We start from the raw sequence: 144,179 nt of genomic DNA, 5'->3' as shown, positions 1-144,179 counted from the left end.
ACAAAGTCTAGGTACTGGAGTTGCCATCACCAAGCCCTGACCTCAATCCCAAAGAAAATGTGTGGGCAGAACTGAAAAAGCGTGTGCGAGCAAGTAGGCCTACAAACCTGACTCAGTTACACCAACTCTGTCAGGAGGAATGGGCCAAAATTCACCCAACTTATTGTGGGAAGCTTGTGGAAGGCTACCTGAAACGTTTGACCCAAGTTAAAACCTCTCTCGGCTAGGGGGCGGTATTTTCACATCCAAATGAAAAGCGTGCCCTAAGTAAACTGCCTGCTACTCAGGCCCAGAAGCTAGGAAATGCATATTATTAGTAGATTTGGAAGGAAAACACTCACGTTTCTAAAACTGTTTGAATGATGTCTGTGAGTTTAACAGAACCTATTTGGCAGGCGAAACCCAGAGGACAAACCAATAAGGAATTTCTTTTTTTGAGGTCACTCTCCTTTTCAATGAGTTTTCTATGGGGATTTAGATTTCTAAGGCACTTGCTTGCAGTTCCTATCGCTTCATGTCAACAGTCTTTAGAAATTGGTTGTCACACCCTGACCTTAGTGTTTGTTGTTTTCCTTGTGATTTTGGTTAGGTCAGGGTGTGACATGGGTGATGTATGTGTTTTTGTCTTGTCTAGGGGTTTTGTATGTTTATGGGGCTGTGTCCTTTCTAGGTATATTGTATGTTTATGGTTGCCTAGATTGGTTCTCAATTAGAGGCAGCTGTCTATCGTTGTCTCTGATTGGGAACCATATTTAGGCAGCCATATTCTGTGGGAACTTTGTGGGTGAATGTTTCCGTGTCTGTGTTTGTTTCGCCACACGGTACTGTTTCGGTTATTCATGGTTTGGTTATTGTCAGTGTAGTGTTTATTTGTATAGGTGCGCGACAGGTCTTCGTACCCATATTTGTTTATATTCATTATTCTTATTAGTGTTATGGAGCATGTTACTTGGACATTTATTAAAAGACTCCATTTTACACTCCGTTTGACTCTCCTGCACCTATACACACATCTCTGACATTGGTTGATGAAATTGGGCGCGTTTGAAAGCTCGTTCCACTTTGTTTTTATCAGTTTATCCCGTCTAAATTTTATTGATTATTTACGTTAAATACCTAAAGTTGTATTAGGAAAGTTGCTTGAAATGTTTGGACAAAGATTCCAGGTAATTTATTAATTATTTTGTAGTCATGTTGCGCGAGTTGGTGTTTTTCTGGATCAAACGCGCCAAATAAATGGCCATTTTGGAGATATAATGACGAAATTAATCGAACAAAAGGACCATTTGTGATGTTTATGGGAAATTGGAGTGCCAACAAAAGATCTTCAAAGGTAAGGCGTGAATTATATCGTTATTTCTGAGTTGTGTTGCGTCTGGCGGAATGAAATATGATTGTCTGTGTTTGTTTGATGGGGTGCTGTCCTCAGATAATAATAAGGTTTGCTTTTGCCGTAAAGCCTTTTTTAAATCTGACACAGCGGCTGGATTAACAAGAAGTTTATCTTTAAGCCTATGTATAACACTTGTATTTTTCATCAATGTTTATGATGAGTATTTCTGTAATTTGATTTGGCTCTCTGCAATTTCACCGGATGATATTTGAGACAATGCATTACTTAACAACGCGCCAATTTAAACTGAGTTTTTTTTGGACATAAAGAGGGACTTTATTGAACAAAACAAACATTTATTGTGTAACATGGAGTCCTGGGAGTGCCACCAGATGAATATCATCAAATGTTAGTGGAAAATGTCTGGTTTTTGTGGCTAGGCGCTGTCCTAACATAATCGTATGGTGTGCACACTGTGGTTGGATTAACAAGAAGTTTATCTTTAAAAAGGTGTATAATACTTGTATGTTTGAGGAATTTTAATTATGAGATTTCTGTTTGAATTTGGCGCCCTGCAATTTCACCGGCTGTTGTCAAGGTGGGACGCTAGCTTCCCACTAATCCCAGGGAGGTTGAACAATTTAAAGGCAATGCTACCAAACACTCAATTAGTATATGTAAACTTCTGACCCACTGGGAATGTGATGAAAGAAATAAAAGTTGAAATAAATCATTCTCTCTCCTATTATTCTGACATTTCACATTCTTAAAACAAAGTGGTGATCCTAACTGACCTAAAACGGAATTGTTACTGGGATTAAATGTCAGGAATTGTGAAACTTGAGTTTAAATGTATCTGGCTATGGTGTATGCAAACCTCTGACTTCAACAATACATACATATAAATACATACATATATTTTATTACTTTCTAACCCTACCACCCCTCCCCTAATTATATTAAACTAGTGAATAACAATGCTTAGGCCTCTTCTTCCAGCTTATACATACTGTAAACATTTTACGGACACAGTCTATTTTACAATAGTTCTATTTTGTTTGTTTTTACTCCTGTCCCTCCTCAACCTCTTCCATCTATTTACTGATGTCCGTCCGGTTTGATTTCTTTTTGCCATATCTTTCAAACTGTGCTCTTTTACCGTGGTTCTTAACCCATATACGTATTACAGACACAGTATGTTTTACATTAGTTATCTTGTTATTAGTCCCAACCTTCAGCTCCACTCAACCCCTCCCATCTATCTCTTCCATATCGGCTTTCTATTTGCCATATATTTTTCTACTGTGCTGTGATGTTTCAAAAAGTTCTGAACCTTTCTATTCTCAATGTTTCCACAGAATGTAAAATTTAAAATAAACAGTTTTGCTAAAAGTATTATTGATCCATTTGACTACGACTTTTCAGACATAAGCTCTTTAGAAATGGTGGTCCCGTGGTGCTGTTGGCAGTGGTATGTTTGGCAACAGCAAACCAGATGGTTTTCCAAGCTCTGTGTATTTGGAGAGATCATAAGGGATAAGTCTGCAAACAAGGACTGATGTTTTGCTGGAAAAAAATACACACACACACGCACACGTTAATGGCATTTGCTTACATCCTTTATCTTAGGAAGCTGTTAAAACACGTCCTAGGGAGTTAGGGGACTGATGCTGCAGCCTAAACAATAAGAGGATAGATAGTACAGGATCTAGGATTACATGGCTCTCCAGTACAAACAGTAGAGACACAACACTAGTAAATCATCTTGGGTCTTAGGAGTAATGACTAAACTCATTTTCTGCGTCATACGCTGGGATTAACCTTTCGGGAGGTCGTTGGGTGAGAAATGCATCATGGACATTTCTCCATGATGTCATTAGCCATCAATTGCTATGGACCGTTCTGTGACTCTTTGGACTGGTGACTTCTTGGCTGATACAGTCAGAATGTCTCAGACTGCACATACAACCATTTGGAATGTGGGCATTGTATAGTAATCAAACTGTGCAAGAATGCGACTGCAATGTAGGATACAAGTCAAGCCTCAGCAAAGTTTACCCCATGCAATATGACTGGGTCGGGAAGCATAGGGCAAATCTGATTTGGTGTTGTGTTTTCGTCCAATACCCTAAAAAAATAGTTCAGGCCATTTCAGAAAAATGGAACATCAGAACACAGTGTTCCAGAATATTGTGTTAACAGAACAGACTAAACCTTTTTCAAGTCAACTAAGTCACTACGTAGAGTGAACACGATATGACCGTGAGTCATGGGGTTTATGGAACATAAGCTGCTTGATCCCCAGACGGATCTAAAGTCAATGACATTATGGATACAACTCGTATAGGACAGCGTGCTCCAATTAATAGTGATGAAATGTATTTAAAACACCACAGGAGAGGTTCCTGTTCTTCACCTCTACCCTGTTACCTCAACTTTGGAGTGTCACTGTGACCTGGAAGAGCCTATTCTATTTTCTAGGTCACATAGTCATAACTTTATTCTCTGCTGTAATGTTCCTGCCTGTGACAATATAGGCCTGTTGGTGTTGTTTTTCTGTGACTGTTCTTGTTCTGTGACTGTTCTGGTGAGGATGGACCAACAACAGGTAAGCTACTGTGTGTAGGCTGTTGGAAGACAATGAGGACAATAGCTTTGTCCTCCAATGTTCTGGAGTCCCTCCGGTGACGGCACGAGAGTCTCACGTCCTCTTCTCCTCCCATTCCTCTACTCCTTATCTTATTGTTCCCCTCTTCTTCTTACCCTCTCTCTTTCTCTCTGTCCACATCCGTGACGATGTGACCTCTGGCATAAAGATGTTAAGTGAAATGATTCAATATCAGCTAAAGACGAGAGAGACAGAGAGAGAGATCAACATTTCCCTCTCTTTAGTATAGTTTATTTTACATGCCTAATCTCCTCCAGTGTCATTACAACGATCATCATACTCACTACCCACAAGGAAATGCTTGACTGGGTTATTTTGGTCATGTTGCTCGGGCTTGTCTCTGCCGGATAGGGACTTGATCCAGCTCTCTCCTCTCTCTCTCTGTATCTCTGTCTCTCTTTCTGTCCCTCTCTCTCTTTCTCTGTCCCCCTCACTCTCTCTTCCCCCCCACTCTCTCTCTTGATTTCAAATCAAACTACACGTTACCGTATTATCATAAATCCAAGTAAGTATTACAATAATAATGTTTTCACGTTTCACTACAGTATTATCATGCATGTGTTTTCTGTAGTATGTAGGCCATGTATGTGTCTTATGTCTTAAACCCAATGACACTGCTCATGCAGCTCCTTTTGGGATAACTAAAGTATTTTCAATTGACTTGAATCATTTGGATAGTACCTAGTTTTTTTCAATCCTATATTTTTATTACATAGCCTACATGTATTCCATACAGTATATGCCACAACACTGCGCCAACAAGGAGTGAGTGAGGCAATTTCATGACATTGCACTGAGGTTATCTATAGACTCTGACTGGTCAAGGGTCATCTCCACAGGGTGCCAACTGTCTACTAATAGGTGGGCTACGGCGAGAGGGCTGCAAGCTGCCATAGGACGCTGAGTAAATGTATTTGGGTTTAGTATTATGTCTGGTGAAGAGAGGTGGTAGGGTGAAGACAGGACTTGGTTTAAAAGGTTAAATCTGGGGTCAAATGTATAACCTGGGTGTTATCTGGCTGCCCTGTCAGCTGTCAATCAATCTTACATCATGCCATGACAGGAGGACTGACCTATAGCTTTATATGAGTATAAGCGGAGTGGCTCAAGGGGAGAGATTAGAGATACACTGTACATTTCTATACTATCTATCTCCTTGAGAAATAGTCTCTCTACATTGATTCTATACTGCTGATGTCTTTTTTCCAACATCTCGAGAACTGAAAAAAAAAAGGAGCTATCAGGTTCTGTTTTTGAATGGTGTCAGCAACCGTAGCATTTCACTGCCTGTTTATTCACTGGCCAACAAATAACCTGTTCAATTTAACAAGGGTTGGAAAGGCTGTGTGAGTACATCTGACATACTATAAAAACAACAGAGTAACATAAGAGAGGGAACTACACAACCACTAAATCAGGCAAAAGGGAACCCAGAGTCACTGTAATTTGGATGAGCGCTGGTTAACCGCGTGTCTGTTTAGCCTTAGGCATTGGAGCTGAGGTCATACGCAAGCAAGGCACAGCCTAGGCCACAGTATATGCTGGACTATAACTAAGGGAGGGATTCCTTGCTCGCTCTTCTCTCTCGCTCTCTCTCGCTTATGCATACACACTCACTGGCGCACAAGCACTCACACATTCCTGATGATTTCCCCCCCCTCTAATAATACCTCTTCCTGGTTCAGAGCTCCATATTCAACAGGGAGGTAGTCACCAGTCACCATCATTCTAGAGAGAGAGTGCCACCAAGTGGTAGGATTTAAATATGCACAAGCACAGCCCTGCAGGTGCCCCAACACAACTTTGTGAAATGGCCCATAAAATATCTATAAAATATCCAGTGGGCATCCCACTTCTGACACCACTGGAAATGTTGGTGTGAAAGGAGACAAATCAGATGGCGGTCATCAAGTTCAGAAAATGTATTTAATGTCTAACTGGCACCTGATACAATTGCTAAGATGGCTAAGAAGCCATCTGGCCCAAAGGCCATCTTAGCAGCTGACTTATACAGTAATGATACAGCAACAAATCATTCAGTCGCTCAATTTATTAAAATAATTGTTTGTCGCTTATTACAAAATATCTTGTGTTTTCTGTGATTGTTTTTTAGGTTGCGGAACGGTTCGACAGTGTTTTTGAACCACCCTCACCATGTTACTCCAGTCTGTGTTGAAGTGGCTGGATGTCAAGGGTTCCTCTGCATCTTCCTTCTGGACACTGGAAGCCACCCGACTTCCCTCCAGGAACACTAGCTATGCCTCTCGTGGGCAATTTATTTGATATGGATGCTAAACTCCCTCACATTTATCGACACACGGTAGAGATTTTCATTTGTTGCAAAAATAAGGTGTGCGATATACTGTGAACACAATGACTGGGTGAGAAAAGTGTTTTAGAAAGAAGCTATGAATTGATCTAGAAATCCAAACTGAATGCACCACATGTCGGCTGGTTATGGTACAGTAAATAACAGTTAGCCATGAAGGTGCTCTCTTTTTTTGCATGATGCAGTAGATGGCTGAAATCCATGGAAACGTCTTCCATATCAGCTTCGACTCTGAGAAAAGGATGTGTGTGTCTAGGTTCAACACAGTGACAGAGGGGCTAGTGGGAGATGATTTTGCGGCAAGATCACCCAGCGCCATCCTCAACAGGCCATACAGAACCAATGGAAAGTCTCTTTTCGTTACCGTAACTCTGATAGATCGTCATCGGTCATCCAGTTTGAGCAAACCATTCCAACCAACAATCATGAACACCTGAGCCACTTTAAACTATGTACATACTTGTGTTCATTCATAATTGTGAAAGCATGATGAAAATTAACATTTTATCTTTGACCCTTTACTCAGGTAGCCTAGCGGTTAGAGCGTTAGGCCAGTAACCGAAAGGGTTCTGGTCCGAATCCCCAAGCTCACTAGGTGACAAATCTGTCCATATCCCCTTGAGCAAGGCACCAAACCCTAATTGCTCATGTAAGTCGATCTGAATAAGAGCGCCTGCTTAAATGTACATTTTCAATAGCATAGCTTTCTGTGGAAGAGGTGTTTTGTCCTCCCCACACTCCTGGGATTGGGAAAGAGATCCATTTTGGAAGAGTGTAGGTTCATTCAAGAGGAGGTGAAGCAGTAGAGAGGTATGAAGTCATGGGCCAAAATCAAACTGGTTTGGGCCTGTACTCACAAAGCATCTCAGAGTCAGATCTAGGACCAAGTCCATGTAATCATATTAATTTTGATCTGAAGGCAAAACTGATCCTAGATCAGCCTCTCAGATGCTTTATGAATATGTGATCTGGTCTCTAAGTTACTATTACACTATTATTATGGGGGAAGGAACTACTGGCAAATACCCCAACTCTGTCTCCTTTTCCAGGTGGCCCTTTCTGAACCACAGCTGTTTCTGAACAACGCTGTTGCCAATATCATCTATGCCATGGTGTTCAGACAGAGGTGAGGTTTAGATCAGTGGCAGTTTGTGCCGTTCAACATTAGGCAGGACGAGCATGGCCTTTATGAGCATGGTCTTATTTCTATTACAGTGTATAGACGGGTTGGCTGACAACGTCGCACGATCAGATAGCTGGCAACAATGACAAGCTGCCATGTGGGGGATCGGAAGGTGGCTCGTTTCAGCAAGTTTGATCTTGTTCATGTTTCCATGTCTTGTTTTGAGGTGTTTTGATTAATTTCATGTCAATGCCAATATGGCAAACATTTGCTAGCTAGCTAACCAACAACTGTAACAATGTATTTGAGAGACAACAAGTGCTTGTTGTGCAAATGTATTTGTTTTCAATAAACGTTTGGAGATTAAAAATTGTTAACAACATGTAAACTATCTAAGCAAACCCTGTATGTTTTCCCCCATAGTTGCGCACACATTGGTTATGTTGCTAAACAACCAACCCGTCTATTGGATGACTGTCAATCATATTCCATTTACCCAGTTCATTGTAACGTTGATAGGTTTAGGCTACTACATGATACTTGCATTTGCCCTATACCCATCATGAGGTTGCTATAACCTGGCCTACAAATTAAAGTTTATAATGTGGGTCACAGGCTGAGAGCCAAATTTGAGTAATCAAGGTGACAGACAGCGACAAGTTCAATACCGCCTTGCACACTCTTGCTTGCATCTAGCTGATCAACGCAGAAGCAGAGAGGACAGTCTATGGCTTGGGTGGCTGGAGTCTTTAACAATTTTCTGGGCCTTCCTTTCACACCGCCTGAAATAGAGATCCTGGATGGCAGGGAGCTTGGCCTCAGGTAGGTCCCTCCCTTTGTCATTTCGTTTGCTTTCATTCAGAATCGGCGGAATGAATACACAGTAGTGGAGAAGGTGGAAAGTTTTAAGTTCATCGGTGTACACATCACGGACAAACTGAAATGGTCCACCCACACAGACAGTGCGGTGAAGGCGCAACAGCGTCTCTTCAACCTCAGGAGTCTGAAGAAATTTGGCTTGTCACCTAAAACCCTCACAAACTTTAACAGATGCACAATTGAGAGCATCCTGTCGGGCTGTATCACCGACTGGTACGGCTACTGCACCACCCTCAACCGCAAGGCTCTCCAGAGGGTTGTACGGTCTGCACAACACATCACTGGGGGTAAACTACCTGCCCTCCAGGACACTTACAGCCCCCGATTTCACAGGAAGGACAAAAAGATCATCAAGGACAACAACCACCCGAGCCACTGCCTGTTCACCCCGCTACCATCCAGAAGACGAGGTCAGTACAGGTGCATCAAAGCTGGGACCGAGAGACTGAAAAACAGCTATCTCAAGGCCATCAGACTGTTAGACAGCCATCACTAACACAGAGAGGCTGCTGCCTACATACAGACTCAAATCATTAGCCACTTTAATAAATGGATCACTAGTCACTTAAAAAAAATGCCACTTTAATAATGTGTACTTATCTTACATTACTCATCTCATATGTATATACTGTATTTTATACCAACTATTGCATCTTGCCAATGCCGCTCGGCCACCGCTCATCCATATATTTATATGTACATATTCTTATTCCATCCCTTTACATTTGTGTGTATTATGTAGTTATTGTTAAATTGTAGATTGCTCGTTAGATATTACTGCACTGTTGGAACTAGAAGCACAAGCATTTCGCTACACTCACATTAACAGCTGCTAACCATGTGTATGTGACCAATAAAATGTGATTTGATTTGACCACAGATCACCCGCACACACAGTTCACTTTCATAGCAGACACATACAGCATCATCACTTTGCTTGTTGCATAATTTCTTCCCGCATCTACGCACTCTACTCCTCTCACCTTTTCCCTTCGCTTGTGGACTTCAGTGCACAACGCAACAGCTGTCTGTGACCAGGTGCAAAAACTTACCCAGGCCAAACCTTCATACCATAACCACTAATCGCTACACCGCCTACACCGTTGACCGCATATTAATGTTATAGCCAACAATCTAGAACTAAGTTTGTACACATGGATTGGATTGCGGGTTTACTATCACGCAGTACAGCGTACAGCTAGCAGTTACATTGAATTCAGGCGGTTGACGACATCACATATTTAACACCCCTCATCTTTATATCAGAGTTGTGCCTTTTGTTCTGCCCTCTCATTGGTTAGAATGGTTTCACCTAACTCGACCATCTTGTCAATACAATAGATCATCTTGACCATACCCTTCTGTGATGGTCATGTTGGTTTGGATACATCAAGCAGTCTGGGCGGGGCTATGCACGGGGGCGGGGCTACGAGTGTCTGGTTTCATCAGACTCCTGTTGAATAGTTTTGTGATCATTATAATTTGGCTAATCAGATGACTACAAGCTGTGTAGGCCATGTTGGCTCTGAACCTGGGCTGTATGTATTACTGGCCCCCAGGTGACTGTATTACTGCCGGTGGTCACGAGTCATGACAGCAGTCAAATTCCACATGACCGTTTAATCACGGGTACTTAGCTCCAAGAGCTGTTGCTGCTGATGGTCATTAGTAGCCTACCAAGCTTGCTAACTGCCTGGTACTCAACACTTTATTGTCCCTCTAATCACTCTGACATCAATGCAAATGTCATCAAAAATATATTCAAACACTTCGTGAGAGCTCATGAGGTCATGTTGTGCAACATTTCTACAGGCTATGCAATAGAGTGAGAGAAAAGTTGTTATGGCCTCTAATAAAAAGAGGAGGCTCCCATCATCTTTCTATAGGCTAGGCCTACTATATTTATTTCTCAACTTTCCTAATATTAAGCACATTGCTTCTCTTTACAACAAGAGTATAGCCTACCTGGCTGGCATGAAAATGAACCACGGGAAAAGTGTCCCGAAACAAATCTTAAAATTAAGCACATTAATCTGCTTTTCATCCAGTGTAGAGCCTAACTGGCATACATAGGCTGCGCTTGAGTTTCACGTTTGGGGAAGATCATTTTCACCATAAAAATGCACCTTTATAATAAAGCATTACATGCATAATCGCATCTGTGGTCACTTTTAAAAATGGTGTTTTCCCACTAATTGATTGCATTTTGAAACATTTGTGCATGAGGAGGCTCTCATTCCCTTTGCTGCATGTACCTACTGTATACAGTAGGGTCTGGTTTTTCAGACATAAATTAAGCCTTTTTGCTGAACTAAAAACCATGCTCAGTGGAGTTTTTTTTTTTTTGTCCAGCGATATGTCCGACCACAAGGCGCTACAGAGGTTTTAGGTTTTATTTATTTGCACCAAAGAAAATAAGTGAAAAAAACAAGGGTACATATAAAAACAGGTAAAAACAGTGTGCAGGTGAGGTTGGATGTATATAAATACAAGTTAAAAAAGTTTGTTCAATCAGTTAAACAAAGCATATTAATTATAATTCCACATGAAATACTCAGCATACAAGAAGTAGTGTAGTAGTAGTAGTAGTGTAGTAGTACATCACTGGGGCTGAGCTCTGTGACATCCAGGACCTCTATACCAGGCGGTGTCAAAGGAAGGCCCTACAAATGGTCACAGACTGTTTTCTCTACTAGTCCACGGCAAGTGGTATCAATGCACCAAGTCCGGAACCAACAGGACCATGAACAGCTTCTACCCCCAAGCCATAAGACTGCTAAGTACTTAGTCCAGGTAGCTATTGGTTAACTATTTAACTATCTGCAGTGATCTTTTTTGGACTAACTATTTTGACTCATCACAGCTGCTGCTACTATTTATTATCGATTTCCCTACCTATATCTACATATCAACCTCAATTACCTTGTACCTCATGCACATCGACTCGGTACTGGTATTCTGTGCATGTGTCCAAGTTATCATTACTCATTGTGTATTTATTCCTTGTTATAATTGTTCTATTGTTTATCCTTTTTTCTCTCTTCATTGTTGTCAAGGACCTATAAGTAAGCATTTCACTGTTGGTCTACACCTGTTTATGAAGCATGGGACAAATTCAATTTGATTTGACACACAAGCTAGCTGTAAACTGATAGATTTGTGAAGAATTGTTGTATTGCTTCTTTTTGCTCTTGTTGCCGTTGTTTTTATTAAACCCTATTTGAAGGGGTTAGTCAGTGATACATGTGTAATATTATATAAAGATAACATGTCAAATGTGTCATGATTTCCTTTTTTTTTTATTCCCCTTCCGTCAGATAAAGGCAGAGGAACTTGATTATTCTTACATCTCCTACTGTAGTTTAAAAAAGCATTGTATTGGCGTAAACAATTTCCTTCCACCTATTTCTTGCACCAGTCTAGGTGCTCATCCTTTTAAATCCAAGTCACATTGATTTATAATTTGAACCTAACCAAACCTATGTCCTGGACATGGAGATGTATGGAGTCCTCTAGTGGCCAAAGGCCTGTGTTAGCATGGGCAGCACCTTTGGGGACTTTCACCATTTTGATTTAGTCACCTGGGCGGGACTTCCAACTTCATTGGCTGACCCCTCCTGGTTGGAATCGTGACAGCCGGATCATCAGGAGTGATCAGACAATGAATTTTACTTGTGAAGAAGAAAATGTACTATTTGGAGATGGCCTCAATGGCGCTGCCCATCCTATCACAGACGCCATCATGACACAGATACAGAGATGTTATGTCTATCCAAGTCTATGGTCCTGGCCCATCACCTTATCACCTCTCGGGTCTTATGCCATTTCTTTGTATTGTTTTTTTTTCTCCCCCTTCATTTTGCTGTTCATTTTATTACTGGCCCCCAGTGGCAAGAAGTGACCCCCCCCCCCCCCCCCCAAAAACAAACTATAGGCCTACAACACATAAATGGCCCCAAGCCTCCCACAGGTAAGGTACATTCTGTCCCTAACACTAAAACTGAAACTAAATAAAAACTAGTAAATCAAATATGAAAATGTACTGAAACTAAACTGAAGTTCAAATAAACATATTGCATCACAAAGTTATAATAACCTTGCTGGGTGCTAGAGAGCATGCGGAATAATTCTGGATGGGTTGTACAACAGCTACTGGAAAGCCCTCAAAACCTTTAGAATGTCCTTGGAGAGCAGACTGGAGCAGATCTGCCTGACATTTGCTAAATCCCTGCAGAACTCCCAGTCTGGAGACTGGGACAGGAAACTCGCAACAGCCACAAACGGAACACTCCCATGATACACACAGGCCGCTCGCTATAAGACCTCTCTCATTCCATACTTCACTGAACTAATCTATACACACACCATATAGCCCAGGGACCTTTGAAATGCCTTCTAAGAACTCTAAAGATGTTTTTTTTTTTTTTAAAGCTGCCACCCAAACCGTGGTGTTGTAGTATTGTTGTTTTGAATTGCATATTTTAACATGGTATTATATTAGGTGTTTTGCTAGTTTAGGATTTTACTATTTGATAATTTTTTTGAATTTATGTTGTAAATTGGTGTACAATTCAATCGCTGACTGCGAGAAACCAATAAAGCCTACTACTCCTACTACTATTACTACTACTATCATTATGATGGTTATTTTTTGCGATAGCCTAAAGCTAAACTGTGGCTGCATTCCCATTTTACTTCTCAGGAATGATTTCTCATGACATACGCCACGTGGCCGTTGAGCAGCGCTTAAACCACAGAGTTTCTAAACCATACTCTGGTTTTAAAACTCTTCTTTATTAAATGCCCACACCAGTAGAAATCCCATATTCAAGCTGAAAGACGATGGCCAGAGCTTACCCATGATGTTGCACAACGATGTAAGTCAATAAGTCATCGTTTTAGTCATAGTATGATATATTTGTGCTTGAAGTGACTAAACCGAACTTCCCGCTTCATGCAAATTTGTGCCAATGATGTGTTTTTCGCTATATTTCATTTAGGGCTGGGTTTATTTGAATGGTACCACCCACCAGCATGGCACTGTTTATTCATCAGAAACACCTGCAAAGTTTGCGAGTCGCAAAAAAGCTGAGCAATATAATAGATCATATTTGGCTACAGCAAAGATGATGGATAAATGAAGATGGTTCACTCAGGCCGTTTACCATTGGAAAAAAAAATCTCAGTTCAGTCTACTTTTTATATAACTAGGCAATGACGGCCTACACCGGCCAAACCCTGACGACGCTGGGCCAATTGTGCTCCGCCCTATGATACTTCCAATCACAGCCAGTTGTGATACAGCCTGGATTCAAACTAGGGGGTCTGTAGGGACGCCTCTAGCACTGAGATGCATTGCCTTAGACCGCTGTGCCACTTGGGGTGGTCTCCCATAGACACCAATGCAATAGCAGCTGGGTCAGGTCTACTTTGTTCATTGACTTTCATTGAACCAAAAAAAATAAAGCGAGTGGGGTGTCTCGCTTTCTCTTCCGTCTCAGGTTTTGACCACTCTCACTGCTTTGATTAGTACAGTTAGAAATCACTAGTGTCTCGACTATAATGAAAAGGCACCTGTGAAAGAAAATTCCACTAACTTGTTTATCTATTTTGTGCTGTTACATCAAGTATTGATGTTTCATTTCGTGTCCGATGCGGTAAGGGTGTTGTTACATATAATTTGCAGCGTGCATCATGAGCTGAGTCATTGTAGCCTATCATTTCACTTCCCCCAAGCTGTGAGAACCCTGCTATCCATATTACAGAAGCTTCATGTTATTCTTTCTATTTCTACAGCAGATTTGAGGCCACAATTTGTGGAAGATGCCAAAACTTTGGAGATAACAATAGATGGCAAAGTCAAAGATACTGGTTTCCCCTTTCCATCTGTGGCAAAGTTTTCCCTATATGCTTATGACAAATCCAGCTCCAGATCCAGCCATAGCCTAGCTGGCTAATCTTTTGCATAAGGTGTAGCAACAACAGATAATATTAGTTAGCTAGTTAATGTTAGCATGCTAGCTAGCTACACTGACAGCTGGAAATCACCCACAACCTTCCAATCCCCAATTCGTGAATATCTACTAGCAGCCTGCATCATTCTTCACAGGTCCAACAGACCCGAAATTCTGAAATCCGACCTGAGGTTTGATGCAATTTTGAAACCTGTATTTATTTATTTATCTTATTTTATTATTAAAATTGTATATCATTATTTGTATTATTGTAGGCCCATTTAATAATCGAAACCAGTTCTTTAAATAAGCAACATACAAAAAACATTTTGTTCAGACATTTTCGTTGGCTAAGTTATGTTCTGTCTTTTTAATTTTGTGCTTCGTATTTAATTTACAAACCATTTTTTTTAAATATGCAACAAATGTTTTATTTAATTCTGTTGAGCCATTTTCTTTGGCCATATTAAGTTCCAACTGTAATGTTGTGTTTGACGCAATATAATAGAACTACCAGTAGGCCTAGGGCTACTCACACTCAAACCATGAAAAGGAAAAACCAAAGAGGGCAATGTGCAAAACTTAATTGAATGCCGCAATAAAATAACCTGTTTGTATTTTCCCTATAAACAATGACTTGACTTACTTTTGAAGTTAAGAAACTTTGAAGGTTTGTTGTGGTATGGCTATTATTAGGCTTAGCTACTGCAGGCTTATGAAGGCAGTGCGCACTAGCGACAGCTGAACTTGAGTTGAGGAAGAATGTTTTAGGCCTGCCAGAGTTCCTCCTTTAATCTAACAACATAATGCTTAAATATTCGGATCGAAAATTCACGAATTAGCCTCCTTCTGTACTTCAATATCTGTATAGCAGTAGTGGCCTATCTGACAACTACAAAGAGATGCATGTCGGTGTTGGGAACATGGTGCCAGCATATCTCTCTTTCTCTCGCTCTTTCTAGGCTGGCCTAAGCTTCTCTTCCTTTACATTTTTTAAAATATGAAAGGTGGATGCCTGGGCCTATAGGTGTATGCAATGCCCTGATGCATTTAGCGCTCAAATCAACTGAACCGTGAGGTGGACAATTATTGTTTTAGGAAAGTAAAAACCAAGAAAACAATAGGTTATAAACTTTTGAATATGCTGCACATCGAAACACATTATTATATATTTTTTTAAATATGGCAGTTTGGATCATTTAGCCAATATCGCTCTGAACATGTCTCTCGTTTCCAAACCAGCAGGGGTCTGTTTGGGTCTGGTTTTCCTTTTTGGAAAGGGTCTGACTGTCCTCCGGTCCATTCGGAACGGGTCTCCGTTATAAGAGTGATCATTTATGCATATCGGGTCGGGTGGGAAAGACATGTATCCATTTCGGAAAAGGTCCAACTTTTTGGACCCGCGACGACCTCTAGTGGAACCTAAAGGAAAACTTCTGCTATAGGACAGGAATTAATTCAAAATAGGGGCGACATTGGCCACTGGTGTGCGCTTTTAGCACAGCCACAATGTCCTAAGGCCCATCTACTCAACCAATTAGATGAGGGAGTGTGATGCCGGTTTACTGTTTGTGCGAAACTACCAATCAGATGAGGAGGTGTATGGCGACCAGCTTGCAGGGGCAGATGAGACTCATACATTTATTTTATCTATTGATCCATCAATGATTTGGTTACTTATTAGATATAGTTAAACCAACTGTTATAAATGCAAAGTGTTAATTGGATGTCTTATTCAAACTCCGCTTGCAAACTTGTCATGATTTTTGCCTTTACAAGTTGCTTTTGTTTACATTGCGAAAACAGTCAATGTAACTAGTTATCTAGAGTTGTGCTAGCTTGTAGCTTATTGACTTCATAAAAATAACCAGTGGTGTCTAGTGGAGGCCATATGCAACCCAAATCAACTTTATTACTTGTTATTTCAACTCACAGATAGAATGAACACACCTGTCAACCACAAATAATTGAACTTCAGTGATTCTTGAGCTTGGATGCTGCCATTGGACGTGGCACAACGTGAGCACAACATGGTCAGTGAAGCAGCTTTCATTGATTTCAGAGGAAGCATTTCCTCAATGGCTGATGGCAATGCCTTCCGCCCGATGGCTATAGCGTAGCAGGGCCAACAATGAACACTTCATTGTTCAGACCGAACAGCACCTCAGAAGTGCTCTGTCAGACAGAGGGGAGACTGGCCTCCAACTGCCTGGTGATGATACACACAAAGGGAGAGAAAGAGGTAAATATACAAGAATCTCAAGGATGAGAACTGACTGCACTACAGACAGCTATATCGGTCCGCTAACACAGGACTAGTGAATTAGACTTAACATTGTAGCACCCTCAGCACCCCTACTTCCTGTGGCTATGATGTACAGTACATACTCCGATGGAAATACAGACGCATTTACATTTGATTATTTATTTGTCATTTTTCTTTAACCTTTATTTAACTAGGCAAGTCAGTTAAGAACACCTCTTGTAACTACCCATCCCGGATCCGGGAGAATTGTCATCAACTGACAATTAAGTAAGTAAGTAACTAAGTAGCATAACGCAACGGACAAAAAATCTTACTAGAAAATATTCAGATTCATGAAATCACAAGTGAAATATATTCAAACACAGCTTAGCCTTTTGTTAATCACCCTGTCATCTCAGATTTTGAAAATATGCTTTACAGCCAAAGCAAGACAAGCATTTGTGTAAGTTTATCGATAGCCTGGCATAGCATGGTCACGAAAATCAGAAAAGCAATCAAATTAAATCGTTTACCTTTGATGAGCTTCGGATGTTTTCACTCACGAGACTCTGTTAGATAGCAAATGTTCCTTTTTTCCAGAAAAATTATTATATTTTTGTAGCCAAAAATAGCTCCGTTAGTTCTTCACGTTTGGCTGAGAAAACGACCGGAAATTGCGGTCACGACAACGCCGAAAAATATTCCAAATTAGCTCCATAATATCGACAGAAACATGGCAAACGTTGTTTAAAATCAATCCTCAAGGTGTTTTTCAAATATCTATTCGATAATATATCCACCGGGACAATTCGTTTTTCAGTAGGACCGATTGGAATAATGGCTACCTCTGTATTTTACTCGAGAATCACTCTGGGAGCCATCAGGTGACCAGTTGAGCAATGTAGCCGCTTACGGGTATTCTTCAACATACATGTGTAAAACTACGTCACAATGCTGTAGGTACCTTGGGGAATACGGAGAAAAAGTAATCTGGTTGATAGCCCATTCACTGCTCAATTGGGACGCATTGGAACACAGAGCTTTCAAAACATGAGGCACTTCCGGATTGGATTTTTCTCAGGCTTTCGCCTGCAATATCAGTTCTGTTATACTCACAGACAAAATGCTTACAGTTTTGGAAACTTTAGAATGTTTTCTATCCTAAACTGTCAATTATATGCATATTCTAGCATCTTGTCCTGACAAAATATCCCGTTTACTACGGGAATGATATTTTTCAGAAAATGAAAATACTGCCCCCTAGTCACAAAAGGTTTTAAGAACTAATTCTTATTTACAATGACGGCCTACCAAAAGGCAAAAGGCCTCCTACTGGGGTTGGGATTAAAAATTGAAATATAGGACAAAACACACATCACGACAAGAGACAACACTACATAAAGAGAGACCTAAGACAACAAAATAACATGTCAGCAACACATGAAAACACACCATGGCAGCAACACAACATGGCAGCAGCACAACATGGTAGCAGCACAAAACATGGTACAAACATTATTGGGCACAGATAACAGCAAGAAAGTAGAGACAACGATACATCACGCGAAGCAGCTACAACTGTCAGTAAGCGTGTCCACGATTGAGTCTTTGAATGAAGATGGCGATAAATCAGTGTTTTTTGCAGCTCGTTCCAATCGCTAGCTGCAGCGAACTGAAAAGACGAGTGACCCAGGGATTTGTGTGCTGTGGGGACCTTTAACAGAATGTGACTGGCAGAACGGGTGTTCTATGTGCAGTATGACAGCTGCAGTAGGTTTTGTAACATTCTCATGCACATAGTGTCTAAAGTACTTACTTTCACCACTTCTGAGTCACTGAGCCACTTACTAAGGATGGTCTCGATCAATGTGAACACCTGCTGTAAGACCAACACCACCTGACAGAGCACAGACAAAGTCAACAAGATGACAATAGTTCTGGGTAGTGAGAGAGGTTCCGAGACAGAGAATGGGAGAAAGTGGGAGAGCGTAAGATAGAGGGCAAAAGAGAGTGAGGAAGACCGAGTTGGGAGGAGACTCACAGGGTTGGGGTCTGGCCTGGGCTGGGGTGGTGCCCTCTGACCCCTGATGTCCAGCATAGTGAACAGACTGGACAGCATGCCCAGCATGTGGATGATACATAGCTTAGTAGTGGGGCTGGGCTACAGAAAGAGCAAAGGAGAGTTGTAGATCAGGACAAAATTAATATAGAGATACAGTGGGAGAAAAGGTTACAGTAAGAGTGGGTGGAAGGATAAAACAGGCAGGGAAGAGACACAGTATGCAACCTATTTAATGTATTGTAAGTCTGTGTCCAACACATATTTCATGTGGTTGTATGGAAAAAGGGCACTGTATGAGCACCATTTCCTTGTTCTTACCTCCTGATGTGCCAGTGTGTCTAGTCTCTGGACGTGAGGGTTGATGAGGGAGGTCAGGTTGGTCAGAATCTCCTCTACTGGGAGGACAGAGAAGAGGAAGTGCAGGCCTGCACACATGGACACACACATGGTCATAAATTCCATCCCTACACAGTAAATAAACAGTCAATCACCAGCAACAGTCTAACTTGATTATTTTCAAGACAAGGAATTTATACTGATCTTGTGGATTTGTTTGACCAGTACGTCCTGTGCAGTGGCGAAATTCCCCACAAAATGTTGGATGCATGCCAGCAAAGACACTACACAACACAACACTAAACAATACTTTAATTGCACTATAACGGCGACAAGCTGTGCCAACAAACTGTTAGGGCCTACATAAAGCTGTCCCAAGAGCAGAGCTTTCTTTCCAGCACCATGGAGTGAATCCTTACCACCGCTTCACCTGGCTATCAGCGGAGCCTTGTCTGGCAGCGAAACAGTTCATTCAGCCTCGTTTACTGCCTTTTTAAAAGACCGCTGATATGGCTGACTTGCTTAAACAAATGTGGTTTCTACTGACAATTGAGATGTACAACCTATGGCATAAGGGAATGATGACTGGATAAGAGGTATTCTGTAATTTTGCGAAATTAAGAGGTGAAAATTGACCAAATTATTAGGGTAAGGCACATGGGCTAGTAACAGCTTACAACACAACATTCACATAGTATTACTTTCTTAGCTACAGTATACATACTGTATATCTCCACGGCCATGTTGAAGAGCTCTGGGTTGGACAGAGCAGCGAAACAGTCCTTCAGCAACCCTCGCTTTACCCATGCAGGGGAACATCCGGTCCCACACAGCTGGACAGGCAGCACAGGGCCCGCTCCTTCACCTAGCTGGGGGTCTCCTGCCTCTGGAGAAACTGGTGCAGCAGGGGACACACAGCTGTCCATTCCCCAGCCAGGACCTCGCTCAGCTGGACACAACAAGCCGTTGGCAGCCGGCAGGAACTCCTCTGGCAGCACAGTAAGGAGCTCCAGCAGGGCCAGGCAGTTGGCGTGGGTGTTCACTTCCTCTTCCGTTCCATCTCCTCCACCTACAACCCCAGCCCCACCCTGATCCCCAGCCCTAGCCTTCTCTGGATGGAAGACCCTGACCATGTCAACCACAGCCTTGGGCCAGGCCTGGGGCATGGTGTTGAGGGCCAGGGAGGCCAGGGCCATACACAGCCTGAGCAGCACCATCTTGGACTCTGATGAAAAGTGGGAGATGTGGGTGTGGTGCTGGTCTGTGGGGAGGTCAGCCCAGTGGAGGGAGATCTTGCTGTTGAGGATGCTGACACCAAATAACTGAATTTCGGGAAGTTGTTTTGACAATGGTGTGATAATGAGACGATTACAGGTTTATACAGGATTATGAATTGGGATATGGAGTGCAATACAAGCAGGAAAGGAATTATACTACACAACAGGTTGTGTAGAAAGTACAGGGGAGGTTGTAGGATGGTGCTGGAGCGGACCTTGTCTGGGCTGAGCGGAGGCCAGCAGAACTGCCAAGCCTGAGGGGAGATCTGGGCCTGAGTCAGCCACTGTTCTTATGCTCAATGTCTGGGTCATAGTACAGCTGGTAGAGGGAAGAGGACATTTTCAATTCAAATGATTTAATTTTCAATAGGGATGGAAATGTGAAAATGACAATGCCACTGATAAAGAATGTATGCAGGTGTAGCAGCCTATAATGCACACAGGATGGCCAACTGCATCAGTCTGAGTGTTGTTGCTGATGGCAACTAATCCCAATCACATGGTGGTGGTTATAATTAGCACAGTATGTTACTGATATAAGGGTTATCCCACCAAATGGGTACAATTTGGACTTTGCCATTTTTCAATTATTTTTTTAATCCAAAATATTCTAAAAATCTAAGCACCCTAAGTAATGAAGGACATATTTACAGTGCCTTGCGAAAGTATTCGGCCCCCTTGAAATTTGCAACCTTTTGCCACATTTCAGGCTTCAAACATAAAGATATAAAACTGTATTTTTTTGTGAAGAATCAACAACAAGTGGGACACAATCATGAAGTGGAACGACATTTATTGGATATTTCAAACTTTTTTAACAAATCAAAAACTGAAAAATTGGGCGTGCAAAATTATTCAGCCCCCTAAAGTTAATACTTTGTAGCGCCACCTTTTGCTGCGATTACAGCTGTAAGTCGCTTGGGGTATGTCTCTATCAGTTTTCCACATCGAGAGACTGACATTTTTTCCCATTCCTCCTTGCAAAACAGCTCGAGCTCAGTGAGGTTGGATGGAGAGCATTTGTGAACAGCAGTTTTCAGTTCTTTCCACAGATTCTCGATTGGATTCAGGTCCGGACTTTGACTTGGCCATTCTAACACCTGGATATGTTTATTTTTGAACCATTCCATTGTAGATTTTGCTTTATGTTTTGGATCATTGTCTTGTTGGAAGACAAATCTCCGTCTCAGTCTCAGGTCTTTTGCAGACTCCATCAGGTTTTCTTCCAGAATGGTCCTGTATTTGGCTCCATCCATCTTCCCATCAATTTTAACCATCTTCCCTGTCCCTGCTGAAGAAAAGCAGGCCCAAACCATGATGCTGCCACCACCATGTTTGACAGTGGGGATGGTGTGTTCAGCTGTGTTGCTTTTACGCCAAACATAACGTTTTGCATTGTTGCCAAAAAGTTCAATTTTGGTTTCATCTGACCAGAGCACCTTCTTTCACATGTTTGGTGTGTCTCCCAGGTGGCTTGTGGCAAACTTTAAACGACACTTTTTATGGATATCTTTAAGAAATGGCTTTCTTCTTGCCACTCTTCCATAAAGGCCAGATTTGTGCAATATACGACTGATTGTTGTCCTATGGACAGAGTCTCCCACCTCAGCTGTAGATCTCTGCAGTTCATCCAGAGTGATCATGGGCCTCTTGGCTGCATCTCTGATCAGTCTTCTCCTTGTATGAGCTGAAAGTTTAGAGGGACGGCCACGTCTTGGTAGATTTGCAGTGGTCTGATACTCCTTCCATTTCAATATTATCGCTTGCACAGTGCTCCTTGGGATGTTTAAAGCTTGGGAAATATTTTTGTATCCAAATCCGGCTTTAAACTTCTTCACAACAGTATCTCGGACCTGCCTGGTGTGTTCCTTGTTCTTCATGATGCTCTCGGCGCTTTTAACGGACCTCTGAGACTATCACAGTGCAGGTGCATTTATACGGAGACTTGATTACACACAGGTGGATTGTATTTATCATCATTAGTCATTTAGGTCAACATTGGATCATTCAGAGATCCTCACTGAACTTTTGGAGAGAGTTTGCTGCACTGAAAGTAAAGGGGCTGAATAATTTTGCACGCCCAATTTTTCAGTTTTTGAATTGTTAAAAAAGTTTGAAATATCCAATAAATGTCGTTCCACTTCATGATTGTGTCCCACTTGTTGTTGATTCTTCACAAGAAAATACAGTTTTATATATTTGTTTGAAGCCTGAAATGTGGCAAAAGGTCGCAAAGTTCAAGGGGGCCGAATACTTTCGCAAGGCACTGTAGGTAGATCCTTTGGGTGTGTGTGTGTGTGCCTCCTTGCTTCATGCCGTTCATCCTGAAAGTCTGGCCCACACCCCTTTCAAGATCTTTACGTGGCGGGATGTCACAGACTGTGGGGGTGGAATGGTTTCAAGGACATCAATAAACAGCTACCAGTGGATGTCATCACGAGCAGGCCAGAAGAATCTGTTTGATCCAACGCGATCCATCCACTTTACCTGGACATGCGTTTCATCTGTGTTCAGGATGATGCCTGGACATTATAGTAGGTCTTCATCGTACCTCAGCATACACCACTTCCCAAGCACCCCTTCACCCCTTCCCACTGGATTTCCTTCACTGGCTGTAGTTGTGGCTTTCCATCACTGGCTGGCTGTGGCCCAGCAGTTGGCACCTTGCTGAAACTGAAATGCTGTGTGTTGAATGACTTGCAGTCGAGTAGCTTCTGTGTTGAGCACATGCAGCTGACATCACGATACCGTATATCAGATGGAATATCCACATAAATCAAGATTTCCATGGCAATTTACTTTAGACTGAGATGTGAAGATCTAAGCAAGAATGTTGATTAACAAGAATAGTATGCTCTCTCCAGTGTCGTCACTCTAATAGGCTTATACACTGGAATACTGTGTATAAGCCAATTGACTGTAATGGACAACATTACAGTCAACATATGCATTTGGTTAGATGAATGAAGTAAAAAATGTCTAATTTCAATAATTGGATAACTTGACAAACAAAGTGAGTTAACTCTGCAAATAGCACTGCTGGATGATTTAAAAAGTAACAGTCAATCGATCAATAATATAATTTTTTTTGCTGTTGAGTATTATAATCTTTCATTTACAATATGTAGAATCTATGAGAATAGAAAGGTTCAGAAGTTTTTTGAAACTTCAGCACAGTACAGTGTAAAAATATATAGCAAATAGAAATCAAAACTGGATGGTGTTCAGAGGTAGTGTCACGTTCTGACCTTAGTTATTTTGTTATGTCTTTGTTTTGGTATGGTCAGGGCGTGAGTTTGGTGGGTTGTCTATGTTAGCTTTTCTATGATTGGCTATTTCTGTGTTTGGCCTGGTATGGTTCTCAATCAGAGGCAGCTGTCAATCGTTGTCCCTGATTGAGAATCATATTTAGGTAGCCTGTTTTCTATTGTGTTTCGTGGGTGATTATTTTCTGTTGTCTGTCTGGCACCAGCCAGAACGGTTTTAGGTCGTTTCTCTTTGTTATTTTGGTTATTTCCGTGTTCATTCTAATAAATATGGACACATACCACGCTTTACCTTGGTCCTCACCTTCTTCCACCAACAACGGCCGTGACAGGTAGATGGGAGGGGTTGCGTGGAGATGAAGGATGGGCCTAAAAACAAACCAAATATAACTATTGTAAAATAGATTGTGTCTGTAAAATGTATATAGTATGTTTTAAGCTGGAAGTAGAAGCCTAAGTGTTGTTTTAGTTTACTCCAATTAGGGGAGGGATGGTAGGGTTAGAGGAAAATAATGAAGGAAAATAATTTAAATATACAGAGTATTCAGGAAGTATTCAGACCCCTTGACTTTTTATACATTTTGTTACGTTACAGCCTTATTCTAAAATTAATGAAATCATTTTTTTACTCATCAATCTACACACAATACCCCATAATGACAAAGCAAAAACTGTTTTTTAGACATTTTTGTAAATGTATTAAAAATGAAAAACTGAAATCACATTTACATACATATGGTTAGCAGATGTTATTGCGAGTGTATGTGACCAATAACATCTGATTTGATTTGTCTTCAAACCCTTTACTCAGTACTTTGTTGAAGCACCTTTGGCAGCCATTACAGCCTAGAGTCTTCTTGGGACACTACAAGCTTGGCACACCTGTATTTGGGGAGTTTTTCCCATTCTTCTCTGCAGATCCTCTCAAGCTCTGTCAGGTTAGATGGGGAGCGTCGATGCACAGCTATTTTTAGGTCTCCCCAGAGATGTTCGATCGGGTTCAAGTCCGGTCTTTGGCTGGGCCACTCAAGGACATTCAGAGATGCTGCCACCACAATGCTTCACCGCAGGGATGGTGCCAGGTGTCCTCCAGATGTGACACTTGGCATTCAGGCCAAAGAGTTCAATCTTGGTTTTATCAGACCAGAGAATCTTGTTTCTCGTGGTCTGAGTCTTTAGTTGCCTTTTGGCAAACTCCAAGCGGGTTGTCATGTGCCTTTTACTGAGGAGTGGCTTCCGTCTGGCCACTCTACCATAAAGGCCTTGATTGGTGGAGTGCTGCAGAGATGGTTGTCCTTCTGGAAGGTTCTCCCATCTCCACAGAGGAACATTGAAGCGTGACCATCGGGTTCTTGGTCACCTCCCTGACAAAGGCCCTTCTCCCCTGATTGCTCAGTTTGGCTGGGCGGCCAGCTCTAGGAAGAGTCTTGGTGGTTCCAAACTTCTTCCCTTTAAGAATGATGGAGGCCACTGTGTTTTGGGGGACCTTCAATGCTACAGAATTTTTTGGGGTACCTTTCCCCAGATGTGTGCCTCGACACAATCCTGTCTCGGAGCTCTACGGACAATTCCTTCAACCTCATAGCTTTGTTTTTGCTCTGACATGCACTGTCAGCTGTGGGACCTTATATAGACAGGTGTGTGCCTTTCCAAATCATGTCCAATCAATTGGATTTACCACTGCTGGGCTCCAATCAAGTTGTAAAAACATCTCAAGGATGATCAATGGAAACAGGATAAACCAGAGCTCAATTTCGAGTCTCATAGCAAAGGGTCTGAATACTTATGCAAATAAGGTATTTTTGTTTTTATTTAACACATTTGCAAAAATGTCTAAACCTGTTTTCACTTTGTCAGTATGGGGTAATGTGTGTGTAGATTGAGGACTTTAAAAAATATATATATCCCATTTTAGAATAAGGCTGTAACGTGGCTCAATATGTCCACTGCTCCTCATGTGGTGAAGAACAGGAGACCACATGGCATGCGTACAATGAAATAACTTGCATATATTTTTGCAATTAAAAAAAATATAGTTTTGATAAGTAACAGTTTTTCAATCTTTATTTCATGTAACAGAGATGAGTGGTTGAGCTTGACGACCCCAATCTAACAATACAAATGGATCAAATATAGATATCAAAGAATGTGATAACTTACCTGTCTTTGCACCATGTTGTTCAGAAGAGTTGTAATGATATCATTTCCAGTTGATCATGTCACATAACGATAAGTTCACTATTTTGGTTGGTTGGCGTAACGGGGTTGAGGGTAGACTGAGGTATGCAACTCAATAGTGTGCTTTTAATCAATAATAATGAATTTATTTGGAAAGAATTCATTCTCAGCAAAAGAGCACAATATATACATATGTTTACATCAATGGAAAAATGTATGGATTATTTGAACATTTTATTAGTCATATCCGAAGTACAAATTAAGTGTAGGCCATGGAGGACATGACAAAACGCCTGGTGTCAGTTGAAGACAAGATATTTTCTCATATTAAAAATACAATGAATGTAACATTTATTACACTTCATTACATGGGACATTTCAATTTATATAAAAAATACTTTTACCCAATATGTAAAATACACTTAAAGGTCAGAGGGACTCAAATCATACTGGTTTCAGGGAATGACCCACAATATTACAACAGCCTCCTTCTGTACTCCATTGAACTAGTTTACTGCATACAAACTGCCCATTGCCTGTGAAATGTTATTCAAACAGGCTATTCTGTATTTGTTAAAGGTCAAAATTCCATTGCAATTAGTCTCTGCATTTTTCAACTGTAAACCAATACTTTAATTTGTGTAATTAGGCTATTTGGTAAATAATATCGTTGCTGAGATATTTAGAAAGCCTGGGAGAGACACAAATATTTGTTCTACAGCTGCACAGACTGAGATGAACAAGTTGCTTTCAGACTGAATGAGAGCTGTGTTTTGGTACTGCATGAAACCACGTCTCTGTTGCGCACCGTATGAGTTTGACAACTTACCCCCTCAACGTTCTCCACGGTTAATTCTTATGACACCGGGTTGGGGCTATACTGTTGACTATAGGAGCAAGTCAACTCATGTCCACGCTTATGTTGTTGCGCCTGCCGCCCACATTTCGTGGGCTTTAAAAAGTCTCCCTCTATCAGTCAATGCTGTTGATGACACAGAGGTGGCCCCTGCCAATAGGCTAGCCTAGTCAAGGTCAAAAGTGAGTTGTCGGGAAAGGTTTTCAGCGTTCATTGTCCTGTGCGATACCATTCCACTAATTCCGCTCCAGGCATTACCACAAGCCCATCAACCCCAACTAAAGTGACACCAACCTCCTGTGTCAGGTCTATATAATTTTCTTACAATCATTTAAACATAGTGAATCTTTACAGGGCCTATCAGTATTTCTGATTAAGGAATGCCCAGAAATGAGTGTTTTACCCAGTGCGCACGGAGCGGGGGCACGCGGTGCAGCAGTGACAGCTGGGGGGTGGCACGCCCCCTCAACGTGGGCTTTGAGTTCCATCGACAGACGTCGTCCTGGCGGAGCTGGGCAAAACATTTGAAACTGACATTGCGCGACGCGCTTCACATATCAACCCCACCCCTTCTCTCCAATGCCAGACCCCTGTATGTATTTTTAGCAGTGATGTTCACTGTCAACTAATCTAACGGAAAGAACACGCTCCAGCAAACAAGAAGATAACTGGCGTTATTGCCGTTGAGCGTTTAGTCATCCACGGAAAGCAGCAAGTGAAATGAATATTGAAAATAATCTACTGCTTTGTGCCTTGGTGATCTTTACCCGTTCATCGGAGACAAAGGGTAGGCCTAGGTGTCAACTGTGTGTGTGATGTGTTTTGAGTAGACAGCCCGCTGAGCAAAGCGATATTTTGTGCTCCACATTCAGTCTACCTTGTCATCGCAGTATGTTCTGATGACAGTAGGACAATCTGTATAATGTAGGTTACATTTAGATGTAGCCTAATGTTACCTATTTTATTTGGCAGTGTTTATTGATTGGTTATACACTAGGACTGCGTGTCAGTGCGGGTTATTATCAGTTTATTATAGTGAAGGAAGTTTCTATTGACACGAATGGGCCAGTAGGAATACTCTTAGAATTTCTCAAACATATAATCAAGCATTATGTGTAGAACACCATGTCTGACCAGAGATCACTCATCCCAAATTGTGTTGTTGACACAGTCACAGAACAACATTCACTTCTGTTCAACAGCTGCATGTGTCACACAGTTACCCTGGAAACACATGCTGTAGGCCTAATGATATGACTTTCCTACTTATTTCCCAGTCATGTTTTTGTAATGTCTATTAGCTACTTCATCTATTCACAACAAAATGAAACACCAGAACATTCTATTTCTACAGTGACATCATCATTCTTTTCTTGCAGGTCAAAGCACTTCTTTGCCCCCTGTTGTCACCCCGGGTGCCTTCCAGCATGAGGGCGTGTCCACTGCATCGCCAGTCCTCCCATTGGTCAATGAAGATGAGGAGGAGCCAGAGCCAAGTCCTGCCAAACAGACCTCTCCAGACCAAGCGAATGGAGCCCCAATCGAACCAGCTTTTATTGACGGCGACAGGCTGCTTCAGTCAGAGTCTGTTACAGATGCTGGTGACTGGGATTACATGGCTCTGACCAATCAGATGACCACGTCTCTGCCTGCACCTGCACACACAGTCAACACCGTTACCGCCACCCAAGACAACGCCACTCTCACAGGTACAGTAACCCAAAGGATATTTGACTTCTATCAGAGACATTAAGCCTGCTTATATTCCCCATGGTTACCCAGAGGTAGCTGGTACCAGTGGACTGTGTACAGTCTGAAAATAGAGAGCCGCATTCTGCAAAAGCTGCTTGTTTGCAAACACAGAAGCTTGCCTCAGGCTCCAACCCACCGCCAGGCAGCATACCAGGGGTATAGAAAGTTGAGGGGTGTAGAGTGGGATGTGGCAACGTGATGTAGGAACTATCGTTTTACTGGACAGACAAATATAACTCTCTCTGTCGATGCTGAGCGTGTCTTCTGTGTCTGACACCTCTTCTGCCTGACACTGAAAAAACACACAATGTTACATAACAGCATCCAGATTTCAGTCTCGCTCTCTCCCACTCTCTCTCTCGTGCTCACATACTTGCGTTCTTTGTCTAATTCCTCTCCTTTTGATTTCAAATAATAAGCCGAGCCTCATTTAGGAGAATCAGGAATGATGGTACATGAAAAAAGGCTTGGCATTGCAGAACCTTTCTCTGTATCTTACTTAAAGATCCTGTATGTGTATACTATGTAATACAGTTATTATACATATTTTACAAAACATTAAGAACAGCTTCCTAATATTGGGTTCCGACCCACTTGCTTTTGCCATCAAAACAGCCTCAATTCGTAGAGGCATGTACTCTACAAGATGTCGAAAGCGTTCCACAGGGATGCCCTTGGTTCTTGTTGACTCCAATGCTTCACACAGTTTTGTCAAGTTGGCTATATGTCCTTTTGGTGGTAGACCCTTCTTGATACACACCGGAAACTGTTGAGCGTGAAAAACCCAGCAGCGTTGCAGTTCTTGACACAAACCGGTGCGCCTGGCACCTACTACCTTTTCCCGTTCAAAGGTACTTAAATCTTTTGTCTTGCCCATTCAAACTCTGAATGGCACACATACACAATCCATATCACAATTGTCTCAAGGCTTGTAAATCCTCCTTAACCTGTCTCCTCCCCTTCATCTACACTGATTGACGTGGATGTGACATCAATAAGTGATTTTAGCTTTCACCTGTATTTACCTGGTCAGTCTAGGTCTTGCAAAGAGCAGGTGTTCTTAATGTTTAGCACACTCAATGTATCTGTTGTAATTCTATTTCTCTGGGACTTTCTCTCAGACAGCTCCTCCTCCTCGTCCCCTGTAAAGAACACCTCCCCTGCAGGACTGCCCTCTACCCTAGGGGACACAACATACCCTGTCCCTGCTGGAGGCCACCTCACCACCTCTACTCCTCCTGTTTTAGATACCACCCCACCTCCATCCCATGTTTTAACACCGATCCAGTCCTCTGTCCAACCCAGCACCCCAGCACTGACCCCTGCTCCAACCCAAACCCTCACCACGGAGCACACCAAGACCTCCGCCCCAGTACATATCCCTGCCGGCCCGCCTCACCAGGAGGTTCCATCAGAGCTCACCGTTGGAGATGAGGGTAAGGGGATAATTGACCAATTAACCAATCAACTAATTCACTGATTATCCAGATAGAAAATGACGCATCAAATTAGCCAATGAATCAATCAAAGCATTTTACATTTTGTTTCAGACAAAGGGCCACACCTCCACTCTCCTCTGGACCCCTTGCTGGCTAGCCTGGTCTCTATCTTTATCATCACCACAGCCATCGTCTCTGTTGTCCTCTTCCTCAAATTCCGCCAACGGACCGATCACCCTGACTTCCACCGGCTGCAGGATCTACCCATGGTGAGCATCCTCTCCTGGACATGTTAGATTCAGGTCTTTTATGGCATGTCATTTGATGTGGGATATATGATTTCGATGAATTTGAAGTGATCTAGTGCTTTTCAACATTAACTCGTCCTAGTCTTGTCTTCCTGTCCAGGATGACTTGATGGAAGGCACACCACTTTCCAGATACACTTACACCTACTGATGACGGAACCCTCTCATCATCAACAGTCAACTTTACTTCTAGCCCAGCTACACAGCAGACACCCAATCGGCCACCATTTTGGATCCTGGCAAAGCTTTTGACTGGACTGGAGGCCCTCGGCCAGCGACCATGTTGTCTCACTATGATTCCCCCTGCTGAGCAGTTTCCAATTTGATTGTATTATGTTAACAATTAGAAGGCATTCAATACCCAATCAGGGGTTGCAGTATTAGGACATCAGAGGTTCCGTTTCGACATTAGGCCAACACCATCATTATTCCCTTTGAAGCTTTCAGACGTTTCATCTGCACAGAGGTCTGTTTTGTTCTTTGTAATGTACCCCCCCTCCTTATACAGGTCATACACAGCACAGACCACTTTATTGTGTTATAGAAACAGTCACAGTGCCCTCTAGGGGATATGAGTGGAAGTGGAGTCCCCAAATGAGTTGGTAATGTATGAAGAAAACACAATGCCACATTTGATGATGTTGCCAAGGACCATGATAGAGGGAAAATAGACAGGGAGTGAAAGATGCTTACTGTAGAGGGACCTTAGGTGATTTAGGTGATTTAAATGTTCACCAGTCTCCATGTTATGGGACTATTCTAATCCATGAACTGGCCAAACATTTTTTTTACATTTATCTTTGCAAGTCAGTTAAGAACAAATTCTTATTTACAATGACGGCCTAGGGTTAACTGCCTTGTCCAGGGGCAGACCGACAGATTTTTACCTTGTCAGAAAAGGGATTAGCTCTAGCAAATTTTCGGTTACTGGCCCATGCTCTAACCACTAGGCTACCTTCCGCCCCATGAGTGAAGTATTCTTTCAAACCAGAATGCCTAGTGGGTTGTCTTAACAAGGGCTTGAGTTTCTTGAAAAACACCCATAATTGGTCTTACTTGCATGAGAACTGGTAAAGATTCTGTAATTTTTAACCCCAAAAAGGCAGGGTAGCCTAGTGGTTAGAGAATTGGACTAGTAACCGAAAGGTTGCAAGATCGAATCCCCGAGCAAACAAGGTAAAAATATGTCGTTCTACCCCTGAACAAGGCAGTTAACCCACTGTTCCTAGGCTGTCATTGAAAATAAGAATTTGTTCTTAACTGACTTGCCGAGTTAAATAAAGGCTAAATAAAAAACATTTAACCAACGTACAGAGAAGTTCATTTTTTAGGGGGTAGTGACAGAAAGGGGGTCCCCTCCAATAAGGGTGACTTGATTAAAAACCATATCTAGGCCTCCTGAGTAGGGCAGCGGTTTAATGCACTGCATCACAGTGCTAGAGGCATCACTACAGACCTGGGGTTGATCCCAGGCTGAATCACAACCAGATGTAATCAGGAGTCCCATAGGGCGGTGCACAATTGGCCCAGCGTTGTCTGGGTTGGGGGAGGGTTTGGCCAGGGGGGGCTTTACTTGGCTCCTTGTAGCAGGCTGGTCACCTGCCGGTAGACTTCGTCATCAGTTGAATGGTGTTTCCTGACACGTTGGTGTGGCTGGCTTTTGAGTTAAGCAGGCAGGGTGTTAAGAAGCACAATGGTGCTTTCATGTGAAAGTGATCAGTTAAGGAACTTTGTGAAACACAAATTATGAAAAATGTTACTTATCAAAATGTGAATGCAAAATGTACACTTACATATTTAACTATTCAGTTGATAGTTGTCTCACCAAATTATCCTTTAGATTTGTAAATTGGAAATACCTAAATGCAGAAACAGAGCAATGTATGTCTAAGAACTGAGGTTTTAAATTACATCTAGATTGAAAATGACATGATTTGTCTTGCACTGCAACAAATCATATTTAGTGTTTAAGTGTTTAACTTGTGATTTACCTGTAAGTGCTTAAAGTGATACAGGATGATATACAGTTGCAGAGTTAACTGTAAGAAATATGTTTTAAGGACTTGTTCCTTTGTTTGATAATAAAACTGAAACCCTTTCAGCTGTGTGCTTTCGACTCTTCGGCAGATGAGGGATTCACAAGTTGAGAGTTATTGTATTGTTACTTAGTACAGTCCCCAGCCTTAATCCAAACCTATTCAACAAATCAGGGACAGAAATTGCCTAATGGCTAAGGTAATGAAAGTGTGTTTCTTGTGTCTACATGTAGACTTAGAGGTGGTGTGTGAACTTTGGACAACTATGCAACTCAGAACAATGAGGACAAACACATCCCTCACACACATTATTAACCTCTTGGCAACCTTTTTCCTAATACACCTACACACATCTCCCACACGCCCATAGATACCAGCATTAAAACACACATTTCACACACGGCCATGGATACCAGCATTAAAGTCATTATGGTCATTTTATACATTATTATTTCATTAAGAATACAGTTTTGGCAAATATATTTATTAAAACATCACGCTCACAAAGAATAGGTTCATCAACGTGGTGAAGCATGTGCCGCCTCTGTCGTTCGTAGCAGAAGGTTCTCTGGGCCTGTCAGTGTTCAGTAGTGGGTCAGGGAGGAGTTGGGGTGGTATAGCATGGAATGAGGCACAAACAGCAGTGGTTGTCTGTTTCCACATTTACTGAACTCTGTCTTTCTACATATGACATACACATGTATGGATGCCCACAAGAGACATTCTACTACTATTAGATTGGGGTCGGATGGGGTTGCAGTACTTCACTGGGGAATGGTAGCAGGAAGGGGAGCTGAGAACCTCATCCCCGGTCTCATCCCAGACCACACCCAGTCACCACAGCCCAACAGGGTTCTGCCAAAGTTGGCTACGATCAGCATCATGCCCAGCAGAGCAATGTTCCCGAACGCCCCGCGCATCCTTTTCTTAGGATCTGGAAGGATAACATAGAACAAAACCCTTGAGTAATGGCTGCCATATGGTTTTGTTTTAATCAACTATTGTATCATAAGCATATCTATTGTCTTACCTCCAGTGGAGTATCCGTATGCGTAGATCTCCCTGCTTATAACCCAAGTCATTCCAAGACCACTGACTAGGCGCTGTAACACACAAGGCACCCTGTTAGTAAACTACAGAAGTCTTATTGCCTTAAAACCCCCTCAAGTCGATGTCCGCGCCCCCGAGGAAATCTAGTTAGTATAATAAATAAAAAACTCCATCAACATGTGTCTGTTTAAGCATGGGCTGTATCTCAATCCACCGCATTCGCCAATGGTGGTCTTCCACATCTGTGATGGAAGGTAGCCGAGCTACAGCGGTGTTTGTTTGTCAGACCATGAAACATCCCAAAAATCAGTCTTCTTCAAAAACGTCTGTAGCGCCCCGAGGTTTGGCCTGCTGACTAATATGAGGAGAGGAGACTCTCGTGAACACAATGGTGTTCTCCGTTTTGCTCTACGCTGCCCACAAGTGTCATGGGACTCATCTTAAGTCGGTACCGCCGAGTTTTGGCTACACACTAATGTTTTGCTCCAGGACGCCCTGAAGGTAGCCCGGTATCAGTTAAAATAATTCATGGAAGTATACATGGAAGTAGTTAAGTGGCCCCCAAAACAAGTGTTAAAAATATAGGTGAAAACCTGTTTACATCCTTTTCTGATCTTTCTTAGCTCTCTCAAATATAGGACAGACACTTTAAAACTTCCTTCCTTTTGACTAATTTGTTAATATTTTTTTTACATGTATGAATCTATATTCAATGTGTTTCTATGGGCTAATAGCAGTAAGGCCAAATTCAATGTTTCATCAAATAACGCATCTTATGTTTTATTTTATACCTAAATGGGTCCTAAAATTCCAATTAAAATGGCTAAATAATCCTTGGTATGACCATCGTAAAAGTGTTAAGGATTAATAAATGGGAATCAAATTTTGCAGAGACACAGATGAGTGTGCTCCCGAATATACTTTGACTAATCAGCTGTACAGTCTGGCATGCACAGTATGTGAATCTAACATAGAGTAAATTAATAAATGGAAGTCAAATTACAGGACTATGCAGGCCACCGATGGTGAGACAGAAGAGGAAGACTGGGTAGATCTCCAGGCTGTAAAGAAATAACAACTATTAGTGGACCTAATATCACAGCAAGAAATGTTAACTCTGTGTGTGAAAACATCTCGTGTTCTGTCTGCTACTTACTACATGTACATACTATAGTATTACTACATACGTGTTCTGATGGGCCCGCTGGATGCAATTGAAGATATTTCCGGTATCTGGGTCATCGCTGTACATCTGAGGGTACTGTCCAATAGAGAAGAGAAGATTAGGTTTCCTTAGCAAACACAGAGTAGGCCTACTGGTGAGGTTAGGAAAACTGGGTCCTTCTTTAAGGCTGTAAACTTAAGCCCAAAATGTTTCCTGGTCAGAGGAAGTCACATGGTAAGCCATATCCATTTAGCTGTCCCAGGTCCCGGGCCACTCACTTTGATCTGGTACTTCTTGCGGGCTTTGCCAACTTTCACGGCAAGGTGGCCGATCATGACTATGCTGGCAACACCAGTGAGAACGACAAACCCATATTCTTTAGACAGCACAACCATCCTGGCACTGATCTGCAAGAGGAAAATGCATAGCCTACTATAGGTGAGTTGGTCTATCCCACTTTCACTGTAGATAAGATACTGGTTGAAAGTTCAATCCAATCAGGTAACAGATTAGTTAGTAGGCCTTATGTTTTAAAGGACATTACATGAAAGCTATTCCACTGCCATGGAGCATAGGCTTCAATGCAAATATGAAATGTACTTATTCTGTCTATTTGTAGCCTAGTTTATGGTGTAACTAGGCTTCTAAAAACCCTTTACCCTTACCAAAGTTTTACCCCTTGATTCAACCTGGACGCAGGGGTAAACATACATTCATAAAACAGATTAACCACCCAACTTTTTGCCTTAAGTAACTATACCAAACATAACATATCATACTATTGAGTGTCCCAGATTTACGTTTACTATGTTACGTAGTATATGAGACCAGCTGCTTGATTCGAAATATCGTCTATGCATGTGTAGTACATAAAAGTTACCAGGGAAAACATAAAATGCGCATTTGAAGCATTTTCAACCGGGTAAATGCAGTTAAACTTGGTGCGCTAAAATCTCCCAAAATAAGGTTAAGCCAATGGAGAACTAGGAGTGCAGCATTATATCCAGCAACAACACATCATCTTGAATACTACTTGTAAAATAAATAGTATTTACCTGTAGATGATGATCTGAATAATGTTCGCAAATTGCCTGTATTCTTCCTGTCAGTAATCCTTCCTCGTCTGCTCCTGCATAGATGAGTCACAAATTAACACACATGAGAGGCGTGGCGCTTTAACGTAGTGGGGTAGAGTTCATGGGCCATACCATAATATAGGTGGGGGAGTGTGAAACTTCCTAATGAGTTTAAACAGGGCTATATTTCACTCACAACCATGGAGATCCAATCAAATTACTAGAGGCTGGCATAAACCCTCAACGTTCCAGAATAGTATGAAAATGACAGCCGTGGTGGTCATGGAGAAATCCAAATCAGTCAAAATGTTAGTAGAGGCATAGGTGATGAATTTACTGCTTTTAAGTAAGGAATGTGATATATCAGAAATTGTCTAATAGAATATTAACCTACAACATTGTCATATAATTATGAACACAGTTTATACATGTTTTATTCACACGTTCTGTATAAATATGCGGTCAAAAGTTTGGACACACCTACTCATTCAAGGGGTTTTCTTTATTTTTTACTATTTTCTACATTCTAGAATAATAGTGGACATCAAAACTATGAAATAACACATATGGAATCATGTAGGAACCAAAAAAAGTGTTAAACATATAAAAATACATTTTATATTTGAGATTCTTCAAAATAAGCACACCCTTGGCATTCTCTCAACCAGCTTCATGAGGTCACCTGTAATGCATTTAAATTAACAGGTGTGCCTTGTTAAAAGTTAATTGGTGGAATTAATTTCCTTCTTAATGCGTTTGAGCCATCAGTTGTGTTGTGACAAGGTAGGGGTGGTATACAGAAGATAGCCCTATTTGGTAAAAGTCCATTATGGCAAGAACAGATCAAATAAGCAAACACAAATGACAGTCCATTATTACTTTAAAACATGAAGGTCAGTCAGTCTGGAAAATTTCAAGAACTTTTAAAGTTTCTTCAAGTGCAGTTGCAAAAACCATCAAGCGCTATGATGAAACTGGCTCTCATGAGGACCGCCACAGTAATGGAAGACCCAGAGTTACCTCTGCTGCAGAAGATACGTTCATTACCAGCCTCAGAAACTGAAGCCCAAATAAATCCTTCACAGTGTTCAAGTAACAGACACATTTCAACATCAACTGTTCAGGGGAGACTGTGTGAATCAGGCCTTCATGGTCGAATTGCTGCAAAAAAAAACACTACTAAAGGACACCAATAAGAAGAGACTTACTGGGGTCAAGAAACACGAGTAATGGATATTAGACCGGTGGAAATGTGTCCTTTGGTCAGTCCAAATTTGAGATATTTGGTTCCAACCACTGTCTTTTTGAGATGCATAGTAGGTGAACAGATGATCTCTGCATGTGTGGTTCCCACTGTGAAGCATGGAGGAGGAGGTGTGATGGTGTGGGTGTGCTTTGCTGGGGACACTGTCTGTGATTTATTTAGAATTCAAGGCACACTTAACCAGCATGGCTTCCACAGCATTCTGCAGCGATAAGCCATCCCATCTGGTTTGCGCTTAGTTGGACTATCATTTGTTTTTCAACAGGACAATGATCCAACACCTCCAGGCTGTGTAAGGGCTATGTAAGGGCTACCAAGAAAAAGTGATGGAGTGCTGCCTCAGATGACCTGGCCTCCACAATCACCCGACCTCAACCCAATTGAGATGGTTTGAGATGAGTTGGACCGTATAGTGTTCTCATAGTTCTCAGCATATGTGGGAACTCATTCAAGACTGTTGGAAAAGCATTCCTCATGAAGCTGGTTGAGAGAATGCAAAGAGTGTGCAAAGCTGTCATCGATTTGTTTAACACTTTTTTGGTTACTACACGATTCTGTGTGTTATTTCATTTTCTACAATGTAGAAAATAGTACAAATAAAGAAAACCCTTGAATGACTAGGTGTGTCCAAACTTTTGACTGGTACTGATTGACTCCATTGTTTATAGGGAATGTTGCCATATTGGCAGTTAATTAGAAAAATATTGGAATCTTTCCACTTAAACTGGCTACGAATCTAGCTAATCATCATAGCCTACTGTGCAGATCATCTTAAAATTATTTGTTTTACACAATACCTCATCACACCACTGGGTGACCATGGGTGACCAAGTCTCTGACCAAAATGCTGACATGATATACTGTGATAAGACCTTTCATGTCCATTTTAGTATTCTAATTCCTAATTGTATTCTTAATTATTCTCAATATAAAATGTAAACAGCTGAATGCATACATTCAATTTGCATTCTATCTGTTGATTAAAGGGAATGGAATCCTGTTTTACAAGAAGTAGTGATTTAACAATACTTCCACACTAGATGGCACTATATTCTCAGTAAACGTAAACAGCAGCAGTACACTTTCTGAATGGCAGAAGCTTTGAGACTGGTCTTGAAAGGATTGTGACTATCCACTTATGAGAAGTGTGAATAAATGCACTAATATTTTTGATGCCTCTTTGTTCTTTTTGAAGCAGGGACATACACTACCGTTCAAAAGTTTGGGGTCACTTAGAAATGTCTTTGTTTTTGAAAAAAAAACACATGTTTTGTCCATTAAAATAACATCAACTTGATCAGAAATACAGTGCAGACATTGTTAATGTTGTAAATGACTATTGTAGCTGGAAACAGCAGATTTAATGGAATATCTACATAGGCACACAGATGCCCATTATCAGCAACCATCACTCCTGTGTTCCAATGGCACGTTGTGTTAGCTAATCCAAGTTTATCATTTCAAAAGGCTAATTGATCATTAGAAAAACCCTTTTGCAATTATGTTAGCACAACTTTCAACAAAACGATTTTGTAGTAAGTTGATGTATTTTAATTTTTTAAAGTTGTAGATATATGCCAATGAAGTTAGATCTATATATATATATACAACTTTAAAAAATAAAAATACATCAATTTACTACAAAATCGTTTTGTTGAAAGTTGTGCTAACATAATTGCAAAAGGGTTTTTCTAATGATCAATTAGCCTTTTGAAATGATAAACTTGGATTATATATATATATTAAATATACAAGTATGAAAGCCTTAAGGTAAATAATCCACTTGTTTAGACAGAAAAAATGTAGATACTTTTTGAGTAAAGTAGCAATATGTTGCATGGGTGTTTTGTGGGAAACTCGCCCCCCTACTAGGACCCTGGGGGCTAGCTACCCCTTTATGGTTATGAATGTTTCTATTTGTCATTTCGACAATGACTGGCACCGTTAGTGCTAGTTAATGCTTTCTTGCTAGCTAGCAACTTCACTAGCAGTAAATGCTAGCCAGCTAGCTAGTTAGCATAAACTGCTAGGAGGGCTAGCTAGCAACCTTTTACCAGATTGTCTGAGGTAAAATACATGAAAAAGATAACGTAACTTAATTGCAGTTGTAAATGTTTCCACTAGTGACTGATAGCTTTACAGTTAATGTTATTTTATAGCCTTTTAGCTATTTTACACAGCATTGTATGTCATATAGCTTGATAGCTAGCAACGTTTTTAAGAAAGAGCTTTTCAATTGGCTTCTCTCAAGTGGGGACTAGATTAGGTGTGAGCAGTGGAGGTGGGCCCCAATTTTACTGGGGATGGTTTTATTTGTGACGTATTTACAAATTAGAATTGTGCAATAGCAGAGCATAAGAGAGTTGCCACATCAATGTTACACTGAATTAATTAGTTAAGTCATTGTTATTAAATGTTATATTCCATTCCAATTAATACTTTTTTTTCTTCCTTTATTTAACTAGGCAAGTCAGTTAAGAACAAATTATTATTTACAATGACAGCCTACCCCGGACGACGTTGGGCCAATTGTGCGCCTCCCAATCAAGACCAGTTGTTATACAGCATGGATTCGAACCAGTGTGTCTGTAGGGACACCTTTAGCATGGAGATGCAGTGCCACTCAGGAGCCCAATTATAAACAACTATTGAAAGCCTTTTGCTTCTGAATGTCATTTTGAAGACGCTGGGATTTAAATGTTGCATTACTCAAATAATATTTAGTGCAATTGTACATAACTGATTGTATAGAAAAGGAACAACAAAGACAGTGAATGTGCAGGTGAGTTAAAAAAAGGGACTTTACATCAAATCTCCTCATAGTGCGGATATTAATGGTGACATGTGCAACACCATTTCCACCCATATTTTATTTAAATAATTAAAACAAGACAAATAGACTTAGCTTTTAAGTATGACTTACTAAAGAATTTCTAAATAAAACAGATTAAATGGATTTGAACCCTATGCCATAATCTTAAACCCTATGCAATTTACCCCATGGGGGGGTTATAGTTACCCCAGTACTTTAAAAAACGCCCCTTTTCTAAAAACAAAATTTCATGTCAACCATTTATTTCCCTTTATGGTTTAGTCACCTGAGAATGACCTTCATCCACATACCATTTTTTTCTCCAAATGTTGCTTTTTTGTGTCAGCAATTAGACATTGCGCATAGAAGGGCTAGTTACCCCCAGAACCCTATTTTTCTTGTTGAACCTGGGATTTGAGAAAAGCGCTTTACAAATGTAAATGAATTATTATTAAACTGAGATAAATAGAGTATTATGTTGGGTCATTATAGTGTCACAATTGGCTACAACTTAGGCATTCTATTTCTAGAACGCTTTGGGTACATAGGTAGAATTAGGTAACCTCTTCTAGTTTTTGTGACAGCTTGACTCCAGTTGTTTATGCTTCCTTGAGCTCCTCTCTCTCCCCACACACTCAATGCAACGCGTGAGCAGTGAGTACACCAAATCGCCCACCTTCTCATTCGTGGCTCAGTTTCAGAGAAGGCAGTCACTCCACCACACTTGCAGGAGACCAAAATACCATTATAACACTTGACTACGACGCGCCAATGAACACTCCTGCATAGTGAGTTCAAATGGCAGTTGTTACGCAAAAAATGATTGATACTGGAGGAAAAATGTTCTAATCGACCAAATCGAATACCAGAGAATTGGAACTGAGTGGAGAGCTCGGGCGTCTTGAGTCCCGCATGCCCACGATAATGAATACGCGCGAAAACCCAAACGTGAGGCGACTCTCGGAATGAACTACAATGACAACTTGCGAGGACAAGTGGCCAACAACAAACCTCAATATCAGGTAACTATAATTGGATAATTGTAAATATGCCTGGTTAATAGCATTAACATTAACTGATAACTGTCAGAGGACATATGCTATCAATGAAGAATGCGACGGCGTGCCCACTGGGCAAAAACTGGTTGAATCAACGTTGTTTCCATGTCATTTCAACCATAAAATTATATGTGATGACTTTGAATCAACGTGGAAAACTGATTGGATTTGCCAAAAGTCATCAACATAAGGGGATTTCGTATTTTTTTCATCCAGCTTTTAACCTTAATCGAATGACATGGTAACTTTTTTGTGGATTTCAATTACCAAACAAATGTAAATCAAAACTAGACGTTGAACTGACGTCTGTCCCCAGTGGGTGGTTTGTTCAAACGGAATTGATGAAGCCCTTGGCGGTGTCATGCGTCTTGCCCCGCAGCCCAGCGAGCAATCCTTGCGGCTCATCATTCTGCTGATCCTCGTCATGGGGGTGGCCCCGTCCCCGGCTCTGACGGCGGGATGCCCGGCACGCTGCGTGTGCGATGACCAGCTGGTGGTCCAGTGCGCCGGGCAGCACCTCACCACCTTCCCCACCGAAATGCCGCTCTCCACGAGGCAGCTCATCATCTCCAACAACCGCATCATTGAGCTACCGCCGCTTCAGCTCAACTACCTGTCGGACTTGGTGTATTTGGACTGTAGCAACAATTCACTGACGGAGATTTCGGAGTCCACATTCGGTAACCTGCGGAAACTTGCTTACCTGGATTTGTCCTTCAACACCTTGACGCGGATAGAGGACAGGACGTTCGGGCCGCTGTCCAGCCTCGTGATGCTGAGGATGACGGACAACCCCGGCCTGTCAGACATTCACCCAGACAGTTTCGCGGAGAACTCGGCGCTGCAGGTGCTGGACGTTAGTAGAAACAACCTGACGGTGCTCAACATCAGCTCTCTCATCGGGCTGCCCACCCTGCGCTCTGTCGGCCTCAGCGGGAACCCCTGGAGCTGTGACTGCGACAATGAAGACCTCTGTCTTTGGATCCACGTTGAGGGATTCAAGTTTCAAGGTAAAACTGTATGCACTTTCAGAGAGAAATACACATCCAGAGAGAATATGTAACTATGACATTTGATCTATTCTTTGTGGTTACGTATTTGACCAACACTGACATTGTGCATGTTCATTTATACAGTCATACTTTTTCAACTTGTCCTTTCCTGGGATTTGAGCTCACAACCTCTTAGTTCACAGCAAGCCAATCTTCCTGCTACACCACCATGTCTGTGTCCATTATCAGTTAATCTGACTATTCTCTCATCATTGATTTGATTTACTTATTTACTTGTTTTAGGGTGTTCACACTCCTGAAATGTTCACTGAAAGCACTTCACTTTCACAACCACATGCTGTGTTTTAAGCTATGAGTTCAGTCCCTTTGATCGTCACTATCAGCCGTCTGGATCTCACCTGTTTTGAGAGGCACCATCTGTCCTGGTCTCAGCAGTTTAGAAATAAGCTGCTGATTTATGGGAAACTCTCAGGTTCTTCAGTGGGTTCTTCTTCAGGACTCTAAGCCTGATCTTGTTTGGTGCACAAAGTGCATTCTGGATCTCCTCAATACGTGTTTCATTATGAGTTCATGAATGAGGTCTGCTACACCTCAACATTAAGACATTTAAGACAGTTATAAAGCTAAGGGTCATGTATAAAAATGCCCAGTTGCACATTATTTTGGCTACCATGGCTAAAAAAAATAGATCTCAGTGAGTTTGAAAGAGGGGTCTCAAATGAGCATAGGGGGTTTTAAAGTGTGTGTGTGTCTCAGTCACCAGATCTCAACCCAATTTAACACTTGTGGGAGATTCTGGAGCGATGCCTGAGACAGCATTTTCCACCACCATCAACAAAACACCAAATGATGGAATTTCTCGGGGAAGAAAGGTGTCGCATCCCTCCAATAGGGTTTGCAGACACTTGTAGAATCTATGCCAATGCACATGGAAGCTGTTCTGGCTCGTGGTGGACCAACCCCCTATTAAGACACTTTAAGTTCGTGTTTCCTTTATTTTGGCAGTTACCTGTATTCCTTTACTGCATACATTTCATGCGCGGTTGCCTGCATCACGGGGCCTAGGATACGTTTTGAAACAGCAATTGTAGACGATCAAATAACACGCAATTAAGGCCTAATCCCAAAACCCACAGTGTCTATACGTGAAATGACCAGTGAATCTCCGCCTGGGTCCACCTGCACATGCCCCACCAACCGGAAACACTTCAATCAACAAACTACACTGAGTATACAAAACATGAACGCCTCCTCTTTCCATGACACAGACTGACCAGATGAATCCAGGAGAAAGCTACGATCCCTCATTGATATCACTTGTTCAATCCACTTCAATCAGTGTAGATGAAGGGGACGTATACAGGTTAAAGAAGGATTTTTAAGCCTCGAGACAATTGAGACGTGGATTGTGTATGTGTGCCATTCAGCGGGTGAATGGTTAAGACAAAAAAAATGTAAGTGCCTTTGAACGGGGTATGGTAGTAGGTGTCAGGCGCACCGGTTTGTTTCAAGAACTGCAACGCTGCTGGCGTTTTCCACACTCAACAGTTTCCTGTGTGTATCAAGAAGGGTCCACCACCCAAATTACATCCAGCCAACTTGACACGACTGTGGAAAGCATTGGAGTCAACACGGGCCAGCATCCCCGTGGAACGCTTTCGACACCTTGTAGAGTCCATGCCCCGTCCAGTTAAAGCTGTTCTGAGGGCAAAAGGGGGGCGGGAGGTGCAACTTAATATTATGAAGTGGTCTTAATGATTGGTATACTCCGTGTATATGCCTATATGTAACAAACTGTTGTATTCTTGTATCTTGACAGACTAATGTACTGTACATCAGATTTAGACTTTGTTTGGAGTGGTATTCCCTGCTTTTTGGGGATGTAGCAATACTTAAAAGGGTAGCTACAGTTGAAGTCGGAAGTTTATATACACCTTAACCAAATACATTTAAACTCAGTTTTTCACAATTCTTGACATTTAGTCCTAGTAAAAATGCTCTGTCTTAGGTCAGTTAAGATCACCACTTTATTTTAAGAATGTGAAATGTCAGAATAATAGTAGAGGGAATTATTTATTTTAGCTTTTATTTCTTTCATCACATTCCCAGTGGGTCAGAAGTTTACATACACTCAATAGTATTTGGTAGCATTGCCTTTAAATTGTTTAACTTGGGTCAAACCTTTCGGGTAGCCCTCCACAAGCTTCCCAAAATAAGTTGGGTGAATTTTGGCCCATTCCTCCTGACAGAGCTGGTGTAACTGAGTCAGATTTGTAGGCCTCCTTGCTTGCACATGCTTTTTCAGTTCTGCCCACAAATGTTCTATAGGATTGAGGTCAGGGCTTGGTGATGGCCACTCCAATACTTAGACTTTGTTGTCCTTAAGCCATTTTGCCACAACTTTGGAAGTATGCTTGGGGTCATTGTCCATTTGGAAGACCCATTTGCGACCAAGCTTTAACTTCCTGACTGATGTCTTTAGATGTTGCTTCAATATATCCACATCATTTTCCTTTCTCATGAAGCCATCTATTTTGTGAAGTGCACCAGTCAGCACCAGTCAGTCTCCTTCCAGAGCGTTATGACAGCTGCGTGGTCCCATGGTGTTTATACTTCCGTACTATTGTTTGTACAGATGAACGTGGTACCTTCAAGCCACTGAGTTTGAAAGTAGGCCTTGAAATACATCCACAGGTACACCTCCAATTGACTCGAATGATGTCAATTAACCTATCAGAAACTTCTTAAAGCCATGACATAATTTTCTGGAATTTATCAAGCTGTTTAAAGGCACAGTAAACTTAGGGTATGTAAACTTCTGACCCATTGGAATTGTGAGACAGTGAAATAATCTGTCTGTAAACAATTGTTGGAAAAATGACTTGTGTCATGCACAAAGTAGATGTCCTAACCGACTTCCCAAAACTATAGTTTCTTAACAAGAAATTTGTGGAGTGGTTAAAATAAACAAGTTTTAATGACTCCAACCTAAGTGTATGTAAACTTCCGACTTCAACTGTATTTATAGTGCATCTCGCTGTGCAAGAGCCTGTCACACCATGATTCACTTACTAACAGGCATCCCCCATCAAATGCGCACACAGACCAGCTCGTCTTCCTCTCCTCTGCAGCTCAGGCAGAATCCTAAACTAGTCCTGTAAGAGCTCTTCTACTTGCTGCTTATTTCCTTTGTCTGCTTTCATTTGGAGCGGAGTCCCTTCCAGTCACAGCTCCCAGAAAGGGAGAACACACACACATGCACACAGGGGACTCGCTCGGGGGGGGGGGTACTGTATAAAGCAGAAGGACAGAAGGTGTATAGAGATGCTGTGTTTTTGATCGTCACCATCAGCCGTCTGGATCTCACCTGTTCTGAGAGGCACCGCCTGTCGTTCTCTCAGCAGCTTAGAAATAATGCATTGATAGAAGGAAGAAGGGAAGAAAAACTCACAGAAGCAACTAACAGATTCTCCACTGCTGTCTCGCCTCCCGAAGATTAGCATACTGCCTGTAGTTAGTAGTTATATACGCAGAGACGCTAGGAATAGCGTTGTGTGCGGACGGGACGGGGAGAGGAAGCCTCTCCTTTGATGTCGGCCACAAAGGGGGGTGAGAGTGTGGCCCGGGGGCTTCCATGCCTTGGGGAGAGAATGAACTCTAGCTAAGTAGAGGAAGTGGAAGGAGTACTTCATGTTCACTGGGAAGAGGAGGGTAGCGTGTTGTATTATTGAAAGGAGTGCTACTGTAGTGGTGTCAGGAGGTCTGAGGCTAGCTAGGTCAGAGGACAGTTCCACGTGTAGTGCTGTGTGTGTCACATCTGTGCTGCTATATTTGTTTCTAAACTCTCAGGGCATCTGAAGACAAAATGGAATGTCTTTGGAGGCAACAGGAAATCTCGGCCTGTCTCTGTTGTTATCCCTTATCCCTAACTCCATGGGTAGTTATGTACCCCCTTATTTACTGGGTCATGCTTCTGCCCTGCCTTTAATTAAACAATCAAATACGGAGAACAAAGGTTCAGTTGTGGTGTAGGCTAAGGCAAATCAAGAATATATGGTGTGGATTTCCACAATGGAACACTTAAGTATTCATTTGATGTAAATCGGATATATTATGGCCCTTCCCTTGTGCTATTCTGTTTCAGTACATATCATTGTCTGTAGCTCCTTTCAGATTTGTACTTAAGGATTTGAAATGTCTCTAAAGTGAAACTAGCACAACATACTGTATGTCTCCATTTCCTCAAAAAGTCCATACTGTACATGCACAATGTATGGACAAAGCCTGCCTGCACAGGTTCTGTTGGGCTAAATAAACCCGAACAAAGTCTGCTGGCATGAAACACAGAGTACAGAACAGAGCAGAGCCAGCCAGTCAGCGAGCCAGCCAGTCAGCCAGCCAGCCAGCCAGGCAGCCAGGCAGAAAAAGCTAAAGTCGTTTGATCTCATCCCGAGAGAGATCCCCCCCCCCCCCCCCAACACAAGAAGCTGCGAACACAAAAGCAAATTAAAGCGTGTCCTTTGAAATTCTCCAACACTATGAGTATTGCAAGCACATTCCAGGCTTTTTTCTTCTACCGAAATATTACCCCTAACAAACGGGGACCTTTAGATGATACCCAGGCAGCCACACACACAGTATTAGCATCATTAGATCGATAGCATCTGTTATTAGACCAATGTACTAAATCAAACTATTTGCATCCCAAAACACATTTCCTCTCCCCCCCCCCCCCCCCCCCCCCCTCGTACAATTAGGTGTCATCTGTCAGTCAGGTGTTTGAAGCTACAGAACAGCAGTTCCCTGTTCTGAAATTCAAAACAAACATCCCCTTTTTCTATTGAGATTCACGAATTCTGAGTGAGTGAGGGGCTTAGTCATGATCCAACTAGGAGCCTGTTGGTGCCAGGCAGCTTAGAAGATGAAAAGCCATGCTAACTACCATACCAGTCAGACACAAAAGACAGAGAATATACCCAGTGAAATCCAGAGGGGCTGAAATGCACTTGAATTATTCAAATACCTTGAACTTGGTGTGATGTAATATCGACGTGACAACACACCAATAGCGGGCTGTCACTCCTGTTCGGTTATTTTCTGACAAGGGAAACAAATCAACGTTTATTGGTCGCGCACACAGCTTTGCAGATGCTGTCGCAGGGGCAGCGAAATGCTCATGCTTCTATGTCCAACAGTGGAGCAATATCTAGCAATAGAAAATGATTTAGCAGGTACTGTTTTCTTACATGGTAGTTTTTATTATAGCTGCAAATGGAAAGATATTTCAGTAGGGTGTGTGTGTGTGTGTGTGTGTGTTATCCATCTCTCATGAATGTTATGTAAAACTATATAATGTAATGTGTGTGAATTATTCAACAGGCCAGAGATCTCGATTTGATGAATTATAATATTGATATCACCTTCCCTGGGTGGGTAACCTACGCGCTCCCCAACACTGGCTACACTTCAAAGAACATGTTCATCATTATTATGTGTACGCAGTGTGCTGACTAATGCGTCTGACTTAGAGTATTTCCCACATCAACTTTTATAGAGAAAAACCAACTACTACTGTTGTCTTAACCTTGGCAGGCCTAGTCCTAAGAGTTGTGCTCAAGTTAGGGTTAGGGAATTGATCATAATAATGGTGTCAGTTAGTTGTTCTTGTTTTGGTAACACTGTATGGGCTCAGTACTAATTGCAATGACTACCAGGGCCTGCACTCTTTCCTGGTCATGTGACCTGACCAGGAAAAACAGTCTGCACTAGTGTAGCCTATGACTAGGACCCAGAGTTTTTACTGGTCAGGTGACATGCCGAAGAAAACCTCTAATCATTACAGCTAGTGATAGGCTTTTACTGCTGTGTCACCAATGCAAGTTCCAGTATGACTTACGTAAGTAATGTCATTAACCCCCACCTGTGCTGTGTTCTCTCTTCCAGACGAGGGCCAGACGGTGTGTGGTGGTCCTCCTGACCTGCGGGGGCAGCGTTTGGGTGAGCTGGGGCTGCAGCTGCGGTCGCGGTGCCACCAGGGCCTGGGATCGTGGGACTACCTGTTCTTCATCGCCATCGGCTTCGTCATCTTCGCGGCAGGCACGGTGTCGGCGTGGGCCATCGGGGTGGTCATGGTGCTGTACGAACGCTACGTCAAGAAGAAGAGCGAGCAGATGGACCCCGAGGACGAGGTGGAGCAGGGCGCAGGACCTGGCACGGGGAGCGGGGGTGGTCACAATGCAAATCCACATGGCAATGGAATTTAAAAAAACACTGGTCACATAGTGGTTTGACTCCTCCCTGTAGCCCCCACCCCTTCCGGCTGTGCCTCGGAACCCACAGAACTACAAAACCTGTGATGTCATAGGATGGCAGAGATTAAGAAGAAACTTCAAAGTAGAGCACACTGGGATTTCTATTGACTCCCTTGTAAAAGACAAACGAGAGACAACACAGAGATCTGCCTGACTTTCATTGAGATTGAGAGTTGAATGGTCATAGTCATACACACTGAATGTACAAAACATTAGGAACACCTTCCTGATATTGAGTTGCACCCCCTTTGGCCCTCAGAACAGCCTCAGTTCGTCGGGACATAGACTCTACAAGGTGTCGAAAGCGTTCCATAGGGACGCTGGCCCATGTTGACTCCAATGCTTTCCACAGTTGTGTCAAGTTGGCTGGATGTCCTTTGGGTGGTGGACCATTATTGATACACACGGGAAACTGTTGAGCGTGAAAACCCCAGCAGCGTTGCAGTTCTTGACACAAACCGCTGCGCCTGGCACCTACTACCATACTCCGTTCAAAGACACTTAATGTGTATGTGTGCCATGTGTATGTGTGCCATTCAAGCTCTGAATGGCACACATACACAATCCGTCACAATGGTTCACGTCTTAAAATTCCTTCTTTAACCTGTCTCCTCCCCTTCGTCTACACTGATCGAAGTGGATTTAACAAGTGACATCAATAAGGGATCATAGCTTTCACCTGGATTCACCTGGTCAGTCTGTGTCATGGAAAGAGCAGGTGTTCCTAATGGTTTTATTATATAGGACTAATCATAGTCACATTGCAGGACATCTCTCCTTTTCTGACATGACTGGTTTATGTCATGACTGGTTGATGTCATGACTGGTTGATGTCATGACTGGTTGATGTCCTGACTGGTTTATGACCGCAACACAACAAATACCATTTATCAGGAGTGCGACATCACAGCCTATTTCATCTCAGAGCCTTTGCCAAGGCAGGAGATAGAAACAGAATCATGTATTGATTTAACAAAATGTTGAACAACAATTCGTCTTCTTCATAAAAGAGTGGGCTGTAGCATTTGCTTTTAAATTGCTTGAATAGACATACAATCTTACAGAATGCGCGGCGGCCAGTGTTTGTTACTCGCTATAGGCGCATGCAATGTTAGTTTGAAAAAGTCACTGCAAAAGATGAATACATTCTGCCCACACCTCTACAGAAATGTGATTACATTTCCGTTGCGCTTAGTTTTAGGAACTATTGTGGCCCAGTTCCAACATCTCCAAATCATACAGCAAAGGCATTTGTGTTATCATAAGGGTGTTTTCCAGACAGGGTTGTAACGCTCGTTCACGAGAACACAAATATACAGTGTTGTATGCCTTTGATTTATTTAGTGAGACATTAACTCACGACTGATAAATGAGGCCCCTGTTCCTCTCTGGTCCTCTGTGAGAGTGTGTGTGTGTGTGTGTGTGTGTGTGTGTGTTGGGAGTTTGACCCTTTACTATTACCCAAGTAGAGCCTTGTCTACTGATGGACTTGGCTTTAACCCAGCATGCTGTTGTTTTTCTGGCTGGCCTCTCAGTGGGGCCAGGTCAACACGGAATGTGATAATTGATTTCCAGTGTCCCTGCTGTCCCTGGTTAGTACAATGCACAGAGTCCCATCCACCCTAGCTGTCTCCACATGCACTGACTGCACCAAAAGCCTTATTGAAGTGCGGAACTATTTCTACAGCAATAGCACAAAACACTACTGTGAATCAGAATGATTATTATGAAGCACAGTACTAGGCCTGCTTTGGCACAGTTGCTTTAATCTAATCCGTACCCCTCAGAATACTACTGACCATCTATCATTCACTGGCTTCTTTTTAAAGCTAAATTCAGATCACATGGATCAACACTCACTGCACTCCCTATCTGTCCTGTCGGTCTTCCGGCTGCACTCTGACGGTGATCCTGACTCTTGACTGTTATAAACGTAGGTGAGTCTCCCCATTCACCCCGACAACAACAGCTGCCCTAAGGAAAGGCTGCGGCTGGATTACACTGGCTCTGAGGGGCTGTCAGAGGACATATCCACTACACAAAGGAATGATCAGCTGGAGAGGTGGTGTGAGAGGGAATAAAGTTATATGACTGACAGAGAAGCCAATATGAGACAAACTTGGTGCACCTAAGTCAGTTTGTCACCCCTACCACACACACACACACACTAGGAGGTGATGCACATGGGTGTTACAGAGATAGACTAGGGTCCAAGGTGCCCCCAAGGTTAATGCACTACATTAATGTACAGCCAGTGTTTATGTCATAACTTCTGTTCTGATGTATCTAACCGACTGGGAGCATGTTCTCTGGGAATAGGAGAGGTTGCGTTGAGTGTTGGGCTGGTGTCCTGATCAAAGCAGATATGTTATTACAGTTAAATGACTTTTATAGTGACACTGTGACACTCTGTTTCTAGTCAGCACCAGGCAAGTCTGAACCAGGAGATACACTGGCCAAAAGTATGTGGACACCCCTTCAAATGAGTGGATTCGGCTAGATCAGCCACACCCATTGCTGACAGGTGTAGACAACCGAGCACACAGCCATGCAATCTCCATAGACAAGCATTGGCAGTAGAATGTCCCATACTGAAGAGCTCAGTGACTTTCAACGTGGCACCGTCATAGGATGCCACCTTTCCAACAAGTCAGTTTGTCAAATGTCTGTCCTGCTCGAGTTGCCCCGGTCAACTGTAAGTGCTGTTATTGTGAAGTGGAAACGTCTAGGAGCAACAACGGCTCAGCTTAGAAGTGGCACGCCAGCTTACAGAACGTGACCGCCAAGTCCTGAAACATGTAGCACGTAAAAATCGTCTGTCCTCGGTTGCAGCACTTACTACCGAGTTCCAAAGTGCCTCTGGAAGCAACGTCAGCACAAGAACTGTTCGTTGGGAGCTTCATGAAATGGGTTTCCATGGCCGAAAAGCCGCAAACAAGCCTAAGATCACCGTGCGCAGTGCCAATCGTTGTGCATGGTGATCTTAGTGGTGTGAACTTCGCCACCATTGGACTCTGGAGCAGTGGAAATGCCTTCTCTGGAGTGATGAATCACGCTTCACCATCTGCAGTCTGACAGACAAATCTGGGTTTGGTGGATGCCAGGGGAACGTTACCTGCCCGAATGCATAGTGCCAACCGTAAGGTTTGGTGGAGGAGAAATAATATTCTGGGGCTGTTTTCCATGGTTCGGTCTAGGCCCCTTAGTTCCAGTGAAGGGAAATGTTAACACGACACCATACAATGACATTCTAGATGATTCTGTGCTTACAACTTTGTGGCAACAGTTTGGGGAAGGTCCTTTCCTGTTTCAGCATGACAATGCCCCCATGCACAATTCGAGGTCCATACAGAAATGGTTTCTTGAGATCGGTGTGGAAGAACTTGATTGACCTGCACAGAGCCCTGACCTCAACCCCCATCAAACACCTTTGGGATGAATTGGAATGCCGACTGCGAGCCAGTCTTAATGGCCCAACATCAGTGCCCGACCTCACTAATGCTCTTGTGGCTGAATGGAAGCTAGTCTCCGCTGCAATTTTCCAACATCTAGTGGAAAGCCATCCCAGCCAAGGGGGAACCAACTCCATATTAATGCCCATGCTTTTGGATTGAGATGTTTGACGAGCACATACTTTTGGCCATGTAGTGTATGTTGGCGGAATGAACATAGTACTGCTGTACCCCTCAAATACAATACTCATGAATGTATGCGCAAGCGTGCTTGTTTGTTTGTGCGTGTTTGTGTGTTTCTTTTGAGAGGGGGGGGGTGATACAGAAACATTGTCTGCCTAGCTTTATGCGTCTAAGGCCAGGCACCACACCCCAATAAGTGTATTTTTCCCCCTTAATCATATCACAATCAACTTTTACCAGTTGAATGTGGACACAAATTGAATACCTTTATTTATATATATATATATATATATAAAAATCTGACATAATTAGTTATTTACCATGATTTTCTATTGGGCAGAAAATGATCTGAAACACAACCAAAACAAACAGCAGATACACCCAACAAGTTTGTAGAGTCACATGCTTGACGTAATCATTGCGTGCTAGGAATATGTGACCAAATCCTACACTTTTGACAACTTTAATACACATATAAGTGAACTCATCCCAATACTTTTTGTCCCCTCAAATTGGGGGTCTATATACAAAAAAGGCTGTAATTTCAAAACAGTTCACCTGATATGGATTTTTTTTAACCTTTATTTAACTAGGCAAGTCAGTAAATAACTAATTCTTATTTACAATGACTGCCTAGGAACAGTGGGTTAACTGGGTTGTTCAGGAGCAGAACGACAGATTTTTACCTTGTCAGCTCGGGGATTCGATCTTGCAACCTTGCAAGTCCAACTCTCTAACCACTAGGCTACCTGCCATGAGGGTATGAAAATACGTTAGCCTCGTATTCATTGTATCATTTCAAATCCAAAGTGCTGGAGGACAGAGCCAAAACAACACAAAATGTGTCAAATGTCCCAATATAGTCCAGTTTGTAACATTCTCTATAAAATGGACATTTAAATGATGTGTGATTCAATGTAGTGAGCTTTGAAATGATGGATGTATGTCCATTTTTAAAGCGGTTACAATTCGTGACATTTTGATGACGGTAATATATGATACTTTTTGAAAATATTAAAGGGACCAATACCAAAAAAATGACATTTTAGCCTGTGGCGCCTGGCCTTCATTTCATAATCACCCACACAGGGTCTGTGTGCCAACAGACAAAAGAATAGTGTCAGCCTGTCTAGGTTGGAGGTTGCTCATGTACATACAATACATACTGTACCCTGCTATGCTTGGATGTCTCAATGCACATTTTCAACCACAGGTTGCTGGTTGCTATTATACTTGCATGTCATACAACAGCCATAGTATGTGACTACAGTACCTATCTGCATGGTCCCTACAGTACAGTGTATGTGATATACAGTCACTCTGCATGTTCAGTCTAAGGTCTGTGTATGACCTTTAAACCACATACCAGTCCGTATATCCCAGATACTCACCACAGTATGAGTACATCACATTCTGGTAAGGTATCTGGTTAGGCAATAGGGCGCGCAGGCACGAGGTGCTCTGGATAGGGGAAGGGTAAGGGAAGGGTGCTGCAACAGGATACCTTTCTCTAACCCTAACTCATGTCTCCACGGCGACCCAGCAGGAATGTCAAGGAATGACCACTTGTCTGTCCCTGTCTTAATGAACCACTCAACGACCCCCGCTCCCTTTTTAACCACTTTCCCTCCAACACGCACGCAAACACACACACACTCTCCGACCCCAATCCAGCTACATACTATCTTTACCATTCATTGGACAGGGTATTTGTGACTCTTCCAAGATAGCTTTGAGGTAACTTTATGTTGGCTCTGAATATTGCTCTCACTTAAAACATGGGTCGTGGTTGTGGCTTCATTGATTGGGTGGGTGAGGAGTTGGACAGCATGTGATCCAGGAAGGAGCAGGCTGACCTGGGTTAGTTAGACACAGTCACAGCTGTCTCTCTGAGCTAGCTAGTCACATGGGCTGTGACGGTATGACAGGCCCACGTGTTTGTGTTCTTATATGGGGCCAGCAAGGTCCAAGAGTCACCTTTACACTGCCTTACCACCACCACAACCACCACCCAACACACACACACAGACACCCATACAGACTACCCAACTAAGTATTGGGTACTTACTATACAACCATTTCATCGTACCAAGTCCTTGGATAGAATTAAGTAACATTTTACTATAGATTTACCATAAACTGGGGTCTAGACATAAGAAAACTACTGTAGCTTATATTAAGTGAACATCTCGTGTTTTTATTTTATTTTTACAATTGTAAACATATACGACGGTATATATTGAGTGTTCTGTACCTGTTTTGTACCTTTCTGAAGTTGTTTTTGTCGTTGCTAACTAACCTATTTATTCTGACAGCACAAAACAATGGGAATCTGAGAAGCACAGGTTGATGAATCAAATTAAATGAATGACTGATGTACAGTATGATTGATTGATTGATTGATTGGTGTAGTAGGGTGGACCATCAGCCCCTGCCTGTACTTGGCAGGGCAGCGGTTGGCTCCTCTGTGTGGTTTAACTGCACAACAGCCTGAGAGGGCTTGCCAACTCTGTACCCTTCCAAAGCAATAAAAGGTCATTTGATCCGAGAGGAGTTGTGGTGTCCTTTGTGCGTCACAGAACAGCCCGGAGAGGTGTCCTGCTTTGTCTTGTGTGTCCTCTGTCTTCTTTCTGTCTCTCTGACTGTCCTCTGTAGAGGGACACTGGCAGCTTCATTCACACCTAAATAACTTACACACATATTTGACCCAGGGTATACACATACGCATGCACACAAACACACATATACACACTCTCTATCCCTCTCTGTCAATGTATTATGGAATATTGGATAGAGTATGCTGGGTGTCCAGACTGATCCACAATTATGTTAATCCAATAGTCTTGTCTGGGAGAGTGAGATAACGAGATGCTAAGCTCCCACAGAGGAGCGAGCAGCACATTGATATTGCAGCCTCGAACAGACAGGCAATCTGCAAATTGCTCTGTGGTATTTCTGAGTGCTATGGCTGGTCGAGGGCCTGAAACATACTTGCGTAGTCTTTCAATTCTTTTACCACACTTTGTCTGTTCTGTCTGTCCCAGTTTATCTCCAATCTGTCTCTCTCCTTTATCGTTCTCTCTCTTTTTATTCCTTTCTCTTTTTGTGATTTTTCTGGCTCGTGGCCACCGAACCCGCTTTTTCACCTGTCACTTTCCCTACTTTATTTTTATGTCTCTCTCTCTTGCTCTCTCACCATATGTCCTTGTGTATCTTGCTCCCACATCTATCAGTAAGTTCCCACACTTACTGTCCTCCTCTTTATACCGCCCTTCTGTTTTTCTCCCTCCCTCCCTGGGAACATGACCTTTGACCCCACAAGACTGTCACACCAAGGTCCCCGATGACCTCTTGGCACGTTAATTCTATACTACACTACTCCAGAAGGTCACATTTCAAGGTACTGTATATTCTGATCCTTTTTTTCCACTAAGCGGCATCAAGGGAATTTAAACTTTTAGAACCCAGCGAGACTTCTCCAATATTAATGTGATCTATTTTAATCTACTTCTTACTCAAGGAATTATTAATAGACCATCTTGAAATAAACGGTAGTCTCTCTTGCAGGTTGGGCTATGAAAAGCCGGAATACATTTACAATATAGATTAGATGCCTTTCCTAATTGAAGGAAGAGTGTGTATGTGGGACAGTACATTAATATATTCAAGGTAAGGATTTTGTGGCTTAATGAGGTAAGAAAGTAATTTAGCTTATATATATAATGCAAGTATGAACTGGGATATAAAAAATGACCTGCTTAGCTTGTCAAAGTTCCATATAACAAATGAAAAGTAAGGCTCATGAGTGGGGCAGCGGTCTAAGGCACTGCATCTCAGTGCTAGACGTGTCACTACAGACCCTGGATCGATTCAAAGCTGTATCACAACCGGCTGTGATTGGGAGTCCCATAAGGTGGTGCACAATTGGCCCAGCGTCGTCTGGGTTTGGCTGGGGTAGGCTGTCATTGTAAATAAGAATTTGTTCTTAACTGACTTGCCTACTTAAATAAAGGTTAAATAAATACAATTCTGAGTGGAGACTGGTATAGACGCAGCACCTCAGAGCCCTCTGGTGATGATGTTTGGATTTAATCCCCAAACACACAGTAGAATGTTTGTTGTTGCGTTCCTTTTGAATTAGGAATGCTCATTATCCTAGTCTCTTTGAAAATTGTTTTCATTGCCTCTGCTAAAACTATATCTCCTTTTCTTTTTAGCAGCAGCAACTATGCAGTTATCTAGGTCACTTATTTCTGGAATCCCACTGGGCACACACTGGTTGAATCAATGTTGTTTCCATGTCATTTCAATGAAATTACGTTGAACCAACGTGGAATAGACATTGAATTGACGTCTGTGCCCTGTGTGATTTCTACAGCTAGGTATTGATGAGTCTGACATGATTTTTATTTTATTTCTGTGCAATAATGAAATATATTTTGAAATATGTATTTATTTATTAACCTAAGTCCCACCAACAAAACTAATATAAATGAAAATCCTCTTTATATTTAAACACACGGTTTCCTAATACAATTATTTAATTTTTGTATAATCCTCCTCCCACCTGTGATTAAGGAGTCAAGGGTCACAGATCCATCATGACCTCCCATGATGCCCCTGTTCTGGGTGTGTTTTTATGGGTTGCTTGTGGTCTGTTGGCACTCCAACATACCCAGGATGCTCTCTGCCATCCCTCTGACGTTGCTGTGGGTGTCAAGGTCAGAGGTCAAGGTCTTCAGGAGGTCCACTGCCCCCTCCTCCTGGAGTATACGGCAGTACTGCACACATGAGGTCAAATAGAATCACCCTTAATTTACAAAACATAAAACACCTCAATATTATACACACAATTAACTAGTAAGAGAACGCCTCCTCAGACCACAGAACACCATGCATCATCAATCGATAAATGTTTCCAGTTTTCAGAATAAGACGTGTGCAGGTTGTGGTTGTGTGCACATGTTCAATTGAATATTGCCCAGGTTTATATTTACTGGCTCAAACAAAGCACACACTCACATCTACAACATGTTGAAACAGAAAGACCCAGCAGAAGACTTAGAAGTTTCCGCTGTATAGAATATTAATTGAATGGTTCAACTACACTGAACAAAAATATAAACGCAACATGTAAAAGTGTTTGTCCCATGTTTCATGAGCTGAAATAAAAACACATTTGTTTACATCCCTGTTAGTGAGCATTTCTCCTTTACCAAGATAATCCATCCACCTGATAGGTGTGGCATATCAAGAAGCTGATTAAACAGCATGACCATTACACAGGTGTACCTTGTGCTGGGGACAATAAACGGTCACTCTAAAATGTGCAGTTTTGTAACACAATACAATGCCACAGATGTCTCAAATTTTGAGGGAGCATGGAATTGGTATGCTGACTGCAGGAATGTCCACCAGAGCTCATGCCAGAGATTTGAATGCTAATTTCTCTACCATAAGCCGCTTCCAACGTCATTTCAGAGAATTGTCAGTACGTCCAACTGGCCTCACAACCGAATACCATGTGTATGGCATCGTGTGGGCGAGTGGATTGCTGATGTCAACATTGTAAAGAGAGTGCCCCATGATGGCGGTGGGGTTATGGTATGGACAGGCATAAACTATAAGTGTGTGTGTGTGTTTCTTCTCCTACCTCCAGCACGTCCTTGTACAGCTGCAGGCCCTGACACTGGAGGAAATTTCTCAGGGCAATGGGTGTCTTATGAGTCAGGTTCCACAGAGCACTCAGGGCAAACTTCAGAGTGAAGTCTACTACTCCTGCCATTGCCTTCTGCTGCATTATACCCAGCAGCTTTTGTTTGGGGGGAGAGAGGTGAGGTGAGGTGAGGGAGGAGAGGATAGGGAGGTGAAGGGGGAGAGAGGAATAGAGAGATGAGGTGGGGGGGTGAAGAGGGAGATGTGAGGTGAGGGGGGAGAGAGAGAGAGAGAGGAGGGGATAGAAGAGAGGTGAGAGGGAGAGATGAGGAGAGATAGAGGTGAGGTTAGGGATGGAGTGATAGAGAGGGACAGAAGAATAGAGTGTAGAGTGTAAGGAGGAATGAAGGGAGAGAGAGTGATAAGAAAATGGAGGGATATGGATATCCTACCTTCATAATAAAGATATCAGCCCCCAGCTGTGTGGTCTGCTCTGTGGACAGCTGCAGACAGACAAACCGTTTCAACAAATGGAGTGGCTGCGAATCAGACTTTTCTGGACCCTCTTTCTGACAGCTAAAGGTCCTGAAGTTTCTGCGCGTGTGCGTGATTCTCAACGTTACATACAGTCTATGATCTACTCGTAGAGAACAGATTTTCAAACAAAAATCTACATGTAGAGACCTACATTTTAAAAAGTCTAATAAATCCATGTAATATAGCCTACACCTTCACAATAAAGCCATGATTTATTTTAGACAGGTCTGAAGAAACATGAAATGAAGAAGATGTTGCCTGTTTCAGAAGAACAGAATAGCATACTCTGAGTTGTCCTTATGTTAGGCCCTGATCTGGCTATGCCATATGGCTGTGGGCTACACTAGGCTCATTTAGCAGACAAGATTTGCTTAGAATTCTGTGGCATTATTTTATAGTATGAAGAATACAGTTGAACAAAGCTGAATAAAATAGGATATTTTCTCCAAACAATTGGAGGGAGTGCTCACATACGGCTATTCTGTGTTGAGCGGTTAACAAAGAAATAGGTACTCCTCTATGCTTAATTTAGAGTTATCAATGTAACTTTAGTTGTTCTACAAATGTTGGACTATATGTTTAGATTTTTAATACATTGTATTGCATGATGCGACTCTAATGATGATTTGAGAAAAAGTCTCTTGAAAGGCACGAGCTCTGCTTTGTTTTTTTGAGCAGGCTGTACACACTACATCAGTCTCTCGTTCACAATTGGACAAGCACTTGATAATGCCTAGAATTTCAGGGCGACATCCCCCTTGTGTGACTGTAAAATGCACCCTAAAAAAATCCATGCCTTTTGCGGCTAGTGGCCGTTGTGCCATTCTTCCTGAGTGCTGAGTGCTCCGAATCACCTCTCGCTCACATGGCTCTCCATCATGTGATCGGGTCTTTCTCATAGGCTACAAGTGAAGATAGACACATCGGGGACGGAACTGTGCGCGTCCTTATCCAATTCTGAGGAGCGTATTGATGATATTGGAAGAACTGTCCACATTTACTTTGTCAGCCAACAAGATGAGTAGGTCTAACGAACAGCAAAAGCACTAGCCTATGTCAATCTACTATCCCCCATAGTACAAAAATCGACCTATTCTATTCTGTGCGAGAAATAAGTATTCCAAACATTGTCTGGGACAGTTGTGAGATGCGATAGATCCCAAATTAATACAACCAATGTGGCTGACACAACAGTTCAGAACGTTTAGCTTAAAATGTTGATCAACTGTTAAGCTATTTCTTCACATTATAAGAACAGCAATGCACACATGGTAGAAGGCTATAAGCACAAATATTCCATTAGCCGAAACACCATTATCAAAAGTGACCGCAAATACAATTATGCATGTAATGCTTTTATTAGGTGCATTTGTACGGCGAAAATGATCTTCCCCAAACTGAAATGAAATTCATGCGCTGCTTATGTATGCCAGTTAGGCTCTACACCCCTTGTAAAGAAGATTAATGTGCTTAATTTTGAGAAGTTATTTGGCCACATTAGTTGTGATACAAATTTTTATCCAAACTATATAGGCCTATGGGCTAGGCTACATGAGGTGTGCAACTATGATTCGGGAAAAGTAGCAAAAACAAACGTGTTGCTTATTATGCTGGGCATCATTCACAAGTGATAATATATCATTCACAAGTGATAGGGTAATATTGTCACCCATCAGACTATTCTTGATTGAATCTTGTCTTTACATATACTAAATAATACATGTGTGAAATGTGTTTTGATTTAGAATGGACCATTATCATGCACCTGTGTCGAAAATGGGTCAGCGGGAAAAAAATACATGTAATCTATGCACTTAAATATCGAATGGAGGACGCTTTTGCGTGGTGTCACGTCCTGACCCTAGTTATTGTGTTAATTGTTTGTTTTAGTTGGTCAGGACGTGAGTTGGGTGGGCGTTCTATGTTTTGTGTTTCTAGGTTGTTTTTCTGTGTTCGGCCTAGTATGGTTCTCAATCAGAGGCAGGTGTCGTTAGTTGTCTCTGAGAATCATACTTAGGTAGCCTGGGTTTCACTGTTTGTTTGTGGGTGATTGTTTCCGTGTCTGTGTTTTACACCACACGGTACTGTTTTCGGTTTTCGTTATTCACGTTACGTTTATTGTTTTGTAAGGAGTGTTCAGTTTATGTGTTTAATAAACAACCATGGACACTTACCACGCCGCATATTGGTCCTCTGATCCTTCTCGCCTCTCCTCTTCAGACGAAGAGGAGGAAAACCATTACACGTGGTTCATTTTCATGCCAGCCAGGTAGGCTGTACTCCTGTTGTAAATATAAGCAATGTGCTTAATATTAGGAAAGTTGAGAAATAAATATAGTAGGCCTAGCCTTTAGAAAGCTGATGAGATCCTCCTCTTTTTAGTAGATGCCATCACTCTGTTTTCTCGCGGAATTGCATAGCCTATAGAAATGTTGCGCAACATGAGCTCATGGGCTTTCATGAAGTGTTTGATTAGATTTTCGATTACATTTGCATTGATGTCAGAGTGACAATGTCTGCAATAATAGTGTTTAACATGATTTTTTTTATTTTAGTACCCCACACATACATGTATCTGTAAGGTCCCTCAGTCGAGCAGTGAACAGATTCAACCACAAAGACCAGGGAGGTCGCAAAGAAGGGCATCTGTTGGTAGACGGGTAAAAATGTTTTTTTAAAGTAGACATTGAATATCCCTTTGAGCATGGTGAAGTTATTAATTACACTTTGGATGGTGTATCAATGCACCCATTCACTACAAAGATACAGGCGTCCTTCCTAACTCAGTTGCCGGAGAGGTAGGAAACCGCTCAGGGATTTCAAGGACAAGGGAGTTTTTTGGGGGGATAAAAATAAATTGAATAAAGCTAATCAAAGGCAAAATCCTAAAGGAAAACCTAGTTCAGTCTGCTATCCAACAGACACTGGGAGACAAATCCACCTTTCAGCAGGACAGTAACCTAAAACACAAGGCCAAGATGCACTGGAGTTGCTTACCAAGACGAAATTGAATGTTCCTTAGTGGCTTAGTTACAGTTTTGACTTATATTGAAAACGGCTGTCGAGCAATGATCAACCAACTTGACAGAGCTTGAAGATTTATGTGCAATACTGTTAAAGACTTACCCAGAAAGATTCACAGCTGTAATAGCTGTGAGTCTTTCTGGGCAAGTCTTTAAGAGCTTTGCACACCTGGATTGCACAATATTTGTACATTATTATTTAAAAAATTATTCAAGCTCTGTCAAGTTGGTCACATGTTAGATTATTCTAACATGTGACTCAGCTGTGTGAATAATTATGTAAATTAGATATTTCTGTAATTCATTTTCAATACATTTGCAAAAATCTCAAAATACATGTGTTCATTTTGTCAATATGGGGTATTGTGTGTAGATGGGTTAGAAACAACTTTTTGAAGGCACTGTATGTCATAATTGGCCACAGAACTAGCTCTAAAGCTGTGCTCTTATCAATGTAACAATGATGTTTGAACTGACATAATGAGAACCAGAGGTCAAATCAAGTGTAGGAACCAGTCTACTGTCAACAAGCTAACGGCTACTAATTTGTCCTGAAACTTTACACAGCACTTAGTTTACATGGTCCCCTAATTGCTCACTTTAGATATTTTTTTCGCAGGCTCATTGCTACAAATTTTTGGAGCCAATTCAGATGCAGCCATATTCCGACCACTTTCTTGAGGATGTCTGTTCTGGTAGATATGGACCATGAAACTCTTTCTCTCTCTCTCTCTCTCGCTCTCTCTGTACCTCTTTGTACTTCCTCAGAAACTCACATATCTGCCTCTCATTGGCCTCACCGGTTACCTGGAACACAAACACAAGAACATTATCCCTCACTCACTCCTCTGAACAGATCTGATAGGACTGGATAGGTCATTGGTGTAAACAATATAGCTGAAACCAGGTGGAGCTACTGCTTTAGATCTTCACAGATGTCTCAGATCCACCAAGGCAATCAATGACAGCAGAAAGCAGGAGACAATGTTTTGTAATATACAATAAGTCACCTCACTTTTAAGTCGTCCTTCCCAGACCGAACGTCACAGTAGCCAGCAGCCCCAAAAACACCAGCCCACTCCTCCCCTCCTCGAAGGCCTTGGCCGCCCCTTCAGTCACCCTCTTCCTCCCAGAAACATCCAGAGACACAAGCAGTGGGAGAACCCCAGAACTCCCTCCAGAAGCAGCCTAACCGCCTCACCCCCCTCTTTTTCTTAGTCATCCTCTGCGGTGGACATTCCAGAGGCAAAGCAGTCATCAGAGATCCAGGGGCCTGAGGGTGTGGAGCTGGTTGAGGATGGAGATCACCCTGGCAAGGGAAATGTCCGGCTGCCTCAGCTCGTGCAGTCAGGGATCTCAGTGTAACCCGACACCACAGCAGGGTACTCAGCTCAGTGACGAGGGTGCTGGAGATGTCCAGGCCCTCTAGCTGTGTGAGAGTACAGAGGTCCTCCAGGAAGGGGTCTGTGAGGTCTGTGTATGCCAGGTTTAGTGTCCTCAGGCCCAGCAGAGAGCTAAAGCCCACCTGGGCCCCTTCCTAAACCTCCAGGGACTCCCAGCCCATCTGGTGCCCACTCAGAGTGAGCCTCTGCAGGCTGACTCTGCACTCCGGGTTGGAGGCCAGGCCTGATAGGATGTGGGCACCAATGAGGCCCCCAGGGACCCAGGAAGCGTCCAGCTCCTGCATCCGGTGAGGGCAGAGGACCAGGCAGAAGGCCTCCTCAAAGAGGGGGTTGGAGCGGATACACCCTCGGCGCAGACAGAGTTGTTCACAACTGCGGAAGTGGCAGACCATTCGGTCGTTGTAAGGTAAAGCTGAAATGTGGATGAGAACATCGATGACCAGGATGCAGACCTAGCTTTAAGCAGCAAGGTCTATTTCCAAAAATGACCTAAAAGCATCCTATTGAATAGAAATGAGCTTTTTTAAACCCATAGAATGTTTGTTAACCATTACATTTATTCAATTCCATTTGTGTGTGACTGTTGAATGTTCTCTGGTGCCCTCCCTCCCTCCTACTTACCCTGGGCATCCATCTTGTGCAGTATCTGATCAACCATTTCCTGTGGGAGCGGTGGGGCCCAGCTGAGCCTCCGGGACACATCTGGTTGCATGCTGCAGAAGGAGTCCAGGCTGAGACACACCTGGGCCAGACAAAGCTCCGACAGGGCCACGAGACAGAACTCTTCAGCCTGCAGTCAGACACACAGCTGGCTTTGGTTCAGCAGTGCATGACATTGCAGCTGATGCAACCACATTTGACATGAATGTACACTTGGTATGTGTCATTTCATTACAGCAGGGACATGAGCGTTTTATGCTCATGCAGCCTGAATTTGCCACTCTGTATTTTAAGTATTTGGAATAAACCTTTTCCTTTATTGATGATACAAAACTTGTACAACTGGTAAGCAATGTACATTAGCGGGCGGCATCGCGCGGTGACACATTGCTTCCCATTCATTTTCAATGTAAGGAAAGAGGTGAGGAGCGGAGTGGGAGGCAGTGAAAAAGCATTTTCAGCATTTACCAACTTTATGCAAATCACAAGGGACGAACGCTGGGCGATCATATCGAGTGCTCCCCATGATGAATATGATGTTCTGAGACCCAACACTGGAGACTTTCTTCAGCAAAGATGGCTGACAAAAATACTAGGATTGAAGCAAATGTAAGTAATTATAAAGTCACGACGAATCATCCATAAAATGTACAGTTGAGAGGAATATGTTAGTTAATGTAGAGACAAATGATTATGCATATTTCTTTTGTCATAAAGTTAATTTAGCAAGCTAGCTGACTAGCTTTATGGGCGTTTTGACATGAGAATGACATTTTTATTGGTGTGTTTAATATTTTAGGGACTCCTGAGAAAACCATCAAACCAGGCTGTCATCTTGTGAAACAGTGGATTTAACGAATCTAGCTAGCTAAAGCGTTTACTGCAAATTTGAATGTACAATTTTGTAAGCTTGCCGTGCCGATATTTGCCATGCAATGCAGCCGAAGTAACTTAGCTAACTAACTCTTCTTGCTTATTATGTAGTGGAGGATAAAGATCCTTGTATGCCTATGGATGTGTAGCTAGCTATGTAGACGATCTGTGTATGTACTGTTTAAAACGTTTGGTATAAATATTAGTTCAGAGCAGTGGTTTTAAATATTTACACCAGTTAATCATGAATCCCCAAGAAATTGCAGAAAATTACTGTTACATGTTGATATTATAATGTTAATATTAGCTAGCTAGCTTTGAACCTAGCTATGAACCTCAGCTATCATAGCCAGTAGTATTGACTTCAAGACACTCTAAATGGCATCAATGAAGCCTCTGGATTAAGTAGAATATAATATAACTTTAAGTCGTGTGTGTGTGTGTGTGTGTGTGTGTGTATGTATGTATGTGTATATATATATATATATATATAATGTGTGTTATTACCAAGCATGAGTTTCCCACATTGTAGCCTGTACATTGAAAATATTCACTGATCATGTACAGTACTTTACTTTGTCAAATAAAGGTATGGTTCAGGTATGAATGACTGTTAGACATTCTTTTTCAGTCCTATCCAATTGCAGGAGTATCATACTCCAGTCTTTAAATGATACTGTGTCTGCATGTATGTATTACAATTATACACTTCAACATTGTTTACCAATCCTGGTTTTGGGGCATCAGTAGATGAGAACACATTATTCAACTAGTTAAAGGCTGATTTGTAATTCAGGACCAGAATTATTTTTAAACTGTACACACCTCCTTTGCATCATGTAAATACTCTAAAACAGGTTCATCTCACCATCGAATTTCCTCCATCTGCACTGATCTGAGGACACAGGATATGTGTATTATTTCATCAAATGAGACTTAATTTCAACCAGTAGAGAATGTGAAAAGCTTTATTGAAAGTGAATTATCCAAGTGTTATAAATATATAATACATGCATTATAAATATTATAGTTAGAGTTTTAAACATGTATTTTTCCATTTATAAACACACCCTATGTGTTCTAATAAAATCAACTACATGCATTGAGCTTGTCTGATGCTTTAAATGTATGGTTTGATGCCTCATGAGGGCGCCAGAGATCTAGAAAACCTGAAGAAAAAAACATAACCCAACAATTTTCCTCCCACTCCTGCTGGCTTTCGCAGATTCTGCCATTACTCTCCTGAAGTTGATGGTAACAGGCTACACGTGGAGTCGGCAACCTTTCTCATGTGGAATGCCAATTTAACTTACCATTTCTACCGATCTGTGTGCCAGTTATGGTTTTCATATGCAAACGTTTGTGACACAATATAATTTAATTTATAATAACGTCTTCAGATCTCAAAATCGGTGTCATGTGGTTAATCAAAATTCTCTGCAAATCTAAAGGAAAATTAAACAAACCTAAAAAGTAACTTATATTGCCATTGCCAACTATGTAAATAGCCTAAATAAAGCCAACAAATAAAAACATTGCATAAGTAAATATTATATAAATCACATTGGCTGCACATGGCCTGTCTGCAATGAACTTGAAACACTATCAACTTGGGTCAGACCCGAAGCTTGCGCTAGTGTAGCAACTCTCATATGGCTCATTGACAAAGGACACAGTGCTCTTCTCTTTCAAGGTTTATTCAGCAAGTACATACTGTACACAACACTGTGTAAACTTCAGAACTGCAAACCCACCAAGCAATCTCCATCAAAGTTGAATAATTATTTGGCTGGATCTGTAATCATTTTAGAAAAGTTAAAATGCATATTCATAATATACAGGACCAGTCAAAAGTTTGGACACACCTTCTCAATTCAATGGTTGTTCTTTATTTTTTACTATTTTCTACATTGTAGAATAATGAAAGCATCAAAACTATGAAATAACACATATGGAATCATGTAGTAACCAAAAAGTGTTAAAGCAAAATATATTTTATATTTGAGATTCTTCAAAGTAGCCACTCTTTGCCCTGATAACAGCTTTGCACTCTTGGCATTCTCTCAACCAGCTTCATGAGGTAGTCACCTGGAATGCATTTCAATTAACAGGTGTGCCAACTTAAAAGTTCATTTGTGGAATGTATTTCCTTCTTAATGCATTTGAGCCAATCAGTTGTGTTTTGACAAGGTAGTGGTGGTATACAGAAGATACTGCTATTTGGTAAAAGACCAAGTCCATATTATGAAACTGGCTCTCAGGAATGGAAGACCCAGAGTTACCTCTGCTGCAGAGGATAAGTTCAATAGTTACCAGCCTCAGAAATTGCAGCCCAAATAAAGGCTTCGCAGAGTTCAAGTAACAGACACATCACAACATCAACTGTTCAGAGGAGACTGGGAATGAGGCCTTCATGGTTGAATTGCTGCAAAGAAACCACTACTAAAGGACACCAATAACAAGGAGACTTATTTGGGCCAAGAAACACAAGCAATGGACATTAGACCAGTGGAAATCTGTACTTCAAAACATACTTGCAGATGAGAGATTGCATGATTAAACCTTGTCTTTTTAATTCTAACCCAATGTCAGTCATCATAGTCATCAGGGGGTGAAATACAAAACTGACCTTGGATCATTAACTCTGGGACTAATACATCTCCATTTGTAATGTAAAGCATCTCTTTAATAATACTTCCTGTTGAACCGACCAAGTGACCTCTCACCTCTGATCATGCTGTGCACTCCGTTTCAGGCAGTTCAGAAGCGGTTCACTGACACAGCTGATATAACCTAGAGGATTTAGGGGGAAGGGGGAGAGGGAAGAAGTGATGGAGGGAGACTGTTATTGTGAAAATATGGTAGTTAAAGAGACAGTGTTTAACAGGAATCTGTGTGTGGCCTCACGTAGTGTCCACACTGAGTGGCTGCAGAGTACTTTATACTGAAAAACATGCAGACACACAAGGACAAACAATATAGCGTAGTTATATAAATAATGGAGTGTCTTACTATTCTCCATGGTCGGTCCTCTTGCCTATTCTTTGAAGGTGGAAGGAGCCACAGTTGTAAACCTGAACCTGCTTACTGCACAACACAATCAGATTGATACACAAGTGTGTAGGTGTGAGTTGTAGGGTGTTTAATTGTTCATGACATTTTCCAATATGACTCTTAAAAGAGCCTGTTTTGTTTATGTGCTGACATCACTCTTACCTGAACAGCAAAAATTAAAGGGAGAGAAACTGGGAATTGAATAACTGCAGTTGACAAAGCTAAGTAAATGGAAGAATATTGCAATATGGGTGGTTCTTAAGAGCCTTTGATTGTGTATAGTGTACGGCACAAGGTGTTACCAGGGAACAGCACCCTCGTCAAAGAAGTAGGAGGTGAAGATCTCCTGCACCGTGCTGCGTTGTTTGCCCCCATCCATACAACATCATGCAGAGCAGCAGACCTCTCCTCTGGCACACGGCAGAGAGCTGCAGGTCCCCTTCTGGTCCTTGTCAGCTGGGGATATGAACTTGCAACCTTTTGGTTACTAGTCCAACGCTCTAACCACTAGGCTACCCTGCAAGGGATCTGTAGGAACATGGAAGACAATGTCATTATTAGACTTTTGCATCACCAGGTCATTGTGGATTATTGAAGTATAATATATCTTATAACAAATCATGAGAACATTGAATAGATAGATGCATGTGACAACAGCAGGATCACGTCAAGGATGTCATCCCAAATGAATACATAAATGCCAGTTGAAGCTTGATGAGTTGATCATTTGAATCAGCTGTGCAGTGCTAAGGCAAAAACTAAAATGTGCACCTCTTTAGGACCCCAGGACTAAGAACCACTGCACTTCATTGAGACCTTTTCATCTGCAGACAGGCTTTCAAAGCTCTTTGTATCTGAGGATAGAAAACATCACAAGAAACAGGCTTCATTATACTCATATTAGACAGCACTAAATATTATGTTACTGTTATCTATGTCCTCACTTCTTTCTAGGGACTGGAACTACACAAAAGTACCTGCCCTATCCAGAATAGCCTGCACTCTCCCTTCTTTGACAGCTGGAGCTGCTATCCTTTCATTAAATCACTTAGCTAGCTATCTATACAGTATGTGAAGTTGGCTAGCTAGTTATGTTAGCAGCTCATTTGCATTAGCTACAGTGCAGGCTAACACTAGCTAATAATACATATTTGTTTTTACATTTTCAAAATATATTTACTTCATTGAATAGGTTCTCCAATCCAGGGGGACAGAGGTGGACTGCCGGTCACTGACAACCCAACTTGGGATGGGGGGGGTGGGGGATGCAAATGTTATGGTACAGCTACACTCCCATTCAAAAGTTTGGATCACTTAGAAATGTTTTTTAAAGATAAGCATATTTCTTTCCCATTAAAATAACATCCAATTGATCAGAAATAAAGTGAAGAAAATTGTTAATGTTGTAAATGACTATTGTAGCTCGCAAGGCTGCAGGCCCAGATGGCATCCCCAGCCGCACCCTCAGAGCATGCGCAGACCAGCTGGCTGGTGTGTTTACGGACATATTCAATCAATCCTTATCCCAGTCTGCTGTTCCCACATGCTTCAAGAGGGCCACCATTGTTCCTGTTCCCAAGAAAGCTAAGGTGACTGAGCTAAACGACTACCGCCCCGTAGCACTCACTTCCGTCATCATGAAGTGCTTTGAGAGACTAGTCAAGGACCATATCACCTCCACCCTACCTGACACCCTAGACCCACTCCAATTTGCTTACCGCCCAAATAGGTCCACAGACGATGCAATCTCAACCACACTGCACACTGCCCTAACCCATCTGGACAAGAGGAATACCTATGTGAGAATGCTGTTCATCGATTACAGCTCAGCATTTAACACCATAGTACCCTCCAAACTCGTCACCCTGGGTCTCGAGCCCGCCCTGTGCAACTGGGTACTGGACTTCCTGACGGGCCACCCCCAGGTGGTGAGGGTAGGTAACAACATCTCCACCCTGCTGATCCTCAACACTGGGGCCCCACAAGGGTGCGTTCTGAGCCCTCTCCTGTACTTCCTGTTCACCCACGACTGCGTGGCCACGCACGCCTCCAACTCAATCATCAAGTTTGCGGACGACACTACAGTGGTAGGCTTGATTACCAACAACGACGAGACGGCCTACAGGGAGGAGGTGAGGGCCCTCGGAATGTGGTGTCAGGAAAATAACCTCACACTCAACGTCAACAAAACTAAGGAGATGATTGTGGACTTCAGGAAACAGCAGAGGGAACACCCCCCTATCCACATCGATGGGACAGTAGTGGAGAGGGTAGTAAGTTTTAAGTTCCTCGGCGTACACATCACAGACAAACTGAATTGGTCCACCCACACAGACAGCATCGTGAAGAAGGCGCAGCAGCGCCTCTTCAACCTGAGGAGGCTGAAGAAATTCGGCTTGTCACCAAAAGCACTCACAAACTTCTACAGATGCACAATCGAGAGCATCCTGTCGGGCTGTATCACCGCCTGGTACGGCAACTGCTCCGCCCACAACCGTAAGGCTCTCCAGAGGGTAGTGAGGTCTGCACAACGCATCACCGGGGGCAAACTACCTGCCCTCCAGGACACCTACACCACCCGATGTCACAGGAAGGCCATAAAGATCATCAAGGACAACAACCAACCGAGCCACTGCCTGTTCACCCCGCTATCATCCAGAAGGCGAGGTCAGTACAGGTGCATCAAAGCTGGGACCGAGAGACTGAAAAACAGCTTCTATCTCAAGGCCATCAGACTGTTAAACAGCCACCACTAACATTGAGTGGCTGCTGCCAACACACTGACTCAACTCCAGCCACTTTAATAATGGGAATTGATGGGAATTGATGTAAAATATATCACTAGCCACTTTAAACAATGCTACTTAATATAATGTTTACATACCCTACATTATTCATCTCATATGTATACGTATATACTGTACTCTATATCATCTACTGCATCTTTATGTAATACATGTATCACTAGCCACTTTAAACTATGCCACTTTGCTTACATACTCATATCATATGTATATACTGTACTCGATACCATCTACTGCATCTTGCCTCTGTACCATCACTCATTCATATATCTTTATGTACATATTCTTTATCCCTTTACACTTGTGTGTATAAGGTAGTAGTTTTGGAATTGTTAGTTAGATTACTCGTTGGTTATTACTGCATTGTCGGAACTAGAAGCACAAGCATTTCGCTACACTCGCATTAACATCTGCTAACCATGTTAGCATCTAGTTCTAGTATGTGACAAATACATTTGATTTGATTTGATTTGATTTAGCTGGAAACAGCTGAAATGTATTTTTTTAATGAAATATCTACATTGGCGTACAGAGGTCCATTGTCAGCAACCATCACTCCTGTGTTCCAATGGCACGTCGTGTTAGCTAATCCAAGTTCATCATTTTAAAAGGCTAATTGATCATTAGAAAACCCTTTTGCAATTGTGTTAGCACAGCTGAAAACTGTTGTTCTGATTAAAGAAGCAATACAACTGGCCTTCTTCAGACTAGTTGAGTATCTGGAGCATCAGCATTTGTGGGTTTGATTACAGTCTCAAAATGGCCAGAAACAAAGCACTTTCTTCTGAAACTCTACAGTCTATTCTTGTTCTGAGAAATTAAGGCTATTCCATGCGAGAAATTGCCAAGAAACTGAAGATCTCGTACAACGCTGTGTACTACTCCCTTCATAGAACAGCGCAAACTGTCTCTAACTAGAATAGAAAGAGGAGTGGAAGGCCCCGGTGCACAACTGAGCAAGAGGACATGTATTAGTGTCTAGTTTGAGAAACAGACGCCTCACAAGTTCTCAACTGGCAGTTTCCCTAAATAGTTCCCGCAAAACACCAGTCTCAACGTCAATAGTGAAGAGGTGACTCCGGGATGCTGGCCTTGGAGCAGTGGCTTCTTCCTTGCTGAGCGGCCTTTCAGGTTATGTCGATATAGGACTTGTTTTACTGTGGATATAGATACTTTTGTACCTGTATCCTCCAGCACATGGAAGAAGCAGTGGCTTCTAAAAAATAAATTAAAAAAAAAAAAAAAAAAATTTGAACTTGTTCTCAACTAGCCTACCTGGTTAAATAAAAGGTGAAATAAAAATAATTTTTAAAAAAAGGTCCTTTGCTGTTGTTCTAGGATTGAGTTGCACTTTTCGCACCAAAGTACATTAATCTCTTTTTAGCTTTTAGTCTTGATTTCTTTAGATTTTCCCATGATGTCAAGCAAAGATGCACTGAGTTTGAAGGTATGTTTTGAAATACATCCACAGGTACACCTCCAATTGACTCAAATTATGTCAATTCGCCTATCAGAAGCTTTTAAAGCCATGACATCATTTTCTGGAATTTTCAAAGCTGTTTAAAGGCACAGTCAACTAAGTGTATGTAAACTTCTGACCCACTGGAATTGTGATACAGTGACTAATAAGTGAAATAATCTGTCGGTAAACAATTGTTGGAAAATGACTTGTGTCATGCACAAAGTAGATGTCCTAATTGACTTGCCAAAATTTGCATTCGATAATAGAATGCAGAATTATTTATTCATTGGGATCTAGTGCCATTTGCTCAGTAGCCTATCTGATTTAGGCCTATGTAATGTTTTTGAAGAAGTCAAGTAACTAGTTTTGCCACAAGGAGGGGCCACTGGCTTCAGGGAAAATATTATCGGTAGGCGACTGTTTATACATTCTTCATGACCATTACTTCAGCTGTTTGGACTTAACTAGGCCATAAAAACAGCTGAGCAATAAGCAGGAGGGCAGTATTGGCTCTATTACCAGGGGCCAGACAGACATACAGGCATCTTGCCCCAAATATGATTCTTATTATGTCACACAGTAAGGAGTCACATTAGGGGCAAGCAGACACATAGGCCACTGCCAAGTGACAAAGCTGTCTGCCCAACTGAATCAAGATCAAACGTCTGTTTATACTATTGATGTTCTCCGGGTTTCATGGTTTGGGGAATAACATTTAGTAAAAAAATATATGAAAATGTGTTGTTTTATCTATCGTCATCTACAAATGCATGCCATGCTCTGGATGTTGAGGGAGCAAACATAATATATATGTTTAAGTATAGGGACTGTGGAAAGCTCTTGCTGACAACTGATATGCCTTGAAGGACAGCTAATAGACGTCTAATAGACTAAATACCTTCTAAACGGCAGCTTGGCTTGAAAACTTGGCTTGAAGAGAAGAGTAACGCTCTTTTCATGGCTCAAGGCTCTCTTTTATTTGTTGTCTTTGGATATGTTTTCTGTGCTTGGATTTGCTCTTGTGTGCTGTTAAAATAAATTTAATTGAGCCTTGGCAAAGGCTCCTGTGTTTCACGTCTCACTGAAATATCATACCACGTTTTAAAGTTATTTGAGTGAGAAGCAAACTCCTCCAGGCAGCTGCCTTTAAACGAAACTTCCCAGCTTTCACTGGATGACTATGAATCTAAAATCTGTATGTCTTAGTGGAGGAGTTGCTCAGTCCAGACTCCATACAGAAATGAGCTCTGTTAGCTAATTGGTTATATTTTTATACAGGGATATTTTCTGTCAATCGGTATGGTTTTGCATCCCAGCTCAATATCATTAGCTGTTTGTGGGTGTGCTACCTGTGACAAGTTTGAGAACCACTGGGCCGGGATGGACAAATGGATCTCTATGGAGATTCCCAACTGTCCCCGGGAACCTGTTGTTTGAAGGTTCCACAATTATTTCCCAAAAATCTTCGAGCTTAGCACTGTCATGGTGGTCAAAGACTCTGATGGCGCTGATGGTTTCACAGAAGACCACCAGTCGTCTCCAGAGCCTGGCTGTCGCCAGTCCCTGAGTGTGGTCACTTCACAGGGCCAAGGATCTCACCTTTTCCCTTCAGGCTCCTGACAGCAGTGGCTCTCTGGCAGAGGGTGGCAGGTGTGTGGCTAACTGGCTATGTAAAGTTTGAGGGTTTATGGTGCAGACAGAGTGACGGGATGTGTTTTACAAACGGTGGACGTGAGCACACACACACACACACACACACACACACACACACACACACACACACACACACACACACACACACACACAAAGAAAGAAAGTGTACAGTACAGTGTAAAGCTGTGGAATCTGAACATGTTAACAGCTGCAGAAAGAGCTCAATGTGGTCGGTCCATCTCTCTCCGCCAGCCTCATTCATACACACACACACCTTTAGGAGAGGCCCCAGCGCCATCCAATGCAAATATTAGAGAGCCTGTAAAAAAATGCACAGTACCTCAGGCCTCCAGTGGAAATCTCTTTCTCTCTTCCCCACTGAACCATACCACTGCACAAGGCACACACAGAGACTCAAGCAACCCATGCAAATCAGTTGAGGGAGAGAAGGTCTCAGAACGTAGATCACGGTAATGCTCAATCTGCTGAAATACATACAGAACTGAACTGTTCTCACATAAAGAGATGAACCTTGGATGACCTCTCTTAGTCGTCCATTCCCTTGTTGTCTTAACCTCATGAGGCATTTACAAGACATGTTCTTCAAGAATCAATGGGTATATCATTCATTTTCAAAAATGGATGTAGAATATAAGGGGCGGCGGGTAATCTAGTGGTTAAGAGTGTTGGGCCAGTAACCCAAAAGTTGCTGGTTCGAATCCCTGAGCTGACAATTCTGTCAATGTGCCCTTGAGCCAGGCACTTACTCCTAATTGTTCCTGTAAGTCACTCTGGATAAGAGCGTCTAGTAAATGTAAAACATTGTTGTAATAGTTTGTGAGTAAGCATTGTTGTGGCAGAATTGGGGTGAGCTGTTTTAACTTCTCAAGGGTTATGTTCTGCTCTGTGTTGGACTGTGATATTATCCATTTCATAGACTCCTGTTATCTCTGCACCCTAACACAAGGCCATTGTGTTCTGGAACTGTGGCTTGTATAAAATAACTGTTGTGTAAACAATATGATTATATTATCACCTCCCACTATATAAGGGACATTGAAGGGGTTAAACCAAGGCCTCATACCTTAAAGGGTTAATAAATTGTTTTATGATAAACTGTAAGGTCTCTACTTTAGGAGACCTCTGTGTGTGTGTGTGTGTGTGTGTGTGTGTGTGTGTGTGTGTGTGTGTGTGTGTGTGTGTGTGTGTGTGTGTGTGTGTGTGTAAACACCTGTTTTGAGTGTTGTGCCCTTCAGACACTATCAGAAGGTGGGAACCACCTACGTTCATATTCCTCCTGCCTGGGCCCCGCCGTTGGCTATCTGGGGTTCTGAGAATACGACTGGTTTCCTGAGAACACAAGGCTGCCGCAGGCCTGATAAAAACAGCCACCTGTCAGAAGATGCTTAGACTCGTTCACCTTGTTATGACCCCATACTTGTGATGAAAGGTCAAGTTTCGGTCAAACCCACTTCTGAGCTTTTAATTGCTGACAAGATGGTTGCTGCTGTCAGGGGGAGGTTAGATGTATTAAAATGTTGTTGCCAGGGAAACTCACGCAAGTAGGACTGGGGAGGCTATATGAGTTACAGGATGTCTCAGACACTTTGCAGAACCTGGGGAGAGCTATCATATAGTACTCTATACCAACTTCTGCCTACAATTGTATTACTAAAGGCGTTTAATACTTAAACAAAGAGTCTGTGTTTCCATTCTACTACCAATATACAGTTGAAGTTGGAAGTTTACATACACCTTAGCCAAATACATTTAAACTGCGTTTTTCACAATTCCTGACATTTAATCAGAGTAAAAATTCCCTGTTTTAGGTCAGTTAGGATCAACACTTTATTTTAAGAATGTGAAATGTCAGAATACTAGTAGAGAGAATCATTTATTTCAGCTTTTATTTATTTCATCACATTCCCAATGGGTCAGAAATGTACATACACTCAATTAGTATTTGGTAGCATTGCCTTTAAATTGTTTAACTTACACTTAGGTTGGAGATTTTAAGTTTATGTAAACTTCCGACTTCAACTGTATATAAGTTTGATAATTATATAGATCTGATCATCTGTTGAAGAAATTGACCAACAACATGTAACCAGTTATTCTTCAAGCTCCTTCCCTGACTGAGATCAGAGAGGGATCTACCTTCCAGCTCCTTCCCTGACTGAGATCAGAGAGGGATCTACCTTCCAGCTGCTTCCCTGATTGAGATCAGAGAGGGATCTACCTTCAAGCTCCTTCCCTGACTGAGATCAGAGAGGGATCTACCTTCAAGCTCCTTCCCTGATTGAGATCAGAGAGGGATCTACCTTCCAGCTGCTTCCCTGACTGAGATCAGAGAGGGATCTACCTTCCAGCTGATTGCATTAAAAGATTCACTATTATAATTTCAGTTATTCTCTGCCTTAATCTTTGGATTGAGTATTCCACAACAGCATGTTTAATTGGCTCTGAGTTTTTGGACGTCTGTAAACATGTCCATAAAACAGCACAAAGAGCCTGTTTGGTTCATTCTGACTGGTTTACATTCAAGTCTGGTGACTTAAACTTGAATATTACCCTTCATCTTGTGTCCATGTGTGACAAATATACAGCAAAGCTCATTACAATCATATGTTTTGTTGAAGTTTATGGGATGTCTCTTTCCCATTGACTTTAATGTGTGATACAGTATGTCTTTTTGTAGTGTGCCGTGTGCTGCAGACCCATCAGTCAGAGGAACCCGCTGGTCTCTCCTTTGGGGTCAGTTTCCCTCCAGATCTAGCCAGTTCTACCGGTGATTACGGACCACAGGGAGTCGTGACTTTTTCAATGAAAAATATATATTTTTAAACATACAGCCCAAGCACTTTTGTACGGAAAGAATGTCAATTTCTCTGTATTTAAAAGGAAGAGAAAAAGGATCACTTTAAAATGTGGACAGAATCCACCCCCCCCCCCTTTCTTCCCCTGTCTCTTTCCCTCTCCCCCTCTCTCCCTTCTTCCCTTCACTCTATCCTGTGGCTTTCAGCCATGTGTTTCTCGTTGTCTGTTCCGATACTTCATACTAACTCTCTGCTTCGTGTGCATTTTTTAAGTCTCTGAAAACCACACAAAACAAACCGTAATTCCTTTCCTTTTTTTTTTCTTGTTTTGCTTCTGGCTCGTATTGAGATTTAATCAACTGCAAAATGAGAAAAACATTCACACAGGCTACAGTACATAAGTCAGCTGTGAGAGCACAATAAAAGGTGCATGATCCACAAATATGGACAGTGAATCGAAAACCCAATGTTTTCTATAGGATCATTTACAGCTTCTCCCTGGTTTATTTCAAATAGGTGAAAAAACATCTCAAGGGATGCAAATGATAAAGCATCTCAAGATGGAGAAGTTGAAACAAAGTAGATTGAATGCTTACGTAAGCATATTTACACGCCTCTAAAATAGGCAAGCTTTTACCTCTAGCAACGTACACAGATTTCAATTCCATACCATATGGTCAGTTGTTTTGCTCTCCATGGTAACTGAAAGGTCTGGCACTCCTTGGCTCTAAGTCTAGTGCTGACAGTAAGGCCCAGACATTAGTAGTATACTTTAATACTTTACCATCCCACAATGAGGTCAGACAATGTTTGTACTCAATCTCTGTGAGTGAGTAGGTCTGAGATAGGCAATAGTGTACATGTGTTGGTTGAGGGATAGGATGGTCATGTCTCTCCCTCTGTAGTCTCAGTCTATAGGTCTAATCATCATGCGGACTCCCTTCATAGAGTAGAATCCTCCGCCGTAGTCTGCCCAGAAAATTCCGTCCTGGAACTTGCTGCGGTAGACACCGCCAGTGTACCAAACACCATTCAGATTGGCCTGGCCACAGGAGTTGTACCACCAGCCTCCCTTAAGGAAGTGTGCACAGTTACCTGCATAGAGATCATGTAAATAGCCCATTTGTTTGTCTCATATGCTTTCTTTAGGGCCTACTGTATATCTTATGCATTTAGCCAACAGTATATTAATTGATTGGTTGACCCACCTGAGAAGGCATCCTTGTCTCTGTCCAGTGTGGTGAACTGCTTGCCGTTGTGGCTGCTGAGTGAGTCGCCAGCGTTTCCCTGGTAGGTGCCCAACCTCAGGCGGTAGCCCTCGTTCTCATGCTCCAGGTGGAAGCTGCTGTAATCAGCATACACCTTCTTCCCCACCCAGTCCTCCAGCTCCACTAGAAGTCTGTAGTCTCCCTGCTTCCCTAAATTGTAGATCCCCAGCAGCCCCAGCCAGTACTCCCCATCTATGTTGCCGAATCCATTCTAAGAAAGATAAATGAAAAGTTAGTTGTTGGTTTTGTATAGTCTGAGTGGTTGAAAAAGAGGAACGCTAAAAAAAGGAATACTATAAATCAATTTTTGTCAGAAAGTACCTTTGGAAGACAAATGCATCTAAATCACTTTTAGGTCTGTTCAGGTGAACATCTTTAATCTCTTTGGCCATGATAATATATAAGACAAACAACAATCAGTGAGTTCACTTCAGATTGAATTAGTGCACTGTAAGATATACCTAGTTTAGCTGTGGTAGTTTGGAAAGTCAACATTGGAGATTGAGCGGTGGAATATACCTTCCTGTTGGGTCTTCTTACCTTTCAAAATGGCCATCTCAAACTAAATCACTTCAGCAATAATACGCTGACACACACAAAATACATTATATTATAAGTGAAAACACAAGGGGTCCAGGCCTTGGAAAGGATCCTGAGACACCAGACCAGACAAGTTCCTTTTGGATAGGTCACATAACGGCACTGTTGTTGTCTCTGGCTTATTCGTTTTCAGTGTCTTTTCTCTTTTTCATCATCACCTTGTAGGCGTCCCAGTTCCTGAAGAAGTTGACAGAGCCATCCCTCCTGCTCTGGATGACAGTCCAGCCTCCGTTGTCCAGGCCCTGCTCACACCACACCTGCATGGGCCTCTCAGCTTCGCCAGGTTTCAGCAGGTACATACCGCTGGTGCTATGGCCAGCCTCCTGGGCCTGGAGACAGTCCCTGAAAGGACCTGGGGGAGCATGGAGGGTGGGATGGTGGGGGAGAGATGGAGGGAGAGATGGAGGCATGAAGGGAGAGATGGAGGGATGAAGGGAGAGATGGGGGGATGGTAGGAAAGAGATGGAGGGACAAAGGTAGCGACGGAGGGATTTATCAGTTACAAACTGTTAATCAAATCAAATTGTATTGGTCACATACACATATTTAGCAGATGTTATTGCGGGTGTAGCAAAATGCTTGTATTTTTATTTTATTATTGTCTTTTCGTTTTTTTTGTGTACACAGCATTTTCTGGGCTAATTATGTAAGAAATAACACACAAAATAACAAAATATCACACACCAGATGTAGGCAGTTAAAGCAGTGATTTGTTTAGAACACATTGAATATTAGGATTTATCTCTATCTACCATTCATTTGTTATACATTTGTCTTAGAGCAGATGTGAACAGTTCAACTATTGTGTTTGTTTAATGTGAGATGAATCTTTGCCTAGTTTATAGGTGAGGATCGCTATTAGTCTCAGCAAGCGGTGGTGAAGTAAGCCAGATGTGCAGATACTTTGTGGTCAGCGGAAACCATGTCATTCCAGCCTAGGTTCTGTCCATGCTTAGCATGAGAGGGAGCGATCCTGCAGAGGGTTCCCTTTCATACACAGCTGCCTTCAAATCCCACACGTTTTATTATTCTTGGGTCGGGACAATCTAAATGTGTTAGGAATTTCGGTAGATGAGTAAAATGTTTATTTTCTGTTTCTTTTTTCTCTTTTCCTTCTTCTGAACTTAGAATGCTACGACCTATTTTCTTTCCATCGAGGTCTGTGTTCTTTCTGGTGAGCAGCACCAAACCTAGTTCTAGCCGAATATGCAAATGTTACATCATAAACAAATCTGACTAAGAAGAAAATGAACACACATTGGTTTGAGGTTAATTTTGAAATAAGTCTAGGGCTTTATCCTTGCTACCAAACAAACAACAACTAACCACCCATCCACCCCCTCACCTACCACCTCACCCACCAACCTACACTACATGACCAATAGTATGTGGACACCTTTTCGTCGAACATCTCATTCCAAAATAATGGGCATTAATATGGAGTTTGTCCCCCTTTTGCTGCTATAACAGCCTCCACTCTTCTGGGAAGGCTTTCCACTAGGTGTTGCTGAGGGGAATTGCTTCCATTCAGCCACAAGAGCATTAGTGAGGTCGGGTACTGATGTTGGGCATTTAGGCCTGGCTGGCAGTCGGCATTCCAATTCATCCCAAAGGTGTTCGATGGGGTTGAGGTCAGGGCTCTGTGCAGGCCAATCAAGTTCTTCCACACCGATCTCGACAAACCGTTTCTGTATGGACCTCGCTTTGTGCATTTACAACTCGGCAATGAGTGTTGCAACCAAAGACCGCTTCAGCACTCAGCAGTCCCGTTCTGTGAGCTTGTATGGCTACCACTTCACGGCTGAGCCATTGTTGCGCCTAGACTATTCCACTTCACAATAACATAATTTACAGTTGACCGGGGCAGCTGTAGCAGGGTAGAAATTTGACGAACTGACTTGTTGGAAAGGTGGGATCCTATGATATTGCCACGTTGAAAGTCACTGAGCTCTTCAGTTAAGACATTCCACATGACAAAGTTTTGTCTATGGAGATTACATGGCTGTGTGCTCGATTTTATATATCTGTCAGCAATGTGTGTGGCTGAGATAGGCAAATCACAAATTTGAATGGGTGTCCACATACTTTTGTATATACGGTGCATTCGGAAAGTATTCAGACCCCTTGACTTTTTCCACATTTTGTTACGTTAAAGCCTTATTCTAAAATGGATTAAATAGTTTTTCCCCTCATCAATCTACACACATAATGACGAAGCAAAAACTGTTTTTTAGACATTTTTGCAAGTTTATTACAAATAAAAAACTGAAATATCACATTTACATAAGTATTCAGACCCTTTACTCAGTACATTGTTGAAGCACCTTTGGCAGGTATTACAGCCTTGAGTCTTCTTGGGTATGATGCTACAAGCTTGGCACAGAGACTTGTCCTGAAGTGACTCCTGCGTTGCCTTGGCTGTGTGCTTAGGGGCGTTGCCCTGTTGGAAGGTGAACCATCGCCCCATTCTGAGGTCCTGAGCAGGTTTTCATTAAGGATCTCTATGTACTTTGCTCTGTTCATCTTTCCCTTGATCCTGACTAGTCTCCCAGTCTCTGCCGGTGAAAAACATTGCCACAGCACTATGCTGCCAGCCCCATGCTTCACCGTAGGGGTGGTGCCAGCGAATCTTGTTTCTCATGGTCTGAGAATACTTTAGGTGCCTTTTGGTAAACTCCAAGTTGGCTGTCATGTGCCTTTTACTGAGGAGTGGTTTCCATTTGTGGCTTTCCAAATCATGTCCAATCAATTGAATTGACCACAGGTAGACTCCAATCAATTTCAAATCTCATAGCAAAGTGTCTGAATACCTATCTAAATAAGGTATATCTGTTTTTTATTTTGTATACAGTTGCAAAAATGTCTAAAAACCTGTTTTCACTTTGCCATTATGGGGTTTTGTGTGTAGATTGATGAGGGGAAAAAAACAATTCAATCCATTTTAGAATAAGGCTGTAACGTAACAAAATGTGGACGAAGTCAAGGGGTCTGAATACTGACCCAATGCACTATATAGTGTATCTAATAATCAGTTGCCTCACCCTCTGCACTGAAGTTGCCCTGCGGAGCCTTCTGGAGCTCCAGGGTGCTTCCTGTGGGTGCTGGCCCTGCTTGGGAGCCCCTGTCTCTGGGAAATGCCCGGCCGTGGTCCCTCTGGATCTCGTTGGTAAATCTCGGGATGCTAACCGGTATGTTCTCTGGCACCACCTGCACCAGTGGGGGGCCCTGAGGAGACTGCTCGTGCCGCCGGCCATACACCTGCAGACAGCGCTCTTCCAGGGCACCAACCAGAACTGACTGGCTGTTGACCACGGCAGAGAGCGCAGCGTATCGGACCTCTAGGTCACGGTAGCGGGCGGCCAGGCGTAGGGACTCTGCTGTGGCGTTCAGAATGCGTCCCTCCAGCTGAGCCAGCTCCAGAGAGTTGTCTCTCTTCCTGATGATCTCGTGCAGAAGCTGCATGTAGAGCTGGGTCACCCTGGAGTTCATGTTCCTGCTCTCCTTCCTCAGCAACTTCATCTCGTTCACCATGTTCCCATCAATGTTCACCACCAGCTTCAGGGTATCCATCTCCCGTCTCTGTTTGGAAAGCAGGTCCCTCACCGCCGCTACGTCCAGGCGGGTCACGCGGTCCTTGTCCGTGTGTAGGCCACGGCTGGTGCAGATTGGCCCTGTGATCTTCTGCTCAGGGACCAGGAAGGTATACGAGCACTTTTTGGGTGGTTCTCCTTTGTCCTCCAGGTACCTCCTTCTCCGGGTCAGGATGGGGGATCTGAGGCCCTCACTGCTGCCCCAGACGGACAGCCCAAGCAGGACAAACAGGCACCAAGCTCTGGGCCCCATAGCTAGTGGTTCCTTTTCTCTTCTTCTGCTCTTCTACAACAAGGCTGTCTGTGTCACTGGTGCACCTAAAACATAGGCAGGGGAGAGTGAGTCAATACGTGGTTGAATTCTTAGCAGTGGTGTGTGCACTGCAGAACAGACATGCAGAAATATGTTATCACAACTCCAATTCTGACATAAGTTCATTCACTCTTGGATATTCCTTCACGTTACTGCCCCTGACCAGGCTATATCATATCTCTGGGTGTGTTTGGTTAGCCCTGGTTCTCATATTCCTACATCTCCCCTGCTTTCTCAAGCTTCTACAAAAGCTTCCAGATTGTGTCTTTGGGTTATAGAAAAGGGCTATATAGGACCTATGTATTATTACAATTAAGTGGAGGGATACTGTTAAAAAATCTCTACTCTTTCATAATAAAAGTCTGAAAATCAAGTAGGAAGATTTTGTTTGGAATTAGATGAAGGCAAACATGAAGCCCCAATTCTAAATAAAAAAAGTTATCTCAAAGAAGTGTGTGCATAAGTGTACCTATAATAAGATTATGCCTGTGCATCTTTTGGGCGCCAGCTGGAGGCCAATGATTGTTTCTGACTGACCCATTTTACTCGCATCCTATTTCTCCTGGCTGGCCTAAATATGGCACTGGCTGAATTTGGTATCGAATGAAAGAGCTGGATGTGTGAGACTGGCTTATAAGTAATGTTTTCTGGGAATGCATTTTTTAAAATCAGAACTCAGGATAAGACCCAGATGCAGACAGCTAGAATCACAGATGTTTGACCCAAACCGGGTGCATGCAAAAGACAGGTCAAAGGTAGGCAGAGGTCCGTAATCCAGGACAGAGTCAATAAGGTGCAGAACAGCAGGCCGGCTCGGGGTCAGGGCAGGCAGGAGACAAAGGGCTGTGAGACATAGGTTTAATCCTAGACACATGAAAAATTGGATGAATACGGAGGGTACGGGGCAACAGAAGACAAACAGCAGAGAGGCTAATAATCTTGGAGAAATTTGCGGTCCGCTTGTCGTCGATACCTGGTGGTGGTCTTGAGAAGAGCAAACCGGGCTCTCTTCCAGATATGGCAACAGCAGCGGACTAACATCTGGGCCGAGGGTATGCTGACCTCTTCCTCTTGCTCCGGAAAGAGCAGGGGCTAACACCCCAGGGAACACTCGAGAGGTGAGAGCCCAGTGGCAGAACAGGGGAGGCTGTTGCAGGCTTATTCAACCCACACAAGTTGCTGGCAGAGTTGTCTCCAGGTCTCGCTCCGACTGGGCATTGGACTGCTAGTGGAACCCGGAGGACAGGCTGACCAATGAGCATGCAGAACGCCTTCCAGAACCCGGGACTAGAACTGAGGGCCCCGGTCGGAGACCATGTCCACCGGGAGTCCATGGATCCGGAAGACAGTGCTGCACCATGACCTGGGATGTCTCTTTGGCAGAGGGTAGGTTGAGGAGAGGAATGAAGTGGGTGGCTTTGGAAAACTGGTCCACTACTGTCAGGATGGAGGTGTTGCCATCAGATGAGGGAAGACGCGTGACGAAGTCCAGGGATATGTTAGACCAGGGATGGTGAGGGACAGGCAGTGGTTGAAGAAGACCAGGCAGAGCTTGCCAAGGAGTCTTGTTCTGTGCACAGATCGTGCAGGCGGCGATGAACGCGGAGACTTCCGGGACCATGTTAGGCAGGCCCCCAAAAGCGTTGTCGCACAAAAGTCAGGGCCCGATGAGAACCCAGGTGGCAGGCAAGCCTGGAGGAGTGGGCCCACTCCAAGACCAAGGAGTGGACAGTGTCAGGCACACGCAAACATCCTGTTATCTGCCCCCCCGGGGTTTGGCTGGGAACGATTCGCCTCACGGACCTGCTTCCCTATTCCCCAGCTGAGTTCCATCGCCAGACACGAGGTGGGAAGGATGGTCTCAGGGTCTGAGAGTGTAGCCGCGGGGCTATAGCAGCGTGACAGTGCATCCGGCTTGATGTTCTTGAATCCTGGTCGGTAGGAGAGGGAGAAGTTAAACCGGGTGAAAAGCAGGGCCCACCTAACTTAACTGGAATCGAGATGCTTAGCGGTGCGGAGATATTCCAGGTTATTGTGATCCATCCACACAATGAACAGATGTACCGCCCCCTCCAACCAGTGTCTACACTCCTCCAACACCATTTTCACCGCGAGAAGCTCACGATTCCCCACATCGTAGTTCCTCTCCGTGGCATTGAGGCGATGGGAGAAGAAGGTGCATGGATGTAACTTGAGGTCCAGGGCAGAACGCTGGGACAGGACAGCCCCCACTCCAACATCCGAAGCATTGGCCCCCAAGACGAACTGAAGGGATGTGTCAGGATGAACCAACATGGGAGCAGTGGTGAAGTGGTGCTTGAGGTCCCTGAACACCTGGTCAGCAGCTGGGGACCATGTGAATGGAACCTTGGGGGATGTGAGTGCAGACAGGGGGGAAGCCATGGTGCTGTAACTCCGGATAAAGTTGGCAGATCCCAGGAAACATTGCAGCGTCACTCTGGGCATAGGCTGGGGCCAATCCACCACCGCTCCATCTGTACATTCCTTGCAGCAATGATGTAACCAAGGAAGGGGACAGTGGAGCGATGGAATTCGCATTTCTCCGCTTTCACAAAAAGCTGGTTCTCCAGGAGGCGCTGGAGGACCTGTCGGACATGTGTTTTTGGGCTGAGTGGGAGAAAACGAGGATGTCATCGATGTAGACAAAAACGAACCGGTTCAACATGTCGCGGAGAACGTCATTAACCAAGGCCTAGAACACAGCATGGCCGTTGGTAAGTCCTAATGGCATGACATGTCTCAACCTCCAGTATGTATGCTGCAGTAGTTTATGTGTCGGGTCAGTTTGTTATATCTGGAGTACTTCTCCTGTCTTATCCGGTGTCCTGTGTGAATTTAAGTATGCTCTCTCCAATTCTCTCTTTCTCTCTTTCTTTCTCTCTCTCGGAGGACCTGAGCCCTATGACCATGCCTCAGGACTACCTGGCCTGATGACTCCTTGCTGTCCCCAGTCCACCTGGCAGTGCTGCTGCTCCAGTTTCAACTGTTGTGCCTGGGATTATTATTATTTAACCATGCTGGTCATTTATGAACATTTGAACATCTTGGCCATGTTCTGTTATAATCTCCACCCGGCACAGCCAGAAGAGGACTGGCCACCCCACATAGCCTGGTTCCTCTCTAGGTTTCTTCCTAGGTTTTGGCCTTTCTAGGGAGTTTTACTAGCCACCGTGCTTCTACACCTGCATTGCTTGCTGTTTGGGGGTTTAGGCTGGGTTTCTGTACAGCACTTTGAGATATCAGCTGATGTACGAAGGGCTATATAAATAAATTTGATTTCATTTTGATGACCAGGTATTCATAGTGGCCGCTGGCCATGTTGAAGGCGGTCTTCCACTCGTCCCCTTCCCGTATCTGCACCAGATGGTAGGTGTTCCACAGGTCCAACTTGGAGAAAACGGTGGCCCTCTCGAGCGGCATGAAGGCCGAGGGGATGAGTGGTAGCGGTTCTTCACTGTGATGTTATTGAGGCCCCGGTAGTCGATGCATAGGGTTCTGTCCTTCTTCTCTACAAAGAAGAACTTTGCGCTGGTCGGGGGAGGCAGAAGGACGGATACACACTGCAGCTGTAGGGAGACCTCGATGTAAGTCTCCATAGCCATGTCCATGCCCAGAAAATACCTCATTTGGACACTGCTGGACACGGGCTGGTCCCAGTTGCATTTGGCTTTGGACAGCTAGGAGAAATTACTTTCCCGGGATGGTGAGAGAGGGGAGTGTCTTCCTGTCAAACCAGTTCCTTTCGGCGCTGCCACCCACCATGGGTGCGGGCCACTCGATATTGAGTCTGGTCGGTGATCGTTTACAGACATCGATTAGCCCATATTTTTCATTAGGTACTGAAGTTCTGATGAGGGAGAAAGACAGCCTAGGGCTTGGGCTTCTTCTTCTTCTTCTTAAACAATGAGGAAGTCCCCTTCTCCTTCATCCGCTGTCAAACATACAGTGGGGAGAACAAGTATTTGATACACTGCGGATTTTGCAGGTTTTCCTACTTACAAAGCATGTAGAGGTCTGTAATTTTTATCATAGGTACACTTCAACTGTGAGAGACAGAATCTAAAACAAAAATCCAGAATATCACATTGTATGATTTTTAAGTAATTCGTTTGCATTTTATTAAATTACATAAGTATTTGATCACCTACCAACCAGTAAGAATTCCGGCTCTCACAGACCTGTTAGTTTTTCTTTAAGAAGCCCTCCTGTTTTCCACTCATTACCTGTGTTAACTGCACCTGTTTGAACTCGTTACCTGTATAAAAGACGCCTGTCCACACACTCAATCAAACAGACTCCAACCTCTCCACAATGGCCAAGACCAGAGAGCTGTGTAAGGACATCATGGATAATATTGTAGACCTGCACAAGGCTGGGATGGGCTACATGACAATAGGCAAGCAGCTTGGTGAGAAGGCAACAACTGTTGGCGCAATTATTAGAAAATGGAAGAAGTTCAAGATGATGGTCAATCACCCTCGGTCTGGGGCTCCATGCAAGATCCCACCTCGTGGGGCATCAATGAACATGAGGAAGGTGAGGGATCAGCCCAGAATTACACAGCAGTACCAGGTCAATGACCTGAAGAGAGCTGGGACCACAGTCTCAAAGAAAACCATTAGTAACACACTACGCCGTCATGGATTAAAATCCTACAGCGCACGCAAGGTCCCCCTGCTCTAGCCAGCGCATGTCCAGGCCCGTCTGAAGTTTGCCAATGACCATCTGGATGATCCAGAGGAGGAATAGGAGAAGGTCATATAGTCTGATGAGACAAAAATAGAGCTTTTTGGTCTAAACTCCACTCGCCGTGTTTGGAGGAAGAAGAAGGATGATTACAACCCCAAGAACACCATCCCAACCGTGAAGCAGGGAGGAGGAAACATCATTCTTTTGGGATGATTTTCTGCAAAGGGGACAGGATGACTGCACTGAGGGGAGGGTGGATGGGGCCATGTATCGTGAGGTCTTGCCAACAACCTCCTTCCCTCAGTAAGAGCATTGAAGATGGGTCATGGCTGGGTCTTCCAGCATGACAACGACCCAAAACACACAGCCAGGGCAACTAAGGAGTGGCTCCGTAAGAAGCATCTCAATGTCCTGGAGTGGCCTAGCCAGTCTCCAGACCTGAACCCAATAGAAAATCTTTCGAGGGAGCTGAAAGTCCGTATTGCCCAGCGACAGCCCCGAAACCTGAAGGATCTGGAGAAGGTCTGTATGGAGGAGTGGGCCAAAATCCCTGCTGCAGTGTGTGCAAACCTGGTCAACAACTACAGGAAACGTATGATCTCTGTAATTGCAAACAAAGGTTTCTGTACCAAATATTAAGTTCTGCTTTTCTGATGTATCAAATACTTATGTCATGCAATAAAATGCAAATTAATTACTTAAAAATCATACAATGTGATTTTCTGGATTTTTGTTTTAGATTCCGTCTCTCACAGTTGAAGTGTACCTATGATACAAATTACAGACCTCTACATGCTTTGTAAGTAGGGAAACCTGCAAAATCGGCAGTGTATCAAATACTTGTTCTCCCCACTGTATAGGACATAGATCCTCAGGGTAACCTGCCGCTACCTCTGCCCAAGTGGGTTGCAATTGCGGGGTCGAAGCATATGCTTCGCTTGTCTCTCAACGAACAAATCGTGTCTCTCAACCGTCAGGGAGTGAAGCAATTCTATCCTTACAAGTGAAAAAGCCAGTTTGGGGTAGCTAGCTTTGCGGAGACCCTTACAAAAATGTACCATGTAAAGGTACTGCTGTAAATACCATGGTATTTTCCTGCCACAGCAGTGACCAAAAACCATGATGATCGTATAATGGTATTTATTTTATTGTACTGCCGTGGATGGAGGGAATATACCATGGTTTTACACTAACAGCATGTAAACATGAAAGCACGGTAGTTGTTTATAATGTATTATCATGATGTTCTGCGTAACAACATTTTACGGGTTAAGTGACCAAAAATGCAAAAATGTATGGTACTCACATAATGCAATATTCACTACTCGCTCTGCAATTAAAAAGCATAGGCCTAGTGGACACTCTTAAAACTTCTTAAGGCTAGGGGGCGGTATTTTCCCGTCCGGATGAAAAGTGTGCCCAAAGTAAACTGCCTGCTACTCAGGCCCAGAAGCTAGGATATGCATATTATTAGTAGATTTGGATAGAAAAGTGAAGTGAAGTTTCTAAAATCGTTTGAATGATGTCTGTGAGTATAACAGAACTTATTTGGCAGGCGAAACCCCAAGGACAAACCATCCAGGGGGAAAGTAAATCGAGGTCACTCTCTTTTCAATGGATTTGAATGGGAATCTAGAATTCTAACGCAGTTGCTTGCAGTTCCTATCGCTTCCACTAGATGTCAACAGTCTTTAGAAATGTGTTGATGTTTTTCCTTTGAGAAATGAAGAAGTAGGGCTGTCCAGAACGAGGGTCGAGTGAAGTGTACTGTTTGTTAGAGGCGCGTGACCTGAAAAGCTTGCTCCACTTTTGTTTTCCTCCGATATTGAACACAGTTTATCCCGTCTGAAAATGTATTGATTATTTACGTTAAAATATACCTAAAGTTGTATTAGGAAAGTTGTTTGAAATGTTTGGACAAAGATTACAGGTAATTTATGAGATATTTTGTAGTCATGGAGCGCAAGTTGAAATCTGTGTTTTTCTGGATCGAACGTGCCAAATAAATTTACATTTTGGATATATAACGACGGAATTAATTTATGGGACATATTGGAGTGCCAACAGAAGAAGCTCGTCAAAGGTAAGGAATGAATTATATCTTTATTTCTGAGTTTCGTGTCGCGCCTTGTGGGTTGAATTATGATGGTCTGTCTTTGTTTCACGGAGTGCTGTCCTCAGATAATAGCATGGTTTGCTTTTGCCGTAAAGCCTTTTTGAAATCTGACACGTTGGCTGAATTAACAACAAGTATAGCTTTAATGTGTATGGCATGTGTGATTTCATGAAAGTTTAATATTTGCAGTAATTTCATTTGAATTTGGCGCTCTGCCATTTCACCGGATGCTGTCAAATCGATCCCGCTAAAGGGATTTGATCCCTAAGAAGTTTTTAACCCCCTTAAGAAGATAAGGTATTAAAAAAAATGTTTCCTGGTGCTTCTCTCTTCAATACAGCTATCTCTCCTCAACGACTAGGTTAATCTTATACATAGCCAACATACTAAAAACTACTTGCAAAAGGTATTAATAATAATCTTATCTCAAAGATACATTTTCAGAATTTCATATCCCTAACAACAGCAAGTTACAATGTTCCCCCTGTTTATAAAAGACAGGTGAAACAGATCAGGGTGTGACCGTGTTAACATTTGTTGGAGTCCTCTGTTCCTCTGTTGCCACTACAGGCTAGCTTGACTGGAGCTAAAATTAGACAATTCTGGCTTTTTTGCTAACATACTTTCATAAATTCATTCAACTATCAAAACGTCATAAAAAAGAAGAATTATATCATTATTCTCGCTTAACTTTGTTTTATATCCTATGCTTTATAACTCGCTCACCTTCCAGATAAGGTTTCAAATAATTAGTTTACCTAGTGCTTCTCTCTTCAATGTTCAGTTCGCTCTCTCTCATTCAACTGACTGATAAGGCAGGCTTAGCGTTCGCAACTGTTTTTCAGTGAGATCTGCTATTGGCTCCTTTACTTGTCGCTAGTAGTCGCTAGATGACATTTGCAGTTGCCTTTCTCCAGCACTGCTGCAGTCCGGAAGTAGTTTCTTCACCCCTCCCCCTTCACACCCCCTCCCCTTGTGCTTCTCTGTCTGTGTGTGTGTGTTGTTGCACAGACAGCTTCTTCCACTCTCGAATGCATCAGAATTTAGTTGGAAAAGTTGGTACATTTCATCAAAATTCCCCAAAAGACAGCCTAAAAGTAGCTACATTTGTCACCGGAGGGGCCTGAAAACTCACTAAATATAATCATGATAATGACAATGCAAATAAATCAATCAGTTATAAATGATTCAATCTGTAATCTCAATCAGTTTGACCTCAGGATTTATCAATTTAGCAAATAATAATTACATTTCATACTTCCAGGTTTGTCTTCATATCTACATGTAATTTTGTTACATTTTAACCATATTTCAGTGGCATAATTGTCCCGTGATGATCTGTAAGGCCTTGATCATTGTCCATTGATATAACACAATAGGTTTGAAGCATGCGCTCCAAGCTGCGCTCCGTGGTAATAACTATAAACGATAACTGATGTCCCGCTCTCCCGAGAGTAACAGATAGTTCAGATGAAAGATAACAGATTCTGTGGATTTATGTTGATTTGTGGATGCACACAATGTCTGGATTAGATGGAGTTGGGGGAGAGAAAGCAGCGAGGTCAGGCAGTGGAGATTTCCTCCTTTTAATGAGTTGAGATCTGTCAGACATTTCAACCTGACCTAATTAAAGCGCTCTGGTCAAGCTGGGCAAGTGGCTATGAATTAAAGGTAGATTTCACCAACTCCATGAGCCTTTTCCACAGCCACCCCAGAATTCTGTTAAATTCCACACTCCTCAAAAGGCTCATCCCTCCACGTCCTCTGTCATCTCAGGGAGAGGAATTATTTGGACAACAGGCTGGATATATGTCTGGTTCTTTACCTGGATCTCCACTGATCTAACACGACCGTTTGTAGTTCAGTATTCCTTCAACCTCTATCAGGACGGTCCGCAAGACGGTTTCAGGGACAGTTTGGTCACCCAGAACGGCTTGTAAGGCCGTCTTAACCAATTTGATCTCTTGCTCCCGTGTTCCTCAAAAATGAGCTTCTTGGGGGTTGAATTTGAAGAAGATTTGTTGGCTCCATCAGTTGATCCTGGAGGGTTGGTTACATTGCTTGGAAGGTTTCCTCCAACTTGGCCTCTCCTGCCTTGAAGTTTGTGCCTCTGTCAGCCAGGATCTTGTAGCGTTTCCCCCGTCGGGAGCTAAACCGCCTTAGGGCCATGAGGAAGACTTCAGCATCCAAACTCTCAAGTAGTTTCAGGTGGATACATCTAGTTTTCAAGCACTTAAACAGAATGCCCCAGTGCTTCTCCACTCGACGATCTAGCTTGATTGTAATGGGCCCAAAACAATCTACTCCTGTTGAACAGAAGGTGGATTTGAGGAGGCGCAAGCGAGCAGTGGCAAATCTGCCATGCAGGCGTATTGGTGCTTGTGAATTGCTCCTCGTCCTCCATGAATCCAGTACTTCTGCCACATCGCCCCATAGACTCTTACTGGCCCTGGGTGGAGAAGCTTCTTATCATAACTCTTGATGAGGAGGTTGTTGAGAGGGTGTCTGGAGTCAAGGATAATTGTATGGATAGCATCGGGATCCAATACTTTTGCTTGGTGCAGCCTCCCTCTGACTCTGATCATTCCGAATATTTGGTCATTCTCTGGGGCAGAAGAGAGAAGACAGCTGTCCTTAGCCACTTCCTTACCTGCTTTCAGAGATTTGAGCTCCTCAGGGAAGCTGACTGCTTGTGCATGCTGTAGGAGGAGTGTCTCTGCAGTGAGGGAGGTGGGTATGAAAGCCACCACATATGAGGTGTTTGGGATTGTGCTGGGTCAGGGAGAGCTGTTGTTGGCTCCCTGGAGATGTTGTAGCATGTGCTTCAGTTGGTTGTGTAGGGGCACCGGGGCTGTCGGCCACTCGTTCTCACTCGAAAATCATAGTTCACTACTATTTGACCTGGCTTGTGGCAGGAGGTGCAGGATACCTCTACTGTGTTGCTAGCCCACTGTCAGACCTCAAAAGCCCTTTGGATAGGAGATTCTGGACTTTGTCGAGGAGTGCTTTCGTTTCAGCAGTGGATGGGAGGCTCTGTAAGCAGTTATCCACATAGAATGCATTCTCCACTGAATCCCAGACTTCTGGGTCACTGTCTGGGTGCTCCCAGGCGTGTCTCTGCAGAGCATAGGTCAGTAGCTGCACAGGGAGATGGAGCTAGACTGCTTCTGGTTAATAGGACTTGCTGTGACTCTACAGCTTGGGTGGAGAGAAGTAGATGGACAATTGTGGGTAATCTGACCCGATCAGGATGAGTGGCGCAACCCTGGCCATGTTGCGAAGAGGCAGTCCTCTGAGATGAGGATATTGCTTCTGTAGAACACTCATCTTGCAGGAAGGCCATATGCCGTGAAGGCATTTGGATATTGTAGGCCACGTCCCTATGTCCTGAAGGTGAAATGCAAAATGTCACAGCAGAGCTCTTCACTTGGATAATATTATGTCGCACCGTTCTGAGGTTAAGGGCCTCGGGGGTCCCCTTCAGGTTCAGCTGCCATGCAGCAGCTAGGAGAATGATTGTTCGTTCAGACCCATCATCTAGAACATTGATTGTGTCCATGGTCCTCCCTTTGCTTTGCAGAGTGACCTTTACTACCTTCAACATGACCCTTGGCTGGTCGAGGTACAGTAGAGCTCCTTTGTGGCTCCTACCATGAGCATACTCTGCTCCTTCGGTGTTTGGGGAATTACTTCATGCAATACTGTGAGATGGATTTTCTTACAGCTGTTGCAGGGTTTCAGCAATGTGCAGCTCTCCGATTTATGGCTACGGGCACACTTGTAGCATCGCTCACCTGAAGTTATCCAGGCCTTCAATTGGGGTCGAGTGAGATTTTGTACCTTGGGTCATGAGCCCAGGAAGTTCCCCTTACTATTGCAATAAGGCAATTGTGCTGGAATTTGAGAGCGATCTTCTTCCCGGGTTCCTCCCTTCCGGGTTCCTCCCCGGCTTCACTATTTAAGTACATGGTAGTGGAATTCAGCCTTTTATGACCCTCCTTGCGTTCAAACTCCTTCCTTAACCAGAGGCTGTGGCTGAGATTGAGGCCTGGTGAGCAATGCTCTTCGCCCTCATCTTCACCTGCAATCATGCTGCCATGGAGGCACGTTCAGGATGTTGTCAATTACACTCTGGACTAACCATATCTCGCTTTCGGAGCCTGGAGAGCAGCCGTGTATGATTTTGCGGAGTGCATTTTGGATTTGGTCAGCTTGTATACACTGGGGAACCTCAAGTGATCCATCAGTACTTGTTATTTGTAACTTTCTGACAGATGACTGTGAATACCCAGTAGGCTCTCCAATGCCATTTCCAAGAAGATGAAATAACTTTCCTTTCCACTCTCAAAGTATGGCAGTTTGGGTCTTGGAATTCCATAGGCTGAGGCTATTAGCAGTTCCATGATGTTGGCTCCCTAATCTGGTTGCATGAAGGATACAACCATGACTGCTGATGAGCTAACTGTGGCCTCGTTGGGCTTGTCCCCTACTGTCCCAGACCCTAAATTGGTGGCAGCCTGAAATGAGTGAGAGCTGATGGTTGATGACTGGCCTGGTCCAAGCCCTGGATGGGAGGAACGATTTTACGTTGTTGTTAATTGGCAGAAAGGCGAAGGAGAGGTGCTTTGGCTAGATGGAGGGGGAATGCTAACTTGTGTCGCTGGCATAGAGGGCGTTCTCGGAGCGGCCTGTCCCCCCGTGGTCCATGCTGGCTATTGACCTCAGAGCCTCCCGGGACTATGTGCCATGCTGTACCAGAGAAGCAGATTGGCAAAGAGAGGCAAACAGGTCAGGTCCATGTGGAGTGGTGGTCAGGTCAATCCCCTGTTTGTTCCTCTCCAGGAAGGATGATTATGCATCCCACTTCCTCAAATGTATCCATCTGAAAAGTATGATTGTATAGGCTTGGATTGTCTAGGAATGGTTCCATGAACATGACAGTGAATTCACCTTACTGGTGACTGGCCTGCCCAATACACTTTTAAACTTCTTGAAATTTTTCAAATTCACTGACCTTCATGTCTTAAAGTAATGATGGACTGCCATGTCTCTTTGCTTATTTGATCTGTTCTTGCCATAATATGGACTTGTTATTTTACCAAATAAGGCTATCTTCTGTATACCACCACTACCTGTTCACAACACAACTGATTGGCTCAAACACATAAAGAAGGAAAACAATTCCCACAAATTAACTTTTAAGAAGGCACACCTGTTAACTGAAATGCATTCCAGGTGAGTGTGTGACTACTTGTCTCCAACAGATGCTGTTTGATTGGTTACTTCGAGCTTGTGGCCACGCCCAAGTGAGACATCGAAACAAGTATTTGAAATAGAACCCTCATCCATCCAACACTTTTGACAGATGCAAAATATGACCTACTTCACATCAATAGGCTACCCATAAAAACAAATCCTCTGGATTCAAACATACTGAGGAAGCAATGACTCAATATGTCTTGGATGGAAAAAGTAGTGGGGGCACGCAATCATTTCTGCCTGCGGTCTTCTCGGAAATGTTCTGAGGTGCATTGAAGGGTCCCATCCCAACCATACTTAATGGGAGGGGTCCAGTAGCATTTACCTAAACCAAAACCAATGTGGTGGCAAAATTGTTCACTGTCAAAAGAGAGAAACATTGTATTACTGCCTGACGTCAAGCAGAGGGCAACATCAGATGTTCTTTATTTATGTCGGTACTATTGATTAAGTGTTATTTATCATTACCAGTCCAGCACTGGAAATCCATGAATTTCCTTTGTGTCGGGCTTTCAGGCAAATCAAATCGAAAGCACCCCAAAACATACTTACAGATGGAGAATAGGTTTGAGGAAAATTGGAGGAGGAGAGATTAAGAAAGGGATATATTAGAACTTTAAAGCCATAATAAGTCAGAGACTTGGGACGTCTCTTTTTCTCTTTTATCAAAACCCTTTTTCATCATCACTATCAATAATTAGGCTTCAGCGATTAACCCTTCTTAAAAGTTAGTCCCAAACCCCAATTTAGATAAGTGACAGTATTTACAGAAAAGGATCCATATGGCAGGATTATTCATCTAATAGTGTGTTATTACTGCTGTATAGTATGTCTCTGTTGCTAACACCCTAGGCCTGCTACTCTTCATCAAGTCAGCCACATTCAGAGCATTACATTTTTCATTGACTTATAAAAAGCAAAACAAAGTTTCCAAAGTACATTTTCCCCCTCAGGTAGAGCCAGACCGATAGCTCATTTATATTGATGGGGCGGTTTGCATCCAGACAGGTCAAACTTGCGGTGACTGTCCTACAGTAGGCTGGCAGAGGACAGTCTTTGGGGTGACTGTCCTACAGTGCCAGTGGGTCACTGGATGTTCTGCTGTGACTGAAGTATGTCTGTTCAGTCACAGGCAGACCCAGGGGGGATGTTTACTCAGTCTTTTCTCCTTACCCAAAGTTTGTCTAATAATGGCTCACATTTGTAAGTTAATAAACCATTGATAACAGTTAATAAACCTTTAACAACAGCGAATAAAGCGTTAATAAACAGCGGGAGTGTATTAAAATAGATGAACAACTAATTGTGGTTAATGGTTTAAGTTCTGGGAGGCTTCCATTAAAATACAAGCCCTTTGTAATGACATTTCTTCGAAATAAATGAGTTGCATAATGGTAATAGAACCCATTTTCAGAACTATGATACTCTTGAGGATGACAGATGCGATCTACAAACGTGTTGTTATCTCTCATCTAAACAATACCGTGACTGGAATTTGCTGTTTAACGTAGTTGAAGAAAAGACAAACAGGAAGCTACAGGAAAGAGGAGTGTGTACACACCTGCAGCTGTGTGGAGACAGTCTATGCGTCCCAACGTCGTTTGTTTCTCCTGCTGGTCTTTGTTACAGGCTTGTCGGAGCCGATGTCTCAGTCTCCGTTGTGGCTCCTGTATAACTGCATGCTCTTGACTCTCATGCCTTATGCCTAGTACTGGTCTCTCTGTCTCGCTCTCTCTCTGGCATTCAAACACACACGCATGCAGACACACACTCGCAGTAGGATGGAGGCTGGTCCAAAAAGATTGAGCTAGCCTGGGGTGATGGTAATTTTTCACTGTGGAGTGGGAGGTTGTCCTGCCAACTACCTTTGATGTCATAGTGCTTCTAAAGAATAACAAAACTCCTCCTAATATAAGGTTTCAACTGCTAATGGAAGGAAGGTATTTTTGGTATTTTGTTAGGATCTCCATTAGGTGTTGCGAAAGCACCAGCTACGCTTCCTGGGGTCAACACAAAACCTGAAACATGACCTAATACAGAATGTCAATAGACATGAACAGCTCAAGGACAGAACTACATCAATTTAAAAATGGAACACGTAGCCTACATATCAATATATACGCACAAACTAAAAAAGGGGAGAGGTGTTGTGCCGTGAGGTGTGAAGGAAGGAGGGAGGGAAGGAAGGAAGGAAAGGAGGAAGGAGAGAAGGAAGTAAAGAGGGCAGGAAAGAAAAAAGAAAAGATCGAAACCCACTATGCCTGGTTGCCTGGAATTGGTGTGTGTGGTGATGACACTTACACCCACTCTGGATCACACGTACATACTTACACTTGCTGTTGTTGCAGCTTAGTGCTTGGTGTTTGTTTCACTCACGCTCTCTCAATCAATCTTAAACTTTCAATCTCGTGGTTAAGCTTTGAAACTTTCCCATATAACCCACTTATCAACAACTCACTCTCAATCACTTTCAACATTTCTCTCATACATACCTCTGCTTCTATTTCTAGAAGTCCTCTTAGAAGAACTTATGATCTTGATTATCCAGTGTTTTGGCTCTTATAAAAGAGGTTTCTGTGAGGGATGGTTGTGAGTTTATGTGTGTTTGTCCCACAAGGCAGGGTGTGTATATTGTGGCCATCTCAGAGCTATTGGCAGCTGTGTTTATTTGATTATGGACACAATATGTGGTCTCAGCAAACAAAGAGGGCTTTAGGCAAAATGTTTTGGACATAAAACCCAAATGAGGAAATACTTGTGAGTGTGGGAGAAGGGTACTACTTGGAAAATACTGGGATAGGGGACTTTCTTAAACTTTCTTGACGTGTGTGTGTGTGTGTGTGTGTGTGTGTGTGTGTGTGTGTGTGTGTGTGTGTGTGTGTGTGTGTGCTTGGGTGTTTCATTGTCTCTCAAAGGTGGTTGTTTGTATGTAAAAATAGGTAACTCTTAACTTTGGAGAAAAAGTTATTATGAGAGTGAAGAAAACACAAAGCATGTAGCATTCCTTGTCTGGAATTGATTTACATTTAAATGAATACGTTCTCTACCCCTCAACACTCTTTAAGTAACCTGTTGCACATCACACACACACATTTATTTTATCATTAAGAGTCATAGCCTTCAATAAAGACAAAGGTATTATAGCCAATAATTGTTATTCTTGCCCTATTAATAATTCTGTTGCTTTGTTGGATTTGGACACTGTAGGCCAGTGCTCCTAATGTACATTTTAATTTAATTTAGCTTTTTTATAGATTATTTTCCTCCAGTCTATACTAGTATGGATCAGCCACAAGAAAATGATTGATTACCAAAGTTGTACATCATTAGAAGTGATTTTAATTTCCATGAAACATCAAACAAGAGCCTTAGTGATCTCCGATGAGTGCAAGAATGGGTATTATCATGTCTTGTTGTCTCGAGATTTTCTTAATGTTTGTGGTGAAAAGATGGTCTCTCCCCAAGGCAACTTGTACATCTATACACTGGATTGAAAAACTGTATATTTGATAGGCATACTGTATGTTGAATCACAAAGTGTCATATTTAAACCAATATTATTCGGAGCATGTGACAAATAACATTTAATTTGATTTGATTTGACCAACATCAAAGATTTCTATAACCCAGGATAGACCAGTCTGTCGTTTCCAAAGGGAGCTAATTAATCATAGTGGGCAGAACAAGCAAGGAGGTGGGCAGAGCCAAGCACGAGCTAGCGAGGTCATATTTGCGGTGTTTTAGCATGTATTTACATATTTCCGTTAGGGAACACCTACTCTGTGAAGTGCGTGGGCAATAACTCAATTCACCCTTGCACTCTTCCTAAACAAAGCCATTTTTTTTTCTTTGGCAAAGGGTTGAGTCTACCAAACTTAGTCCACTCTGTTTGTAACAAATTATAGTTTTGGGAACAGAAAACTGAATTGAGATCAAATGTTTGATGAGAAAATGTGTAGAATGTCTGGCAAAATCCATATCACTCCATCTTCTCCCACTGCCGGCCACTGGGCTTCCTCTCATCACCATAGTTGGTGGTGAGTGGAAATGCCAACCGGATGCTTTAGATTAATAGATCCGGTGAAACATCTGGCTCATTGTTTTATTTGTGCCTATATGCTTTTAATAACTTTGATTACTAACACATTTGCTAAAATGTCTAAAAACCTGTTTTTGCTTTGTAGGGTATTGTGTGTCGATTGATGAGGGGAAAAAACTAAGGTAAGGTAACAGAATGTGGAAAAGGTCAAGGGGTCTGAATACTTTCCGAATGCACTGTTAATAATACACAGCACTGTCTCTTGAGGCATGTGTGCTCTCTGCTGGCAGGAAATGGTAATTGCAGAAGTGTGTGTGTGTGTGTGTGTGTGTGTGTGTGTTTTCCTATATTCCAAGTTCATAGGTGGCGCTATTACACCTTTTGCTGATGCACACACTTCCGATAACAGAAAAAAGAAGATGCAGCCCAGGCGCGGGATGATTACGTCCAACACTTGTATAGACGTCGTTATGGCAGCCCATGCTACTGAGCTTGAAATAGCCAAGAAGCATTTAACTGAAGCAATTGATGATAATGTTAAACAGTAAGTAAGCAACCATTGGTTGATTTGATGTTGTCATTGCACTTTTCTTTTTAACTTTCCTATTTCGAAAGTTGTTTTAATCGGCCACAAATGGATAGTTTAAACTAGCTCTCTGCTAACGGCTATGTATTATCTAGCTAGCTAAAGCCTGTAGCTTGTTTCCCAGTCGGTATTATGGGTGCGTTCGTAAATTCGCTCTGGCTATCTGCTCGATTTTTGAGCTTCTTGCCTGAGTGTGCTAGAGTGAAGTGTAACTGATGCTTTTCTGAACGCGCAACACCGGTTTAATATGACCCGTGTCTGTACATTTCGGCAAAAAAAGTTATTAAAATTGTTGCCATGAAAAGCAGCTTAACCAGCTCCGTTAGGTTGAGTGAAATGGTCAGAGTGAGGTGTTCTCTTATTTGTGTCTGGAAGTAACTAGCAAACTAGCTAACTTTATTTAGCCATTTAGCTTGGGTGCTTTTAAATTATTATTTTGTACATTTAACCTTTTTAACTAGGCAAGTCATTTAAGAACAAATTCTTATTTACAATGAATGACGCTGGGCTAATTGTGCGCTGCCCTATGGGACTCCCAATCACTGCCGGATGTGATACAGCCTGGATTCGAACCAGAGATTGTAGTGACGCCTCTTGCACTGAGATGCAGTGCTTTAGACTACTGTGCCATTCGGGAGCTCAAAACTGCTCGGATCAACTCTACTCCTCGGCCAGAGCGTCCAGTGGACCTCTGAATTTACTAACGGGCAATCTGACAATGCTCTCAATTTAAGAACGCCCAGAACGCAGTTTGGCACTCCAGAGTGAATTTACCAACACACCCATAGGTATAACATCGCGACCTCGCCCGCCTGTGGGTAAAACAACCGGTGGTTACCTAGGTTACCCCATTGGCTCTTTTTACAAATGCAATTTACTTGTCTGCTTGTTTTAGCCAATTTACCGTTCAAAACTACTTTTAAAAAGTATGTTTAATGACTTTGTTATTCTCATTGAAAGCAAGTCTAAAGTCTGGTTATCGACATGTCTGTAGACAATTGTCATAGGTACATTATGAACATTATTTTTTTCGCCCAACGTCAAACTTGTATTGTCGTTATGGAAAAAGTAGTAATATCAAACGACGGCCCGGTGCGCCAAACAGCAATTTGCGGTCGATGGGAATTCCCTTTTATTACGTGAATATCGACTCGGGAGTACACGATTCGCGCATATAAACAAACAAAACCGTTGGGCGTTCGGCAGGGTTTTTTAGGCTGTTCCGAGCGCACACACTTTTTCTTGAGGCAAGTCGAAGTTAGGTATTCAAAGTCTACGCCCCTTCGTCAGTGATTGGTCATCAGTAGGGATTTTTCAATTAGGTGTTTGTCATTCGACGACAGATGACTAGTTTTCATGTACATTTTTCCACTTGAGAAATACTGCACCAAACATCTTAGGTAGATGTCAAATTGTGCGACTAAAGGCGTCCGCATCCATCCGGAACAGTTCGTTTTGTGGCGTTTTTGTTCTACTGTTTACGCAATCCATTATATATCGCAATCTGGGTCAGGTGGGTATAATTTGCAACATGACTAGCTAAATTATAAAATACGATTTTACCGTGTTAATCTTTCACAAGGCAATTCAGAGAAGCAGATCGTACTTTTGGTGCGCATGGAATGGAGTCATGAGTGCATTCTGATGCGTGGTCCAGAGCAAATGCTCTTTACAATACAACAAACAGGCTCATTCTGTTCAGGACAACCCAGTGTATAATGCCATGTCATCTTGTAATTACATAAAACATAGTGATCATAAACGTTGACACAGTATATTACATGAGTTTTGTGATATGGAGATGTTCAGTGCACATTTGGCCTCACGGGTGTCCTCGTTATTTACAGCATTTCCCTCACTCAGAAAACAAAACATTTGCAAAAGTCCCAATTAGCAGGACGTATAAAGGTAAAAGGTAGAAAAAAGAAAAATGAATCAGATTAAAATGGAATAATTCTGAACAGTCCCAAGACCAACCAGCAGATAAGTTTCTAGCCACAAGCATAAACTAGCTAGCTGGGAACGACACATCAGGACGACTGACAACTGAACTGAGTCCGTTCATCTCCACTCAACTCTTGTTCCGCAACGAACGTAATCAATTTGAACACCAGGCGTGTTCGAATACTCTCCCAAGTCGAAGTTCGGTATACTCCCCCTTGTAGGAGTGGGAACTAAGTGCTGTTATTCAACGAGAGATGACTAGTTTATTACTTCAGAAATGCTGCAACGAACATCTGTTAGATGTAATATGGCTCGACTAAGGCCTCTCCTGCAAAAACGTCAAAATGAATGACAATTTATGAATTAATCTTATATTCATTCTGACTAATTTGAGGAAGTGTATACTGGCTATGTTGCTACGTTGTCTTGAGGGACAAACCGTAATATTGCAATTTCTCAAGTGAAGGTGTGCGAGGCACAGACGATCACTTCGCCAAGCCAAGTTCTGCCAGGAGCAAATCGAACCTAGTATGCGCACGCTTTTACGTTAACTTTACTGAATGTTTAGCTAACGTTGTCATGAATGTTAATTTCCTCAATTGCATCTCTTATAGTTACTGGTCGAACTTGAAACTGTGGTTCAAACACAAGATAAGCAAGGAAGAGTTTGACATCGAGGCTCGTCGCCTTTTGGCACAAGACAACGGTTAGTGGAGAAATTATTCAACATTCTCTGACTGTTTCTGTGGGTTGGACTAGAGGTCTTCATACAGAAATGTATGCACTGAGAAAATTTCAGATCTGCTTAAACTTGAACATTTAGAAAATGCTGTGTGACTTCCAGCGAGTGTTTACTGTGAACGATGAGGCTGTAACCGCTTTAAGTTAGTTTTAAGTGGTCAAGTAGGCTACTGTGGCTATTTGATCATAATGTAGGCCTAACATTTTAACATGGAAATAGTTGTTCTTTCATTCAGCCTACGGTATCAGCCGATGGGTGGTGTTCAATGTAGGCATACATTCCATGAGACTTTAGAAAAAACATGCAGGGCTTGACATTAACTTGTGTATCCACTTGTTCTTCAGATAAGGATGAAAATGTTATTGTGTTTGTTGCAACAAACCACTTTAAAATAAAATGCATCATTATTCCCATACCATTATTACAGGAAAGAAAAATTATGCTACCCTCTGCCTGTTGGCTACTTGGCTTATTCAAGCCTGTTGCAAAATACAACACTTCGCTTTCAAAAAAAGTCTACAAATGCACATGTTTTGTGCTTTTGTAGGAATCAATCACTCCCCCATTGCTGACTACAAATTATCTATAACTGGGCTAATAAGGCAAAGGATATGAACAAATGTGCGCATGTGGCTACATGCAGCTCTCGCTTTGGTCTCATGCTGTAATAGTTTAATTGTATATTAGTTTAATAGTTAGTTTAATATAGTTTAATTGCATATAAGCCTACTGCAGCTCTGATTGGTTATGCCTAACTCGGGTCTCAGGCCTGTCAATGCAATATAACCCTACTCTGATGCGTTCTGCCTAAAACAAAATCTCTTGCATACTTTGTTTTGTTTCGGTATGTTGCATTGAAAGTGGCTAGCATTGCATTGATTCGATCGCAATTCCCATAGTAAAGGGAAATGTTCATAGTGTTAGTGAAAATTTGAGTGAAGTTCAATGTCGTGCTTCTCTATGCGGGCTGATATTTCTTCTGGGCGGCATTCCCGGGGAGCTGCGAGCCTGCAGGTTAGAGGTAACATTGCCTGAGACCCGTTTGGGACCTGAGCGGGTCTGGATCCAGAATTATAAATAGTGTCTCGGGTCTGGGTCAGATTTGATATGATTGTCTCGGGTATGTGTAATTAAGACTTTTCCGGAAGGGGCTCTACACACACACAGAGAGAGATGCTTTTCTGGAGTGTGTAGCTTGTTGGTTCCCTCCTCCCTGTGTTACTCACAGTACTGCCCTGCCCCTCCTGCTAGACTGTCTCTTCTCGCACTTTATCACCTCCGGTTAATAAAGTAACTCAGCTCCCTCACTCGGATAGGACCAAGTCTGGATCTGACTAGGTCTATACAGGTTGTCCTCGGGTCTGTTTGGAATGGGTCTATATATACAGTTGGAAGTCAGAAGTTTACATACACTTAGGTTGGAGTCATTAAAACTTGTTTTTCAAACACTCCACAAATTTGCCTTTAAAAATTGTTTATTAACTTCTCTAGGGTAGGGGGCAGCATTGGGAATTTTGGATGAAAAGCGTGCCCAAATTAAACTGCCTGCTACTCAGCCATAAAAGCTAGAATCTGCATATAATTAGTAGATTTGGATAAAAAAAACAGTATGAAGTTTCTAAAACTGTTTGAATGATGTCTGAGTATAACAGAACTCATATGGCAGGCAAAAACCTGAGAAAAAATCCAGCCAGGAAGTGGGAAATCTGAGGTTTGTAGTTTTTCAACTCTTGCCCTATCGAATACAGTGTCTATGGGTTCATATTGCACTTTCTAAGGCTTCCACTAGATGTCAACAGTCTTTAGAACCTTGTTTGATGCTTCTACTGTGATGTGGGGGCGAATGACGCGTTCACGTGAGAGCGAGCTCTGTTCCATTGCTTTTCTACAGACAAATGAATTCTCCGGTTGGAATATTATTGAAGATTTATGTTAAAAACATCCTAAAGATTTATTTCATACATCGTTTGGCATGTTTCTATGGACTGTAACGGAACTTTTTGTCTGCTGCTAGTGACCGCGCGTCGTGAGTTTGGATTGTGTACTGAACACGCTAACAAAAGAGGTATTTGGACATAAATGATGGAACAAAACAAACATTTATTGTGGAACAGGGATTCCTGGGAGTGCATTCTGATGAAGATCATCAAAGGTAAGTGAATATTTATAATGTAATTTCTGACTTCTGTTGACTCCTCCATGGCGGATATCTGTTTGGCTTGATTTGTCGTCTGAGCGCCGTATTCAGATTATTGCATGGTGTGCTTTTTCCGTAAAGTTTTTTTGAAATCTGACACAGCGGTTAAGGAGAAGTGGATCTAAAATTCCATGTAAAACACTTGTATCTTTTATCAATGTTTATTATGAGAATTGATGTTAATTGATGTGGCTCTCTGCAAAATCACCGGATGTTTTGGAACTACTGAACATAACGTGCCAATGTAAACTCAGATTTTTGGATATAAATATGAACTTTACCGAACAAAACATACATGTATTGTGTAACGAAGTCCTATGAGTGTCATCTGATGAAGATCATCAAATGTTAGTGATTCATTTTATCTATATTTCTGCTTTTTGTGACTCTCTTTGGCTGGAAAAATGGCTGTTTTTCTGTGACTTGGTGGTGACCTAACATAATCGTTTGTGGTGCTTTCGCTGTAAAGCCTTTTTGAAATCAGGCACTGTGGCTGGATTAATGAGAATTGTATCTTTAACTTCTTGAGAATACTTGACACGCAGACGTCCCAAGTATGCCCCTGGAAATGCAAATGCGCTACGCTAAATGCTAAATGTACTCGTTACAACTCAATCTTTGATCAAAATTCACAAGCAGGGTATTGAATTAAAGCTACACTCGTTGTGAACCTAGCCAGCAAGTCAGATTTTTAAAATGCTTTTCGGCGAAAGCATCAGAAGCTATTATCTGATAGCATGCACCCCCCAAAATGCCAGCTCGACACGTAAACAACAGATTTTGCGATAGCCGGCGCTACCCAAAACGCAGAAATAAAATATAAAACATTCATTACCTTAGACGAGCTTCTTTCTTGGCACTCCTATATGCCCCATAAACATCACTATTGGGTCTTTTTTTCGTTTAAATCGGTCCATATATACCCAAAATAGCTTTGTATGGAAGTTGTGTCATTCAGAAAAAATCATCGTTTTTAAACGCTGCGTAATTTTTTAAAATTAAAAAAGTCGACGATAAACTTTCACAAAACACTTCGAAATCCTTTTGTAATCCAACTTTAGGTATTAGTAAACGTTTATAATCTATCAAAATGATTACAGGGCGATGTCTCTTCAATAGGTCTTCACTTCAAAAACAATGCCATCTGAAATCTCCCTCAACTGCATCCGGGTGAAGACTGGGAAAATGGAGGTCAGATAGATGGATTTTCCAACAATTAATTCAATAGAAAATTAGGACAATGGCGCCATCGTGCGGAATTTGTATGAATTGCAGGCAGATTCCCATTAAATTCTGTTCTCTTTTAACAACTGGTGGAAGTGACTTATGGAAATTATTTTTTGCTTTCAAAGAGCAGTTTTTCTTGCGTTTTTCAATGAAACACACGATCTGTTATAGTCACAGCCGTGATTTAACCAGTTTTATAAACTTCAGAGTTTTCTATCCACACATACTAATCATATGCATATACTATATTCCTGGCATGAGTAGCAGGACGCTGAAAAGTTGTGCGATTTTTAACAGAATTTTCAAAAAAGGAGGGGGTAGAAGTAAGAGGTTAAAATGGCGTAAAATACTTGTATGCTTGAGGAATTTTAATTATGAGATTGTTGTTTTGAATTTGGCGCCCTGCACTTTCACTGGCTGTTGGCGGGGTGGGACGCTACTGTCCCTCTCCTTAATGTAACCGCTGCGACAGATTTAAGAAAAAAACACGGAAAAAGCATACATTGCAATAATCTGAGTACAGCTCTCAGAGCCCAAACAAGCCATAAAGATATCCGCCATGTTGTGGAGTCAACATTAGTCAGAAATAGCATTATAAATATTCACTTACCTTTGATCTTCATCAGAATGCACTCCCCGGAATCCCAGTTACACAATAAATGTTTGATTTGTTCGATAAAGTATATAATTTATGTCCAAACACCTCCTTTTGTTAGCGTGCTTGGTAAACAAATTCAAACTCACAACGCGCGTGCAAGTCCAGCGGAAAGGTCGGACGAAAAGTCCAAAAAGTTCCGTTATAGTCCGTAGAAACATGTCAAACGAAGTATAGAATCAATCTTTAGGATGTTTTTATCATAAATCTTCAATGTTCCAACCGGAGAATTCCTTTTGTCTGTAGAAAAGCAATGGAACGCGAGGTAACTCTCACATGAACTTGCGTCACGAGCCCATGGCACTCTGCCAGACACCTGGCTCAATCCCCTCTCATTCAGCCCCCCTTCACAGTAGAAGCCTGAAACGAGGTTCTAAAGACTGTTGACATCTTGTGGAAGCCTTAGGACGTGCAAAAATGACCACACAGACACTGTATATTGGAATGGCAATGAGTTGAAAAACTACAAACCTCAGATTTCCCACGTCCTGGTTGGATTTTTTTCTCAGGTTTTCTCCTGCCATATGAGTTCTGTTATACTCACAGACATCATTCAAACAGTTTTAGAAACTTCAGAGTTTTTTAAATCCAAATATACAAATGTATGCTTATTATAGCTTTTATGGCTGAGAAACAGGCAGTTTACTCTGGGCACCTTATTCATCCAAGCTACTCAATACTGCCCCCCCCCATTCACCAGGAAGTTAATGACTCCAACCTAAGTGTAAGTAAACTTCCATCTTAAACTGTATATATTGGGTCAGGGTTGGAAAGGCCAAGGTACATTTTGGGAAAGGCCTGTTTTGAAGCTCCCCGCCTCCATCTAGGCACTCCCCCACTGTTGTAAAACATATTTTGGAAGCTTTAAAAATGCATTTATTAATGTTATTCTGCCCTTGAGTTGCGTTCCAGGATGGCAGCACAAATGTCTAAATGTATTTTTGCCTTATTTATTCGATTACAGATGCACCTTAATGCATACTTTTATATTATGTGAGCTAAAAATAAAATTGAAAAAAAAATATAAAAACTTTAAGTATAATTTTTGGAAAGTTCTAATTACTGCCCCCAAAACCTATAATGACATGTAATTTTGTCCTTGGAACATTTTAATTGAAATACCTATGGAGGACTGCTTCTGGGGAGTGACAATATGGGTGACCTGGGGCTTCAAAGCCTCTCACTGACCAATACATAGCATCAGCAATCAAGGGCTTTTAAACCAAGCTCTGGTCCATGTCAGCGACTTGCATCTTTCCATTCATCCCCCATCAACAATTTTTTTTTTTTTGTGACTGGCTTCAATATACTTTCATTACTCACCAAAGTTAAGATGTTACTAGAGTTCTGATTTAACTTTTCACTGAGTTCTTCAGTGAGTAATGAGAGCACTTTGTTTACAGCCGCTAGCCATGCACATGCGTCCGTTTTTCACTACGAGCTGACACAAGCGTATGGACCAAAGCTAGTCTGCTCAGTGCAACAACAAAAAAATGAATTTCAATCAAACTCTCTACTTATTTTTCTTTCTCTCTCTCAGTTCATGTCCACAATGACTTTCTCCTGGCCATTCTCACACGTTGTCAGATAATCGTCTCCACACCAGGTAGGTTTTCCATCGAGTATATCACTATCGATGGATACTACACATCTGTATGTTGACCACAAACCTGACTGCAACCCATTCCCTTTTCCAGAGGGTGCTGGATCTTTGCAGTGGGCAGGTAGCTCAGCCTCCAAGCCTGTCAAGCCTGCCAAAGGAAAAAAGAAGTTCTCCTTCAGACAGAAATTTGATGTGAGTTGTTGTCCTTCAATAATGCATAATGGGAGGTGGCAGTAATACATGGCTTATAAACTTCAGACCTCTCCTGTTGGTGAAGTATAATTCCGTGCGTGTGACCTGTTGTGTGTCCAGCATCGTTTCCAGCCCCAGAACCCTCTGAGTGCGGCCCAGGCCTTCAGCCCGCGGGAGGTTGGGAGTGAGGAAGAGGAGCTGAGACTTAGTGCCCACACCCTGTTGCTGCCCACCCGGGGCCAGCTGGAGGCCCGCATGATGGTCACCGCTTTTGAGCTGGGCCTGGACAACGTCACGGAGGACGCCGTCAGCACCATGGTCCACGCAGTGGAGGTATGTGTCGAGTGTGTGTTTTTATGGGATACTAGTACAAGATATGAGAAGGGTTGTAAGACTTCATGTTTCTCATGTAGCACAGGTTACTTTATGCTTTGATACAGGCTTTGTACCCCTTCCAGCAGCAAGTTGTATCAGTCCACTCAGGATCCCCCCCCATGCACACACTTCACTCACCTGTCGTTCCCTCCACTACCACAGAACCACCTGAAGGACATGCTGACTGCTGTGGTGTCCAGGAGGAAGGCCTACCGACTGCGTGATGGACACTTCCCCTACGCCTTCAGCAGTGATGTCACCCCCCAGCCCTACTTGAAGAACAGCCTGGCAGCCTACCACATTGTCACAGATTGGTAGTGAGGTTAATTGTTTTTCTGCAGTGTTCAGCTGCCTTAAATCAACTAGAAAAATGTTCAACAAAGTATCAAATCAAGTGTTATTTATCACATGCGCCAAATACAAATGGTGTAGGTAGACCTTACAGTAAAATGCTTACTTACAAGCCCTTACATTTTTATTTCACTTTTATTTATCTAGGCAAGTCAGTTAAGAACAAATTCTTATTTACAATAATGGCCTACCGGGGAACAGTGGGTTAACTGCCTTGTTCATGGGCAGAATGACAGATTATTACCTTTTCAGTTCGGGGATTTGATCCAGCAACCTTTTGGTTACTGGCCCAACGCTCTAACCACTAGGCTACCTGCCGCCCTGCTTAACCAACAATGCTATAAGAAGTTTTTAAGAAAAAGGTAAAACATTGAAAATAAAAAGTAACCAATAATTAAATAGCAGCAGTAAAATAATAATAGCGAGGCGATATACATGAGGTACCGACCGGTACAGTCAATGTGCAGGGCCACCGGTTAGTCGAGGTAATATTTACATGTAGGTAGGGTTAAAGAGACTATTCATAGATAATAAACAGAGCGTAGCAGCAGTGTAAAAGAAGGGCCTGAGTAGCCCTTGATTCTTTTTCCAGCAGTCTTATGGCTTGGGGGTAGAAGCTTTTAAGAAGCCTTTTGGACCTAGACTTGGTGCTCCGGTACAGCTTGCCGTGCGGTAGCAGAGAGAACAGTCTATGACTAGGGTGGCTGGAGTCTTTGACCATTTTTAGGGCCTTTCTCTGACACCGCCTGGTATAGAGGTACTGGATGGCAGGAACCTTGGCCACAGTGATGTACTGGGCCATACGCACTACCCTCTGTAGTGCCTTGCGGTCGAAGGCCGAGCAGTTGCCATACCAGGCAGTGATGCAACCATTACCTCTATGGTGCAGCTGTGGGACCTTTTGAGGATCTGAGGACCCATGCCAAATCTTTTCAGTCTCCTGAGGGGGACTAGGCTTTGTCGTGCCCTCTTCACGACTGTCTTAAAAAAAAACCTCTTGAAACTAGGTGGCACTATTTTCATTTTTGGAAAAATAATGTTCCCAAAGTAAACGGGATATTTTGTCAGGACAAGATGCTAGAATATGCATATAATTGACAGCTTAGGATAGAAAACACTCTAAAGTTTCCAAAACTGTAAAAATATTGTCTGTGAGTATAACAGAACTGATATTGCAGGTGAAAGCCTGAGAAAAATCCAATCAGGAAGGGACTCTTATTTAGAAAGCTCTGCGTTCCTATTGAGCAGTGAATGAGATATCAACCAGATTCCTTTTTCTATGGCTTCCCTAATGTGTCTAGTGTCACAATACATAGTTTCATGCTTTTATTTTGAAAAATGAGCCTGAACGTCAACATTGCGTCAGTGGTCAGCTGGAGGCTCTCAGAGTGTTTTGTACGTAAAAGACAAATGCTGCCATTGTTTCTCTCTTTCCTACTAAGAAGCCACCTGTCCCGGTTGATATATTATCGAATAGATATTTGAAAAACACCTTGAGGATTGATTATAATGGATTATTATTAAGGATCTAATTTGGAATATTTTTTGGCGTTGTCGTGACCGCAGTTTCCGGTGGATTTCTCAACCAAACGTGAAGTACAAACGGAGGTGTTTCGGCTATAAAAATAATCTGTAATTAACAAAATTAACATTTGCTGTCTAACTGGGAGTCTCGTGAGTGAAAACATCCGAAGCTCATCAAAGGTAAACGATTTAATTTGATTGCTTTTCTGATTTTCGTGACCAAGCTGCCTGCTGCTAGCTAGGCATAATGCTATGCTAGGCTATCGATAAACTTACACAAATGCTTGTCTTGCTTTGGCTGTAAAGCATCATTTCAAAATCTGAGATGACAGGGCGATTAACAAAAGGCTAAGCTGTGTTGCAATATATTTCACTTGTGATTTCATGAATATTAATATTTTCTAGTAATATTTTTTTGTCTGTTGCGTTATGCTAATTAGTGTCAATTGATGACAATTATCCAGGAGAGGGAGTTCCAAGAGGTTATTAATGTGTTTGGACCATGATAGTTTTTTGGTGATGTGGACACCAAGGAACTTGAAGCTCTCAACCTGCTCCACTGCAGCCCGGTCGATGAGAATGGGGGCGTGCTTGGACATCCTTTAACTATAGTCAACAATCATCTTTGTCTTGATCATGTTCAGGGAGAGGTTGTTGTCCTGGCACCACACTGCCAGGTCTCTGACCTTCTCCCTATAGGCTGTCTCATAATTGTTTGTGATCAGGCCTACTGTTGTTGTCATCTGCAAACTTGCTGATGCTGTTGAAGTCGTGCCTGGCCATGCAGTCATGAGTGAATGTGGAGTACAGGAGGGGACTGAGCACGCACCCCTGAGGGGCCCCCATGTTGAGGATCAGTGTGGCGGGTGTGTTGTTACCTACACTTACCACCTGGGGGTGGCCCGTCAGGAATTCCAAGATCCAGTTGCAGAGGGAGGTGTTTAGTCCCAGGGTCCTTAGCTTAGTGATGAGCTTTGAGGGCACTATGGTGTCGAACGCTGAGCTGTAGTCAATGAATAGCATTCTCACATAGGTGTTTTTGTCCAGGTGGGAAAGGGCAGTGTAGAAAGCAATAGAGGTTGTGTCATCTGTGGATCTGTTCGGGCGGTATGCAAATTGGAGTGGGTCTAGAGTTTCTGGGATGATGGTGTTGTGAGCCATGACCAGCCTTTCAAAGCACTTCATGGCTACAGATGTGAGTGCTACGGGTCAGTAGTCATTTAAGCAGGTTACCTTAGTGTTCTTGGGCACAGGGACTATGGTGGTCTGCTTGAAACATGTTGATATTACAGACTCAGTCAGGGACAGGTTGAAGATGTCAGTTAAGACACTTGCCAAGTTGTCAGTGCATGCTCGGATTACACGTCCTGGAAATCCGTCTGGCCTTGTGAATGTTGACATGTTTAAAGGTCTTACTCACATCGACTATGGAGAGCGTGATCAAACAGTTGTCCGGACCAGCTGATGTTCTCATGCATGCTTCAGTGTTACTTTCCTTGACACAAGCATAGAAGTAATTTAGCTCATCTGATTTGTCATAGACGCTTGCTAAAAAACTTTAATGAGCAAGCCTTCCTTCATGAACTGGCCTCTGTAAAAATGGTATAGAATCAGCTTGATCCTCTCTAAGACGCATTGGACCTTCCTTTTTTGATACTTTCAGTGGTATTGTTAACAAACACGCCCCCATAAAGAAAATGAGAATTTAAAACAGGTTCAGCCCCTGGTTCGACCGTGATCTTGCAGAGTTACTCCACCTCAAGAATTGCATTTGGCGACAGGCTCGGCACACGCATACTCAAGTTGACTGGCTATCATTCAGGCAAATGACAATTAAGTGAACTCAGGCTATCATGAAGGCCAAAGTTAGTTACTTTTAAGGAGCAGTTCTCTCTCTCTGGGTCTAACCCCAAGAAGTTCTGGAGAATAAACCCTCCTCACAGCTGCCCATGTCCCTTAATGTTGATGGTTGTTACTGACAAGAAGCACATGGCTGAGCTCTTTATTCACCACTTCATTAAGTCAGGATTCCTATTTGTCTCAGCCATGCCTCCTTGCCCGTCCAACATTTCCTCATCTCCCACCCCTTCTAATGCGGCTATCCCCGACGCTTCTCCCTCTTTTTCCCCTGTCCTGCTACAAAGTTTCACCCTGCAGGCAGTCACTGAGTCTGAGGTGCTAAAGGAGCTCCTTAAACTTGACCCCAAAAAAACATCAGGGTTAGAAGGTTTATGTCCTTTCTTCTTTTAGGTTGCTGCCCCTATCATCGCCAAGCCTATCTCCAACCTTTTTAACCTGTCTCTCCTTTCTGGGGAGGTTCCCATTGCTTGGAAGGCAGCCACAGTTTGTCCTTTATTTAAAGGGGGAGATCAAGCTGATCATAACTGTTATAGGCCCATTTCTATTTTGCCCTGTTTATCAAAAGTGTTGAAAAACTTGTCAATAATCAACTGACTGGGTTTCTTGATGTCTATAGTATTGTCTCGGGTATGCAATCTGGTTTCTGCTCCGGTTATGGATGTGTCACTGCAACCTTAAAGGTCCTCAATGATGTCACCATTGCCCTTGATTCTAAGCAATATTGTGCTATTTTTATTGGCGTGGCCAAAGATTTTGATACGGTAGACCATTCCATTCTTGTGGGCCGGCTAAGGAGTATTGGTGTCTATGGCCTGGTTTGCTAACTACCTCTCTGAGTGCAGTGTATAAAGTCCGAAAATCTGATGTCTCAGCCACTGCCTGTCGCCAAGGGAGTACCCCAAAGCTCAATCCTAGACCCCACGCTCTTCTCAATTTACATCAACAACATAGCTCAGGCAGTAGGAAGCGCTCTCATCCATTTATATGCAGATGATAGTCTTATACTCAGCTGGCCTCTCCCCGGATTGTGTTAAACACTCTACAACAAAGCTTTCTTAGTGTCCAACAAGCTTTCTCTGCCCTTAACCTTCTGAACAGCTATAATAAAGGTCATGTGATTTGGTAAGAAGAATGCTGCTCTTCCCCCAGGTGTTATTACTACCTCTGAGGGTTTAGAGCTTGAAGTAGTCACCTCATACAAGTACTTGGGAGTATGGCTAGACGGTGCACTGTCTTTATCTCAGCACATATCAAAGCTGCAGGCTAAAGTTAAATCTAGACTTGGTTTCCTTTATCATAATCGCTCCTCTTTCACCCCAGCTGCCAAACTAACCCTGATTCAGATGACCATCCTACCCATGCTAGATTACGGAGACATCATTTATAGATCGGCAGGTAAGGGTGCTCTCGAGTGGCGAGATGTTCTTTACCATTCGGCCATCAGATTTGCCACCAATGCGCTTTTATAGGACACATCACTGCACTCTGTACTACTCTGTATTCTGTTCATCTCTGTATACACATCGCAAGACCTGCTGTTTGATGCTTATTTATAAAGCCCTCTTAGGCCTCACTCCCCCCTGTCTGAGATATCTACTGCAGCCCTCATCCTCCACATTCAACTCCCATTCTGCCAGTCGCATTCTGTTAAAGGTCCCCAAAGCACACACATCCCTGGATCGCTCCTCTTTTCAGTTCGCTGGAGCTAGTGAATGGAACGAGCTCCTACAAACACTCAAACTGGACAGTTTTATCTCAATCTCTTCATTCAAAGACTCAATCATGGACACTCTTATTGACAGTTGTGGCTGCTTTGTGTGATGTATGTTTGTCTCCACCTTCTTAACCTTTGTGCTGTTGACTGCCCAATATTGTTTGTACCATGTTTTGTGTTGCTACCATGCTGTGTTGTCTTAGGTCTCTCTTTATGTTGTGTTGTCTCTCTTGTTGTGATGTGTGTTTTGTCCTATATTTATGTTGTATTTATTTTAATCCCAGGCCCCCGTCCCCACAGGAGGCCTTTTGGTAGGCCGTCATTGTAAATAAGAATTTGTTCCTTACTGATTTGCCTAGTTAAATAAAGGTTAATAATTAAAAATCCGCTCACTGGGCAGCTTCAGGCTGTGGTTCCCTTTGTAGTCTAATAGTTTGCAAGCACTGCCACCTCCGACGAGCATCGGAGCCGGTGTAGTACGATTCAATCTTAGTCCTGTATTGATGCTTTACCTGTTTTGATGGTTCATTGGAGGGCATAGTGGGATTCCTTATATTCTTCTGGGTTAGAGTCCCGCTCCTTGAAAGCAGCAGCTCTTCCCTTTAGCTCAGTGTGGATGTTTCCTGTAATCCATGGCTTCTGGTTGGGGTATGTATGTACGTGTGCTCCTCAATGCCATCGGAAGAATTCCGTACCATTTTCCAGTCTGTGCTAGCAAAACAGTCCTGTAGCTTAGCATCTGCTTCATCTGACCACATTCTTATTGACCAAGTCACTGGTACTTCCTGCTTTAGTTTTTGCTTGTAAGCAGGAATCAGGAGGATGTAATTATGCTCAGATTTGCCAAATGGAGGGTGAGCGAGAGCTTTGAATGTGTCTCTGTGTGTGGAGTAAAGGTGGTCTAGAGTTAAAAAAAAAAATTAAAAAAATAGTTTTTTCCCCCCTCTGGTTGCACATCTACTTGTATCAATGAATTGCATAGAAACCAAAATGCAAATATTAGGCAATTACCATTTTAATGAGTAACTATATGGTAAGCGGTGGACTGTAGAATAAAGTTTAACTGCTCTGTTCAAATGTAACATCAAGGGTCAACTTAGAGTAATTTTATAGACTTCAGTTTTACCTTAAATGGTTGTTAGTTCAAACAACATACTATACTTTAGGTACATGAAGCACCAGTAGTAGCAGTAAAGTGAGGTAGGAGAGCTGCCCATACAGCACACTGCAAAAAGGATCACTTGGAGACTGGATAGAGGTCCATTCAAAATACTTATTTTTATTTTATTTACAAAGGCAGGGTCCTTTGCAGTTTTAGGGCCAGGCAGAATTTCCCCTTACTAATAAATTACTTTTAGGCTCTTGTCATGCTCGTCTGTTCTGACTCCCTCTCCTCATCCATACTCTAGCCCACCTCACAGTGCATCTCGTCTGGCCGGCCCGCCCCCTCAGCTATTACAAGACGATGCTGAGCAGCAGGCTGCTCTCCTATTGGCCTGTTCTGGTGACAGTCTCCTTGCGCCCCTCCCTCCGATCAGCATGTTTGACCTCCTGGAAGCGTTACAGGTGAGAGAATCACAGCTTCAATCTGCCTTACGTCACATGATATACCTATAACAAAAAACATTCTGACATATGAATTGATTTGCTTTTTCAACCGCATTCCACAAACATTTTTCTCTCTAATCAAAAGGAAACCTGAAACGGTATTTGTGTCATTGTATGTGAAAGAAAAATCAACTCAAATGACTATATTGTTCATGTTTTTCCTTGACGTAGGTCCACCGAGGTGTGATGCCCTCTCACACCATGTATGCCCTGAACATGGAACGGATTCTGTCCCGGCTGTGGCATCCCAGTCACGAGGACCTGGAGCAGGACCATGTGCACCGCCAACGCCTCGCAGGGAAGGATGGTCTGCTCGTCAGCTGAGACACACACACACACACACACACACAGACAGTCTCAGGTGGATAGACAGGCAGATTGTGGTGGGGGTATGGCTGAGACAAATGGAGAGTTTAACACACACAGTGTTGAGGCATCCATATGGCCCCTAAACCCTGCCTTGAAGCAGAGCGAGAGGATGATATCGAAGACTGGATTTCCACTCCACTAGGTCTACTCCGTAGAGGCTCTGCAACCGCTTCACCACGCACCACAACTTTACACTAGTGTCAATAACGTTTTCGAACGCTTGGTAGAGTGCAAACCCAGCCTAAGATGCACACAGTAGATCTGTGTTGAAGGCTCACAGAGCTGTGCTGTAATGAAAAGGAAGGAATGAAGGCCCAGTGTGGTGTGGTCACAGACAGCTTGTTATGGCACTAACATGTCTACACACGTGCGCACACAGTGATAGCTCTACCATAGCCTCTCTGACCCTCCTTTAAATGCACCGTTAGTGATGTTAATATGTTTGAGGAGGTGTGCATTTCTGACCTTCTGGTGGGTTTATTTTGTCAGTTAATTTGTTTGATAGAATAGTGTTTACTTTTGTTGTATTTCCCAAGCCTCTGTGTACAAATGTTGCAGCCCTATTATTGCGATATTAACATGCTCTTGTAGAGTTATGCCTGAGTAGTCCACTTGGGTCCTTGTTCACTGTACTTTGTCAGAGCAATGCATGCATTAGTATGCATACAAATATGTATATATGGTTTAGTTATTATTATTTTTTTTTTACACCAGCGATCTTGTTTAATATCAAAGTCCACTTGACCAATAGTATTTACTCTAGTATCTTATGGTGCCACTGTTGCCAATATGACATCTATAGTGCCACCAACTGGTCTGGTGCAGCCGTCTAAGGTTGCAGTGACTTTATGTTCACACAGCTTGTAAGGACATATACGTAAGGTTTACTTACCAAGTTTCATGGCCCATGTCCATCGGTTCAGTTCTTTATAGCCTTGGTGTGATATGGTGCCATCTAGTGGTGTAGTGTGGCAGACTTTGAATGTAGCAACTACGCATTGTCAAATTCATTAGGCTAATTCATTGACTCCAGATTTGGTATATAGACTCAATCTGACTTCATGAGAATATGTTAAGTATTATTAGCATCTGATGAACATAGGTTCATCTTAAGGACGTCCATGATGGCAATGATGCGTTTCAAGTTGATAGGCCACTTTGGAGTGGCTTTACAGTGGTTTAAATGGACACGTCAAATCTGATTTTTGATTTGTTAACTCTGCCACCTTTTTACCAATCCCTTTAGCTTTTCTCAAGCTAAGTTAAGATGTGGCATGGGCCAACATTCCACATTTGGTGTCATGGTTCATGAGAAGATTTCTTTGAAGTTATTGTTATATTTTTGTTTTTAACATATGTGCTAATATGCATCCACTGGTATAGTGTGGCCATCTTTTGAATGCATTAATGTTATTTTCTCAAAACTGTTTAGGGACTGTTTTGATGATTCAAAATACCAAATTCTGAGTGTATCAGACTTTCAGTCCAGGTGAAGATTATTTTATGATTACTTTAAACATTAGCCTTACATAGGAAACTATTAACAATTCACTTTGGCTTTGATATCTTTAAAAAAGTTAGTCAAACTTAACATGGTTCATCATGGTAATGTATTTGATGACCCTACAAAGTTGATAGGCCATTGTGGATTTACAAAGGTTTTAAATGGACATGTAAAATCTGATTTCCTGATTTATCAATGACTCAGCCATCTCGTCACCAATTCCTTAGGTTTTCTCAAACTAAGTTAAGAGATGGTATAATTTGGATTTATGGTTCATGAGAAGTTTTTCAAAGATTTTCCAAAATGTCCAAGATGGAGAAAAATCTATCCTGAGGGACCGTATGGGTTCTTGAGGCAAATTTGTTCAGCATAGCTTTGCTATGAATCCCTTATAATAATAGTAAACATTATGGCAGCATCATAAGTGGTGTGCAAGTGTCCGTGTAGGCGTGATAGTCCTGTTTACATGTATATTGGCCTAAAACATGACTGGTAGCAGGGATATATATATATATATATATATATATATATATATATATATATATATATATATATATATATATATATATATATATAACTACTTATGGTAATATACTAATGGTATTATATACAGTGCATTTGGAAAGTATTCAGACAGCTCGACTTTTTCCACATTTTGTTACGTTAGCCTTATTCTAAAATAGTTTTTGTTTTTTTAGAAAATCCTCAGTCTACACACAAGCCCATAATGACAAAGTGAAAACAGGTTTTTAGATTTTTTTTGTGCGAATGTATTAAAAATAAATAAACATACCTTTTTTATTTAAAGTATTCAGACCCTAGCTATGAGACTTGAAATTGAGCTCAGGGGCATCCTGTTTCCATTTATCATCCTTGATGTTTCTACAACTTGGAGTCCACTGGTGGTAAATTAAATTGATTGGACATGATTTGGAAAGGCACACACCTGTCTATATAAGGTCTCACAGTTGACAGTGCATGCAAGAGCAAAACCAAGACATGAAGTCAAAGGAATTGTCTGTAGAGCTCAGAGACTGCATTGTGTTGTGGCTCAGATCTGGGGAAGAGTACCAAGAAAAAGATCCACAAGAGCACAGTGGCCTTCATCACTTTTTAAATGGAAGAAATTTGGAACCACCAAGACTCTTCCTAGAGCGGACCACCCAGCCAAACTGAGAAATCGGAGAAGGGTCTTGGTCAGGGAGGTGACCAAGAACCCGATGGTCACTCTGACAGAGCTCCAGAGTTTCTCTGTGGGGATGGTTGTCCTTCTGGAATGTTCTCCCATCTCTGCAGTACTTCACCAATCAGGTTGGTGAACCAATCACCTGATTGGTGAAGTACTGCAGAGATGGGAGAACATTCCAGAAGGACAACCATCCCCACAGAGAAACTCTGGAGCTCTGTCAGAGTGACCATCGGGTTCTTGGTCACCTCCCTGACCAAGACCCTTCTCCGATTTCTCAGTTGTGGATATGCGGAAGCCACTCCTCAGTAAAAGGCACATGACAGCCCGCTTGGAATTTGCCAAAAGGCACCTACTGGACTCTGACCATGAGAAACAAGATTGTCTGGTCTGATGAAACCAAGATTGAACTCTTTGGCCTAAATGTCAAGCGTCATATCTGGAGGAAACCTGGCACCATCCCTACGGTGAAACATTGTGGTGGCAGAATCATGCTGTGGGGATGTTTTTCAGCGGCAGGGACTGGGAAACTAGTCAGGGTTGAGGGAAAGATGAACTGAGCTAAGTACAGAGAGATCCTTGATAAAAACCTGTTCCAGAGCGCTCAGACTGGGGCAAAGGTTCACCTTCCAACAGGACAACGACCCTAAGCACACAGCCAAGACAACACAGGGGTGTCTTTGGAACAAGTCTCTGAATGTCCTTGAGTGGCCCAGGCAGAGCCGGGACTTGAACCTGATCGTACATCTCTGGCTTTGCAGCGACGCTCCCTATCCAACCCGAGAGAGCTTGAGAGGATCTGCAGAGAAGAATGGGAGAAACTTCCCAAATACAGGTGTGCCAAGCTTGTAGTGTCATACCCAAGAAGACTCGAGGCTGTAATCGCTGCCAAAGGTGCTTCAACAAAGTACTGAGTAAAGGGTCTGAATACTTATGTAAATGTGATAGTTTTTATTTTTAATATAAATTTACGAAAAACGTATACAAACCTGTTTGTGCTTTGTCATGAGGTTGTGTGTAAATTGATTAAGGGGAAAAAAATTAATTCTAAAATTGATAAGGTTGTAACATAACAAAATGGGGGGGGAAAGTCCAGAGGCCTTAATTACTTTCCAAATGCACTGTACATGTAAACAGGAGTAATAGTGACCAGTAGCAGTATGAATAGATACTTGGGAATGTCAATCAATAACCAATGGATAGCAGCATAGTGGTAATCATTTAAGCAGCAGTGTAGGTGTGAAGGGGGGCAGTAGTTGACACTATTGAACACGTACGTATACACATCTATTGAACAAATCTATTGAACCCATTACACTATCTACAAGACACTATTGAAGAATGTTTTTTTTTTCTCAGTCATGAGAACTCGTTATCAAATATATTTTAATTTATTATATAGCACCTCAGCTCCTTAAAACACCAGTCGTAAGACTATTAGTACCAACCAGCATTTACAACAGGCGACGGACAGTATTTTAGGCACACCCTGACCCACCGTCATAGAAAACGTAACTGCTCCCAGAGCTCTCTTGCCATATTTGGCTTGCTTGCTGCTCATTTCCGAAACGGTGTCCAATCGTTGTCGAGGAGCACGGTCCCCTACCAAGCGATTACACTACACTGGAGTGACTCAATGGTCAGTCTGTCCCCATTTTACTGTTAACAAACATTAAATGTATTCACTGTTCATCCAAGAACGAACTATTCAACGTGTTTTCTGCGCCAATAAAAGCTATTTAAAACCCGATTCTTTATAATTATAACAAAGACAATATTCTCAATTCATGACTTTTTATTCCACATTGTATTTGTCGTATATTTGTATTTTCTGAAGTGCTCAAAAGACAGGCATAAAAATAGTATTATGATAAAGTATTCATTCAGGTCTAACATTTGTTTGAACCTTTTCACAAAATGGTATTAATGTTAAGAAAGTAAGGCAGTTTTGTGTCAGTCCTAGTACACAAACACCTCTGGGTCAATCCTCGCACAAGGTGTGTCAATAAAGCAAAGTCTCGTAACGTTATAGTGTTACATTGTACAACTTGTCGCTGGTGAGAAAACTCAGTGCTAGACTTGGTCTATATACATACTAGACAATGTCAGAACTCGTAATCGATCAACAGGCATTGCTACTGTTTGTTGGCCGTAGCCACCACTAGCCTATTTATTCCACGAATACGTTTATTTTTCTTGTCGCCATTCTGTCAGGGCGCAAAGACGAAGAACACGCCCCTATAGGAGCTGCGTTTGGTCCCATAATGAAAAGTCTTTCACTCAAACCGCAATGTCTTATGGCTGTTCAGAACGCCTGGAGCTGCTGCGTCAATATGAGTTGGCACCCGCTGTTAACATGGTCCATGACCTTTTGTTTGAGCAGTGCCAGTTCGTCCCGGAGCACGTTGGCAGAAGAGACCAAATCTGTGTGTTGCGTCTTCAGGTTTTTGACCCTGTCCTCCAGCCTCGAGATCCTCTCCAGCTTCCTTTTCCGGCATTTAGACGCGGCCACCCTGTTCCTCATGCGCTTTCTCTCGGCCTTTATCCTCTCCTGGCTCTCCATGTCGATAGGAGACATCGGAGGGGTATCGCCACTCATCTCGGGCACCGTCTGGGGCTCCTCTTTGAATGGCTGTAGCCGTGGGTGCTGGGCTGGCAGCTGGGTCTCGATGTGGGTTTGGGACGGGACGGACGTGTAACTGGCGGAGGAGTGTCTGTCGCCGGTAGGTGCCGACGCAGAGCTGACAGTCCGATTGAAAAGGCCCAAGTTTGTGTATTCCGGTGGCTCGGGGCGCACGGTGCAGCTGTAGGGTATAGGACTGTCCAACACAGTAGATGCGGATGCCATGTCGTTGGAAGCATTCGTCTGAGAGTCACAACTGCCATTAGGCATATGCTGTTGATAATGAAGCTCCGCGAGCGCCCTCACGAAACCCTCAGCAAAACCCTCTTGCTCGTCGGTGATGTTCTTGGGACAGAGGAACTGAGTTGGGGTCGGAGTCGTCAAACCATTGCAGGACTGGATGATGAGCCTTTCCAATTCCGGAGAGGCCAGTTTTAATAATCCCACATCAGGGGACGTCAGTATATCGATAGCTTTCGCCCGCAGATGAGGTTTAAACATTTTAGGGTCGTTGAGGTTCAGTGTCATACTCTGCTTCATACTATTCGGGTTAAACCCATGATATCCACCCACTGCGCCTTGCTGACCATTTACCGATTCGTCATAGAATGTAGCTTCCATCTTGGTGGGCATCAATTGACTGGTCTTTATCGCGAAGATAGTTGTTGGGAAAAAATAAAAGCATCAACTGTTGAAATTGCAATAAACAATTGAGGGATAAACTGCAATCCGATGTCCCCAATCTTTTGACAATTTTAGGACAAGTAGACTAATGTTCGAAACTCAAGTCGGAGGACAACTTTTGATGTCCTACGTGGAAACTTTTCTTGAGACTTGATAAAAGAAGAATAGTATCAAACAAAAATATTCACTTCCTCAATCGATATACGTCTTTTCAATTAAGAATTGTTTTATTCGATTTGCCAACTGAAATGAGGCTTTTCTTTTTTAAGCAGATGCTGTATCTCACTCGATACAATGTACTTTCTAGCACTTCCAACGTGGAGACGAACTTTATCCACTTCTATGCTGCTGCTATACTGAAAATAACAATGATGTAATTTCTAAGGCTTCCTATTGGTTTGAGATGATGTGATGGGCGTTACTTTTTGTAATCACATGCACGTTGCGTGGACAACCAGCCATGTTCCCGCCTCCCGCAATGGTTGATGGGATTAGGTAATGCAGTAAAAGGAGCGGTGTCCTCTGGGATTACGTATTGTTTTTGAAAATATTGTTACCCGCTCTATTTCGCAACCCAATTTTAATCAGGTTGACTAGATTTCCTTTTGAATAACAGCTTTCACAATATTTGCTTTCCTTCTTTTGCTCTTTGACTTTGTATGTGGAAGCGTGGCAATTTGGCACCACAGTCACCACACAAATTATTGTCACCCTTGATAAAGATTCGCAAAAAAACGATATCAAATAAATAATTCAAATACTGAGCTATATTTCATGCAAAAAAAATTGAAATTATATACTAACACAATTACTCAGAGAAAGATATGTTTTTAAAACAAGTAATACGTTTTTTTCACAAAATAAATTACAAAATTATTGGCAGCCCTGTTTTCAATACTCCAGCACCTTTGCGAGGATAACGGCACATCCTTTTTCTAAAATGTTTATGAGATTGGAGAACACATTGTGAGGGATCTTGTACCTCATACCTACTATAAAATATGTGTTTGATTTTTTTAAATTTCACCTTTATTTAACCAGGTAGGCCAGTTGAGAACAAGTTCTCATTTACAACTGCGACCTGGCCAAGATAAAGCAAAGCAGTGTGACACAAACAACAACACAGAGTTACACCTGGAATAAACAAACGTACAGTCATTAACACAATATAATACGTTTATATACAGTGTGTGCAAATGGCGTAAGGAGGTAAGGCAATAAATTGGCCATAGTAGCAAAGTAATTACAGTTTAGCAAATGAACACTGGAGTAATAGATGTTATGGGGCTATTTTGCTTCCACTGATATGGGGGACCTCGTTAAGTCAACAGCATCATGTACCAGGACATTTTAGCCCAAAACCTGGTTGCCTCAGCAACCAGTATATCTGACCCTGAAACTTGGCCACAAGTGGATCTTCCAGCAGGACAATAACCCCAAGCACACATCCAAATCCATAAATAAATTGTCAATTGACTATAAAATCAACATTTTATTTGTCTCCGGACTTGAACCCATTGAAAACCTGTGGTTTGAATTGAAGAGGGCAGTCGAAGATATCAAGTATCTGGAAAAATTCTGTATGGTTCTATGATTCCTCCCAATGAGTTCTCCAATCTCATAAAACATTTGAGAAAAAGGCTCTGTCGTTATCCTCCCAAGGAGAGGGTGCTGGAATATTGAAAGCCAGGGTGACAATAAGTATTAGGCTACTTGTTAAACAAAATATCTTTCTACAAGCAATTGTGCTATTATAAAATATATTTTTCTTAATATGCTGAGCATACGATATAGCTCAGTATTTTAATTATTTATTTGATAGTCTTTTTTGCTCATCTTTATCAAGGGTGTCAATCATTTTGGAGGTGACTACTTCTGGTGTGTGTGAGAGAGAGGGGGGTCGAGGGAGGGGGGTGGCTCCCCCTGTTTTTTTTTGTTTAGCTTTTCAGGTGATCCATTCTGCATTGGTTATATAGGGGAAGGAAAATGTTCAAATGAATATCAAATAGAACATTGTGCCTCACATTTTAAGGGTTGCTTCAAGTACAGGTATAAAGGAAACACCAACACAAAGTGTCTTAATTGGGTGTTGGGCCACCACGAGAAAGAACAGCTTCCATGCACCTTGGCATAGATTCTACAAGTGTCTGGAACTCTATCGGAAGGTTGCAACACTATTCTTCCACAAGAAATACCATCATTTTGTGTTTTGTTGATGGTGGTGGAAAACTCCCATAAGTGTTCAATTGGGTTGAGCTCTGGTGACTGAAATGGCCATGACATGTGGTTTACATCGTTTTCATGCTCATCAAACCATTCATTGACCATTCGTGCCCTGTGGATGGGGGCATTCTCATCCTATGCGGACAAAGAAATGGAAGCCAAAATAATGGCCTGCCCAGCAGTTTTATACATGACCCTAAGCATGATGGGATGTTCATTGTTTAATTAACTCAGGAACCACACCTGTGTGGAAGAACCTGTCTTTAATATACAGTACTTTGCATCCCTCAAGTGCTTCCATTATTTTGGCAGTTACCTGTATGTAGCAACAATGTGTTTCTACACTGTAATTACATAGGTACTACCATGCAAATACATATCCTAGGTATTAGCATTACTGAATGTAAACTCTAACTACGTTTTTCATTATTTCCCTGAATAGATGAAAATATGTCTTATGATATGTCTGTAATATGCCATGTGTGGAGAAACTCCTTCCAGTCCCAGTAGAGCTCAATGAGCCTCAGTGTTACTCCTCAGTCTCAAGCAAACTCATGCACTGATAGCACTGGTATTGTCTCTGTGCTCTGTCCTTGCTGTGAGATCAACCCTGAGATGACACACTTGTCTTCAGGTTGCCTTGACAGCAGAACAACAACCACCATTTGGAGATATTGACACCTTCAGTGTGAATTCCAGATTGGAATATTTTGGAAAGTCTGTTCCCCCTGTCACGATAATGATACTAACAACAAATGGATTCAACAACAAAGTTCCAATACCACAGTCATGCACACAGTCACAGGGACAGATCAAACACACATAAGCCCCAAAAAGAAAAACACACACCTGCATTCTCTGTATGGAGCTAGCAAGACTCGAGAATAGTCTCTCAGCAGTCTCTTTGCTGAAGATAAAATAGGTTTACACATATCCCCCAGCACGCTGCTGTGTTTATTACTGTAACTGGGAATTTTTCCCCATCAGCCTACAGCTGACCTGGCCATACTTCCTGTTCCTCTGTCCCTGCTTCCTGTTCAGTGGCCTGATGGGTAACCTCTAGATAACACCACCTTCTTCCCCCTGGCTCAGCCAGCTGCTTCCACTGCATGGAGGTCTGTATTGCCCGATGTCCACCAGATGCATATGCGTTTTCTTTTGCTGGATGTCTAGTCCACATTGTCCGTGCTTGACGCACATGTGCTTCGCTTTTCAACTACAGTAGCTAAAAGCTAAGCTTGTTAGAGTCTGTGACTGTGCTTCTGTTTGTACCACCACACGGTAAAGCAACCCACAAGTGGAAAATATTGAATGCATGCGGTACAAAGAATGCACCGCAGCCTATTGCGGCACCCCCAACGTAGCGTTGCGGACTGCTTCATTGACAATGAATGACTTCCGCAGGAAAGTAAAGAGTTTGATGCATGTGGACATGAGGTGTAATCAAGAGTTTAGACCCAGACCCAGCTGCCATAAGCTGTCCTTTGTTGGAAAGTGATGGATCCTTAGCCCATGAATACACACTCTTCCTGTCTGTGCTCTGCTCTTTCCAAAATGTGGAGAGTGCCCTTTGCATTTGTTGTTCATGAATAGAGGAAAGTTAGATTGCCCGCTCACTCACTCACTCACTCATGTGCATGTCTACAGTGTTTGTTAACGACCATCTGTTTCTTCCTGTCCTGCTGCTATGTTTTCCTCCATCCTCTCCTTCCTCTATTCTCTCTCCCCTCTATTTATGTATGGCCCTAACACAGCCTGCTAACTGTGCACTGCTTCTCTGTTTGCCCTTGGCTTTAAGTGTTTATACTTTCTAAGAAAATAACACAATAGTAAGATACTGTATTCGCCCTTGTAGTCTTGGCAGCGTCAATAGGATTGTCTTCCAATTCTGACTGAATGTTTAAAAAAAAAATCTGTGTTAGACTCTAATGACCCTGACTTATCTATGTTATTATCACCTATTTCTAAGAAGTGTATGCCTTTTTTTCAATTGAGGTCAATCCCATTTGAAGGTCTAATCATGGCAGAGCATTTTTTATACATATAGATTAGTTTCCCGACATCCTCACTTTAAAATAAGGCAACAGTAAACATGTCGCCCCCATACGAAGTATGCAATGCCCCCCTTGGGCCAAACAGTGTACTGTTGTAAATGAGGATTCTCTATGGCAAGATGCGTCATTCACCCATGTTTTGTCAAAATCAGGCCAGTGGTGTCTGAGAGAGCGTGTAGGTTAGCTAGACTCGTATCCCTGAGCATGTATGCCAAATTTCAGCACTCTGAGTCAAACAGAATAAGACATATTGAGTCTTAACAGTGTTTGCAACATGTGTACCAAATTGTGTTACAATATGAATATCCTTTACAGATTTATATACATTTATGAGCCAGACCACGCCCACGTGAGTGTTTATTGGTCAACAGCGGCCATGTTATTTTAGGTACTAGTCTGGAAAATATTGTGTTGAGAGACTTTTGTGCATAGATCACACATGTCAAGTTTTGTGCAGATCAGTCATTTGGTGCCAGAAGAGTAGCGTTTTAACTAAATTCAAAAAATCCATCATGGCAGACCTTATTGGTCCCTGAGGCAAATGTGTTCCTTGTGAGGAGAGGGAGCTATGTACCGAATTTCAAAACGGTGCATTTGACCTAAAGTCTTTAGATTCGGTACATTTAGTGGACTAATGTAATTTCAGATTTGTGTGTGTAGGATAATGAGCTGCCAGTGTCGCAGACTCACTGTTTACAAAGCTGACCAAACCAAAGAGTAACCTCTCTGGGCTTAGGGTGTAATTAAAACAAGATTTTCTATTGGACAAATTCAGTCAAGTCCCTCCCCGTTTCGTTTCTTTTACTTCAGTGTAAGAAATATTTCGCAACAGAATCGTCTGAATGAATACACACATGCCTTGGTATGCGAGACCACAGCGACTACCCTTTTTGGCCACTAATGCGTTCCGTTGGAAATCAGAACGTTGTTATCAACATAAATTGTGAACTTCGACGTAAAGTAATGTTTCAAAAAAGTTAGTTTCCCGTCGTGTTGTCCCTGTTTAAATCAAATGTTTAGGAAACTGTGTTTTGCACAATAAATTGTCAAATGCAGCAGACTGAATAGAGTCCAAAATTATGGTTGAAATTCCACGCAAAAAAATATCACTCACCATGGTGCAATAGTTTTGGTATTTTTACTCTATCAATGAGTCTCTACATATGTTTATATATTTTAATTAAATGTTTGGGACCATAACCTATAAAAAAAACAGATCCTGACTTACCCTAGTAACCTTCGTTAATGATTTCTCTCTCTCCTGCAGGTGTTTTTCATGGTCGAGTCAGACCCAGTAGAGTGGCACTATGTGGGTGTGGGCATGGGGACAGCCAGAGTGAGCGCTGCTCTGGTCACCAGGGAGGGACAGATGAAAACTACTGCAGAGGAGCCTGTCACCATCTGGGAGCCTCACTCAGACCATTATGTCCAGTCATCCACTGACATCTGGTCTAAGGGCTGTAGCACAGTTAGGGTAGGTGTTAGGATAGTCTGATTTAATCACACTAATACACAATTCATTGGTATACAGCCTGAGATATTTGTATGCAAAATCCTTGAAATACACTGCTCAAAAAAATAAAGGGAACACTTAAACAACACAATGTAACTCCAAGTCAATCACACTTCTGTGAAATTAAACTGTCCACTTAGGAAGAAACAATGATTGACAATACATTTCACATGCTGTTGTACAAATGGATTAGACAACAGGTGGAAATTATAGGCAATTAGCAAGACACCCCCAATAAAGGAGTGGCTCTGCAGGTGGTGACCACAGACCACTTCTCAGTTCCTATGCTTCCTGGCTGATGTTTTGGTCACTTTTGAATGCTGGCGGTGCTTTCACTCTAGTGGTAGCATGAGACGGAGTCTACAACCCACACAAGTGACTCAGGTAGTGCAGCTCATCCAGGATGGCACATCAATGCGAGCTGTGGCAAGAAGGTTTGCTGTGTCTGTCAGCGTAGTGTCCAGAGCATGGAGGCGCTACCAGGAGACAGGCCAGTACATCAGGAGACGTGGAGGAGGCCATAGGAGGGCAACAACCCAGCAGCAGGACCGCTACCTCTGCCTTTGTGCAAGGAGGAGCAGGAGGAGCACTGCCAGAGCCCTGCAAAATGACCTCCAGCAGGCCACAAATGTGCATGTGTCTGCTCAAACGGTCAGAAAAAGACTCCATGAGGGTGGTATGAGGGCCGGACGTCCACAGGTGGGGGTTGTGCTTACAGCCCAACACCGTGCAGGACGTTTGGCATTTGCCAGAGAACACCAAGATTGGCAAATTCGCCACTGGCGCCTTGTGCTCTTCACAGATGAAAGCAGGTTCACACTGAGCACATGTGACAGACGTGACAGAGTCTGGAGACGCCGTGGAGAATGTTCTGCTGCCTGCAACATCCTCCAGCATGACCGGTTTGGCGGTGGGTCAGTCATGGTGTGGGGTGGCATTTCTTTGGGGTGCCACACAGCCCTCCATGTGCTCGCCAGAGGTAGCCTGACTGCCATTATTTACCGAGATGAGATCCTCAGACCCCTTGTGAGACCATATGGTGGTGCGGTTGGCCCTGGGTTCCTCCTAATGCAAGACAATGCTAGACCTCATGTGGCTGGAGTGTGTCAGCAGTTCCTGCAAGAGGAAGGCATTGATGCTATGGACTGGCCCGCCCGTTCCCCAGACCTCAATCCAATTGAGAACATCTGGGACATCATGTCTCGCTCCATCCACCAACGCCACATTGCACCACAGACTGTCCAGGAGTTGGCAGATGCTTTAGTCCAGGTCTGGGAGGAGATCCCTCAGGAGACCATCCGCCACCTCATCAGGAGCATGCCCAGGCGTTGTAGGGAAGTCATACAGGCACGTGGAGGCCACACACACTACTGAGCCTCATTTTGACTTGTTTTAAGGACATTACATCAAAATTGGATCAGCCTGTAGTGTGGTTTTCCACTTTAATTTTGAGTGTGACTCCAAATCCAGACCTCCATGGGTTGATACATTTGATTTCCATTGATAATTTGTGTGATTTTTGTTGTTAGCACATTCAACTATGTAAAGAAAAAAGTATTTAATAAGAATATTTCATTCATTCAGATCTAGGATGTACTATTTTAGTGTTCCCTTTATTTTTTTGAGCAGTGTATTATTACAGTACCAGTCAAACGTTTGGACGCACCTACTCGTTCAAGAGTTTTTCTTTATTTGTATTTTCTACATTGTAGAATAATAGTGAAGACATCCAAACTATGAAATAACATAGTTTCGTGAAAAAGTGTTAAACAAATCAAATATATTTTATATTTCAGATTCTTCAAAGTAGCCACCCTTTGCCTTGATGACAGCTTTGCACACTCTTGGCATTCTCTCAACCAGCTTCATTAGGAAGTCAACAGGAATGCATTTAAATTAACAGGTGTGCCTTGTTGAAAGTTAATTTGTGTAATTTCTTTCCTTCTTAATGTGTTTGAGCCAATCAGTTGTGTTGTACGGGTGGTATGCAGAAGATGGCTCTATTTGGTTAAATACCAAGTCTATATTATGGCGAGAACAGCTCAAATAAGCAAAGAGAAATTACAGTCCATCATTTAAGACGTGAAGGTCAGTCAGTCCGGAAAATTTCAAGAACTTTGAATGTTTCTTCAAGTGCAGTCGCAAAAACCATCAAGCGCTATGATGAAACTGGCTCTCATGAGGACCGCCACAGGAAAGGAAGACCCAGAGTTACCTCTGCTGCAGAGGGAAGACAAGTTCATTAGAGTTACCAGCTTCAGAAATTGCAGCCCAACTAAATGCTTCACAGATTTCAAGTAACAGACACATCTCAACATCAACTGTTCAGAGGAGACTGCGTGAATCAAGCCTTCATGGTCGAATTTTAGGTCCCAAGAAACAAAGAGATCTTCTGTTGAATCTGACAATTAATGTTGATGGCTGTACAGTCGTCTCAAATAAAACTGTGAAGGACCTCGCCGTTACTCTGGACCCTAATCTCTCTTTTGACGAACATATCAAGACTGTTTCAAGGACAGCTTTTTTCCATCTACGTAACATTGCAAAAATTAGAAACTTTCTGTCCAAAAATGATGCAGAATAATGAATCCATGCTTTTGTTACTTCTAGGTTAGACTACTGCAATGCTTCACTTCCGGCTACCCGGATAAAGCACTAAATAAACTTCAGTTAGTGCTAAATACGTCTGCTAGAATCCTGACTAGAACCCAAAAAAAATGGATATTACTCCAGTGCTAGCCTCCCTACACTGGCTTCCTGTTAAGGCAAGGGCTGATTTCAAGGTTTTACTGCTAACCTACAAAGCATTACATGGGCTTGCTCCTCCCTATCTTTCTGATTTGGTCCTGCTGTACATACCTACGGTCACAAGACGCAGGCCTCCTAATTGTCCCTAGAATTTCTAAGCAAACAGCTGGAGTCAGGGTTTTCTCCTATAGAGCTCAATTTTTATGGAATGGTCTGCCTACCCATGTGAGAGACAGACACGGTCTCAACCTTTAAGTCTTTACTGAAGACTCATCTTTTCAGTGGGTCATATGATTGAGTGTAGTCTGGCCCAGGAGTGTGAAGGTGAACGGAAAGGCTCTTGAGCAACGAACCGCCCTTGCTGTCTCTATAGCCCTTCGTACATCAGCTGATATCTCAAAGTGCTGTACAGAAACCCAGCCTAAAACCCCAAACAGCAAGCAATGCAGGTGTTGAAGCACATTGTCTAGGAAAAACTCCCTAGAAAGGCCGAGACCTAGAGAGGAACCAGGCTATGAGGGGTGGCCAGTCCTCTTCTGGCTGTGCCGGGTGGAGATTATAACAGAACATGGCCAAGATGTTCAAATGTTCAAAAATGACCTGCATGGTCAAATAATAGGTCTGGGACAGGTAGCACGTCCGGTGAACAGGTCTGGATTCCATAGCCGCAGGCAGAACAGTCGAAACGGGAGCAGCAGCACGGCCATGTGGACTGGGGACAGCAAGGAGTCATCATGCCAGGTAGTCCTGAGGCATGGTCCTAGGGCTCAGGTCCTCCGAGCGAGAGAAAGAAAGAGAGAGAGAGAATTAGAGAGAGCATACTTAAATTCACACAGGACACCGGATAAGACAGGAGAAGTACTCCAGATATAACAAACTGACCCTAGCCCCCCGACACAAACTACTGCAGCATAAATACTGGAGGCTGAGACAGGAGGGGTCAGGAGACACTGTGGCCCCATCCGATGATACCCCCGGACAGGGCCAAACAGGAAGAATATAACCACACCCACTTTGCCAGCCAGTGACTCAGCCCCTGTAATAGGGTTAGAGGCAGAGAATCTCAGTGGAAAGAGGGGAACCGGCCAGACAGACAGCAAGGGCAGTTCGTTGCTCCAGAGCCTTTCCGTTCACCTTCACACTCCTGGGCCAGACTACACTCAATCATACAACCCACTGAAGAGATGAGTCTTCAGTAAAGACTTAAAGGTTGAGACCGAGTTTGCGTATTATTAGTCATGGACTGAAATGCATACATTTAAAACATCACACACAGCCTAGATGTCAGTACAAACACACAATATCGAGGTCTAAAACAGAGCACAGTCCAAATTGCAATACAAGATACATAAAATGTCTGTGTCTCTTCACAGTTCACCTTTGTGCAGTAAAGGTGTTCTTTTATCTGTTTTTTGAAACTGGTTTTATTGCTAACTTGAGTTACCTGGAATGGCAGAGTTCCATGTAGCCATGGTTCTATTTAATAGTGTGTGTTTCCCAGCCTCTGTTCTGGACCTGGGAACTGTGAAGAGGCCTCTGGTTGCATGTGTTGTACTGATGTGTGTCCGAACTGTGTGCCAACTGCTTGAACAGACAGTTCGGTATCGTCAATACCTTGCACAAAGACCAATAGTGATGCAGTCAATCTCGTTTCAATTTTGAGCCAGGAGAGACTGACATACATGTTACTGACACTTTCCCTCCGTGTACATCTAAGTGTGATACATGCTACTTTGTTCTGGGCCAACTGCAATTTACCCATGTCCTTCTTTGCTGCGCATGACCACACAGCTGGGTAGTAGGTCTGTAGGACCTGTCTGGTCGAGTGAGATGTCAAGAACAAGAAAGCAGATCTCCCTATCACAGACAGACCGCTTCCCATTTTAGCAGCCATTGAGTCTCTATGTTTTGACCATGAAAGCTTGCTATCTAGAGTTAGCAGTTTAGTCTCAATACTCACATTATTTAGTAGTAGATTTAAACAAGGTTTAGCATTGAGTGAGTGTTTGTCGCAAAAATTATGCTTTCATTTTTTGAGATCAGTAGCACCAGCCTATTGCTAGTTACCCATTATAAAACTGACTGGAGCTATGTTAATTGTCTCAGTTATTGATTTTACTGTTGCAGCTAACTTGTACACTGTTAAGTCATCAGCGTACATAAACACACAGGCTTTATTCACGGTCAGTGGAAGGTCATTTGTAAAAACAGAAAAACAATGGCACCTAGCCGGCTGCCCCGCAGTACACCCCACTGAATTTGCATGAGAGAAGCTTCCATTAACAAAAACCCTCTGTGTTCTATTTGATAGGTAACTATCAATCCATAATAAGGCAGAGGATGCAAATCTATAACACCTACGTTTTTTTTCAGCAATAGGTTACGATCAATGACATCAAAAGCTGCACTGAAGTCTAACAAAACAGCTCCCACAATCTTCTTGCTATCAATTTCTTTCAGCCAATCATCAGTCATTTGTGTCAGTGCCGAGCCTGTTGAGTTCTGTTCCCTATAAACATGCTGAAAGTCTGTTGTTAACTCGTTTTCTGTAAAACAACTTTGTATTTGATGAAACAATTTTTCCAAAAGTTTGTTTTAAGCCCTTGTAACAGGCTGATTTTGTCGGCTGTTTGAACCATTAAAGGGTGCTCTGCTATTCTTGGGTAGCGGAATGACCTTTGCCTCCCTCCATGTCTGAGGGCTCATACGGTCTTCCAGGCTTAAGTTGAAGATGTGGCAAGCAGGAGTCACAATGTGTTCCGCTACCAACCTCAGTAATTGGCCATCCAGATTGTCGGTACCAGGTGGTTTGTCCTTATTTATAGACAGCAACAATTTGTTCACCTCTTCCAAACCCACTTTGTGGAACTCAAAACTACAGTGCTTGTCTTTCATTATTTGGTCCACTATGCATGAATATTAAGGCTCAGCATTTGTTGTTTGCATTTCAAACCTAAGTTTGCTAATCTTGTTAACAAAAAAAAGTTAATGTGGTTGGCAAAATCAAAGGGTTTCGTTATGAACAAGCCCTCTGCCTCAATGAAAGATGGAGCTGAATTTGCTTTCTTGCCTAGAATGTCATTTAAAGTACTCCATAGGTTTTTACTATCATTCTTTATGTAATTTATCTTTGTTCCATAGTATAGTTTCTTCTTCCTTTTGTTAAGTTTAGTTACATGATTTCTCAATTGGACAGTCTGCTGTGTTGTCAGACTTATTTGTTATTCCCTTTGCCTCATCCCTCTCAGCCATACAGTTTTTAAATTCATCATCTATCCATGGGGATTTGGAAGTTCTAACAGTCCGTTTCTTGATGGGCGCATGCCTATCAGTAACCGGAAGAAGCAGTTTCATACTGTAAATGCTTCAAGTGCAGTGTCCGGATGTTCCTCGTTACACACATCAGACCAATAAATATTTGCCCCATCTTCAACATAGGAATCATTACAAAACCTCTTGTATGATCGTTTAGACACAACTTTAGGTCCAGTCTTCTGATTTTTTTTTCTAGACATGGCTACTCTATTATTTTCACTACGTCCAATGGGTGTGTATACTGCTTTAGAGTATATTTCTGCAACATTAGTATAGATGTGGATGATTTAGTTCCTGTAAACAATTTCTCCCAAACGAAATGTGTTGTCAGGGGTCGTTACATCAACATTGTTTTTTGTTGTATTTGATACCTTTTAATACTTTTCTGGTAGATGTTTTTAAAAAAAAACATGTTCCTTCTGTTTATCCAGAAATCAATGCCTTTAATTATGCCAAATGTTTAAGATGAAAAATGTATCTACAGTATATCACAAAAGTGAGTACACCCCTCACATTTTTGTAAATAGGAGTATATCTTTTCATGTGACAACACTGAAGAAATGACACTTTGCTACAATGTAAAGTAGTGAGTGTACAGCTTGTATCACAGTGTAAATTTGCTGTCCCCTCAAAATAACTCAACACAAAGCCATTAATGTCTAAACCGCTGGCAACAAAAGTGAGTACACTCTTATAACCCATTTTTATAAGATATTCTCCAAAATTGAAATGTTACAGGTATTTATACAATTGGAGAATCTCTTATAAAAATGGGTTATAATCATGTATAGTAACCCTAGGTTTAAAATAGTAAATAATGGCTACTTCTCAAAGTTTTAAACTGTCAAGAGGAGTAAAACAAGGTTGTCCACTATCAGAATATTTATTTATTATGGCCATCGAAATGTTAGCTATTAAAAATCAGACCCAACAATAATATCAAGGGATTAGAAATACAGGGCTTAAAAACAAAGGTGTAAACTGATGATTCATGGTTTCTTTTAAATCCTCAACTTGGATCCCTCCACAGCCTCAGATGATCTAGATCATTTTTCTCACCTCTGGATTACAACCAAAAATACAACTTTTACTTCACCATGTAGTCTACCAATAAAATGGTCTGACGGGGATGTGGACATACTCGGTATACATATCCCAAAATAAATGAATGATCTCACTCCAATACATTTTAATAGAAAGTTAACAAAAATAAATAAGATCTTGCTACCATGGAAAGGTATATACCTTCTATATATGTAAAGAAATCACCCTGATGTAACGCTTTAGTCATATCCCAGTTCACCTATTTGTTTATGGTCTTGTCTACAACTAGTGAACTGTTTTTTTTTTAAATTATGTGAGAAAACAATATTCCATTTTATTTGGAATGGCAAGCCAGACAATTAAATGGGCCTATTTATTTTGGAATATATGAATTCGGAGGGCAGAAATTATTAAATATTAAAGCATTAGACCTCTCACTAATGGCTTCTGTCATACAAAAGTAATGCTTAAATCCAAACTGATTCACTAGCAAATTAGTAAGTGTCTCACCCTGTTCAAGAAAGGCCTTTTTTCCTTTATTCAGATTGCAACCTCTCACTTTCAGTTATTTGAAAAGGAAATCATCTCCCAAATCTCACTATTTTACAACAAGCCATAGAAAGTTAGTTGCAATTTATATTTAATCCACCAGAAAAGACAGAACAAATAATACAACAAATATTGTGGTTAAACTCAAATATAGTAATTGCAAAAAAACATTTAAATATATAAGTATAATCTTCGTAAATTATATCATAAATACGACTGGTGGAGTTATGTCAATGATGTAGCTAACTAAAACATATGGAAATGTCTTCTCTACCCAATATTACAACCAACTAAATTGCAGCATGACTGCAAAAATGTAAGAGGAAAGTGGAAAAAGGAACATCTGTCAGCCCTGCATTAAAGACCATGATTGGTTAAAGAAAATTGTCATAAATAAAAAAGTAATTTAAGGACCAAAAAATTGACAGCTGTGCCATATAGATTGCAAAATAGTTGGGAAGAGATTGACGTAGCGATTCCATGGCACATGGTTTATGAACTGATACGCAAAATGACGCCGGATTCTAAGCGTATAATTTTTCAAACAAAATTATTAAACAAAATTCTTGCAACCAACAGAATGTTATTTAAGTGGGGGATACAATCTTCCCAGCTCTGCAGATTTCACTGCGAAGAGGCAGAATCATTACATCATTTATTTTGGTACTGGATTTGTAGCTTGTTTTTGGTCACAGGTCCAGGAATGGCTGAAGAATTGCAATATTTACCTGGAGCTAGCGCTGCAGATAGCACTAATGGGTGCTCTGAAAAGTCATAGTCAACCAATCAATAATATACTAATACTTTTAGCAAAAATGTTTATTTTCAATTTACGATCTGTAGAAACCATGAGAATAGAAAGGTTCAGAACTTTTGTGAAACATCACAGCACAGTTAAAAACTATATGGCAAATAGAAATCCAATATGGATGGTGTTAAGAGCGCCAAATTCAAATACAGAAATACTCATACAACTATTTCACATAGGTTTAAAGATGAACTTCTTGTGAATCCATCCACGGTCTCAGATTTTTAAAATGCTTTACGGCGAAAGCATACCTTCCGATTATTTGAGAACATAGCCCAGCAGACAAATCACCAGCCAAGTAGAAGCGTTACAAAACTCAGAAATAGAGTTAAAATTATTCCCTTACCTTTGATGATCTTCATATGGTGGCACTCAGAAGACATTCATTTACTCAATAAAATGTTCCTTCTGTTCAATAAAGTCTCTTTACATCCAAAAACCTCAGTTTTGGTTGCGCGTTTTCTTCAGTAATACACAGGCTCAAACGCAGTCAAAACAGGCAGACAAAAGATCCAAATTGTATCCGTAAAGTTTATAGAAATATGTCAAACGATGTTTATATTCAATCCTCAGGATGTTTTTAGCTTAACCTGTTGCGACGACCAAACCCGGATCCGGGATTCTAGTTATAGACCTAAGCTCATTACCATAACGCAACGTTAACTATTCATGAAAATCGCAAATGAAATGAAATAAATATGCTAGCTCTCAAGCTTAGCCTTTTGTTAACAACACTGTCATCTCAGATTTTCAAAATATGCTTTTCAACCACAGGAAAACAATCATTTGTGTAACAGTAGCTAGCTAGCATAGCATTTAGCGTTAGCGTTAGCATTTAGCAGGCAACTATCACAAAAACAAGTAAAGCCTTCAAATAAAACAACTTACCTTTGAAGAACTTCTGATGTTTTCAATGAGGAGACTCTCAGTTAGATAGCAGATGCTCAGTTTTTCCAAAAAGATTCTTTGTGTATTAGAAATAGCTCCGTTTTGTACATCACATTTGGCTACCAAAAAAAACAAAAAAAACAACAAAAAAAACGAAAATTCAGCCCTCAAAACGCGAACTTTTTTCCAAATTAACTCCATAATATCGACTGAAACATGGCAAACGTGGTTTAGAATCAATCCTCAAGGTGTTTTTCCACATATCTCTTCAATGATATATCCTTCGTGGAAGCCTGGTTTCTCCTTGCTCTCAAATGGAAAAATAATTGCACCTGGCTTTACGCTCCAATTTCGACGCAGGGACACCAGGCGGACACTTGGAAAATGTAGTCTCTTATGGTCAATCTTCCAATGATATGCCTACAAATACGTCACAATGCTGCTAACACTTTGGGGGAACGGAAGAAAGTGTAGGCTCATTCCTTGCGCAATCACAGCCATATAAGGAGACAATGGAAAACAGAGCTTCAGAAATTCTGCTCATTTCCTGGTTGACGCATCATCTTGGTTTCGCCTGTAGAATGAGTTCTGGGGCACTTACAGACAATATCTTTGCAGATTCTGAAACTTCAGAGTGTTTTCTTTCAAAAACTGTCAAGAATATGCATAGTCGAGCATCTTTTCGTGACAAAATATCGCGCTTAAAACGGGAACGTTTTTTATCAAACTGCCAAATCAGTTCTGTTATACTCAGACACTATTTTAACAGTTTTGGAAACTTTAGAGTGTTTTCTATCCAGATCTACCAGTTATATGCATATCATATATTCTGGGCCCAAGTAGCAGGCGGTTTAATTTGGGCATGCTTGTCATCCAAAATTCCGAATGCTGCCCCCTACCCTAGAGAGGTTAATCAGCACAACAGTTTTCAGCTGTGCTAACATAATTGCAAAAGGGTTTTCTAATGATCAATTATCCATTTAAAATGATAAACTTGGATTAGCTAACACACCATGCCATTGGAACACAGAAGTGATGGTTGCTGATAATTGGCCTCTGTACGCCTATGTAGATATTCCATTTTAAAAAATCTTCCGTTTCCAGCTACAATGGTCATTTACAAACACTGACAAGCACACTTTGAAAGATATGACAAATAGAAATCAAACCGGATGGACATCATAAATATATGGGAGAGGTTGAGGAAGACAAGAGTTTGAAAAAAAAAAGTGTAAAATAGACTGTCCATAAAATGTATATATTATGTTTAAGCTGGAAATACAGGCCTAAGCGTTGTTGTTCACTAGTTTGCTCCAATTGGGGAGGGGTGGTAGGGTTGGAGGGTAATAAAGGAAATATATACATATATATATATTTTTTTTAATATATGTATGTATGTGTACAGTTGAAGTCGGAAGTTCACATACACTTAGGTTGGAGTCATTAACCTGTTTTTCAACCACTCCACAAATTTCTTGTAAACAAATTATAGTTTTGGCAAGTCGGTTAGGACATCTACTTTGTGCATGACACAAGTAATTCTTCCAACAATTGTTTACAGGCAGATTATTTCACTGTATCACAATTCCAGTGGGTCAGTTTACATACAATAATTTGACTGTGCCTTTAAAAAGCTTGGAAAATTCCAGAAAATGATGTCATGGCTTTAGAAGCTTCTGATAGGCTAATTGACATCATTTGAGTCAATTGGTGGTGTACCTGTGGATGTATTTCAAGGACTACCTTCAAACTCAGTGCCTCTTTGCTTTGTATTGTTGTGATCATTGTGTTTACTTGATAGCTACCAACACAAATAGTTAGCTAGAACAAAGTGTTAATAAATTACAAATTAATTAAAAGATTTAAAAGCAATACAGTACAAATAGTAGCCAGTCTTCCTCACTATGAGCGCTCTGCCTCAGCCCTGCTGTATTCCTCCATCTTCCATTCCTCTCACACTTCAGGCGACTCGTCAAATTATGTTCTCAGAAGATCTGGAATTTGCAGCCAGGTGAAACAAAAAAAGGCAGTACTGTGTCCAGATGCATTTTTCAGACAAAAGTATTAGCCTGATAGCTAGCTAGTTAGCCAGCCAGAAACGTGTCAGTCAATCTGTAAATCCGTGGCTCAAAAACACAATATATATATATATACAATAAAAACTCAATATTATTCAAATCAAAAGAGCTTATTTAAAATCAACAAAACACTGTTTAGGGAGCCTGTACAAGCTGTGTTGAAGCACATAGCTCAGTGGCCCCCTATGTGTTCTTCTGTCCCCGGGTGTTTCAGATCAGTCAGGTGCCCCTGATTGTCCCGGGGGTGTGGAGACCCTACCTGTCCGCCATGGTGCCTGACCTGTGGCTCAACGAGGGAGGACAGAGTGCTACTGGAAGACTAGTCAGTTCAGCTCTGCGTTGCCTGGGTCCTGCTAGATCAGGCTTATTCAACTACAGGCCCTTGGCCCTGCAGAGCTGCTGTGTTTCTGGGTTGTTTTCTTCTCCATACCTGGTAGGTAATTGATCAATTCATGTCACTGATTGGCCTGAGAACCCACACACCTGATGTCCCAGTCTCCTTTTTAGAAGGAGAGAAAGAAAACCACATAGTTGTGACCTGAAGTAATCAGCTACATATTCATTATACACTGACATTTTTTGACACAGTAAGCCTTGATGACTAGGTTTGCTCAAACTAGATCCACAAAACCACACTTTTTTTTCTCCTACCTCAGATTGACCATGTGGTGAAAGGTCATGCAGCCTACCCCAAGCTGCAGAAGCAGGCTGTGAAAAGATCAGCTTATTTACAGCAAAATCATATCCACCAAAACAACAACAACATACCTTTCACCTGGAACAGGCCCCCATTAACATTGACAGGGCTGTAGTGGAGTGGGTGGAGAGTTTCAAGTTCCTTGGTGTCCACATCACCAACAAACTATCATGGTCCAAACACACCTTCAAGAGACTGAAAATATTTGGCATGCGTCCCCAGATCCTGCGTCTCCAGCTGCACCATCGAGAACATCCTGACTGGTTGCATCACCTCCTGGTATGGAAACTGCTCGGCATATAACCGCAAGGCCTAACAGAGGGCAGTGCATATGGCCCAGTACATCACTGGGACCAAGCTTCCTGTTATCCAGGACCTACAGTGCCTTGCAAAATTATTCACCCCCTTGGCATTTTTCCTATTTTGTTGCATTACAACCTGTAATTTAAATTGATTTTTATTTGGATTTCATGTCATGGACATACACAAAATAGGCCAAATTGGTGAAGCGAAAAAAAATAACTTGTTTCAAAAAAATTCTAAAATATAAAAAAACTGAAAAGTGGTGCGCGCATATGTATTCACCCCCTTTGCTATGAAGTCGAAATAAGATCTGGTGTGACCAATTACCCTCAGAAGTCACATAAATAATTAAATAAAGTCCACATGTGCAATCTAAGTGCCACATGATCTGTCACATGATGTCAGTATATATACACACCTGTTCTAAAAGGCCCCAGCGTCTGCAACACCACTAAGCAAGGGGCACCACCAAACAAGCGGCACCATGAAGACCAAGGAGTTCTCCAAACAGGTCAGGGACAAAGTTGTGGGGAAGTACAGATCAGGGTTGGGTTCTAAAAAAATATCAGAAACCATTAAAACCATTGTTAAAAAAATTGAAAGAATAATGCACCACAACAAACCTTCCAAGAGAGGGCCACCCACCAAAACTCACAGACCAGACAAGGAGGGCATTAATCAGAGAGGGAACAAAGAGACCAAAGAGAACCCTGAAGGAGCTGAAAAGCTACACAGCGGAGATTGGAGTATCTGTCCATAGGACCACTTTAAGCCATACACTCCACAGAACTGGGCTTTACAGAAGAGTAGCCATAAAAAAGACATTGCTTAAAGAAAAATACAAGATTTTTTTTTGTTGTTGCCAAAAGACATGTGGGAGCCTCCCCAAACATATGGAAGAAGGTACTCTGGTCAGATGAGACTAAAATTGAGCTTTTTGGCCATCAAGGAAAACGCTGGCACAAACCCAACATCTCTCATCACCCCAAGAACAGCATCCCCACAGTGAAGCATGGTGGTGGCAGCATCATGCTGTGTGGATGTTTTTCATCAGCAGGGACTGGGAAACTGGTCAGAATTGAAGGAATGATGGATGGAGCTAAATACAGGACAATTCTTGAGTGAAACCTGTTTCAGTCTTCCAAAGATTTGTGATTTGGACGGAGGTTCACCTTCCAGCAGGGCAATGACCCGATGCATACTGCTAAAGCAACACTTGAGTGGTTTAAGGGGAAACATTTAAATGTCTTGGAATGGTCTAGTCAAAGCCCAGACCTCAATCCAACTGAGAATCTGTGGTATGACTTACAGGAGCTGGAGCAGCTTGAAGGAGCTGGAGCAGTTTTGCCTTGAAGAATGGGCAAAAATCGAAGTGGCTAGATGTGCCAAGCTTATAAAGACATATCCCAAAGAGACTATCAGCTTTAATTGCTGCAAAAGGTGGCTCTACAAAGTATTGACTTTGGGGGGGGTGAATAGTTATGCACGCTCAAGTTCTGTTTTTTTGGTATTGTTTCTTGTTTGTTTCATAATAAAAAATATTTTCAAAATATCTTCAAAGTGGTAGGTATGTTGTGTAAATCAAATGATACAAACACCCCAAAAAAACTATTTTCATTTCAGGTTGTAAGGCAGCAAAATAGGAAAAATACCAAGGGGGGTGAATACTTTTGCAAGGCACTGTATGTACTAGGCGATGTCTGAGGAAGGCCCAAAAACTGGTTTAAGAATCCAGTCACCCAGGTCATAAGACTGTTTTCTCTGCTACCGCACAGCAAGTGGTACTGGAGTGCCAAGTCTAGGTCCAAAAGGCTCCTTAACAACTTTTACCCAAGCCATAAGACTGCTGAACAATTAATAAAATATCCACCCGGACTATTTACATCATACCGGCTGTATTTCTTACGTTACAGTGCCTTCAGAAAGTATTCATACCCTTTGACTTGTTCCATATTTTGTTGTATTACAGTCTGAATTCTCATTGATTTCTCATCCATCTACACACTTAATGACAAAGTGAAAACAAGTTTTTAGAAATGTTTGCAATTGTATTGAAAATTAAATACAGAAATATCTCATTCACACCCCTAAGTCAATGTTAGAATCACCTTTGGCAGTGATTACAGCTGTGAGTCTCTTAAATTAAGAGCTTTGAACACCTGGATTGTGCAATATTTGCACATTATTCTTTTAAAAATTCTTCAAGCTCTGTCAAGTTGGTTGTTGATCATTGCTGGACAGCTATTTTCAAGTCTTACCACAGATCTTCAAGTCGATTTAAGTCAAAACTGTGACTAGGCCACTCAGGAACATTCAATATTGTCTTGGTAAGCAACTCTAGTGTATATTTGGCCTTGTGTTTTTGATTATTGTCCTGCTGAAAGGTGAACTTTTCTTCCAGTGTCTTTTGGAAAGCGGACTGAACTAGGTATTCCTCTAGGATTTTGCCTGTGCTCAGCTCTATTCAGTATCTTTTATATCCCCAAAAAACTCCCTAGTTATTGCCGATGACAAGCGTACCCATAACATGATGCTGCCACCAACATGCTTGAAAATATGAAGTTGTACTCATTGATGCGTTGTGCTGGATTTGCTTCAAGCATAATACTTTGTATTCAAGGCATAATGTTCAATTTTTGCAGTTTTACTTTAGTGGCTTATTGCAAACAGGGTGCATTCCTTCTTTTTACTCTGTCATTTAAATGTTATACATTTTAGTAATTTAGCAGACATGCTTATCCAGAGATACTTATAGGCGCAATTAGGGTTAAGCGCCTTGCTCAAGGGCACAACATATTTTCACCTACCTTGCTTGAGGATTCAAACCAGCAACCTTTGGTGCAACGCCTTTAAACACTAGGCTACCTACCACCCTCCATTTAGGTTTGTATTGTGGAGTAACTACAATGTTGTTGATCCATCCTCAGCCATTAAACTCTGCAACTGTTTTAAAGTTACCATTGGCCTCCTTCCTCTCCGGCAACTGAGTTAGGAAGGACGCTTGTATCTTTGTAGTGACTGGGTGTATTGATAAACCATCCAAAGTGTAATTAATAACTTCACCAAAGGGATATCTACCAATAGGTGCCCCTTCTTTGCGAGGCATTGGAAAACCTCCCTGGTCTTTGTGGTTGAATCTGTGTTTGAAATTCACTGCTCGACTGAGGAACATTACAGATAATTGTATGTGTGGGGTACAGAGATGTGGAAGTCATTAAAAAATTATGTTAAACGCTATTATTGCACACAGAGTGAGTCCATGCAACTTATTATGTGACTTGTTAAGCAAAATTTTAGTTATTTAGGCTTGCCATAACAGAGTTTGAATACTTATTGACTCAAGACATTTCAGCTTTTCATTTTTTATTTCAATTTTTTTCTATAAACATAATACCTCTGACATTATTGGCTATTGTGTGTAGGCCTGTGACACAACATCTCAGTTTAATCCTTTTTAAAATATTTCTGAAGGCACTGCATAAACCTTAAACTATATCAACAATGGACTAATGAAACAAATACCAAAATATAGTTTTTGGGTGGAGTTTTCCTTTAAGTCGTATGTACTCTGTGCCTGTAGGCGCCTGAACCCACTAATCTAGTAAGAGCATGGGCTCGTTTGTTTTAACTTTCTGGCCTAGTTAGAACAAACCCCTTGGGCAAACCAGTTTTTCTAGCTTGGTAACATTTTTGCTTGAAATAATGTCTGTCCACCTGTGATTTATTATTAATGAGGCATTATATACAGTGTCTTGTGAAAGTATTGGGATATGTCTCTATAAGATCTCTATAAGCAGATCTAGCCACTGGGATTCTTTCCCATTCTTCAAGGCAAAACTGCTCCAGCTCCTTCAAGTTGGATGGGTTCTGCTGGTGTACAGCAATCTTTAAGTCATACCACAGATTCTCAATTGGATTTGAGGTCTGGGCTTTGACTAGGCCATTTCAAGATATTTAAATGTTTCCCCTTAAATCAGTCGTGTTGCTTTAGCAGTATGCATCGGGTCATTGTCCTGCTGGAAGGTGAACCTCCGTCCCAATCTCAAATCTCTGGAAGAGTGAAACAGATTTCCCTCAAGAATTGTCCTGTATTTAGCGCCATCCATCATTCCTTCAATTCTGATCAGTTTCCCAGTCCCTGCCGATGGAAAAACATCCTCACATCATGATGCCGCCACCACCATGCTTCACTGTGGGGATGGTGTTCTCGGGGTGATAAGAGTGTTGGATTTGCGTCAGATAGTGTTTTCCTTGATGGCCAAAAAGCTACATTTTAGTCTCATCTTACCAGAGTACCTTCTTCCATATGTCTGGGGAGTCTCCCACATGCCTTTTGGCGAACACCAAACATGTTTGCTTATTTTTTTCTTTCAGCAATGTTTTTTTTATGGCCGCTCTTCCGTAAAGCCCAACTCTGTGGAGTGTATGGCTTAAAGTGGTCCTATGGACAGATACTCCAATCTCAATACAGAATGTCACCTTTTTATTTTAGTGTACTTTCATGCGTATCTGCTTTCCATTTAGAAATGGAGGCACTTTATAGATCTAGTCCACCCATTTGAAGATGTCATAAGTATGTGGACAAATGTCACTTATAGTGTAGTCCCATAATCCTAACACACAATGACAACATCAAGCTTGTGACTCTACAAACTCGTTGGATGCATGTGCAGTTTGTTTTGGGTAATGTTTTTCCCAATAGGAACTGAATGGTGAATGAGTATCAAAGTGAGTATATAAGGTGTTTCTGAACGCTTCTAAATCAAACCTGATAATGCCATGATTATTCATGATTCATTCAGGATTTTTCTTAATGAGGAATGAGAAAGTTAGAGGCTACATCAAAGCATGGTAATCTCTCATCATCACCAATAATGGGGGCAGATTTGCATTTTTTGGGGGGACTTTGTCCTTCTGTAACTTTCTTACTCATCCTTCACGATTATCCATAATCATGGTAGCATCCACATTCATGTAGAAGTGTTCACAAACATATCTTCTTACTTACAATAAAAGTAACTCCAAAATGACAATACGTTATTCACCATTCACTTTCCATTGGACAAAACAATTTGAAACACAACCAAAACAAGCTGTAAATGCATCCAATAAATGTGCAGAGTCACAAGCTTGATGTAGTCATTGTGTTCTGTGTGCAAGGAATATGTAACCAAATACCAAACTTGACTACTTTAATACACTATGGGTTCTATATTCGGCTGGCATTGAGGCGCAAGTGTCAAACACACGTTAGTTTGCAATTTCGTCATCAAAAAAATAATAATTTGAATGCGCCCTGGCATTTTCCAGCCCTTAACGCCAGGTTAAGCAATTTACCTGCCAAACATCAACTCGTTTGCCCTGATGGGAAGGGTGGACATTTTTTAGGTGTGTCCTTGAAGCAGCACTCAGCAGTTGAAACAATAACAAAGCTCACTCCCCACCCATTTCGGTAAAAAGATGAGGAATGGGGCTTGAGAAACGTAACCACTCTCAAATACATAGACAGAGCTACGGATTCAAGGACTGACCAGCCATGGTATCAAAATTATGGTTTTAACCATGCTTTGCTGCTATATGGTGTTTGTTAACATCTGCTTTGTTTACAAACAATAGAGTAAAATAATTATATTTTGGATAGTGATGGGGTATGACAGTTGAAGCACATGAAGCACATGAAGCATTTATGAGTTAAACTCTTCCAGGATGAATGGGTTCATATGATTAATTTATAAATCCAAAAATGGATGTAGCA

At 42.2% G+C, this 144,179-nt stretch overlaps 6 protein-coding genes and 2 pseudogenes across 12 annotated transcripts; 3 read left to right on the top strand and 5 right to left on the bottom strand.

The window, feature by feature from the left end:
- Positions 1-16,167: 16,167 nt before the first annotated feature.
- LOC139377052 (importin-13-like) lies at positions 16,168-20,546 on the bottom strand (annotated as a pseudogene).
- Positions 20,547-27,074: 6,528 nt separating this feature from the next.
- Positions 27,075-32,106, top strand: LOC139376218 (uncharacterized). Of its 6 annotated transcripts, none has more exons than XR_011627894.1 (6): positions 27,075-27,293; positions 27,886-28,215; positions 29,506-29,694; positions 29,809-29,966; positions 30,106-30,779; positions 31,213-32,106. XR_011627894.1 is itself a non-coding variant. In XM_071118528.1 (5 exons), exons 1-5 carry the CDS (start codon positions 27,227-27,229, stop codon positions 30,154-30,156), a joined length of 795 nt encoding a protein of 264 aa, XP_070974629.1. In that variant the 5' UTR covers positions 27,075-27,226; the 3' UTR covers positions 30,157-32,106. The 6 variants fall into 6 exon arrangements, 4 of the variants coding, with proteins under 4 accessions (XP_070974629.1, XP_070974627.1, XP_070974626.1 ...); XR_011627893.1 differs by having other exon boundaries at positions 29,380-29,694; XM_071118528.1 differs by having other exon boundaries at positions 30,106-32,106.
- A 345-nt stretch (positions 32,107-32,451) lies between these two features.
- On the bottom strand, positions 32,452-35,423 carry LOC139376217 (glutathione S-transferase 3, mitochondrial-like). 2 transcript variants are annotated; one of them, XM_071118522.1, is made up of 6 exons: positions 35,312-35,423; positions 34,535-34,663; positions 34,279-34,352; positions 34,095-34,152; positions 33,072-33,144; positions 32,452-32,975 (listed from the first exon to the last, which is right to left on the bottom strand). In XM_071118522.1, the coding sequence occupies exons 2-6, from the start codon at positions 34,649-34,651 to the stop codon at positions 32,806-32,808; spliced, it is 492 nt and encodes a 163-aa protein (XP_070974623.1). In that variant the 5' UTR covers positions 34,652-34,663; positions 35,312-35,423; the 3' UTR covers positions 32,452-32,805. The 2 variants fall into 2 exon arrangements, with proteins under 2 accessions (XP_070974623.1, XP_070974624.1); XM_071118523.1 differs by having other exon boundaries at positions 34,535-34,685; positions 35,312-35,407.
- Positions 35,424-40,108: 4,685 nt separating this feature from the next.
- On the top strand, positions 40,109-47,742 carry LOC139376216 (leucine-rich repeat-containing protein 52-like). Its single transcript, XM_071118521.1, has 2 exons — positions 40,109-41,476; positions 47,423-47,742. The coding sequence occupies exons 1-2, from the start codon at positions 40,828-40,830 to the stop codon at positions 47,740-47,742; spliced, it is 969 nt and encodes a 322-aa protein (XP_070974622.1). The 5' UTR covers positions 40,109-40,827.
- Positions 47,743-56,062: 8,320 nt separating this feature from the next.
- Positions 56,063-67,009, bottom strand: LOC139377051 (protein zyg-11 homolog; annotated as a pseudogene).
- An 8,168-nt stretch (positions 67,010-75,177) lies between these two features.
- Positions 75,178-95,784, bottom strand: LOC139376215 (angiopoietin-related protein 1-like). Its single transcript, XM_071118520.1, has 5 exons — positions 94,783-95,784; positions 80,275-81,141; positions 77,392-77,585; positions 76,574-76,844; positions 75,178-76,460 (listed from the first exon to the last, which is right to left on the bottom strand). The coding sequence occupies exons 2-5, from the start codon at positions 81,074-81,076 to the stop codon at positions 76,273-76,275; spliced, it is 1,455 nt and encodes a 484-aa protein (XP_070974621.1). The 5' UTR covers positions 81,077-81,141; positions 94,783-95,784; the 3' UTR covers positions 75,178-76,272.
- A 1,925-nt stretch (positions 95,785-97,709) lies between these two features.
- LOC139376212 (transcriptional adapter 1-like) lies at positions 97,710-114,514 on the top strand. The gene is made up of 8 exons (XM_071118518.1): positions 97,710-97,804; positions 100,405-100,496; positions 106,152-106,217; positions 106,309-106,406; positions 106,527-106,739; positions 106,944-107,095; positions 113,640-113,796; positions 114,010-114,514. Exons 1-8 carry the CDS (start codon positions 97,731-97,733, stop codon positions 114,160-114,162), a joined length of 1,005 nt encoding a protein of 334 aa, XP_070974619.1. The 5' UTR covers positions 97,710-97,730; the 3' UTR covers positions 114,163-114,514.
- Positions 114,515-118,674: 4,160 nt separating this feature from the next.
- LOC139376213 (transcription factor Jun-like) lies at positions 118,675-122,885 on the bottom strand. The gene has a single exon (XM_071118519.1). The coding sequence runs from the start codon at positions 120,151-120,153 to the stop codon at positions 119,203-119,205; it is 951 nt and encodes a 316-aa protein (XP_070974620.1). The 5' UTR covers positions 120,154-122,885; the 3' UTR covers positions 118,675-119,202.
- Between the last annotated feature and the right edge of the window lie 21,294 nt (positions 122,886-144,179).

Source organism: Oncorhynchus clarkii, chromosome 20 (genome assembly GCF_045791955.1).
Source record: "Oncorhynchus clarkii lewisi isolate Uvic-CL-2024 chromosome 20, UVic_Ocla_1.0, whole genome shotgun sequence".
NCBI classification, from domain to species: Eukaryota; Metazoa; Chordata; class Actinopteri; order Salmoniformes; family Salmonidae; genus Oncorhynchus; species Oncorhynchus clarkii.
The sequence above is the reverse complement of the archived record's forward strand: the minus strand, read 5'-3'. Positions and strand labels throughout refer to the sequence as shown.

What these genes read in the sequence shown, in the direction of transcription:
- LOC139376218 (XM_071118525.1), top strand. Translation starts at nt 27,227, where the DNA reads ATGAATATTGAAAATAATCTACTGCTTTGTGCCTTGGTGATCTTTACC. An exon ending in CCGTTCATCGGAGACAAAGG is followed by an intron (nt 27,294 to 27,885) that starts GTAGGCCTAGGT and finishes CTTTTCTTGCAG; the next exon opens with GTCAAAGCACTTCTTTGCCC. An exon ending in GCTCACCGTTGGAGATGAGG is followed by an intron (nt 29,695 to 29,808) that starts GTAAGGGGATAA and finishes ATTTTGTTTCAG; the next exon opens with ACAAAGGGCCACACCTCCAC.
- LOC139376217 (XM_071118522.1), bottom strand. Translation starts at nt 34,651, where the DNA reads ATGGTTGTGCTGTCTAAAGAATATGGGTTTGTCGTTCTCACTGGTGTT. An exon ending in GCAAGAAGTACCAGATCAAA is followed by an intron (nt 34,353 to 34,534) that starts GTGAGTGGCCCG and finishes TCTATTGGACAG; the next exon opens with TACCCTCAGATGTACAGCGA. An exon ending in CAGCGGGCCCATCAGAACAC is followed by an intron (nt 34,153 to 34,278) that starts GTATGTAGTAAT and finishes ATTTCTTTACAG; the next exon opens with CCTGGAGATCTACCCAGTCT.
- LOC139376216 (XM_071118521.1), top strand. Translation starts at nt 40,828, where the DNA reads ATGCGTCTTGCCCCGCAGCCCAGCGAGCAATCCTTGCGGCTCATCATT. An exon ending in TGAGGGATTCAAGTTTCAAG is followed by an intron (nt 41,477 to 47,422) that starts GTAAAACTGTAT and finishes TCTCTCTTCCAG; the next exon opens with ACGAGGGCCAGACGGTGTGT.
- LOC139376215 (XM_071118520.1), bottom strand. Translation starts at nt 81,076, where the DNA reads ATGGGGCCCAGAGCTTGGTGCCTGTTTGTCCTGCTTGGGCTGTCCGTC. An exon ending in GGGCAACTTCAGTGCAGAGG is followed by an intron (nt 77,586 to 80,274) that starts GTGAGGCAACTG and finishes ATGCTCCCCCAG; the next exon opens with GTCCTTTCAGGGACTGTCTC. An exon ending in AGACAAGGATGCCTTCTCAG is followed by an intron (nt 76,461 to 76,573) that starts GTGGGTCAACCA and finishes ATCTCTATGCAG; the next exon opens with GTAACTGTGCACACTTCCTT.
- LOC139376212 (XM_071118518.1), top strand. Translation starts at nt 97,731, where the DNA reads ATGGCAGCCCATGCTACTGAGCTTGAAATAGCCAAGAAGCATTTAACT. An exon ending in ATTGATGATAATGTTAAACA is followed by an intron (nt 97,805 to 100,404) that starts GTAAGTAAGCAA and finishes CATCTCTTATAG; the next exon opens with TTACTGGTCGAACTTGAAAC. An exon ending in TACCACATTGTCACAGATTG is followed by an intron (nt 107,096 to 113,639) that starts GTAGTGAGGTTA and finishes TCCATACTCTAG; the next exon opens with CCCACCTCACAGTGCATCTC.
- LOC139376213 (XM_071118519.1), bottom strand. Translation starts at nt 120,153, where the DNA reads ATGCCCACCAAGATGGAAGCTACATTCTATGACGAATCGGTAAATGGT.